Consider the following 144,179-nt stretch of genomic DNA (forward strand, 5'->3'; position numbering starts at 1 on the left):
AGTTTTTTTAGGGCACATTCCCACTGGCGGGGGTTTACGGTGAGTTTCCCACTAGGAGTTTGCGGCGCGGCACGAAATTTGCCACAGCTCAAACTTGAAGCAGGAAACTCACTGTAAACCCGTACATTCACATGGATGGAGGGGGGGGGGGGGGTGGCAAACCTCCAAAACTACAACTCCCAGCATGCACTGACAGACCGTGCATGCTGGGAGTTACACTTTTGCAACAGCTGGAGGCACACTTGTTGGAAAACCTTCAGTTAGGTTCTGTTACCTGACTCAGTATGTTCCAACCAGTCAGCCTCCAGCTGTTGCAAAACTACAACTTCCAGCATGTACTGATCGCCGAAGGGCACGCTGGGAGATGTAGTTATGCAACAGCTGGAGGTGCGCAACTACAACTCCCAGCATGCTGAGACAGCCTATTGCTGTTCTTGCATGCTAAGAATTGTAGTTTTGCAAGATTTAGAGGGCCACGGTTTAGAAACCACCGCACAGTGATCTTTAAACTGTAGCCCTCCAGATGTTGCAAAACTACAAATGCCAGCATGCCCAGACAGCAAACTGCTGTGTGGGCATGCTGGGAGTTGTAGTTTTGTAAGATCTAGAGGGCCACAGTTTAGAGACCACTGCACAGTGATCTCCAAACTGCAGCTCTCCAGCTGTTGCAAAACCACAAATCCCAGCATTGCCCAAACAGCAAACTGCTGTCTGGGCATGCTGGGAGTTGTAGTTTTGCAACATCTGGAGGGCTACAGTTTAGAGACCACTGTATAGTGATCTACAAACTGTAGCCCTCCAGATGTTGCTAGGCAATTACTCACCGGCTTCCGAAGTCTGTACCAGCGCGCCGCACCAGGCAGCCGCACGTCATCGTCGCCCGCTGTCACCGATCACCGGTAAGGGATCTCCACCACTTCCGCCGGTCATGCTACAGTTCCCCCGTTCTGCCCAGATTACCGTGGGTGGGCAGAACGGGGGAACCAAACTTTAACCCCTCCGCCCCCGATCTGCTATTGGTCGGTCGCTTCTGGCGGGGCTGGGACTCGCATCGCGGGACATGCCTGCATGCGAGCCCCAGTCCATCACTCACCTGATGCTTCTCTTGCCCCAGTCTCGGCCTCTCTGCTCCGACTTGCGTGTCCCCATCCCCTAGGGCGCGTGCCGGAGCTTTAAGATTTAAAGGGCCATTGTGCTCATTAGTGTAATCCACCTGTGGCTCATTGATAAATTCCTCCACCCTCCTCACTTCCCTGCCGGATCTTTGTTGCCTTGAGCCTTAGAGAAAGCATTCCTGTTATTGCCTTGCTGTGTATCTGATCCTTTGCTCCGTGACCTGACCTTCCTCCCTGCCGCCTGCCTACTGCCAATTTGCTACGTTCCTGACTACGCACCTGTGTCGCCCGCCCTGACCTTCTGCTATCCTGACTACGAGCTGTCTTATGCCTCCTGTGCCTCGCATCTCCTCAGCAGCCTGTGTGGTCGAGCCGTGCCAGGGGTAGCGACCTGGGTGCTGCCTGCGGCAGCAAGTTCATCCCGCTTTGCGGTGGGCTCTGGTGATAACCAGCAGCACCTTAGACTCCGCTCCCTGGTACGGTCCGCGTCATCTGCCACACAGGTCCAGTGGATCCACCGGGGTTCCTTTCTTCTGAAACGTGATTGTTGCACTTTGTACTAGTGCCCACGAGCAAAGCGTAACTCCAGACTTATTCAGCAGCTTGAACTTCTTTTGCAGACACTTACAACATTTGTAGGTGTCAGATAAAAGGAGTATGGAGTGACATGATTTAGCACATGCACAGTATTCCTCAATAGGCATACATACCCTGCCGGTCTGATAATCACATTTCTGGTGGGCCAAGCTATTTAGTAAACAGCCTGCCATGAGTGGATTTAAAGGATATATTTTGTATAGTCAGCTGTTATCTATTTGATTTATTTTAAAGATATCGACCACTGATATTTACTCTGTAAGGTTCCCTTCAGCTGTCCAGCATCACGACAGGGAGTGTAGAGGTGTCCACTGATGCTGGACCTAGTATAGCTATTATTAGAGCTACAGAGGATCTTGAAACAAAGATGGTAGTAGCTCATCAAGAATCCTACTTTTATAACCATTATTCCTATTGGCTCTTCATGTGTCTATTCACACCATCTATTTTAGCCTTCAATGAGACGTGTAAGACTAAAAGCCACAAATGGCCCTCATTTACTAACAGGATCCCGACACTTTTTGTCGGGTGTTGCGCCAGAATTCTGTCTGCGCCAGAATCTGTGCCAGAATTCGCGCCAGAATCTGGCGCACAACCCGACAAAATCAAAATCACTCAGAGTGGGGGAAAAAATGACAAAAGGGGCGTTTTTCCCAACAAAAGGGGCGTGTTCCCAAAAAAAAAAAAAAAAACACTCTGAGTGTGAAGAAAACTTACAGGAAAACCTGTGAGTTTTGCTTCACAGAAAACCTACAGCTCAGAGCTGTCTGTAAATTCCTCAAAACGGAGTGAATCCTGCTACCCCCAGCATGGAACAGGGTCTGTTCCATGTTGGGAGTAGTAGTAGAGGGGCTGAGGGATTGATCGCACCAGGTCTCACTTCTGAGACCCGATCCGATCAGATGTTATTAAGCAGGGGAACGGGCGGCATGTTCCGATCCCCTGCAATGTACAGTAAACTTTCATTTTTAAATTCCCCACCAAGGAGCCAATCAGGGCTCCTGTCAGGGTTTTAATATAGAAGCGCTGTGGTGGGCAAAGATGAGATGTGAGGGGGTATATATCTGGCCCCTCCAGCGTTTTAATATATCTTTCCCCCTGCTGCGCTATATCAAACTTAGCGCCTGCTGCGCTTGAATAAATGTACTGCCCCCCTCAGCGCTATTATATATCTATACTGACCCCCGCTGCGCATATTTATATATATACTGACCCCCCCCCCCCCCCAGCTGTGCATATTAATATTCATGCTCTCCCTCCCCTGGCTACCAATGAATGAAAACTCCATTAGCGGCAGAGCGGAAGGCTGCTGCCCGCTCACGCTGCTAAGAGTTTGCAATTCATAGCGGGCAGCAGCTGCATTATCATGCTGTGGGAGTCAGACATATGGATATATGTCTGACCCTCACATCATACATATACAAATGCCAGCTCACCGCTATGAATGACAAGTAAAGCAGTGCAGGGAGGCTCGCGCTTCTGCACCTAATAGCTTACTTGTCATTCATAGCGGTGAGCCGGCATTTGTATATGTATGATGTGAGGGTCAGACATATATCCATATGTGTGACCCCCACAGCATGATATGCAGCTGCTGCCCGCTATTAATGACAAACTCTTATCAGCGTGAGCGGGCAGCAGCAATCCGCTCCGCCACTAATAGAGTTTTCATTCATTAGCAGCCAGGGGAGGGAGAGCATGAATATTAATATGCGCAGCTGGGGGGGGGTCAGTATATATATATAAATATGGGCAGCAGGGGTCAGTATATGCGCAGCGGGGGTCAGTATAGATATATAATAGCGCTGGGGGGGGCAGTACATTTATTCAAGCGCAGTGTTACGCCGAGGGCTCCGGGTCCCCGCTCCTCCCCGGAGCGCTCACGGCGTCTCTCTCCCTGCAGCGCCCCGGTCAGTCCCGCTGACCGGGAGCGCTGCACTGTCATGGCCGTTGGGGATGCGATTCGCACAGCGGGACGCGCCCGCTCGCGAATCGCATCCCAGGTCACTTACATGTCCCGGTCCCCGGCTGTCATGCTCTGGCGCGCTCTCTAGGGCGCGCGCGCGCCAGCTCTCTAGATTTAAAGGGCCAGTGCACCAATGATGGTGCCTGGCCCAATCTTCCCAATTAGCTTAATTGGCTTCCACCTGCTCCCTGGCTATATCTGATCACTGCCCCATCACTCCCCTGCCGGATCTTGTTGCCCTTGTGCCTAGTGAAAGCGTTCCCTTGTGTGTTCCTAGCCCGTGTTCCAGACCTCCTGCCGTTGCCCCTGACTACGATCCTTGCTGCCTGCCCTGACCTTCTGCTACGTCCGACCTTGCTCTTGCCTTATCCCTTGTACCATGCCTATCTCAGCAGTCAGAGAGGTTAAGCCGTTGCCGGTGGATACGACCTGGTTGCTACCGCCGCTGCAAGACCATCCCGCTTTGCGGCGGGCTCTGGTGAAAACCAGTAGCTACTTAGAACCGGTCCACCGACACGGTCCTCGCCAAACCCTCTCTGACACAGAGGATCCACCTCCAGCCTGCCGATCCGTGACAGTAGATCCGGCCATGGATTCCGCTGAGGTGCCGCTGTCAAGTCTTGCCGACATTTCCACGGTGATCGCCCAGCGAGCCCTAAAGATCACCCAACGAAATCACCAGCTGGCTTACTTGACCACCATGACACAGCAACTCCAGTCGCAGCTACAGCAGCTTCAGTCACAATTTCAGTCACAGCTACAGCTGCAACAACCATCTCCTCCGCCGGCTCCTGCAACTCCTCCGCAGCAACCGGCCGCTCCTAACCTCTGCTTGTCCCTGCCGGACAAATTTGATGAGGACTCTAGACTCTGCCGTGGTCTCCTGCCTGGGAAGGCCCTGCCATGTGCCACACCGCCCGGAGCACCTCTCTTACAGTATCCTTTGCAATCCACCCCTGTGCCTCCCGCCGAGGAGGCTATGCAAGTGGATCGGTCCCGCCTGACCCCTGAAGAGAGGACTCGCCGCAGGAAGAAAGAAGATTTACTTCTACACTGCACTGTGCGTTACCGCACAGAACCCCTGCTCTTCAGCATGGAACTTTTTGTTTTGCCCAAATGCTCCTCTGAAGTCCTCCTCGGTCTGCCATGGCTCCAACCCCCATCTTCTGCCCTTGTCTGGAGCACCGGGGAGATCGGGAGCTGGGGTGCTTCTTGCCACAGGAAGTGCCTCACGTCTGCTCCCAGTCCCGTCAGTCAAGCCTCTGTGTCTCCCCCTTTACCTGGCCTCCCCAAGGCCTGTCTGGACTATGCTGTGTCTCCTCCTCACGGCTCCCGTCCTGTTGACACTCTGCCCCGTGCCGGGCTTGACCCTCTTCCCTCCCTCCCCACCCCCACGCCTTCTTGTGAGCCCGCTGTTGATGTGGTTTCCCGGGGCTTCGCCACCATCTGGAAAAAGACCCTGAAATTCCTCATGCTGGCCTCATCCCGGGTGAAGAAGCTTGCCGGGAAAAAGAGAAGAGCTTCTCCTGTTTTTGTGTGGCTCTCCGCCAAGTATTTCGGCTTCCGTGTCCCCAGTTTGTATCTCGGACCACGTTATCTTGGACCCTTTGTAGTCGAGTGCTCAGAGGAGAGATCTTGGGAACCTGAGGACGACATCCTGGACAATAGTCTTGTCCTCAGGTTCTCAGGCTCCAAGAAGAGGGGGAGACCCAAGGGGGGGGGGTACTGTTACGCCGAGCGCTCCGGGTCCCCGCTCCTCCCCGGAGCGCTCACGGCGTCTCTCTCCCTGCAGCGCCCCGGTCAGTCCCGCTGACCGGGAGCGCTGCACTGTCATGGCCGTTGGGGATGCGATTCGCACAGCGGGACGCGCCCGCTCGCGAATCGCATCCCAGGTCACTTACCTGTCCCGGTCCCCGGCTGTCATGCTCTGGCGCGCGCGGCTCCGCTCTCTAGGGCGCGCGCGCGCCAGCTCTCTAGATTTAAAGGGCCAGTGCACCAATGATGGTGCCTGGCCCAATCTTCCCAATTAGCTTAATTGGCTTCCACCTGCTCCCTGGCTATATCTGATCACTGCCCCATCACTCCCCTGCCGGATCTTGTTGCCCTTGTGCCTAGTGAAAGCGTTCCCTTGTGTGTTCCTAGCCCGTGTTCCAGACCTCCTGCCGTTGCCCCTGACTACGATCCTTGCTGCCTGCCCTGACCTTCTGCTACGTCCGACCTTGCTCTTGCCTTATCCCTTGTACCATGCCTATCTCAGCAGTCAGAGAGGTTAAGCCGTTGCCGGTGAATACGACCTGGTTGCTACCGCCGCTGCAAGACCATTCCGCTTTGCGGCGGGCTCTGGTGAAAACCAGTAGCTACTTAGAACCGGTCCACCGACACGGTCCTCGCCAAACCCTCTCTGACACAGAGGATCCACCTCCAGCCTGCCGATCCGTGACACGCAGCGGGCACTAAGTTTGATATAGCGCAGCAGGGGGAAAGATATATATAGAAACGCTGGAGGGGCCAGAAATATACCTCCCCAGCGATTCTATACATCTTTGCCCACCACAGCGCTTCTATATTAAAACCCTGCCAGGAGCCCTGATTGGCTCCTCGGTCCCGGCCATTCAGGGCTCCTGGTGGGGAATTTAAAAATGAATGTTTACTGTACATTGCAGGGGATCGGAATATGCCGTCTGCTCCCCTGCTTAATAACATCTGATCGGATCGGGTCTCAGAAGTGAGACCCGGTGCGATCAAGCGCTCAACCCCTCTACTACTACCCTCAACATGGAACAGAGCCTGTTCCATGATGGGGGTAGTAGTACAAGCACTAATGTAGTCAGAATTTGCAGAGACTTTTTTCTGTCGCACAGAATACATTTTGTGCGACAGAAAAAAATCCCTGCGTCAGAAAGAAAGGGAAATTGGACGACAGATTAGTAAATAGCATCAGAAAAAAAAGGAGTAATGGACTTGCATACCCCAACCCCCAAAACCCCGCCATCACCATCATGAAGAAATGTGTGCCACATAGCTTATGATCTATTTATGTTGAGTAGAGAGGAGTATCATATGCCCTTTATATTGCACTATATGGAAATGTAATACAGTGGGTACTGCTTGCCATAACAGATATTGTAGTTGTGTCCTATGCAACATGCATCTAATGTATAATATACACCTTAGGAATTCAAATTGGCATCAATACCTAAGAAATCAACTCTGCCTATAACAAGTCTGCCAAAATTTCCCTCTGTAATGCCTCTGCCTAAGGTTCCCTCTACAGCACCTCGGCCCAAGGTTCCCTCTACAATATCTCTACTCAAGTTTCTCCCTATAGCTCCTCTGCCTTGGATTGCACTCATAATATTTTCACCACAGCAAATGGAACAGTTTAGTGTCTTTGCCCAATTTTCCACAGTGCCCCATATAGCACTTCTGCCACAGGTGCTCTATTTGCTGTCTTTCCAAGTTTCCATCCTGAGGGTTCCACCAGCGAATTCTGCAATTCCACTAAAATTCCATTATGCAAAGTTTATTTTTGCAAATTTTTGCAGAATTCAGGAGAAATTTCCACAGAATTTTGGCAGAATTTATGTGTTCTCAAAACACCGAATTCTGCTGAAATTTGGTGGCTCTGTTTTAAAGGGGTACACCAAAGGAAATCAATTTTTTTTAATCAACTGGTGCCAGAAAGTTAAAAAGATTTGTAAATTATTAAAACATCTTAAAGGGCTACTCTGGTGCTTAGACATCTTATCCCCTATCCAAAGCATAGGGGATAAGATGCCTGATCGCGGGAGTCCCACCGCTGGGGACCCCCAGGATCATGCATGCGGCACTCCGTTTGTAATCAGTCCCCAGAGATTACGGTAGACCGCAGGGCCAGAGGCGTGTGACATCACGCTCCGCCCCCGTGTGACGTCACGCTCCGCCCCTCAATGCAAGCCTACAGGAGGGGGCGTGATAGCTATCACGCCCCCTCCCATAGGCTTGCATTGCGGGGCGAAGCGTGATGTCACACGCCGGCGCAGGTGTGACGTCACACGCTGCCCGCCCTGTAGTCGCCCGTAATCAGTTCCGGAGCGAACATGCTCCGGGGACTGATTACAAACGGGGTGCCGCGTGCATGATCCCGGTGGTCCCCAGCGGCGGGACTCCCACGATCAAGCATCTCATCCCCTATCCTTTGGATAGGGGATAAGATGTTTCAGCAACGGAGAACCCCTTTAAGGTGAAAATGGGCTTGGTCCTTAAGGGGTTAAAATCAATAGAAGATAAAAAAAAAATTGTTTCTGAGGCGAAAATCAGCATGTCTGTTTTTGCTTTGTGAACATACCCTTAAGAAGTTCCTCAAACCACATAAAGAAAACATTTGAGGAAACAGGGAAGAAAATTATGTGTATGGGCTGTATACAGAAAATATCCTGTATAATCTGTAATAAATAACAGGGCTGTTTTTACAGCTCGTGCTGCCCTCAGCACTTGGACTGACTACACCCTATTAGGGTGATTCCCAGCAAATACTAAATGCATTACATGCAGATTCACCAGGGGTCTCACCCTATACACAAAATATAAAAAAAAATGTGTGGCTGCAAATCTGCAGGTAGAATTCACCGCTGTTCTGACCAATATGAATTCCCCAATGGTGTAAATTTATTTTCTCCTCTAGGCCATAGCATGGCAGCATCAAAAGTATTTATCATTTTTTTCACACAAGTGCTGAAGTGTTGCCCCCTTTAATAATGCTACCCTAGGCAAACGCCAACGGGGGCCTACTGGTAAATACAGCCCTTGAAAACTAGACAAATGTATTCATCATGAAAACTGTATTCTACTATTGATATTACTGTTGAAACCCAAGGGAGTTTCATCATATGCTGATCACAGGTAGTGTTGAGCACGAAAAAAAAGTGAATGAACATTCGCAATGAAAATTCGCAAACATAGGATGAATAATCGTCAAAATATATTCGTGAAATATCACAAATTCGAATATGGCCCCTGCCGCTCATTACTAATCACAGACAGTGTTGAACACGAATATTCGTAATGCAAATTTTTGTTGCGAATATCGGCACTTCACGATTTCGGGAATGTTTAGAATATAGTTCTATATATTCGTAATGGCAAATATTCATTTTATTTTAAATTTTTTCACATGCAAATTTTTATGCAAATTTTCCATGGAAAAAAAAGTGAACGAAGATAGGGAATATGCGAATGTCGCGAACATAGGACGAATAATCATCAATATATTTGCGAAATATCACAAATTCGAATATGACCCCTGCCGCTCATCACTAATCACAGGTACAAAGAATTCCCTCAGCTGAAAACTGACTAACATGGACCTTGTTGCCGTGTTATGTCCTCAACATAATATCTTAGATACACTCTACTTTTCTTGTAAAGGGAAGTCATTTATTTTCTCAGAATTGCTTACATAGAAAATGAAAGCAAATGCAATGTAAATATAATAGCTTAACTTGTGTATATAAAAACAAAAGACCAGAAATATCTGGTTGGGGAATAAAAGAGTATCTGTCACCAAACTAAACTTTTAATATATTGTACCTCATGTAATTATAAGACACTTCGCTATTTACTTGCTGTTAAAATTCTCAACCTTTATATGTTTTTAATGTGATTGAAAAAACAGCCACTAGGTGGCTCTGTTCTGTTCCCTGCCACAAGTCAAACAGTTAGTCTGGTCTCCTCCCGGCCTGGCAGGATACCAAACTCAGGAAGTGTGTGCAGGGAATGGTGTGGCACAGCTCTCGCAGGCTTCAGTGATGTTGTGCCTGCTAGGGAACGCCCACTTTCTCCTACCTGGAGCTCACACAATGTGAGCAAGAGGAAAGGTATGATAAAGACTTTGTAAATCTCAGAAACTTTTTTAAAGGGCTGGAGGGGTGTTAGGAGTAGTTAGTGAATATAATCTGAGTAAGTTTAGAAAATATGGTTTGATGACTGGTACTTTTTAAGGTAAATTAAAATCAACAAGTTTGTCAAAAAACACAGTCAGAATCTTGGGGTACAACTGAAATGCAATAATCCTTCCAAAAACCCAACCAATGAGTCTAACTGTGGTGCTAACCACCAGGTATTAGGGAAATTAACATACAACCTTAACCATTCACTTTACAGTAGATTATCTATTAATTCCCATAACTATCCTCTGGGCTATATTTTCCCACCAGAAGATATTAAAGGAGTACTTAAGTACCGTATATACTCGAGTATAAGCCGAGTTTTTCAGCACGATTTTTCGTGCTGAAAACACCCCCCTCGGCTTATACTCGAGTGAACTCTCCACCCGCAGTGGTCTTCAACCTGCGGACCTCCAGAGGTTTCAAAACTACAACTCCCAGCAAGCCCGGGCAGCCATCAGCCATCGGCTGTCCGGGCTTGCTGGGAGTTTTAGTTTTGAAACCTCCGGAGGTCCGCAGGTTGAAGACCACTGCGGCCTTCGACATCATCCAGCCCCCTCTCACCCCCCTTTAGTTCTGTACAGTACTCACCTCCGCTCGGCGCTGGTCCGGTCCTGCAGGACTGTCCGGTGAGGAGGTGGTCCGGTGGGATAGTGGTTCCGGGCTGCTATCTTCACCGGGGAGGCCTCTTCTAAGCGCTTCGGGCCCGGCCTCAGAATAGTCACGTTGCCTTGACAACGACGCAGAGGTGCGTTCATTACCAACGTACTTCTGCGTCCTTGTCAAGGCAACGCCTCTATTCCGGGCCGGAAGCGCGGAGAAGAGGCGCCCCCGGTGAAGATAGCCGCCCGGAACCACTATCCCACCGGACCACCTCCTCTCCGGACAGCCCTGCAGGACCGGACCAGCGCCGAGCGGAGGTGAGTACTCAGAACTAAAGGGGGGTGAGAGGGGGCTGGATGATGTCGAAGGCCGCAGTGGTCTTCAACCTGCGGACCTCCGGAGGTTTCAAAACTACAACTCCCAGCAAGCCCGGACAGCCGATGGCTGCCCGGGCTTGCTGGGAGTTGTAGTTTTGAAACCTCTGGAGGTCCGCAGGTTGAAGACCACTGAGGGCGGATGATGAGAAGAGGATGATGAAGGGGGGGTGTGGGATGATGACAAGAGGATGATGAAGGGGGGGGGATGATGAAGGGGTGTGTGTGGGATGATTACAAGGGGATGATGAAGGGGGGTGGGGATGATGACAAGGGGATGATGAAGGGGGGATGTGTGGGATGATGACAAGGGGATGATGAAGGGGGGATGTGTGGGATGATGACAAGGGGATGATGAAGGGGGGATGTGTGGGATGATGACAAGGGGATGATGAAGGGGGGATGTGTGGGATGATGACAAGGGGATGATGAAGGGGGGATGTGTGGGATGATGACAAGGGGATGATGACAGGTGATGATGATGAGGATGTTAATGACGGGTCTGGATGATGACAGGGGGGGATGATGTATTTCCCACCCTAGGCTTATACTCGAGTCAATAACTTTTCCTGGGATTTTGGGTTGAAATTAGGGGTCTCGGCTTATACTCGGGTCGGCTTATACTCGAGTATATACGGTATTTGGAAACTTAGGGGGAGATTCATCAAATCCTGTCTGGAGGAAAAGTTGCTGAGTTTCCCATAGCAACCAATCAAATCGCTTCTTTCATTTTGCAGAGGCCTTTTCAAAAATTAAAGAAGCGATCTGATTGGTTGCTATGGGCAACTCAGCAACTTTTCCTCTGGACAGGTTTTGATAAATTTCCCCATTAACCTCCATCCAAAGGATAGGGGGTAAGTGTTTGATGCTGGGGGGTCCGACCGCTGGGATGCTCCATTATCTCGGAACAGCAGCCAAATCTTTCTGTGCATGAAGCTGGGTTGACATGCCTTTTATGTAAATGTATATATTCCTTCCTGTAGGGCAAAGAGACTATAGGCTAGCTTTACTATTGCAAATGTGCCAGACTTATAACTTAATGTGCACCAAAAAACTGGTTTATGTCATACATAGATAAGGTTTAAACAAAAAGAAGGTTGCAGCAGTACTCTTGGTAAAAAATTGAGGCTTTTAGCACACATTTTGATCAAAACCTGTTCCTCATCATACATGCGGAGGTGGCCGTACTTTGGATGGGACCAGGGCTGGAATAAGAGCATCATGGGACTGGTGCTGAGAATTTTTCTGGGCCTTTTTATGAAAATATTTACATAATATATGAAATGAAAACGCAAACGCAAATGGTGCAAAAAAGGCGCAAGCAGGGTTTATTTGCGCCTTTTTTGCACTTGAGTTGCAATCCACTGATTTTGGCAATACACATGATATGGAAGGGCTTTATGAACTGCACCTTTTTGTGAAAAGGCACAAAAAAGGCGCAAAGCCACTGAAAAGTCTCTAAAAACTACACCAGCCCAGACTTAGCTTAGCTTTTTGGTGTATGTGAACAGTGAAATTTTTGAAAATGTGACCTGCACAAAATTTATCAAATGCTCTGCTACCTTTTAATAAAGTTGGTGCTGCTACACATTACCAGCACAAAAAAAAAAAGGTGTAGAAAAATACTTCACTTACACCTACAATGATAAATGCCGGCCTATACCTCTGAAATGCAAAACACTCTGTGCCCCTCATATATATAGTAATAATGCCCCATCCTATGTCCCCACATATAATAATTATAACCCGCCCTGTTCCCCCCACATAATAATAATGCCCTCTGACCTGTGCCCCTCGCATATAATACACCCTGTCCTGTGCCCCTCACATTTAATGCCCCTGTCATGTTCCCCTCACATATAATGCCCCCTGTCCTGCCCCCCCTGGGGGCATTATATGTGAGGGGCACAGGACATTGGGCATTATATGTGGGGGCACAGGACAGCCCCCCCACCTGTCATGTGCCCATATATTGCACATATAATGCCCCACTGACATATGTCCCTGACTTATAATGCCCCCTGTCCTGTGCCCCTCACATATAATGCCCCATGTCCTGTGCCCCTCACATATAATGCCTCCTGAGGGGGCATGACAGGGGGCACTACATGTGAGGGGAACAGGACATGGGGCATTATATATGAGGTGCACATGACAGGGGGGCATTATATGTGAGGGGCACATGACAGGGGGCATTAAATGTGGGGGCACATGACAGGGGGAATTATATGTGGGGGCACCTGACAGGGGGCATTAAATGTGGGGGCACATGACAGGGGGAATTATATGTGGGGGCACATGACAGGGGGGCATTATATGTGAGGGGCGCATGACAGGGGGGCATTATATTTGAGGGGTACAGGACAACAGGTATTATAAGTGATGGGCACATGACAGGGGGCATTATAAGTAAGCGGCAAATGTCAGGGGGGCATTATATGTGCATTATATGGGCACATGACAGGGGGGCCCCTGTCATGTGCCCCCACATATAATGCCCCCTGACATGTGCCCCTCACATACAATGCCCCCCTGACATGTGCCCCTCACATATAATGCCACCTGAGGGGACAGGACAGGGGGCACTATATGTGAGAAGCACATGTCAGGGGGGCATTATATGTGAGGGACATAGGGCATGGGGTATTATATATGAGGGGCACATGACACGGGGGTCCTGTCATGGGCCCCCACATATAATGCCCCCCTGACATGTGCCTCTCACTTATAATTTTCCCCTCTCACTTATAATTTGCTTCCCCTCTCCTTTCTCACACCCATCACCTTTAGAGAATTTTCCGGAAAAGTTTGTTTCGATCCGAATTTTTTCGCGGTGAATCTATATTTAAAAAAGGCTATTTCTAGCCTACATACAGCCTCTATAGGGGTATAGAACACTTTGCTGTGTTCTAAAACGCATATGGAGTGTGCTGGGTTAGTGAAATAATACTGTTATTCAGAATAACATGCAGATTACCAGCATCGCTTTTAGAATCACTGCCGCACAGCAGCACAATGACAGAGCCTGGTGGTGGCATCAGTGTCAGGAGACCATATAGTGACTGAATGACAGTCTGGAGGTGTTGGCAGCATGAGGAGACAATTTAGTGGCTGAATGGCACAGCGCTGAGGTGTATGCAGCATGAGGACACCATATAGTGGCTGAATGACACAGCTTGGATGAGGCTGAAGCATGAGGACACCATATAGTGGCTCGATGACACAGAATGGAGGTGTTGGCAGCATGAGGACACCATATAGTGGCTGAATGGCACAGTGTGGAGGTGTTGGCAGCATGAGGAGACCATATAGTGGCTGAATGACACAGCTTGGATGAGGCTGAAGCATGAGGACACCATATAGTGGCTGAATGACACAGCTTGGATGAGGCTGAAGCATGAGGACACCATATAGTGGCTCAATGACACAGAATGGAGGTGTTGGCAGCATGAGGACACCATATAGTGGCTGAATGGCACAGTGTAGAGGTGTTGGCAGCATGAGGACACCATATAGTGGCTGAATGACACAGCTTGGATGAAGCTGAAGCATGAAGACACCATATAGTGGCTGAATGACACAGCACGGAGGTGTTGTCAGCATGAGGAGACAATATAGTGGCTTAATTACACAGCATGGACATGTTGGCAGCATGAGGACACCATATAGTGGCTGAATGACACAGCATGGACATGTTGGCAGCATGAGGACACCATATAGTGGCTGAATGACACAGCTTGGATGAGGCTGAAGCATGAGGACACCATATAGTGGCTGAATGACACAGAATGGAGGTGTTGGCAGCATGAGGACACCATATAGTGGCTGAATGGCACAGTGTGGAGGTGTTGGCAGCATGAGGATACCATATAGTGGCTGAATGACACAGCTTGGATGAAGCTGAAGCATGAGGACACCATATAGTGGCTGAATGACACAGCATGGAGGTGTTGTCAGCATGAGGAGACCTTATAGTGGCTTAATGACAAAGCATGGACATGTTGGCAGCATGAGGACACCATATAGTGGCTGAATGACACAGCTTGGATGAAGCTGAAGCATGAGGACACCATATAGTGGCTTAATGACACAACATGGACATGTTGGCAGCATGAGAACACCATATAGTGGCTGAATGACACTATAAATTACCAGACCCAACAGTGGCATCAGTAACCCATATATTGCCTGAAAGACACAGCCTGGAGTTGGCTGATGCACGAGTACACACCAGGGCTTCACAATCCCTTCCAAAAACACCACAATTTTAGAAATTTTTTAAAAAGATTTTGGATAGCGGGTGCTACCTATGAGAACATTTTTCATTACCAGACCCAACAGCGGCATCAGTAACCCATATATTGCCTGAATGACACAGCCTGGAGTTGGCTGATGCACGAGTACACACCAGGGCTTCACAATCCCTCCAAAAAACACCACAATTTTAGAAATTTTTGAAAAAGATTTTGGATAGCGGGTGCTACCTATGAGAACATTTTTCATTACCAGACCCAACAGCGGCATCAGTAACCCATATATTGCCTGAATGACACAGCCTGGAGTTGGCTGATGCACGAGTACACACCAGGGCTTCACAATCCCCCCCAAAAAACACCATAATTTTAGACATTTTTTAAAAAGATTTTGGACAGCGGGTGCTACCCATGAGAAAATTAGAAATTACCAGACCCAGGCCCCACAGCAGCATCAGCAACCCATATATTGCCTGAATGACACAGCCTGGAGTTGGCTAATACACGAGTACACACCAGGGCTTCACAATCCCTCCAAAAAAACACCACAATTTTAGAAATTAAAAAAAAAAAGATTTTGGATAGCAGGTGCTACCTATGAGAAAATTTGAAATTACCAGACCCAGGCCCCACAGCGGCATCAGTAACCCATTTATTGCCTGAATGACACAGCCTGGAGTTGGCTGATGCACGAGTTCACACCAGGGCTTCACAATCCCACCAAAAAAACACCACAATTTTTGAAATTTTTGAAAAAGATTTTGGATAGCGGGTGCTACCCATGAGAAAATTTGAAATTACCAGACCCAGGGCCAGCAGAGCCATCATTTTTTTATTTGAAATTTAAAACAACCTTTGCGTGTCCCGGACCCCAGCGTGTGGGTACTAAGGACCAAATCCAACAAGCCCCCACAGGGCTCATGTGGCCGTGAGATTTAGGCGAAACGTCTCCATTGCCCTGAACGGCCATTGTTTCCAAGACTTCTCGCCAAGGCAAACCATGTGAAGAACAGCGTGACAACGCCGTGACCTGCACACATGGAAGGGCAACTGAGACTTGTCCGGGCAGTGGAGGCTTAAGACACAGAGGAGGATGTGGAGGTGGAGTAGCACACGGTCGCAGGACCACACCAGGGCTTCAGAATCCCAAAGAAAAAAACAACCATTTATTAAATAATTTTAAGAATATTTAGGACAGCGGGTGCTACCTATATGTTGCATGAATGACACACCCTGGAGTTGGCTGACGCATGAGTACACACTAGGGCTTCACAATCCCTCAAAAAAAAAACACAACAATTGTAGAAATTTATGAAGAAGACTTATGGATAGCGGGTGCTATCTATGAGAAAATTTGAAATTCCCAGACCCAGGCCCAGCAGCGCCATCAGTAAACCATATATTGCCTGAATGACACAGGCTGGAGTTGGCTGATGCATGAGTACGCACCAAAGCTTCACAATCTCTAATAAAAAAAGACAAACATTTTTGACAAAAAATTTTAACGGAAAATTAGGACAGCGAGTGCTCTCTATATATTACCAGAATGACGCAGCCTGGAGTTGGCTGCAGCATGAGGAGACCATTGAAATGTGTGATTTTTTTATTTGGAATTTAAATCAAAATTTGTGTACCGGACCCAGCCGTGTGGGTACAAAGGACCTAATCTCACAAGCACCCACAGGGCTCATGTGGCCGTAAGATGTAGGCGCAACGTCTCCATAGCCCTGACCGGCCATTTTTGTTTTTTGTACCTTTGTTTATGAACAAGCGCATATCCAAGAGTCCAGAAGACTCTATAATGCAGGACGGTGGACCACCAAAAGACATTCTTCTATAAAATAATTTTTTATGAAATAAAGAAGCAGAGTTCATCCCTCTGCGTATTTTTTTTTGAAAATTTTACTTAAAAAATCAGACGCAACAATTGTTCAATGGTGTAATGGTAATTATTGTGGAAAATTCAAGTTTATTACTGTGATAATTATCAGAAAATCTGAAAAAAACACTACCCAAGAGTGTTTAATAACCCCATACATTGCACGATGAATGTTGAAATTTTAATTAAGCATGTATGTATGTATTTCAAAAATGCTAAAATTAAAGGCCCAAGCCCAGAAGCATCAGGAAGTCAAGTACTTCCTGAAAGACACAGGAGCGGTCAGTAGTAGGCATCAGCAGTACCCAAGAGGCTTTAATAACCCCTTACATTGCACGATCACTCGTGAGATCGAGCAATAACAGGTGTGTTATGCCCTCAGATGTCCGGGCTGCACGCGCGCTACACTGAACGGACCAACGTGTGTCTATCTTTCACCGACAGGTGCGGGTAACCCGCTGAACCCCCTTCGCGATAGGGATCAGGAATTGCAATTATTTGCCAGGAAAGAAGAATCACAACTAAGCGCCGGTCATAAGCTCGGGTTCATTAAGTCCCTGCCCTTTGTACACACCACATGTCTCTACTACCGATTGGATGGTTTAGTGAGGTCCTCGGATCGGCCTCGGCGGGGTAGGAGAAGGCCCTAGCAGAGCGCCAAGAATTTAAAGATCATTGTTGAAATTAGCATTAAGCATGTATTAGCTACTGCTAAACTTCCAAAAAATGTAAGGCCCAAGGCCTGAGGCATCAGGGAGGCAATTATTTCCTGAAAGACACAGAATGAGTCAGGAGCAGTCATTTGCAGTACCCAAGAGGGTTTCATAACAACCCCTTACATTTAAAGATCAATGTTGAAATTTGCATTAAGCATGTATTTAGCTACCGCTAAACATCCAAAAATTGAAGGCCCAAGGCCTGAGGCATCAGGGAGGCAAGTAGTTCCTGAAAGACACAGAATGAGTCAGGAGCAGTCATTCACAGTACCCAAGAGGGTTTCATAACCATCCCCTTACATTTAAAAGTCAATGTTGAAATTTGCATTAAGCATGTATTTAGCTACTGCTAAACATCCAAAAATTGAATGCCCAAGGCCTGAGGGCAGAGAGGCAAGTAGTCCCTGCAAGACACAGAATGAGTATGGAGCAGGCATTCGCAGTACCCAAGAGGGTTTCATAACCCCTTACATTTAAAGATCAATGTTGACATTTGCATTAAGCATATATTTAGCTACTGCTAAACATCCAAAAATTAAAGGCCCAAGGCCAGAAGCATCAGTGAGGCAAGTAGTTCCTGAAAGACACAGGATGAGCCAGGAGCAGGCAATCGCAGTACCCAAGAGGGTTTCCTAACCAACCCCTTACATTTAAAGATGAATGTTGAAATGTGCATTAAGCATGTATTTAGCTACTGCTAAACATCCAAAAATTAAAGGCCCAAGGCCAGAAGCATCAGTGAGGCAAGTAGTTTCTGAAAGACACAGGATGAGCCAGGAGCAGGCAATCGCAGTACCAAAGAGGGTTCCATAACCCTAATTGATAACCCAAGAGGGTTTCATAACAAACCATAATTGGGAAATGTTGGTGTAGCAGCATGGTCAATCTACTCTGAGGCATCTGGCATTGGTGGCTGGAAATCCTGGCTGATCCATCCCTGATTCATCTTGACAAACGTCAGTCTCTCCACATTTTTTGTGGACAGGCGAGTTCGCCTTGGGGTGACTATGGCCCCGGCCGCACTAAACACCCGCTCTGTTGGCACACTACTGGCCGGGCAGGACAGCTTTTCCAGGGCAAACTCTGCAAGTTGTGGCCATAAATCAAGTTTGGCTGCCCAGAAGTCCAGCGGATCTTCAATGGTTGTGGGCATGGCCATGTCAAGGTATGCCACCATCTGCTGGTTCAGGTCCTGCTCCATGTCTACCTGCTGCTGATGAGTTGCTTCACTATGCGGGTGAAGAAAGCTACTCATCAGCGACTGTAGACTCCGGCTGCTGCTGATTGAGCTGCTACTGCTCCTGCCACCCCTCCCCTCCCCAGCAGCCATGGCAATGGAAGGTGAGCGCAGAGGGCCCCCCGAGTCAGACCTGCGAGTGGATGGACCATGTGGCAGATGACTACGTAGAATGTCTCTGTAGTAGGTCAGTTTGTCCTCCCTCTCAGTGGGTGTAAGAAAGGCCCCCATTTTGGGACGGTAGCAAGGGTCTAATAAGGTGGAGATCCAGAAGTCATCCGCTGACGAATTTTGACAATTCGGGGGTCACTATGCAAGCAACTGAGCATGCATCGTGCAATTTGCACCAGTGACTCGGAGGGACTACCTGCCTCCCTCTCCACTGCATACTGCCACGGTGTGTCTGGGTCCTCTGTTTCAACTTCCTCATAAACCTCCAGCTCCTCTGGCTGCTCCTGCTCCTCCTCTCCTGTCCGAAGACTAGAAACACCGGCCATCTCATCCAACCTAAACTGTGCTCCGCTCTGCCCCTCATCATCTTCCTCCTCCAGTTCAGCCCACACAGGGCTCATGTAGCCTTGAGATGTAGGCGCAACGTCTCCATTGCCGTGACCAGCCATGGTTTCAATCATTTGTTGTAGGAAATGTAGGAGTGGAATGACGTTGTTCATGGCGTAATCCAGTCGACTCACAAATAATGTGGCTTCCTCAAAAGGCCTTAGCAAACGGCAGGTGTCACGTATGAGCTGCCACTGGTTCACATTGAAGTTACACAGGTGAGTACTCCTATCTGCTTGGATCATCAAGAAATCGGTAATGGCTTTTCTTTGTTCGTATAATCTGTCCAACATATGGAGGGTGGAATTCCAACGTGGGGCAACGTCACAAATAAGACTATGTTGTGGGATACCGTTCTGATGCTGCAGCTCAACGAAGGTGTGCTTGGCAGTGTACGAGTGGATGAAGTGCATGCACAGTTTCCTTGCCATTTTCAGGATGTTTTGCAAATGGGGTGAAGACTTGAGGAAGTGCTTGACAACCAGATTCAACGAGTGTACCATGCAGGGCGCATGTTTCACACTTTCTTGTCGCAGCGCGGACACAATGTTCTTCCCGTTGTCTGTCACCATGGTTCCCATTTCCAGATTTCGTGGAGTAGGCCATACTCGGATTTCTTTACGAATGAACTTTAGCAGTTCCAACAGCTTGACAACGCCGTGCCCTACACACATGGTACGATGAATGGCCACCGAGATTTGGACGTGCAGTTCAGGCCGAGGACACGGTGGAGCATGAGGAGGCGGCGTCGCGCACTGCAACAGGACCAACTGCCTGGGAGCGAGAGCGTGGAGGAGGAAGCGGTGTGACCTGTCCAAGTTGCTGTTGTGGCTGTGCAGGAACCACATTTACCCAGTGAGCCGTAAAAGACAAGTATTGTCCCTGCCCGTAGTTACAGCTCCACACGTCGGCGCTGCCGTGCACTTTTGAACACACCGACAAGCTCAAGGACTGGCCCACCTTCTCTTGTACAAACTTATGAAGGGCTGGTACTGCCTTCTTCACAAAGAAATGACGGCTTGGGACTCTCCACCTCAGCTCGGCACAAGCCATCAATTCTCTGAAAGGTGCAGAGTTTACCACTTGAAAAGGGAGGGACTGCAACACCAGCAACTTGGACAGGAGCACATTCAACTTCTGCGCCGTTGGATGAGTGGGTGCATACTGTTGTCTCTAGGGCATGGCTTCGCCGATGGATTGTTGGCGGAATGGCTGACTAAAAGGGGAAGAAGCAGGAGCGACAGAAGGAGGGTTTGACACACAGCTCCCTTCGGCTGAGGTGGTGGAGCCATGGCTGGATGAAGGAGGGAGTGGATGGCGACTGGGTGATGCAGCAGGCTGGACCACTACATCAGAGCCACGGTTCTCCCAGGCCGCTTTATGGTGGCGAAGCATGTGTTGACGCAGGGCTGTGGTGACGACATTGGGACCCTGGCCACGCTTCACCTTCTGCCGACAGATCGTGCATGTGGCTACGTGAACCTCCTCCGGATGCCTTATGAAAAACTTCCCACCCACAGTCCGCACTAATTGACTGCTCCTGGAAAGGTAGGCTGCCGCGAAGCAAGTGGTCTCCCCCGGGCACTTTTGGCTCCTGAATTTCAACTACTGCCACCACGCTGACTGCCAACCGTGCTACCGCCTTGCTGCCTCAAGGGCAACCTGCAACTCTCTTCTCCTGATGATGATGAAGCCCCTTCTGCACCCGGCTCCCAATTGCGATCGGCATCATCATCAACAGTTGTGTGCACGTCACTGATGTCCTCCTCAGGTTCCCCAACAGTGTCTGCTTCAGGACCCTGAACACTTGCAACACCGACCTCCCACGTCACTCTCCGCATCACTACGTGGCCGCCTAGCGGAGCAAGCGGCGCATGTCTCCTCCCCTTCTTGGCTGTCCAGTAGCTGCTGTCTGTCCTCTATTGGATCATCCTCAGTAAATAGTGGAGCTGAACCCACAGCATAAGATACTTCTTTAGGAGAGGGAACAGCATAGGACAAAGGCAATGGGAGGACACGGACTGCTCCCGGGACATGCCTACTGAGGGTTGTGTCTGAGGAACCCACCGACTGTTGACTGGGAATGTCAGATGTCACTTGTGATGATGTGGATGAGCGTGTTAACCAATCGACGACGGCAGATGGGTTTCTGGTGGAGACACGACCGCTGGCTGATAACGGGAGCTCAGGCCTTTCGCTGTGACTCCTGCTGCCACTCACCCCAAATCTGCTGCCAACTCTGACTGAAGTATTTAGGCCTCTGCCACTCCTCTGTGCACGTCCTGGCACTTCTCTGCCTGACATACTTCATGCGTTTATGAGGGTATTACAATACGCTACACTACTCTTTAAACAGTATTTGTCTAGAACAGCAGCAGGTGATTACTTACGGCTGTCCTTGAACAGTATGTAGGCCCTTGACAGATTAACAGGTACTAGATGGTACAATACTTGGATGTACCTATGCGGTATGCACTGATGAGGGCAGTAATATGCCTAACTATTAGCAGAAAAAACTCTGTATTTTTGTAATAAACTAGCCGGTGGATACTATTGTTTGGACTTTGACGGTTTGGAGCACCTTGACAGATTAACAGGTACTAAATGGTACAATACTTGGATGTACCTATGCAGTATGCACTGATGAGGGCAGTAATATGCCTAACTATTAGCAGAAAAAACCCAGTATTTTTGTAATACACCAGCCGGTGGATACTATTGTTTGGACTTTGACGGTATGGAGCACCTTGACAGCTTAACAGGTACTAAATGGTACAATACTTGGATGTACCTATGCAATATGCACTGATGAGGGCAGTAATATGCCTATTAGCAGGAAAAAACTCTGTATTTTTGTAATACACTAGCCAGTGGATATTATTGTTTGGACTTTGACGGTATTGAGCACCTTAACAGGTACTAAAGGGTACAGTACTCGGATGTACGTATGCGACATGCACTGATGAGGGCAGTAATATGCCTATTAGCAGAAAAAACTCTGTATTTTTGTAAAACACCAGCCGGTGGATACTATTGTTTGGACTTTGATGGTATGGAGCACCTTGACAGCTTAACAGGTACTAAATGGTACAATACTTGGATGTACCTATGCGGTATGCACTGATGAGGGCAGTAATATGCCTAACTATTAGCAGAAAAAACTCTGTATTTTTGTAATACACCAGCCGGTGAATACTATTGTTTGGACTTTGACGGTATGGAGCACCTTGACAGCTTAACAGGTACTAAATGGTACCAAACTTGGGTGTACCTATGCAATATGCACTGATGAGGGCAGTAATATGCCTAACTATTAGCAGAAAAAACTCAGTATTTTTGTAATACACCAGCCGGTGGATACTATTGTTTGGACTTTGACGGTATGGAGCACCTTGACAGCTTAACAGGTACTAAATGGTACAATACTTGGATGTACCTATGCGATATGCACTGATGAGGGCAGTAATATGCCTATTAGCAGAAAAAACTCTGTATTTTTGTAATACACTAGAGAGTGGATACTATTGTTTGGACTTTGACGGTATTGAGCACCTTGACAGCTTAACAGGTACTAAATGGTACAGTACTTGCATGTACCTATGCGGTATGCACTGATGAGGGCAGTAATATGCCTAACTATACGCAGAAAAAACAGTTTAAAAAAAAAAACTGTTGGTGAATAGTATTTTTTGGACTTGCACAGTATGTAGCCAGCCCCTTGACAGATTAACAGGTACAAAATGGTACAAATGCACTACAGTCCGCTGAACAATCATGTATTTATGAACAGCAGCAGGACCCAACAGTGTAGCACCACAAAAAAAAAAAAATCCAGGGATTAAACCCTAAATTGCACTCTGTCACACAATTCTGAGCAGCAGAAGTTTTGTGGAGCAAATAAAAATAAACTCAATTGGGCTGAACAATGAGGAGATAAGATGCTTCAGAAAGTTCAGGCAGCTTGGAGATCTGTATGAGGCAGCTGACAGCTATCTGCCCCTCTCTGCTGCAATGCTCAATAACGTGAATAGGAGGTTTAGCTATCAATGATCCTTCTCAGTGTAACAGCACAGCACTCTGCACTCCTGCCTTTCCCTAATGCTGATGTGACTAGCAGTTGCAGTGTAACACTGTGGTATGAGCTATTCACACACACGCAGTCCCGTCCTCTCCATCTGAGTGCATAGATTAAATGAAGAGAGGCAAGATGGCCGCCGATTATATAGGGGCTGTGACATCACAGGGGTCAGTGAACACTGATAGGCTGCATCTCACATGTGATTCAGGGTCAGCCCGCCTACCTTCATTCCCGCCGCTGTTTCCCGCCCTCCCATAATCCCCTGCCCCATGGACTCACATGTGGATCCGCCATCTTAGGTCCCCAATAGCCTGGAACGCTGTAAAATGGAGTTTAATGAAGCGATTCGTGCGATAGAATTGCGGCGATATTCGTATTCGTTGCAAATCAAATTTTTCATGAAATTCGTAACAAATTTGGGTTCGTCAACTTCGATTCGCTCATCTTTAATCACCTTTCTCACACACTGCGGCTGCTCTGTTCTTGCAGTGTGAGTGAGAGCCGCGGGGACGTGATCTCCGGGCGCTGGCGCGATGATGTGATGTCATTGCGCCGGCCTGCTGTGGATGGCGTCCCTGCGGCTCTCACTGACTGCAGGTATGGAGCAGCTGCAGCATGTGAGAAAGGTGATGGGTGTGAGAAAGGTGAGGGAGTGGTGGAGCGGGACAGCTGACAGCTCCCCCTCCACCATGCTAAAGTACGGGAGGAGGGGCAACAATCTCGAGGGAGGGGGCAATTACCCCCCCCTGGATCCGCCACTGGCCATAGAGGTCATATCCGGCGGTGTGAGCGGCAATGAAAAACGTACCGCATCAGCTGCTCTGACTGCCGGCTGCCTGCAGAGTTGCGAGAGTAGAGAGGATTTAAACTCTGTTCTCTTGCGGTCTTGCAGCACGGGCGGCTCCAAGGCTGCCTTTTTGGCGGCCGACTGGGCCTATTTTACTGTAGGGGCCTGGAGCTGCAACTCCATCAGCCCCTACGTTAATCCGACCCTGGATGGGACCCTAACACGCACCTCTGAATCTCTGCATATAGCCTCTGGCTGCACTCGACATGGCAAGTAGTAATAGGTTTGCTGGATGGCTCAGATTATAGCTAGGTTTTTTATGGCGATTTTTGAAAAGACGCCACTGCAGTTTTTGAGCCAAATCCAACAGTGTATTTAAAAGAAATGGGAACTATAAAGGAATGACTTATACTTTTCTACTTCCTACTGGATCCACTTCTGACTTTTGTATAAAAATACAGTGGCAGTTCTCCAAAAAATCTAACCAAAGTGCAACCAACAAACGCATACATCAGAACAACACCAGTTTTCCCTTTAAAGCATAATGCAAATGCAGTACTCTAATCAATGTTACATTAGGTCTACATGATATTACAATTCTTGTACTTAGTAAATTATGTAAGTGGTCCATGTTCCACCTTCTGGTGTTATTGTAAGCCTTTAACCCCTTAAGGACACATGACGTACTGGAACGTCATGTGTCCACTCCCGATCTATAACGCGGGGCCACGGCGTTGCCCCGCGTCATAGCGGGTCGGGCCAGGCCTCTAACAACGGCCGGGACCCGTGGCTAATAGCGTGCGGCATTGATCGCTGTGCCGCGTGCTATTAACCCTTTAGACCCGGCGTTCAACCCCCGGTCCTTAAGGGGTTAAAGGCAGTTTGGTACTGATGGTGTTCTTAGATGATATTTTAATGAAAGCTTATCAACCTCAAACTGCTATAACCTATTCATATTTTCCAGTTTCAGCCTCTTTAAATCATTCTTAAACTTTTCTAACAGACAGGTGATATATGATAAATATCAGTTTTAATATATGTGCAAAAGTATCATGTCACTGAAATATCAGTGAATCCTTCTCATGTAGAACATTTAATAAACATACATATGAATTTATTTGGAGAAGGATCCATTCACACTATATATGGGTTTATCCTTCTAGTTTTAAACAAAAACGTTTGGTAGGATCTTAAAGGCTCGATTGACTCCTATAACACACCATTATGACAAGTATGACCAAAGTTTCCAACGTTGTACTAATTCTGTATTCCACTGGAGATTAGAAAGGTGTTCTACGTTTTATTTTCAAAAACAATGACATGTATGGTCTCATCAACAGGTTGTGTCTAAAGTTGATGTTATCCTATAAATCTCTTTCAATGTAAATGCCCTGCTAGGCTGTAAATAGCTGTTTAAATTTATCTGCAGTATTACTAGTATAAAAAATATATTTCTCTATCAGCTCCATTGGGGGACACAGACCATGGGTGTATGCTGCTGTCACTAGACCATGGGTGTATGCTGCTGTCACTTGTCAGAAGCTGAGGGCGCTATAGCTCCCCCCCCCCCCCCCTCTGTTGTCGGGGCTTCTGAGAGCCGCGAATTAGCCTCCAATCCGCGCTGTGCGCACGTTGTGAGAGGCAGGAGCCAATCAGCAGTGCCCCTGCTCCTGGCCCGCCCCTCTTATGCTATTGGCCGGCATTTCTCCCTTCTTTGTCTACACTAGAACGGAGTTCTCCTCACAGCAGCTGCACTGGGGTCACAGACTTGGGCTGCACAGACAACTGGAGCGTTAGTTCATCATTTTGTCTGTAAAAGCTGTAATTCCAAAATGCCTGGTTCTGCTGAACCCATTTGCTCCCTCTAAACAGTTAACTGGAGTGTTAGTCACTCATTACATCTGTAAAAGCTGTATCTCAAAAATGTCTGTCTCTGCTGAACCACTTGTTCTGCCTGCCCCACTGCTCCCCCAGACTCCCCTGCTATTCTACCCCGGATGTCTACAAGACCCGGTGGGTTTGGCCGCCCCTCCAGCCTGGGTTCTCTCTCTCGCCCAGTCTATATCCGACTTGGCTCAGGTCTCCTGTTATGAGGTGACTGCATTGGAGAGGCCCTCCCGGCCCTCCGGAGGGTCCCACTCTCCTCCTATACTGATGCTCTTGCAGCGTCATGGGGGTGTTTTTCATCTGACTCATCCTCCGAGTCTTCTGGCAGGCACGGGCGCTCCCCTCACAGGCATCACTCCGTTACTCCGCCCTGTAGCAAGTGTCGCTCCCCTAGAGGACGCTCCCATGGTCGCCGCTCTGGTTCTCCAGACCTGCGTACCTGGTCAGTCTCCCCCTCTTCCAGGGCCACCTCACACGTTCCCATTCACCTGGAGAACTTGTGGATGCAGTTTCCGATTCGGCCTCTGATTCAGAGGAACACACAGATATGTCGGACATGGTGCACTCATTGGTCTCGACCACAAGAGAAACCTTCCATCTAGAGGACCCAGGAACTTCGGACGTGGCTCCAGAAGTTTCCTTTAATCGTGCCTCACCTCGTTCCCATTCTCCTGGAGAACTTGTGGATGAGGTTTCTGATTCGGCCTCCGACTCACAGGACCACACGGATATGCCTGATGTGGTGTACTCATTGGTTTCAGCCATAAGAGACACCTTCCAGCTAAGGACACAGGAACTTCGGACGTGGTCCAGAAGTTTTCTCTCATCTTGCCCGACCTCTTTCAGGGCTGCCTCACCTCATTCCCATGCACCTGGAGAACTTGCGGATGAGGTTTCTGATTCGGCCTCCGACTTAAAGGAACGCACGGATGCCTGATGTGGTGTACTCCTTGTTTTCGGCCATAAGATACACTTTCCATCTAAAGGACCCAGGAACTTCGTACGTGGCTCCAGAAGTCTCCTTTTCTTCGTGCCTGACCGGCACCCAAGACCTTCAGTTCTCACGCTGAATTTTACGCCCTGTTGGTATCCGCCTGGAGGCACCCTGACAAGAAGTTTCAGGAAACTTAGAAGGTTCAATGCGCTATCCCTTTGCCAAGGACCTCTTTGCTCGGTGGAGCTCCTCTCCAACTGTGGATCTGCCGGTCTCCTGCCTCTCTAAGGCGCCTACCGGGCCTTTGGCTGATGCGGCTGCATTCAAGATCCAGCCGACATGAAGGTGGAGACTTTGGCATACTTTGCCTTGAGACAGCAGGATCTTCCTGCTTTTGCTTCGGCCTGGGGGTCAAGGGCCCTTTCAGTGTGGTCTCCCAGCTCCGCCAGGGTAGTCTTCAAGATCCCTCTGTAGGATTTATTTAATCTAGCCCGTTGCTCCACAGCTGGAGATTTTCTGTTCCATGTGCAGCCACTGTGCTGCCTTTGCCACAAGCTACCTGGTAGCCACCGTCCCTCCATGTGGCTTAAAGCTTGGAATGTGGATGCCGCCTTCAGGAAGTGAGGCATCGGGCGGAAAAGAGTTCTTTATTACCTCTGGATATGGCTCACAGAACCGCTTTCCGTCGTAAGTCCTCCTTCGGGTTCTGCGGACCTTTGGTGCAACACAGGGTAACAACAAGGGGTCCAGCCGGGCGCCTTCACGGGAAGAGGGCTTCCTCCTTCCGGACCTGTCCCTCCTGGAGGTCGGCTATCCGTTCAAGCCGTTTTGTGGCCCCATCGGGCACCCGTAGGCCTTCCTCGATCTGATGGGTCACCCCCACCAGCCGACCTTTCTCGGGTGGTTGGTCGCCTCTTAATCTTCCAGGATGCCTGGACCACCCACATTCATTGTCCCGGTTCCTTCAGGGGAACGTTTTCAAGGTTTATTCCAACCTCCTTGTGGTCCCCAAGAAAGGCGTTTCTGCTTATCCAATCTTGGTTCTCAAGTATCTCAGCCAGCATCTTCTGCTTCCCATCCCAAATGGAGTCTCTCCGGTGCTGGCGTCACTGGTTCATGGGGAATTTTCGTTCCTCGGTGGACATCAAGGATGCCTGCCTCAACATCTCATTGTTCCGGTCATCAGCTGTACCTCCGCTTTGCAGTTCCGGACGGTCATTTTCTATTGTGGCTCTCCATTTTGATCAGGCCACTTCTCCGCGGACGTTTAACAAAGTCCTGGCGCCTGTGATAGCCCCTTTTACAGACAACAGTTGTTTCCGTGATTCCTTACTTGGATGACCTTCTGAGCAGAGTTCCAGCCACGGCCCAGATCCTGGAGAGTCTTGGTCTCAACCTCCAGACCTTGTCTCTCTTCGGTTGGATGGTCATTCGGGACAAGTCCAACCACTTTCCTGGGGCTCCAGTTCGACACTGCCTCTGCCCGCTTTCAACTCTGCCAACCAATTGGCTGACTCTCTTATCAAGAGTCCGATGACTTCGGCACCCTGCTCCAGTTTCCATTCGCTTTTGCATGGATGTCCTGGGTCGTTTAGTGACAGCCGTGAAGGCCGTGCCATTTGCCCAGTTTCATCACCGACCTCTTCAATTGGTGATTCTCTTCTGGTGGGACAGGTCTCCATTGTCACTCGACAGTATTGTTGGTCCCTTCTATGGTGGCTTTGTTTCCCCCTGCTTTTTCGGGGGCGCTCCTACCTGCCTCTCCCTGCCAGTCTGTCGGGCTGGGGAGGTGTTTTCAAGGACCGGCCGGTCTGGGGCCTTGGTCCCTCGAGAAGCCCTTTTCCCCTTCAACATGTTGGGGCCTAGGGCAATCCTTTCTTTGCTTGCTTCTTGGGAAATTTCCTTCTGGGCGGAACTCAGGTTTCCGGCCATATCAGCGATTTTCATTCGGGGCGTTTCTGGGATGTGGTCTTTCTCAGCCTGTCCTCAGCCATCCAAGGCAAGTGGTCCCTACATCCAGAGGTGTTTGCAGTGATCTGGAACCTCTGGGGCACTCCAGGCGTGGACCTCTGCACGTCCCGCCACAACCAAGCGTTCCTCTTTCTTGGTTGGGCTTTGCCTTACCTTATCTGCCTTATCTGTTTATTGGTTGGGCTTTACCCTACCTTATCTCTTTCCTCCCCTTCCTCTCTTTTCGGGGTCCTGAGGAAACTCACAGCAGAGAACGTTTCCGCCATTCTCGTGGCCCAGACTGGACCCGGCGGGCGTGGTACGTCGTCATGGTCAGGCTTCTGTACTACTTACCTTTGCACCTTCCCTATCGTCCAGTCGGCATGGCGTTTGAGACAGCGGTTCTGAGGACCCGCGGTTTCTCTTCCGCGGTTTCACAAGCCTTCCTCTGCAAAGGTTTACCACCATACCTGGCGGTCTTATTTCTGTTGGTGTAAAACTCAGCCTTTTTCTCTGGTCGTGGTTAGCTTTCGGCTGTTTCCATTCTTTTTCAACGTTCTTTGGCGTTCAATTATCATGTCCGAACCTAGTTCAGGGAGTGGCACAAGCTGCCCCTCCTTATCAATCCCCTTTTTTTCCCTTGGGACTTACACTTGGTCTTAGGTGCTCGGCAGGAGGCCCCTTTTGACCCTCTCAGGGACATTTCTTTTTGCCTCCTTTACCGGAAGGTGGCGTTCCTTATTGCTCTTACCTCTGTTAGGAGGGTGTCAGAGCTGGTAACTCTCTCCTGCCGTTCTCCCTTCCTGGTTGTATACCAGGACAAGTTGTTTTTGTCCAGGTCCGTCCTTCTTACCTGAGATGGTTTTTTGACTTTTTCATCTCAATGAGAACATCGTCCTACTGTACTCTTGTCCGGCCCCTTCTCATTTCTGGAAGCGTTTGTTCCACAACCTGGTTGTGGTGAGAGCTGTTCGGACTTATCTCTCAGTCACTCTTTCCTTTCAGCAGTGTGACCCCCTTTTCTGTTTTTCTGGAAGGTCGTTGTATAGGACAACCTGCTTCTGCGACCACTATTTTTCGGTGGATCCAGTCTGCTCTTTTTGGGAGCTTACCGCTGCAAGAGGAAGATCCCACCCTTCAGGTGTTTGGCTCATTCCACCTGTTTTTAGGGGAATCCTGGGCCCTCCGCTACGTGGCTTCGGCCTAGCAGTTCTGTATGGCGTCCGCGTGTTTGTCTTTGTACACTTTCTCAAGGTGCTACCAGATTCATGCCTTTGCATCGGTTGATGCTACTTTGGGCTGTAAGATGTTGCAGACAGCGGTGGTCCAACCGTCCACCTGTTTGATTCCTTACCCACCCAAGGGACGGCTTTGGTACGTCCCATGGTCTGTGTCCCCCAATGGAGCCGATAGAGAAAAGGAGATTTTCTATGCTTACCGTAAAATCTATTTATCCTATTTCAGTTATCTGTCCGAAGGTGTGTTCAGTTGCATTTTCTTCTGATTGCTCGGACAGTTTGTGGTTTTCTCTTCACCTGTCGGTCTTCTCCTATTGCTCTGGGACAAAAACTGATTACCTCAGGTGCCTGTGGGCGGGTATACCCTGCTGGGAGGAGCCGACTTCTCTTGTTGCCATAGTGTCGAACCTCCTAGTGACAGCAGCATACACCCATGGTCTGTGTCCCCCAATGGATCCTTCAAGAAAGAGATTTTACGGTAAGCATAAAAAATCTCCTTTTTGCATCACATTTAGCTTTAGTATTTCCCTTGGCCTTGCTATTGGCAGCTCACTATTCTTGGACCTGGCTGTGGGATGAGTACCTGAGCATGTGTGTCCTCCAGTACTCAACTCAGTACGTAGACATGCACATTGCTATACACTTTATGGTGCCATGTATTTAAATGTCACAAGTCTATTGACTAAATCTTTATTTTCGACAGAACGTAGATAACAGTTTTGTTTTTTATTTTCTATATAATTATCACCATAAATAATATGGAAACAACCCCTTAAAGGGGTAGCCTGGGGAAAAAAATTGTTTTTAATCAAATGGTGTTAGAAAGTTAAACATATTTGTAAATTACTTCTATTTAAAAATCTTAACCCTTCCAGTGCTTATCAGCTGCTGTATGCTCCACAGGAAGTTCTTTTCTCAATTTGCTTTCTGACTGACCACAGTGCTCTCTGCTGACACCTCTGTCCATGTCAGGAACTGTCCAGAGTTCCCGAGACAGACAGAGGTGTCAGCAGAGAGCACTGTGGTCAGACAGAAAAGATATTTCAAAAGAAAAAAACTTCCTGCGGAGCATACAGCAGCTGATAAGTACTGAAAGGGTTAAGATTTATTTTTTAAATAGAAGTAATTTAGAGATCTGTTTAACGTTCTGGCACCAGTTGATTTTTAAAAAAAAATAGTTTTTCACCAGAGTACCGCTTTAAGCCACATAAACTTTAATAGCCCTAAGTTGCAATACAAGACACCACTGATTAAAAGCACCATTGAACCCAATGTTATAATCAGCAATTTTCCTCTCTTCGGCCACTTGTAACTTGTATTGGAATCATAACAAGTGACCCTGTAGGGTATGAGAGATTTTTATAGGGTCCAGGACTGATGGACAGTCTCGTGGATTTTTGCCTCTAAATCTGAATTCCCATTTTAAGGGGACCACATAAAGGAAGTGTTTGCATAGTGGAGGCCCTTGTGCATTTGCTCTTTTTGCCACAAGTGCCCCACACGTTATTTTAGCAAGTATAAAGCAGTGTGGACAAAAATAGAAGGTCTCTAAGTGTTAAGTCTAAAATATGTACTGGGTATCAAGAGAATTTGTTTTTCTAAGCATCGTGTACTTAGAAATGTGTTTGAGAGTACAGCTAATGTTACCTACTTGCCAAGTACCTACTAGCATTATCTTAAGTAGGCAATTTAATGTCTGGACAAAAATAGTCGCATGTTATCTTTTACTTATTTGTGGATAAGCAGTAACTAATTTTACCAAAATTATTTATGTCTCCGATAGCTGCACTGTTCTTTTTAATCCTCTTTTCTCTGTCAGACCTTTCCAATTCTGTTCAAAGGAAACTGTATGAGTCATACTGGGACTGATTTCTGCTCAGCCTCTTATCTATGTCAGGAGCATATATCGTGACTGGCTTACCAAAGACCAACTTTAATACAGATTAATATGGGAAACCGTTTTTTGTTTTGGGCAACTTAAAATATACTGAAAGTTAGTGCATATTACTGTATATGACATGGTATACCTTTTGCCATCTGGTTATCTATGTTTTTCAACAATTATATATTGGCTCAAGTAAGACTAAATGCAGGAAAAGACTTTATAGGTCCAGAATGGCCCAACAGCAGGATGTTTAAAAGAGAAAGGATACAGCGCTCCATGGTGTGATAAAAGAGAGACCTGTATGGTTATTATGGTTATTATACATGCCAGAATAGCATACATGCCAGAATATACTGGAAAAGTTGTATAACCCCATACACAACAAAGGTGAGCACATGTAGTAATGGTGTCTGCAGCCAGCCAGCTCAATGGAGAGTAATACGGAGGAAGGCTTCAACAAGGGTGCAGGCTTTGGAACGGCACAGGACACAAGATGCCAACAGGTGAGTAAAAGCAAGAGTGGTTTAATCTCCCAACATGCAACGCATTTCACTGCTACAGCAGCTTCATCAGGCATATTGATGAAGCTGCTGTTGCAATGAAACACGTTGCATGTTGGGAGAATAAACCACTCTTTTACTCACCTGTCGGCATCTTGTGTCCTGCGCCGTTCCAAAGCCTGCACCCTTGCTGAAGCCTTCCTCCGTATTAAACAGCAGGATGTGTCCATACAAAACTTTAATAAAGTGTTAGTGCTTCATATGAATAATTTTTTATTACATAGTGTTATTAAGTGTACTTATGTTTTCTTTATCACACATGCATGCACTGAGATCATTGCAAAATGCAGAGGGTTAAGTTTTGTTAGACTATGATGCATTGCTTTTGCAAAAAGAGCATAAAATATAGTCATGTGTCCAACTCTTAGCCAATTGTCGTCTTGCTCCAGCCCGTAGATAAGTGGAGAAAACTTTCCTCTAGTCAGAGAGGTATAGTACTGACCTTGGTCAGAGGTGCACATGGTGCTCAGCAGCAACCTGTTATCACATAAAGAGTTTGCCAGACTGTGAGTCTTAGGTACAGCTACCATCAAACTCACATCCGCAGTTAGACAATCATTTCATAGTTCCATCCATAATCCAGATTCAGGTTTATTTTGCACATCCCGCTGCAAGTATATGTGTGTCTTTAACACAGAAGGAACATCACTTCCCTACCATGAGGGACTGGTTCTGTACCCTTTGGGAAACCCCTTGACAAATGGGGGGAAACACGTCGGATTACTTGTATATATCTGTATAGCACTTTTCACTCCGGCACTGGTGTTTACAATAGTTACTATATTTATTAAGCGGTGTACCTTGTTTTTCTTGTTTGACCTATAGTACCCAGGACTTAATAGCCTATGCCCAATTATTGATATGCCTGCCTTCTACCTGTATTTTAATCATTAGGGCATTGACTAGATATACTGTCTGTTTTTTTGGTTCGCTGTTGAATTCTAAATACCTGTATGCCCTGCGCCCACTCCCGTGCTATGACGCGGTGACCCCGTGTCATAGCGGGTCGGGCCTGGCACCTAGCAACGGCCGGGACCCGTGGCTAATACCGGACATCACTGATCGTGGTGATGTCCGTTATTATTAACCCCTTACACCTGGCAATCAAAGTTGATCGTCGCATCTAAAATGTAAAAAAAAAAAATGCTTCCTGGCAACTCAGTCGGGCTTATCGGGATCCCCACAGTAAAACCGCGGTGTCCCGATCAGCAGAGGACACAAGGGGAGGGTCCATAACGTACTCCTCTGCGTCCGATCGGCGATTGATTGCTCCATGCCTGAGATCCAGGCTGGAACAATGGAGCGCCGATAACACTGATCAATAATATGCTATGGCATAGCATTGATCAGTGTATGCAATGAAGGTATTGCATGTTATAGTCCCCTATGGGGGCAATACAATTGCAAAAAAAAGAGTTAATAAATATGATTTAACCCCTTGCCTAATAAAAGTTTGAATCACCCCCTTTTCCCATAAAAAACAACTATGTAAATAAAAAAGTATAAACATATGTGGTATCACTGCATGCGTAAATGTCATAATTATAAAAATGTTATGTTAATTAAACCACACGGTCATTGACATACATGAAAAAAAAATTCCAATGTCCAAAATTGCAACAAAATTGTGCCAAAAATTGTATGGACTTTGTATGTAAAACACTTATGTGGAAAGGTGCTTGTGAAAAGGGAGGGGCGAAGAAAAGTTTATCCTGGCTACTGTAATTGTGTTAAACTTGTCTCCACCATGTGCAAGATTCGTACACAGGCTATGCTATGTCATAAAATATCTACCGTACCTGAAGGGGTTAAAGGAGGAGAAGAAAAGTGCGCAAAGTAGACCCGCGCAGGTCAGAGTCCCGCCCCAGTGCATGGAAGTCAAGTTGCAGTCTCGAATCCAAAGTGGAACCAGAAAGGTCCGCCCCCTGTTGCTGGGGACGGGGGCGGAAAAAAAGGATGCACTGCTGGCGAACTTCCGGCCGGAGACCGGTATAAAGTGCGAGACGCAGCCAGGCCTCTGCAGTCCACTGGAAGTTCCTGGGAGAGAGAAAATGGCGGAGCACCCCATGAGTAAACAGTCCAGCATGGCTCATAGCACCAGAGATGTAGCGGTGGCAGCCGCCGAAGTTTTTTCAGCACTGGCGGAGCGTCTGGAGAAGCTGACCCTGGATGAGCAATGCCTCTTGATGCCGCTACCAGAGAGCGACAGCAACTGGCCAGCAACCCCCGCAGTCGAAAAACACTGGCATCGTCCCGACAGGCATCACCAGTGCGACTGTCGCCTCACTATCGGTACTGGGGGTCATGGGCAGAGCTGCATGCTGAAGAGTCTGATGTGAGTACTGAGGCAGAAGCCGCCTTTTCTACTCCTTCTCGTCAGTCTAGCCCCGAGTCCACCCCCCAGGCCCAGAAGTCCATGGCATGTCCCAAGTCACCCCCACTCCCCCAGTGGGTGTTTGGCGATGAGCCGAAAGTTATCAGGTACATGCATCAATACCTACTGCCCCTGCCCGGAAAAGAGCATCCCCCAGTCTCTGCAGCCCTGTCAGAGAGGGCTGAACGAGATTCCCGTATAGTCGCCATACTGGAGGAGATGAGGGAGCAGAGGAGAAGAGAGTATGGTCCAAAAGAACTGTCCTATGAAATGCGCGTGGTGCAGCAGAGAGATACCAAGAGTCTAGAGAATGTGTATATCCGGATGGTAGACCACCCTAGACCCAGAGAGCCACCCCTAGAGAGGCAAAGAGCCACTGTAGTCAAATTCAATAAAGTTAGGGGGTTGATGGACTGTCACCACGGTGGCACTATCTTGGTAAACAGGAGAGCGGTGAAAAGGGACTATCTTCCTACCCATCTGAGCGGGGAGATTGTGGAGTACACACCGGTCCAAAGTGACCCGACCCAAGAATCCCACACAACTCCCCTTTGTGTATATTTCCTCCGAGGATTGGAATGCTGACCCTTTTGGTCTGTCCCCCAAGATGAAGGGCGAGGACAAGCAAGAAGAAAAGTTCCTGCCGGAGGTTCCTGCAATGCCACCTCAGTATGTGCCAGGAGCCAAGAAGATGTCTGTGTATGTGCCCAGGCCTACTCCTAACATATTGGAGGTTTGGCCTAACCACCGGGCACCAACCAAAGTGCCTCTGCCCACTCCTGCTGAGGAGGAGGTTTGGCCAGCGAAACAGGGACTGACAATTTGTCCCCCATTAGCACAAGCTGCCACGGTCCAGATGGTGATAACAGCGAGCCCCACACCATCACTGATTCAAAGTTGTCAAAGGTGTCATGGAACACCAGAGTTAGCCCCATGGTGGGGTGCATAGTCCCGTGGTCCCTGCTATATGTCCCAACCGAGAAAGAGTGGTGATCCGTGGGACTGGAATGGAAAGTATCCTGGATAAAAGTCTCACATCCAAGTTGTTTTTCCTCTTTCTTTACTAGTCAGTCATGAGACTAAAATGTTTTTGTGGAGTACTATTGCTGTTTTTCATGTTTTCTTCCTAACGTTTAAGTGATGCGCCTGGCGGACTTGCCTAGAACTACATCTGAAACCAAAATGCGTAAGCTTGTGTGCCCGGCTTAGGCTGTGATCCTTTATTACAAACTCCTAAGTATCTGGATTTGTAGAGCGGTACTATAACTCATATAAGAGAAATATATTGTTTTGTTGTTTATTGCATAAATATATGCACTACCTATTATTGATGAAGGTTGGTCCACTTAGTAATGTTGTACTAAAGTGTACATAAAGTGGTTATGCAAATGCCTATAGTGTTTAATGTTTTCTTTCTGCTACTGCAGTCATGCAGGAGGTATCCTGAAGTGTAAAACAATATATACTGTATACCTCATTGCCATAAAATGCTAATGCAACTAAGCTAGTGTATATAGCACTAATGTATATAATAGAGGGTATAAAATTGCATAGTTTAGATATAAATATTTCCTAATTTTAGGTACAGAGAGTAATCTAGCCAGGTGTATAATAGTAATGAAAGGTGTACTATTACGTCAGAATTGTTTAGCCTTAAGAGACATATATCTACTGCCAATTTTTGTGTACAGTCGGAGAGTGGATATAAGTATCAATGTATAATAGTGAATAATGTATATATTGCATATTGTGTACAAAAAAGTTAATTCATGTACAGTGTTAAGCTAGGACTGTTATCTCATAGTCAGTATACATATATACTTCAGTCCATAAAATGCATATTGCTAATACTAATTGTTTTCCTGACCACTGTGCACAGAACTTTTCTGAGTGGCCATAGAAAGTACCTGATAACCTGATATAGCACGTAAGGTGGAATGTCATTGTTGTCTAATGTATAGTTAGTACATTTCCTAATCCATTGTTATGGGGAGAAGTAGCAAGTCAAGCCGATGGGCCCCATTAGCTCAGGCATCTGGGTAGAAAGCCTCAGGCAGCCTGATCCACCACAATGCAGCTAAAAGGGCAAAAATCCCCCCACAAACCACTTGTTATTCTCTTTGTTTGGATCCTGTTTCAAATCTGAGTATGTCAAGACATTTGTCAACAATGGCACATTAACTCTTTCCCTGTTATCAGTCCTGTGCAGGACATTTGGACAATGCCCCAGGAACTGCTTCCTTTTCAAAGGCCAGTGGCTTTTTCCTTTATCCGCCCTCATAGAGGGGGAGTTTGTGGTGGCCCAGTACAGAAGGTACCCCTGCCAGTCCTATCAGGCAGACTGAGTCAATGTCCCCTGGCCCCACACTCTCTCTACCATCTTAAGTTGTGTAGTAGTTAATGCCAGTCCTATCGGGCAGACTCAGTCAATGTCCCCTGGCCCCACACTCTCTCTACCATCTTAAGTTGTGTAGTAGTTAATGTGATGTTATGTAATGTGTTAATATGTTATTGTGCCTTTAAATTTTTGTTGTTAAGGGTTTTGTTACCAAGGAAGGTGTAAGGTGAACTTGTGACTTCTTTGGCAAATTGGATCCCTCAAAATTGCTCCCTTAAATACCAGGGAGGAGCTAGAGTGGATAGCTAGTTCAGTTGAAGCTGAGGTACAGCTTGTGTGAGGACCTAAGAAGTTTGCCTGGTGTTCCTGAGGGATGCCCAAGGCCTAGTCCCGCAGCCCCGCATCTCCTGCAAGTCAACCCCTGCAGGTGAAAGTCAAAGCCTGTGGGTTGCATAAGTCAGTCCAAGTCCACTGAAAAGTCCAGGCAAGCCGATAAGCTTCCTAAAGTTCACCGTGCATCTCCTTTGGCCTGAACTGAGCTGTAAAGACTTTAACACCTTGTTTGCCTCAGTAAAAAGCCGTTGTTCCGTAACCATGCATTAGAGTGATTATTTGCCCCGGAATCATCGGCTATACCTTGTGTGGTGAATTAGGTAAACCACACCCTAACGTCATGAACACTAAGAGGTTTATACACACATTACCCTGTCCGACACCACATTGACACTGAGTAAAAAGTTGATCACAGGTGAGCAAAAAAAGATAAATCCTATTTGGCCTCCTAAACAACCTCTTTAAGGACTCATTTATTATGAATACTGGCAGTATACAGATGCTAAATCCAGATCTTTTTAAAGAGGTTTGATTATTTTCCATAAAATGCTATTCTGTTTGGGGATAAATGTACCAGCAATGAATGCTAGATGACATTATCTGTTCTATTCACCAGACAGATTTCACACTCTTCATTTGGTCATTAAGTCTCAGTAATAACTGTCATGACTAACTGGGGGACAGAGAGAGTGAGCCCTAAACTGATCCTATAAACACTCTCCCTGCCTACTTGCCCATCCTTTCTAAGCAACGGATCGACGGTCCCTGCCTGCACTAAAGTGCAGTGACGTAAAAACAAATAATATACATAGTCGGTCACAGGCCAGAACAGAAACGGAAAACTACTAGACAACCAGATGCCAAACAGGATTCAAATACTAACAGAGCAGACTATAAGCAGGCAAACTGATCTGGAACATAGGACACTGTTCACAAACAGATACAAGTACAAAAGACAAAGATCAGATCAACCAAACAGGATATAAATATGGAACACTGTTCACATTGAACACAGATAACTAACGAACAGATTAGGTCCCGATCACAAGACTGGGAAATGGATGAGTCAGCATGAACTCCAGGAGCAAACAGGAATAAAAACTCAATCCCCCAGAAAACCTCCAGAAAACATGGGAATGTCTTGATACTAGAACTCAATCTCCCAGAGTCCACCATAGAACATGGAGATATCTTGTACTAAATCTCAATTCTACCGAGTCCCATTAAAAGGTCACAGGGATGTCTTGTTACAAAAATTCAGAAAACAGATTCAAGAAAAATCTGTCTGAACAGCGACATAGCAGAATGGCAATACAATCCTAAAAACCAACTAATGTAACACAGACTAAAATCTACTAAACAAGACTAATTAACCATGGCTAAAAACTCAGATAAAATATCTCAAGATAAATACAAGGTAAATGCTCAAGCAGACTTGGAAGTGTATAGCACAATAACCAGCCCTGAATGCAGGAGAAGTCTAATTTTAACTATTCCCAATCCAGGGAGAATAGAAAACTGCTCTGAACATCCTAGTGTGTGAATACACACCTAAAGAGAAAAATATAAAAACAAATAAACAGACATCACACTAACCTAGAAAAGACGGCAGACAAGGTCATTCACAAACTCAGATTCAAATCCTTTTGCTTAAGCACATGGCTCAACTATAGCTCTGTCCATAAGTATAGTACCATCTTGTAAGACCAACATTCTGACTTTGCATGAGAGACTCAGTATTAACTCTTTTTTCTTGCTTTTCTTTCTTTCTTTGTATTATTGCAAGTTATACACTTACAATAGGTCCTTATGAACCTGTGCTTGGGAGAAGCTGCTTGAGAGTGTGTACAGCAAATATATATCTTATCTCTATTGGGTGTTCTACACTCGTGCACTGTGAATTAAATGGTCTACAGAGCACCATGTTATTAAAGGGATACTCCGCCTCTAGACATCTTATCCCCTATCCAAAGCATAGGGGCTAAGATGTCTGATTGCGGGGGTCCTGCCGCTGGGGACTCCCACGATCTCGGCTGCGGCACCCCAGACATCCGGTGCACGGAGCGAACTTCGCTCCATGCCGGATGACTGGCGATGCAGAGCGGAGGCCAGTGACGTCACAGTCATGCCTGCTTGTGATGTCATGACCATGCCCCCTCAAAGCAAGTCTATGGGAGGGGGCGTGGCAGCTGTCACACCCGCTCCCGTAGACTTGTATTGAGGGGGCATGACCGTGACATCACGAGCGGGGCATGGCCATGATGTCACGAGCCTCCGAAGCTGCACCCAATGCTCTAAATGAACGCCGGGTGCAGAAGGGAGGGGATAAGATGTCTAGGGGCAGAGTACCCCTTTAAAGGGGTACTCCAGTGAAAAAACTTTTTTTTTAACTGTTGCCAGAAAGTTAAACAGATTTGTAAATTACTTCTATTAAAAAATCTTAATCCTTCCTGTACTTATTAGCTGCTGAATACTACAGCGGAAATTCTTTTCTTTTTGAAACACAGAGCTGTCTGCTGACATCATGAGCACAGTGCTCTCTGCTGACATCTCTGTCCATTTTAAGAACTGTCCAGAACAGCATATGTTTGCTATGGGGATTTCCTTTTACTCTGACAGTTCCTAAAATGGACAGAGATGTCAGCAGAGAGCACTGTGCTCGTGATGTCAGCAGACAGCTCTGTGTTTCAAACGGAAAAGAATTTCCACTGTAGGATTCAGCAGCTAATAAGTACAGGAAGGATTAAGATTTTTTAATAGAAGTAATTTACAAATCTGTTTAACTTTCTGGCACCAGTTGATTTAATAAAAAAAAAAAGTTTTTCACCGGAGTACCCCTTTAAGTCTACATGTTAGATGACTTTTGACAAATTTTATTCATCTACTAAACAGAGTTGTAACCAAAAAAATTAGTCATGATCGAATATAAATAGGAAATACATGCACGGAGAAGAAAAATGAGTAGTCATAGGACAAGCCACTCAAACAGTACAATGAATATACAGTACATAGGCAAGTTATTACAGTATTGCTTAGTTTAAAGGTACCTTTTATACAGCCCGCTGTTTATAGATTTCCAGCTCTTTTGTTCAGCAATGGGACATTAACAAATGTCATGAACAAAATGCAGCAATAAATATCACAACCATTATCACAAGTACACTGTAAATGGATATTTCCTATGTACATACCAGTCAAAAAAAAATCCCTGCATGCCCCATGGTAGGTTCACTTGTCTTGGAGAAGTCTGAAGGAAATCCACTTTCGAAATACACCATATTTGAGGGGATTTATATATAATACATCCAGTACATCTTAATATTGACATATGCTTATTCGATCAGAGTGAGGGGGAGAACTGGCAAATAATGCAGATATAACTGACTAACTAGATTCTAGCCCCGACATTATAACTATATATCCTGTGCATTTGTACGGCACCAAACTGCCTTGTGCCTTTTTTCAGAAAAACAGCAGTATTGCATGTGATATGACAGGGACTTTTTCATAGGGACAGGAAATATTACAGGGCACTTAGCTAATGTAGGGATCAAAAAGTGATCCTGGAGTATAGGCCTGTAAGTTTAAGATTTTTTGTCAGTTACATTTTTGAGGGTTTTCGGAGAAAAACTATTCTGTAATTTTTTATGAAGTTAATGCAGCACCAACATTAGTGTATACAGGATCGGTCCTGTCAGACTAATCTGATGAGGAGGTCAGTTATAGATTGGAACGGGATGAAGCTGTGGATATTATGTGTCTGGACTTTTCTAAGTTATTTGCAGAATAGAATTTAAATATTTGGAAGGATTACTGTTCTAGGTTGCAACTTAGTGTGATGCCTAAGGTAAGGAAGTGGTGCCAATTTACATTTGAAATTAGTAGTCCCCCTGACTACCCTCCAGGTTGTTGTATAGGGTCTACACAACAAGCTCACAGAGAAACAGAATAGATATTTGCAAGGTGACTAAAGTATCCCCACATGAACTGTAAAGGTTGGACAGGCTGTCGTAGAGGGTACACCTGATGTGGCACAGAAAAACAAGCTGCATAGGCAGTGTTCACCTGGGCACAACCTAACCTGGTGAGATCTCCTGAAAAGTCCAGATTAGAGAAGATCAAACTATTTCAATACTGATCATAGCATCTAAAGCATTAGGAGAGCTTTGTGAGACCGATCGGACCACTCACAGTGCGATTGCGGGGGTCTGATGAGTCTTCTTACTTTGTCAGTGTCACATGCGGCATGTTCTGAGTTGAAGTTTTTCAACAGCTGGAGGCACACTGATTAAGGAATTCTAGAGGAAGGTAACATTTGCTTTCAATTGAGAGAAACTATACTGACAGATTTCCCTGGCTTCGGATCAGCAGAAATCTATCTCTGCTGCTTCCACCCCTCCCACTGGTAGCAGCAGAAGTCTGACTCAAGCCCCTAAAGAGAACCGGATTGTCCACCAAAAAACTTGGAAAAACTCACATTTGTAAAATTGAATGAGGTGTCACTGACTAGATATGCCATTGCTGCTGTCCAGTGTCTACTAGACACTGGACAGCAGCAATGGCATATCTAGTCAGTGACACCTCATTCAATTTTACATAAAAAATTAACTAGTGCAGTGTGTTTCTAAAAAGCTGTTACTTACCACAGGTACCACTATCCTTTTACTCAAAGCTATACATGCGGCAGTAACTATTACATCAATTTAGCCTTCAAAACAACTTAAAAGAACTTGGATACACTCCCGGGAGACCTAACTACGCAGGACATTGGGGGATCTCAGTGTTCTACACAATTATTAAAGCCATTGTTAAGGTTCTGGTTCATTTCAGTTAAAGACTAAATTTCGGGTGAAATTCTGTGCTAGGGCAGAATGTCATTATTGCAAACTTTCAATGTCTTTTTGCCATCAATTCCAATAATGAAAACTGGCATGCTTGATTTGCGATTAAACAATGTTCTTAGTTACATAGTTACATAGTATGGTTGAAAAAAGACATATGTCCATCAAGTTCAACCTGGGGATTGAAGAGAGGGGTATGGTTGGATGAAGGAGAAGGGATGTGATTATATTTCTGCATAAGCATTAATGTTATTTTGTTCTAGGAATGCATCTAACCCTGTTTTGAAGCTTTCAACTGCTCCTGTTACAAACCTTACAAAGTTCACAAAAATTTTTGGAATTTTCTGACAATTTTTCCCACCTATTTGTGAGCAATTATAAGAAAATAAACTGGCACTCTTGAATCTGCGCTTAAACTGTGTGCAAAGGTGACACAAAACCCTTGTTTTTACTGCTTTTTCCTGAATGTACAACAAACAAAAACAACTGGCACACTTAAGAATGACACATATTTTGCCCTGACAGAGCAAATGCAGAAACCTATCTGTACACTTTTTTTTTAATATCGTAGTAATAAAGTGCTACTTCTATCTTCTCATTACAGATGCTCTGCCTAAAATGGCTACAACTTTATGCATAGGCTTTTCTGATGCCTCTGATCCAACCCTATACTGCCTCCTGATTGGTTGGGAGCAGTATGTGAATCACTTTTGGCTTTCCTGGTCTCAGGTGATCCTTCCTCCTTCTTGCAAGTTAATTAGCTAACCTGATGGCATGTGATCCTTTCTTCTACATGTAAGATATTCTGGGCTACCCTGTGGTCAAGCTTATCTCCTTTCTTCTATTTTCACATGGCGCTGGCACAGTTTTACCAGGGTCAGGCCAAGCAAACTGGCCAAAGTTTGCCTTCGTTCTGTACCGACCTTTTCCTAAAGTTCGGACTGAACTAACATTTGCTGTATTCAGTTTGTTCAACCCTAGTTAAGATGAGGAGAAACCAAAGCATAAAAAAAAGTTGTCAAAAGTTTTGCTGAGTCGGGGTCTGAGTGTTCACACCCCAACTAATTGTTAGAATAAGCAGGGAGAAAAGTGCAGATGGCCCAAAAAATCCCATAGACTTACATATTGTAATTTTTTCTCACTTACAACACTCTTCTCTTAGTTAGTACTAGTTAGTGGTTATGGTCTGCACTCTTAGACCCAGACTGATCAAAACTTTTAACATGTCTATATAATATGTAATTTTATTTTTTTTAAGTGACAGGAATATAACATGGGATTTGTTCATCAGCATTAAATGGCATCTGAATTGGTATCTATTTTAACTGCATAAAATAAACGCAGGTAAAAATTGTTATGGGTCATACATACAAAATGTAAAAAAAGGTGGTTCCTAAATGGGCACCATTTAGGAACCACCTTTTACATATTGTATGTATGACCCATAACAATTTTCACCTGCATTTATTTTATGTTGTTAAAATAGATACCAATTCAGATGCCATTTAATGCTGATGAACAAATCCCATGTTATTTTCCTCCTTGTAATGCCATCCTGCTCCATGCCAGAATGATTGGCCCATGCTCTTTTATTGATAGAACCAAGTCAAGGGTTAACATGCTCACCTCAATGTTCCTTCTAGAATATTTACAGTGATAAATAAATAAATAAATAAAATACTCTGCAAATATAAGCAGGAAATCCAATCTTCCCTTTACATCCGCTTTCTGAAGATGGGAACAAGATTTCCCTAAGGGTATAGAAACCTTATTCCACACTTATCTCAGGACTATTTGTCCCATACAGTGCCACGTGCATTTTCATATTGAAAAATCAAAGAAGCAGCAGTGTAAGAGATGGTTACTAAGTGTATCCCCCTTGAACACAAAGGTACATTATTACATTGCTTTTCTTCTCCACACGACTGTTATATCACCACATTATGATGTGTTATAACCTGCTGGGAAAGTTGTTCATTTGAAAACAATGTCAGTGGGTTTCTCTGACAATTAACTGTTATGCAGAGCCCGCTCGCTTATTTTACAGGACTGTTCGCATTAACCATAAGCTCTCATGGATTTATTGTGTCGCTGATGAAATAAAGCAGGGAAGTCTGCGATTAGAATTAGGCTGAGCTCCCCGCACGAGGATGCACAGTTTGGGCTTACATGTGACTGGAAGAACATCCTCTTCCAGACGCTGCACATGTCTGCAGATTACAAGGACGAAAAAAAAAAACTGCTATTGTGGCTCTTCCCAATGCAAACAAATGATGCATTTTCTGTTCTTCGTGTTATTTGTATTATTGTTTGTATGCTGCTTGGAATACAGTAGGAAGAAAGGAATAGAATAGAGCACTGATCACGTTGCCAAACTGACAACTTTTATCAAGTTGTACAATCAAATGACAATAGAATCACATTGTAATCTGCTATACTGAATAATTGATCACACCCACACATACGTCCTGTGGTGCCTTTGCATGTGCACATGGGCCAAAGTCAGTTCTTCCTTGACAGCTATGGGTTCTCCCTAAAATCACCTGTAATAACAATTTCTTCACTTCTATAAAAACTCTTTTCAGCTGCTTCTTATGTACGTTGTTTTGGAAAAGCTTGGTGACAGCCAGGGCTGGTGCAAGGAATTTTACCACCTTAGGCAAAAGCTAATTTGCTGCCCCCTTGACTCCATCCAGTGACGTCCCACTGTCACAAACCCCCTCCCCATGTAATCTCCTTACTCTTAGGCTGACACACTGTAACAAACCTCCTCCTTATGTAATCACCCTACTATTGGTGTGACACACTGTAGCTACCATTGTCAGTAACTTGGCGTCGGAGTCTTTATTGCCCCCGTGAATAGCCCAGGATCCAGCGGTATACCTTTGGGTGGTTTTAGGCTAAACCATGCCCTGGAGTCATGAATACAAGGGTTTAATGCCATCTGCCCCTAGGATAAATACATCTGGCCTGTACCACACACCCGGCCTCCACATGTGGTTGGTGTGTGTGCGGTGGTGGTGGTGGGGCCTGGTAAGGTAAGACCTGTGATGTGGGGGGCTGCAGAGGGAAGAACTGTGATGTGGAGGCTGAAGAATGAGACCTGTTATGTGGAGGCTGGAAAGGGGGGACCTGTGATGTGGAGGCTGGAGAGGGGGGACCTGTGATGTGGAGGCTGGAGAGGGGGGAACAGTGAGGTGGAGGCTGGAGAGGGGGGCCTGTGATGTGGAGGCTGGAGAGGGGGGACCTTTGATGTGGAGACTGGAGAGGGGGGACTTGTTATGTGGAGGCTGAAGAGGGGGGACCTATGATGTGGAGGCTGGAAAGGGGGGCTGTGATGTGGGGGGGGGGTGGAGAGTGAGACCTGTTATGTGGAGGCTGGAAAGGGGGGACCTGTGATGTGGAGGCTGGAAAGGGGGACCTTTGATGTGGAGGCTGGAGAGGGGGGACTTGTTATGTGGAGGCTGGAGAGGGGGGCTGTGATGTGAAGGCGGGAGAGCGGGGGGCTGTGATGTGGGGGTCTGGAGAGTGAGACCTGTTATTTGGAGGCTGGAGAGGGGGACCTGTGATGTGGAGGCTGGAGGGGGGGACCTGCGACATGGAGGCTGGAGAGGGGAGACCTGCGATGTGGAGGCTGGAGAGGGGGGACCTGTGATGTGGAGGCTGGAAAGGGGGGGACCAGTGATGTGGAGGCTGGAGAGGGGGGACCAGTGATGTGGAGGCTGGAGAGGGGGGACCTGTGATGTGGAGGCTGGAGAGGGGGGACCTGTGATGTGGAGGCTGGAGAGGGGGAACCAGTGATGTGGAGGCTGGAGAGGGGTACCTGTGATGTGGAGGCTGGAGAGTGAGACCTGTTATGGGGAGGCTGGAGAGGGGGAACCAGTGATGTGGAGGCTGGAGAGGGGGGGACCTGTGATGTGGAGGCTGGAGAGGGGGGACCTGTGATGTGGAGGCTGGAAAGGGGGGACCTGTGATGTGGAGGCTGGAGAGGGGGGCCTGTGATGTGGGGGGCTGGAGAGTGAGACCTGTTATTTGGAGGCTGGAGAGGGGGGACCTGTGATGTGGAGGCTAGAGAGGGGGTACCTGTGATGTGGAGGCTGGAGAGGCGGGGCCTGTGATGTGGAGGCTGGAGATGGGGGAACCAGTGATGTGGAGGCTGGAGAGGGGGTACCTTTGATGTGGAGGCTGGATAGTGAGACCTGTTATGTGGAGGCTGGAGAGGGGGAACGAGTAATGTGGAGGCTGGAGAGGGGGGGCTGTGATGTGGAGGCTGGGGAGGGGGGACCTGTGATGTGGAGGCTGGAAAGGGGGGACCTGTGATGTGGAGGCTGGAGAGGGGGGCCTGTGATGTGGGGGGCTGGAGAGTGAGACCTGTTATTTGGAGGCTGGAGAGGGGGGACCTGTGATGTGGAAGCTGGAGAGGGGGGACCAGTGATGTGGAGGCTGGAGAGGGGGATCAGTGATGTGGAGACTGGAGAGGGGGCACCTGTGATGTGGAGGCTGGAGAGGGGGGATCTGTGATGTGGAGGCTGGAGAGCAGAGACCTGTGATGTGGAGGCTGGAGAGGGGGGACCTGTGATGTGGAGGCTGGAGAGGGGGACCTGTGATGTGGAGGCTGGAGAGGGGGACCTGTGATGTGGAGGCTGGAGAGGGGGGACCTGTGATGTGGGGGGCTGGAGAGGGTAGACCTATTATGTGGAGACTGGAGAGGAAGGACCTGTGATGTGGAGGCTGGAGAGGGGGGACCTGTGATGTGGAGGCTAGAGAGGGGGGACCAGTTATGTGGAGGATTGAGAGGGGAGACCTGTGATGTGGAGGCTGGAGAGGGGCGACCTGTGATGTGGAGGCTGGAGAGGGGGGACTTGTGATGTGGAGGCTGAAGAGGGGGGACTTGTGATGTGGAGGCTGGAGAGGGGAGACCTATCATGTGGAGGCTGGAGAGGGGCGACCTGTGATGTGGAGGCTGGAGAGGGGGGACCTGTGATGTGGAGGCTGGAGAGGGGGACCTGTGATGTGGAGGCTGGAGAGGGGGACCTGTGATGTGGAGGCTGGAGAGGGGGGACCTGTGATGTGGGGGGCTGGAGAGGGTAGACCTATTATGTGGAGACTGGAGAGGAAGGACCTGTGATGTGGAGGCTGGAGAGGGGGGACCTGTGATGTGGAGGCTAGAGAGGGGGGACCAGTTATGTGGAGGATTGAGAGGGGAGACCTGTGATGTGGAGGCTGGAGAGGGGCGACCTGTGATGTGGAGGCTGGAGAGGGGGGACTTGTGATGTGGAGGCTGAAGAGGGGGGACTTGTGATGTGGAGGCTGGAGAGGGGAGACCTATCATGTGGAGGCTGGAGAGGGGCGACCTGTGATGTGGAGGCTGGAGAGGGGGGACTTGTGATGTGGAGGCTGGAGAGGGGAGACCTATCATGTGGAGGTTGGAGAGGGGAGACCTGTGATGTTGGATGGGGGGATGCTGGCGGAGAGGGGTGACCTGTGATGTGGAGGCTGGAGAGGGGAGACCTGTAATGTGTAATATTTTATCCCTATGTAAAATCTACTACGTGAGGGGGGACAGAAAAAAAACAAAAACCCTCTCTTAAATTCCTCGCTTCCGCACTGCCACTGAATTACGAAATTATGTTCCTGGTATCTGGCTCTTTGTTTAGGTTAGGTGACATGACGTCACACAGCCAGCCATCCAATCAACGGCTGAGACCGGACATTGCTTCGGTCTGTAATTGAATGAGCAGCTGTGTAACGTCATGTCACCTAACCCAGAAGCTATGGACACCAGGAACTGAGTTTTTTTTTTTTATTTTTTTTTTTTTTCTGTCTTCCCCAAGTGGATTTTACATAGCATTAATACCACATTTCTGTCTTGTATGTTGCGGCTGCACCCTTTGACTACAGGGCGCAGCCCCAACATAGTTCTGTTATGGAGGCCTGGCAAATCAAATGTCAGACTTCCCTGTCCCTTCCCTGCAGCCGGCGGCTGCCACAGTGACGCAATGCTGTGGGGCTGGTATGATCATTTTTCCAGGACTTTTCTTGGCCAAGTCCAACCCTGGTGTCAACCAAAGAAGCAGCGGGTGTGACGTCACATTGGATAGTTGTTACAGTCTGGGGGGCATAGCAGACCCTCTACCACACCTCTTTGACAATCTGGGCCACCATAAAAGTAATTTTTTATTTTTATTTTTTTTAAACTAAAGAACAGATTCTATAAAGATATGCAACATTTCCATACTTCAGCTATCCTGGTAATTGAATGTGCATGAAACGTGACAGATGGGCTTTATTTATGTTAAACAAAATAGCTTTGTGTTGCGATTTCATTTGATATATTTCGATAAAAAGGCCCATCAAAATCTTGAGCACCAGGCCCATGATGGTTATTCCAGCCCTGGTTTCAAGGGGGAAATTCCTTCTTGAATTCAGGGAAAAGGCAATCAGTCCTAGAACCCCGAGTCAAACCCTCATATTCCTATTATTATTCGCTACTTATTATCTTTACTCTTAATATGTTTTTCTTTTATTAGATTTTTATGTTAGTGACATTACCATTACTAATATTTTCTAACAATACTATACTATCATTATTCAAAATATGATGACTATTGTTATATCTATGTTATTATCCTGTTATCAATATTATATTTAAATACTTATATTACTTAAATTATGAATTTAACTAAAAATGATATTATCTAACTCCACTGTTATATTACATTCCTTTAACTAAAGCTGTTTATCCAGAAGAAGGTGAAATCCTCTGGACATGTTCGGCCAATTTGGTGTCGCAAAGGGGAATTTCATTCTTGACCCCAGGAAAAAGCAATCAGCAATTAAACCCCCTACTATATATACTTATTATTAGACAATGTTACTATTTCTACTTTTATTATAAAACCATTTCTATTAATACCATACTTGCTACTATTATATTAGTCAATATATTATTAACTAATTTATTAGTTAATATTACTGCTAGTATAGACAAATAAAGTAATTACAATTATATTTTAACAATTATTAGAATTATAACTAATACTGTTGCTGTAGATGTTATAACAGATTAGATGTTGCAATCCAATACTTAGCTGGGCATTGGTCTGAGAAGGATGGTTTCGATGATGTTTCTCTTTGCTCTGAGGATCCCCTTTTTATGACGAAGTGTAGAATGCCTGGGGCTGAACTCTTCTTCTCTTCATGGTGACTTCTTCCTTCACTTACCCAGAGTTCTTTTCTTCTTTGACTTCATCCTTGTTCTTCTCTTCTTCATTTTCGATATCCATCTCCTCCTTAGTAGTATCCTGGTCTTTCTCTTCCTCTTGCATCTCCTCATTCTCTGTTGCTTCCTCTTGCTCCTTCTTGTCCTCTTCCTCCTTCCGCTCTTGCTGCCATCATTGCTACAGGTCTTAGTTCTTCATTCAGTGAAAAAAGCAGATATTTCTTCTGATCTTACCGGTTGGTTGGCATGAGGCGCAAAAAGAAAGAAATAATATAGTCAATTGTATAAGGAGACATTCCTATAAATCCTTTGCATCTATAGAATTTTATAAAAAAAAAAAAACTGGCAACCAGTATAATCACTAACCTTCATCTTGAAGAGTGGTGAAAGGACATGCTCCATCCAAAGAACAGGATGAAAAACCAAGTGAGCAGTAAAAATAAGGTATTTGTGAGAGAAATATAGGTGCTAGACACGTAAAAATGATATGTACATGATCAGGATTAGGTACTGAGTAACATAATTTTTTTTTGGGAGACATGACAGTTGATGTGTGAAGATCTCAGTTTTAACATTTCCTTTTGATGTGTTCAGATATTTCTACTTTGAGTGAGAGCTTAAAGGCTCAGTTGTAACGAGCAGATGACATTTTCAGCTTTTTTGAGACAAATGGATTAACAGAGTTCATAATAAAGAAAGAAAACCGCAAATGTCAAAAGATGAATGCTAAAATGTAAATTATGTTACGGTCTTTGTGACCCTTGGCTTAGTACTGACCTAATTGTTTTGTAAGGCTTTGTTCACTATGTATCATGGCGCACAAAACGACTATGGATCCATGTTACAAACCTGAAGATGGAACAGGGCCTCTCATTAGAAGGATGATGGACTAGACGAGCAGAGTCAACTCTATACTGTGAGAGGGTGCGCAGAGTTATGACAGCTGGCATAAAGCACACACCCTGCTGCACTGTTTATAGAGATAATATAGTATTATGTGTTCACAATATGGCTGCCCCCAGGGGAGGTTTTTAAATAAGAAAAATATTACAGCATTTTCCACATATTTATATCTAATTAATATAACTAAAATGAAATACTTGATGCATTCTTGTCAAGGCCAGGGATCTGTGGGACTTTTGACTGTATCTAAGATATAGCTTAATACAGCTGCCGGATTGCGTTAAGTGTCATGCTATGTAGAGCCTTCCTGTGTACTGTATGTCTACTCTTAGATTTGCCTAAACTAAATTCACTAGAAAATGTGAAACAGTTACCTGTAAGTGCAATATTCAAAACTGCCAAAACACTCTTCCTAACTGCTCCTGACTATCCTCCACTATCCCATTATGGTCTCCTGAAACAGTGCCCCCAACTCCTTAGAAATACATTTCAGAAATGGGTAGAAATAGAGAGCTGACTCTTTTTGCTGATCCAATTTATTAAAAAGAGATTACATTTTCTCACACAATTAGACCCTAATTTTTACATGAGGGGTAAAAATATAGTGACTTCTATGTGGATAGAGTTAGTGTATTTTAGAAAAACTATTTCAATGGAAATTCCTAGGAATTCCTATGGAATTCCTAGTTAGGCTTTGTGCAGAAGTGTTGCATGTTTACATGCAGTCATCTACTGCTAATTGTTTCCCCCATAGCAATCCCAACACCCAAATACTGATTTTAGCCTCTGCTTCTGGTTATTTCACTGGGACCTGATTGGTTCAGGTATCAATCATGTGATCACCATGACACCCAATCAAATAGTTCACAGTAAAAAAAAAATGTTGTAGACAAAATGTTCCCATTTTCCCTGGGTCTGATTTGCCCAGATGTATCAATCAGCCTGAAACCCTAATTGTCTGTTTTTTCCCTTAATAACCAATCACAGCTCAGATTTCATTTCTTAACAAGCTCTTGTAAAGTGAAAGGTGAGCTGTGATTGGTTGCTAACAGACTGTTAGGGTTACTGGTTGATTGATAAATAATGGGCCATTGTCACTCTCCTCCTGTCTCCTGTCATGAAGAGATTTTAAAAAGAGAGGGGAAATATGCTTTTGCTTTCCATAACAACCATAATTCTTTTGTTTTTCAAGCAATATTTTTTGTGTTAAGATCTTTAGTTTTTAATCATCTTTTTTTTGAATCGCTTTTTTGATAGCCTTTACTGAAGGAAGCTTTTCCCCGAGAAAGAAAATAACTATCCAGTTTGCTGTCCCCTAGCATTTACATAAACTAGCACCATTCTAGCAACACGTTAAAAAGCTGACAGGTTGTTACAAGTATGCCCAGTTAGAATGCTCACTTTCTAATTATATTGTCAAATCTACCTACTTCCTCACTGTAGTCACGGGAATTACCTACCTCATTAAAGGGGTATTCCAGTGAAAAACAATTTTCTTCATAACAATTGGTGCCAGAAAGTTAAAAAGATTTGTTTATTACTTCTATTAAAAAATCTTAATCAAACCAGTACTTATCAGATGCTGAAGTTGAATTGTTCTTTTCTGTCTGACAACAGTGCTCTCTTCTGACACCTCTGTCTGTCTCATGAACTGTCAAGAGCAGGATAGGTTGGCTATGGGGATTTGCTCCTACTCTGGACAGACAGAGGTGTCTGCAGAGAGCAAGAGAGCACTGTTGTCAGGCAGAAAAGAGCAACTCAACTTCAGCAGCTGATAAGTACTGGTAGGATAAAACATTTTTTTATAGAAGTAATTTACAAATCTGTTTCCAAGGTTGGAAAATATAAGATAAAAAGGAGTTCTTTTTTTGAATATGCACAAGTGAAGGATGCGTGGGGTAAAGATAGACACAACCCAAGATGGGGAGTGGAGGAACACATAATGATAGACACTATTTTTAGTTTATAAGATAGCACAAAAAAAATATTGGGAAAAATATATAAGGGAATTGCAGAAGTAATATCTAAACGTAAGACCCCAAAAAGGAGAGATACATGGATGGAGGAAGTAGGGGTAAGATCTGATGAAGAATGGAGAGAGATCTTTTATAATATTAATCAAGCATCAATAAATGGAAACCATAAAATATCACTAATAAAAATTATTCATAGACTACCATAGACACCGAAATTCCTGCAGGGTATTGCAAAAAGGGAGAACTCGGACTGCCCTAAATGTCAAGCGTCAGACGCAGACCTGATACACATGTTCTAGGGTTGCCTGAGAATATACGAGTTATGGGAAGAAATCTTTAATAAAATAGACCAAAATTTCAAGACCCAATTCCCTAGAGATATTAGAACAGCAATCCTCGGTATAGGGTTGTATAAATAGAGAAATAAGTTGATAATTAATAAACTATTAGGTATCACGAAAATATGTATACTTAGGAAATGGTTTGCCCCCGAAGGGATGAGTATAAAAGAATGGAGTAGTATTGTGGAAAAAATAAAAATTTATGATATAATATATAATAAGAACAGGAAAAAAGGTAATAGAATATGCTCAGAGTGGAGGGAGTGGAAGGGATAGGGGAAACGGCTGGGGAGAGCGGGGGGGAATGGGTATTTTGAGTAGGGCATATTGTATTTGTACTGAATTTTGTATGTTCTTTGTTTGTATTGTAAAAGATTGACAATTGGATAATAAAAATTTAAGAAAAAAAAATTTACAAATCTTTTTGGAGCTAGTGAAATTTTTTTTTCACTGTAATACCCCTTTAAATCCATGACTAATTGTATTACTAGAGTGTACAGATCACAAATGGTCTTAAACACAGAAATGCTCCACTTTTGTTGATAGTCCATTGCATGAATATATTTCTATTGTTAAATGTAATGACTGGTAGCAATCTTTTTTTTTTTTTTAACCACATATATATGCATTTGAGCTTTTCTACTTTTGTAGTTGGTTATATGCTGCTCTGTTCCCCTCTATACCTTAATCATTTGGAAGTTTACAATGTGAAGACATATGGTCCGAGGAATTGGACATTTGTATGTGTGGTCTATTTATAATATTTAAACTTTAAAAGAACTTTACACATTAGTGTCATAGAGGGGCATTTACTAATCTTTTACTATGTAGTTTGGTTTTTACCCTGTTTTTTTCTACTTCATTTTTGACTATGTGCGACAAATTTACGAAATTGTTGCACGGCATTAATAAATTTGTCACACATAGGCAAAAGTGGGAAATTTACTTCATGTAGTAGAAAAAATAGTCTGTTCCTTTTTCCTGCTGTGTGAATAGGTTTGGCTGATAGGTTTCCTTCTGGATCTTTTGTTTTTGATTTTTTTTTAGCTTTTTCACCACATCTAAATAATTCAATAGCTAAATTGTAGTCATGGCTCAGAATAGTGGTAAACGGCATTTAGTGTGTGTGTGTGTGTGTGTGTGTGTGTGTTTATTACATTTTTTTAACAGTTTTTTTTCTCCCTAAATGTACTTACACTTTTTTTTTTTTTTGGTTACTTCTTCTACAGATCCGTGTATCCTGTGGACTCCTTCGGATTCGGTGGACTACTTCAACGACCAGCGTTTTTCTTTGCATGATGTTAATAAAATGGTTAACGAGAACTTGTGGGGGAGTGTTTTTTTTGTAATCATTTTTTTTTTAAACCTGTTGTGTTTGTTTTTTTTTTTTTACTTTACTAGACAGGCTTAGTAGTGGAAGCTGTCTTATAGACGGAGTCCATTACTAAGTCGGGCTTAGCGTTAGCCACAAAAACAGCTAGCGCTAACCCCCAATTATTACCCCAGTACCCAACACCACAGGGGTGCCGGGAAGAGCCGGTACCAACAGGCCCGGAGTGTCAAAAATGGCGCTCCTGGGCCTAGGCGGTAACAGGCTGGAGTTATTTAGGCTGGGGAGGGCCAGTAACAATGGTCCTCGCCCACCCTGGTAACGTCAGGCTGTTACTGTTTGGTTGGTATTTGGCTGAGAATAAAAATAGGAGGGACCCTATGTGTTTTTTAAAAATATTTAATTATTTATTTAAAAAAAAACCCGCATAGGGTCCCCCCTATTTTCATTCTCAGCTAAATACCAACCAAACAGTAACAGCCTGACGTTACCAGGGTGGGCAAGGACCATTGTTACTGGCCCTCCCCAGCCTAAATAACGCCAGCCTGTTACCTCCTAGGCCCAGGAGCGCCATTTTTGACGCTCCAGGCCTGTTGGTACCGGCTCTTCCCGGCACCCCTGTGGCGTTGGGTACCGGGGTAATAATAGGGGGTTAGCGCTAGCTATTTTTGTGGCTAATGCTAAGCCCAGCTTAGTCATGGACTCCGTCTATAAGACAGCTTCCACTACTAAGCCTGTCTAGTAAAGTAAGGAAAAAACACAACAGGTTTTAAAAAATTTTTATTACAAAAAACACTCCCCCACAAGCCCTCGTTAACCATTTTATTAAAATCAAACAAAGAAAAACGCTGGTCATCGAAGTAGTCCACCGAATCCGAAGGAGTCCACAGGATATACGGATCTGAAATGAGAAGAAAAAAAAAAAAGGGTTAGTACATTTATTATCACCTGCTCACACATCTCCCGCCCCGCACGACTACAACTGGCAGCATGCCCTTACAGTAAGGACATGCTGGGAGTTGTAGTTGTGTGGTGCAGGAGATGTGTGGGCAAGTGACAAGCTTGTCCCCTGCCCCCAGCTGCAGGTCTACAACTCCCAGCATGCCATTACAGTAAGGTGGGGCGGAGGCCGGGCACAGTGTTTTCCAACCTGAGACTTGTAGTTTTGCAACATCTGGAGGCACCCTGGTTGGGAAACACTGTTTTAGGCCAGTGTTTCCCAACCAGGGTGCCTCCAGATGTTGCAAAACTACAAGTCCCAGCATGCCTGGACAGTCAAAGGCTATCTAGGCATGCTGGGAGTTGTAGTCTTGCAACATCTGGAGGCACCCTGGTTGGGAAACACTGTTTTAGGCCAGTGTTTCCCAACCAGGGTGCCTCCAGATGTTGCAAAACTACAACTCCCAGCATGCCTGGACAGCCAAAGGCTGTCCAGGCATGCTGGGAGTTGTAGTCTTGCAACATCTGGAGGCACCCTGGTTGGGAAGCTGGGGCAACTTACCGGCTTCCGTAGGATCCAGCGCTGCACGACACTGCCGCGCGACAGTGCCGCCCGACGATCGTCGCTGGAGCCTCGGAAGGGTAAGTGAACGTCTTCGCCGGTCCCCTTCAGCTGTTAAGTTTTGCAACAGCTGGAGGACTACAGTTTACAGACCACACACCAGTGGTCTGCAAACTGTGGCCCTCCAGCTGTTGCAAAACTACAACACCCAGCATGCCCTGACAGCCAAAGCTCCTCATACGGCCTCCCCGCTACCCCCCCCCCCCTTGTCTCCCGCCCGCGCCGCTCAGCTCCCGCTGCTACAAGACTACAACTCCCAGCGTGTCCTCACTGTAAGGGCATGCTGGGACTTGTAGTCTTGCAACAGCAGACAGATGGAAGTTGTGTGGTGCTGGCAGGTGAGAGGGGGGGGGGGGGATGTAAATCACTGCAGTGTCCCGGTAGCGCAGTGAGGGTAGCGGGGAGAAAGTATGTCGGAGCCCGGGCGGCAGTAGCTTTTCCTGCTCCATGTTGAAGATGGAGTAAATTTAGTCATTTTTTAGGGCCGTTGCGACAGTTTATTGCGCAACTGCGACTGTCTCAGTTAATAAATTCCTGACCACTGCAAGTAAAAACTGAAAACTAGTGTAAATTAAGTGGGAAAAAAATTGACTTTCTAGCTCTTGCTAGAGAAAGTCGCACAAAAAATAGGGTATGCGCAATTGTGACAATTTTGCGCCAAAAATAGTCAGAAAAAAATGACTAAACCCTTAGTAAATGCCCCTCATAGTGATTTAATACTTATTCAGAGCTACAGGATAGGTAAAAAACAAACACCAACTCAGCCTCTATTCACTGTATTTATTTATTTATTTATTTATGTATTCATATTTTTTTGTATTTCTTTCCACTACCATTACAATGGGAGGCCAGCTGCCGATTCCCTGAAATTTTTTTTTGTCATGTAAAATCTGGAAATGAAGGGATGACCAGATTTAAGATATACATACAACTTTGTATAACAAGTCAAATAAAAGTATGTGGGCCTTTTTGTTTATATTTCTTATTGTGTCCTACTATAGGCAATAAATGTTTTGTATTTCTCCCAGGTTGGCTAAGAGTACAGTATCCTATTTCTGTCTTAAAATGCGTATAAAATATTAAATATGTGTTTCATTATTCCTCAATACACACATAAACAACGTTAATATTTCACTGAGGTAAGGAATTTCTTGTTAGACACAACTAGGTCAAGGAGAAATTGGAATAAATAGTTCACTAAAAGCTAATGTGAAATGTAGAAAACATTATGTATGTTGCCTGCATCCGATTCTGCCATGGTTACAGTCAGACTCAAACGCTGACTAAAGTATTAGGCCTGCTTTACATATGTTCATCATTCAGATGCATTTCTCTCCGGCATTGTAGAAAGCATTGTAATGAAACTGTTGATAGTACTGATCCTAGTCATTTGCATGGGACAGTTCACATTCATCCGGCTTCTCAAGTTGGACACCTGATGATTGGACGTGCCGCATGGGGCCCGACAATTAATATTTGCCATATCCTTAACGACTAATGCACGTCATCAGTTATGGCATCAGTGGCAGCAAGTTTCAGGCTGGGTTTCCAAAGCCAGACGTCAGACATATGTGAACCCAGCCTTAAAGAACCCCTCCCACAAATTTACATTAGCCATCTATGTGATGGAAATAACACCTAATTTAACTGCCAATGGCTTTATTAAAATGTAATTGGCTCTGTTCTAGTTGTCCCCTGTATCACAGGAATAATAATCAGATGTGTTAAGTTAGTCAGTTTTTCTATTCAATCAGTTCTAGTAAAATGGTGCGGGCAGGAATGGCACAGAGCTCATAGTTCCCTAATATAGGCACTGGTATGAAAACTAAGGCTGGGTTGATATATGTCCAGCATCTGCCTAAAACTTGCTGCAAATGATGCCCCAAATGATGACAAAAGTGCATCAGTCAGCATCAGCTGTTTAGCATCCGGCGTTTATTAATTGTGCATGGCAGACAAATGGGGAGCAATTGCGCATGCATTATGATAATGGAGAGAGTGATAGCGGCACTATAAATACACATCACTGGTCGGAAGCTGATGATGCTCTAAGGTAACATTGATTGGGATTGGCTGCCGGACAGGAGACCGATAGTTGCGGTGGTAACATCGTATACCAGGATTGGTAAGTTTGACCAATAGGGATTCAATTTTACGAGCTATTGGATCACCCTCTGTAGTGGGAGGTATCAGAGTGATTACAGAGGCTATAAAGATGACAGCTGTCTGACACGGAGCCCTTTAAGCCCATTAAGCTACACATATGGCCCTGCTGTGTACATGGGGTATTATTGTTGCCAGAATGCTGGCTTTTTAATGCTCATTTTCCAAAACATAGTTATGTAATATGTCTTATTTTTTGTTGAAATCAACATAAGTGAAAGGAACAGACTATAAGTTGTTTTTAGCATTCTGTTCCTCAGATTAATTGCCTAATAGTTTATTATTAAAGACCAAACTAACATCTAACAAATACAGCAGCGATAAAAAATAAAAATAAAAAAAAATAAAAAATACAGAACCATCCAGAGTTTCTTTTCTTCTTGAAGTTTCTAAGAAAACTAATTATGAAGTGTATTAAAATACTGGTAAACATTAACCAAAAACCAGTAAAGCCCAGCTATGTGCCCTGTCTCCTGTAAGATGCTATGGTAAACATTGTGTTAGGAACGTAACTTACTTTATATCCTAAATGTTCTATACATAGAATAGAATTTGAGAGAAAAACACACACATAAATTGTGAAGTGACAAGCCCTAAGGGGCACATGGGGTGTCAAAATTTAGATTTATAAATGTGAAGATACTTTGAACTAAGATACATTGAAAGAAATGATTCTGAGTATATACCCTCCAGCTGTACAGAGTCAGTTTTTGTCAACCTCTGAATGTAACTCTACTGTCCATTGGATGCATGAGCTATCGGTGACATATGCAACGCCTTGAGGACGCAGCCAATTTTTATTTTGCGTTTTCATTTTTTTTCTCTTCGCCTTTTAAAGGGAACCTGATATACTATTTTACTCTATAAAACCTTTTGCAAAAGGTTACATGGGGTAAAAGCATTTTGTTTACCATGTCCCCAAGTCTTCAGGGACAGAGACGTAAATAGGTTTAATAGTTGTCCAACGTTGTATGCTAATTAACTTCAAGTAGTCCTTAGGTGGTGCAGCATCCTCAGGTAGTCACTGTGCTTTAGGCTGTGATCACACCTACTCATACGTGATTGACAGCCTTGGCCTCCTACGTCACCACTCTGCTTCGAAATCTCACACAGGACCAGACACAGTGCTATCCCTGTGAATGAAGCTGCTTCTGGGTTCACAAGACTTTAGCGTGCAAATGGAACAGAACGGTGCTGATGTAAGTGTCCGGGCTGTCTATCATACCGGAGGAGGTGTGACTACCTGAGGATGCTGCACTGGTCCGGGACTACTTAGAGCTAATAAGCTTACGTTGCGGGACAGCTTTCAAACCTATTTTTGTCACTATTACTGCCAACCCTGAGGACATGGGGACATGGTTAACAAGATTTTACCCTATAGAACCTGTTGCTAATGGTTATATAAAGTAAAATCTGCTGACAGGTTCCCTTTAAAAGCCATAACTTATTAAATTTTCCATCTACAGGGTCATCTGAAGGCCAAGTCATCTGCAAAACAAATAAATATATATGTGTGGGGTGAAATTGAAAGAAAGTGTAATTTTGCAACTTTTGTCATCAGGCACGGAGCGAAGTTCACTCCGTACACCAGGTGACAGGGGGGCTGCAGGAGAGATTGTGGGGGTTCCCAGCTGCAAGACCCCTGCAATCAGATATCCTTTGGATAGGGGATAAGATGTCTAGGGGCGGAGTACCCTTTTAAGGCCCAAACAAGCGTAAGACATAAAGGGGGTTAACTTCAGTAGCTCTGTATTATTGATATCTGTTGTATGAAAGAGACAGGAGAATGTGTGGTTTTCCTAATTAATGGAAGCCATGACGCAGAGCCTTATCTGACCTATAGATTGTTGAAATGATTTTCCTTTCTTGTATATGCAATCCAAGCTTGCAATAGTATGGTATTGTTTATATTTGAAGATAGATTGTCTTTATTTTATATGGACATACAGATAAGGAGAAGACAAATGTGCTCATAAGCCCAGCAACACTAACATGTACTGAAACAGGAAATTGAGTCTGTACTTTTCCTTCCATCAAACAAGTGTCAGACTGAAGCAGGCCATGGATATGGCATGGAAATATGCCTTCAGATCCGGACCCAACCAGTTGTCTGTCAGAATTTTTGGCCTAAAGAAGTGTTTCCCAACCAGGGTGTCTCCAGTTGTTTCAAAACTACAACTCCCAACATGAGTTGTAGTTTTGCAACACCTTTTATGCCACTATAAAAGATCAATCATGTGTAAGAATTTCACCGTTATCACTGTTCAGCAGAATCCCATTGAACTTAAAGGGGCACTCTGGTGTAAAACATTTTTAAATCAACTGGTGCCAGAAAGTTAAACAGATTTGTAAATGACTTCTATTAAAAAAAATCTTTATCCTTCCAGTACTTTTTAGCAGCTGTATGCTAGAGAGGAAATTCTTTTATTTTTGAATTTATTTTTTGTCTTGTCCACAGGGCTCTCTGCTGACACCTGATGCCCGTATCAGGAACTGTCCAGAGCAGGAGAAAATCCCCATCATAAACCTATGCTGTTCTGGACAGTTCCTTATACAGACAAAGGTTTCAGCAGAGAGCACTGTGGACAAGACAAAAAAAATAAAAAATTTAAAAAGAAAAGAATTTCCTCTGTAGCACACAGCTGTTAAAAAAAAGTACTGGAAAGGTAAGGATTTTTTAATAGAAGTCATTTACAAATCTGTTTAACTTTCGGGCACCAGTTGATTTAAAAAAAAAAAAATCCAGTGGATTGTTTGAGCAGAATTTTTCAATATTCTTTTATTTGCTCACAGTGTAAGAAATCTTCTTAGGGGAAGGGGGCGTGTCTCTCCCTTGAGGACGTGGGAGGTGATTGGTGTGTCTGCTCATGCAGCCTTGTCCATGAGTCATCTCTTGTCCAGGGGGGGTCCCGGCTGCTGCAGGACTGGTTAGTGTCCCAGTATGTAAGGGGTGGTGGGATTTTCAGGAGCCGTTTTCTTTATCAAACATTTAAATGGGCACTGTCAGATATGAAACATTTTTATTTGTTGTACATTTTGGCAAAACAATATTTTTTCTAATATACGTCTTTAAAAAATGTTCACGTTTTATTAAAGGAAACTGCCTCCAAAAATCCCACCACTAGGGGGTCCCCATACCTCCTGGGACACTGAGGAGTCCCACAGCAGCTTGAGAGTGTCCAAGGGTTATGGACACGAGATGTCTGATTGACAAGGCTGCAGAAGGAACACAGTATGCAGCAACACTACTGTAACACACAGATTTACTAAACATGTGCCTCCAGCTGTTGCAAAACTACAACTCCAGCATGCCTGGACAGTCAAAGGATGTCTGGGCATGCTGGGAGTTGTAGTTTTGCAAAAGCTGTAGGCACACAGCTGAAGGCAACACTGCTGTAAAAAAGAGTTATCCAAACACTGTACCTCCAACAATTCCAAAACTACAAGTACCAGCATCACAGGACTGCCTAAGGATGACACACATGAATGACATAGGAAGTCATATGTAAGTTATACACTGACTATATTGTCTTTGGTAGAGTACAGGCAATCTCCAATAATCATTGTGTGTGTGTGTGTGTGTGTGTGTGTGTGCGTGTGCGTGTGTGTGTGTGCGTGTGTGCAGCATAAAACCAGAGAGGAAAGGGTTACAGAGCAGGGCTGCCAGGCTCAAGAGGAGTGAGTCAGCAGAGTGAGGGAGGGGAAGGAGTCATCACAGTGGAGGCAAGAGAAGGACAACCACCCTCCCTTTGAGACAATTGAAAAGACATTGAGCAGCTGTAATATTATATTTTTAACATAAACATAAAAATTACATGTATATGATCAGGATTAGGTATTGAATAACATATAACTGTTTTGTTTTTTGTGGAATCTGACTGGTATGCTTTAAAAAAAAAAAATTAAACAACCATATTGCAAAAGGTCTATAATTTTTATCAGTGACAACATTATAAAAAGTTTTTGGATCTGACAGTGCTCATTTAAGGGTCAGTTCACAAATCCTTATTTGTTGCTGCAAATTTGCTGCAGCAGATTTTGCAACCCGTTAAGGTTGATGGGCAGCAAAAATAAGGACACGTGAACTGACACTTGGGCTTTGAATGGGCTTTATGGCTTTAAATGGTCCACTTCAGATTTTCGGCAACAGAATTTCGCCATTTAAACTTGCAGCAGGGAACACACTGCAAGTTTGGAATCTAATCCCCCCGTGTAAATCAGCCCTAAGTGTAAATGAGCCCTAAGAGTATATTCACACATCCAGTATCGTGCACATATTTAAAGCTGCAGATGAAAGCTGTGGATTTCAATGCAAACTAAGTAACTGAATACAGCTTCAAGTTCTGCGCATCAAATATGCGCAGGATACTGTGCGTGTGGATAGACCCTAGGATGGAACTCCTGAAAACATTTTTTTGTTACCTTTAGATACTAAAAACTACCAGAGGTTGTTAGACTGAGTTTCTACTTGACAATATTTTTGGAAAACTGCAACTGCAGTTTTTTAGCCAAAGCCAGACGTGGATTCCTAATGAATAAGAAATATAAAGAAGGACTTTTTCCTCCTACTGGACCTTCATCTGGCTTTGGCTCAAAAACTGCCCAAAAAAACTTCCAAGCTAAAACACAGCCTCAGACTTTTTATGCAATTCCCATTAATGTCTAGGTTTGTTACATTCATTGCACAGAACAACCCCAACTCTAGCCATGACTGTCAGTCTGGACAGGGTGGGCCCCCCTGGTCAGGAACAAATATTTCAGGGTACTTCCATTTTATCCATCTTACATATTTTCCAGTACCACTGAAGAAGTATTACTTCCTAAAAAGTTATAATAATAAGGAACACCTTATTAATTGCATCTGCAGTCATGAGGAGAAATAACAACCCCAACACTACTACATTCATGCATTAAAGTACAGTATGTACACAATAACTAAAATACTTTCACTCTTTATTGCATGTGTCATAGCTGTCTGATTAATTGTTTACCTGTTTTTTTTGTTTTTGTTTTTACCTTTAAAACCATTGGCCATTGGACTTTAAACAGGTATCAGTAATATAATCATTCAGTACATCACTGTAGTAGGGAATGGAATAACAACAGAGCTACCTTCAGGTTTGCTGTTCCACATTAAAATCATCCACTGACAACATGCAGGATCCAGTCACACTCTTTGAATAAAAAATGGAAGAAAATAAAAACGATGTTCTTCAGCAAAACTGTATTCAAAGCATACTTTCAGCCAACAAGTACATTTTACATCCTCTGTGAAATCCTTAGTATTATGCTACAGCAGTATGTGTGGCCTAGATGGTGTGATGTCTGCCACAGTCCACCAGTTTGGAAGGTATGGAGTATCGTGCTTGATCACCCTTTTAGAGCAGTTGTGCACACATACATGCATAGGCAGAGCTGTAGCTAAGTTTTCTTTCACCACATAATAATTATGCCTTACACATCAATAGTGACTTCCTAGTAACCCACACAATTATAGTACTAGTAAGACTCACATAATTACACTCACAATTACATAGAAATACGCCAATAAACAGATTAATTGTGAAAACAAATACATATGCCGAGGACAATGGCCACAAATGAATACAAATACCGTGCATAAATACAATGCATAACGACAGGATAATGTTGTAAAGTTGTAAAGCAAGAAGAGGCCACGTATTATTGTTATACATTGTTATATCAGTAAAGAGGAGTTTTACTTCATTGCTGGGTCTTGGAATTTACACATCAAAAGTGCATAATTATAAAAGTAGATGAAACCTCATATTCTCCTTGATATGGGATTAAGAGGGAGTCTATAGGGGATATGCTTCTAATGAGTCATATCAGCAGACTTATTTCTTTATTTTTGGTATAAAGTAAAGCATGGATGTTCACAACTTATGAGCCTTAATCTATAGTTAATTAACCCCTCCAGCTCTGAAAGTTTAAAAAAAAATGCAATTAGTGTAAGCAGAGGAACCTTTGTTCAGTTCTTCTCTTCTGACTTTTTGGAGTTAAAAACTTGTGCACTTTGCCTTCACAGCATACACTGGAAAACAAAATTCTTAGGAAAACCCAGATCTGTCTTAGGTCAGGTTACTTGGACCTGGAACAGGACTTGGGTGAGTTTCTAAAAGCAGGCTTGACTGGATTCTGGGCAATGAAGAGGCTTGAACTTCTCCCAGGAGGCACACTCAATTAGGGGTTAGGATGGAATTGAAAGTTTAAAGAAAAACAGTTACCCGTTCGCCCACACTAAACCCAATACACCGGGTTATAGTTTGGGTGAACAGGAGACTGATGTCAGGTTTATGACTGATATATATGTACCTACAGTCAGACACCAGGTCCCTCTGAAGTTTGGCTTCTTCCAGCGCTGAATTTCGTGCTTTAGTCGGGCCCACCGGCTGGATTTGAATATTTGTAAGCACTGGTCACGTGAGCGCTTGTGCCTACTTAGTGCTTACGTGACCAGCGCCCATGAAAATTCAAATCCAGCCAGTGGGCCCACCTCCAGCACACAATTCAGCACTAAAAGAATCCAAACTTTAGAGGGACCAGGTGACTGACTGCAGGTATGTATATTGGTCAGAAACTGGTTTCCTGTTCACCCACACACTATAACCTGGTGTATCGGGTTTGAACAAGTGACCGTTTTCCTTTAAAGTGTCATTTCAGGTCACTTTTCATGATAAGCTGTTTAGTTTGTACATAGCACTATTTCTGGCCATGATATAACTTGTATATGGTATTTTGACCAGATTGTTTTCTACAGGTTTCGTCTATATTTCAGTTTTTCTAGAGCTGGTGGGTGGAGCCTTATGTCCACAATATCACCGATACACTAAACACACAAAGGAGAAGATCCTGAATATCAGCCCTCATGTCTTCATTATACTCATTGCATATGACACCTTTTAAAGCCAATTGGCCATCTATGAAACACAAGGATAAGCTGGATACTAGAGGGGGGGGGGTTAGTGCAGGACTCCTTCTATTAAATTGAATTTCCCTAGTAAATTATCATTTTTCTTAATATAATAAGAAAAATGGCATTGGACAATTACAAATCTCCCACATCAGGTAGCCATGACTGCTTAACTAAAATGTGTTAAAAAGAAAAGTATAAAAGTGTTTGTCTTATGTCTGGGTTGAAAATCTTTCACCTACCGGTTAATCTCACTTTGCATATTTCCATGACACAATATTTCCTTGACGTAGTCTGCCAACAATACCCTATCATGGTTTTATTTTCCAGACTATTTTCAGATGCAGATATTAGTTTTAAATAAATATACTGTAGTAGAACCGAGTTCAGTAAATATGTATCAGACTGAAGCACAATAAATATGGCACCAGAACTAAGCTAAGAACAGTTACATAGTTGATAGTTGGGGGGGGGACATCATGTTACACATATCCCCGTGCTGTGTTGCTCAGGAGGAAGGTGAGTTACCTTTGTGAGGCAGATGTCCATTGCCTCATACTAGTGAAAAAATTACTTTACAACTCCAATATCACAATCAAAATTAATCACTGGATGGACATTCCACCACCAGAAATCTAGTACCCATACCAGAAAAAAGCACAGTTAAAGGGGTATTCTGGGTATATATTTTTTCTCTATGCTGCTTAGGCTGCTACATGATATAACATCTGCTGGGTAACGCCCTCTCTCAGTCTGTGGAGCTGACTGAGACTGAGCAGAATATTAGCAGAATATTCCGCACAATATCAAGGTGGAAAACTACAAAATATTAAGACTAAAGGCAGGTGGTAGTTTATCATGATCTGGGGAGTAAACTGGGAGGAATAAAAAGCATCATGACAGGTCAGATGAACACTACCCCAGTTCTGACCTTTTTATATGCTAGAGTGGTGAGTTGCTCATTAGTCAGAATGAGATAGAAAGTATGTGCAACATTCGGAGATAAGAAGAGGATGCATTTACAGGTGGCTGTACCAGTAGGACGCTACAGTGTAAGCCAGAGTCTATGGTCTCCTGCAAGTGAGAATAGTGCAAGTGTCATCCAGTGGCTACAGTGACCAAGGGGTTAATAGATGGCATGCAGATGAAGTTGATGTATAAGGCAGGTGTTCTCAACCAGGGGTACCCCAAGGGTTATGGGGGGTACGGCAATTCGCTGACAAATACCAGCCATGCATTGGCCAGTATTTGTCAGTGCAGAGTGGGGATTGGACGCTGCAGTCGCCGCGGCAGCTCACTATGTGTACTATGGCATGAGCTGTGGGCGCGGCCACCTTGCATAAGCTGCGGTGGCTGCCGGGACTGATGTGTAACGTCCGTGATGTTGCCGGCAAAGCGCAGAAGGACATTACCAGTCAGTGCGGCCCTCCGACCCCCAACAAACTAAATAGACACAGACCGGTAAGCATGCTAAATTAAGTGTAACACCGCAGCATGGGAGGATATTATTGTATGTATCTCATATATTGGCCCAGGGAGATCGGAGGGGGGAATAATGACACAAGGGGATTAAGATGGAGGTGGGGGGATAATGGAAAAAGGAGATTAAGATGGAGAGGGGGATAATGGCAAAAGGGCATAAGAGGGAGGGGGGAATAATGGCAAAAGGGGGGAATAATCCCCTTGTGCCATTATTCTCCCCTCCCTCTGATTCCCTTTTTCCATTATCTGATTATGGCAAAAGGGGATCAGAGGGAGGGGGGATTAATGGCACAAGTATCACATTAGTATCGGATTAGAAAGGTAAGCACACGCCATTATGAAGTTAAGCACTTTTATGACTTATTTTCTCCACAGGTACCCCTCGCACGTAAATTCCGCTGAAACTTACGTGCGAGGGGTACCTGTGGACATACTTTCACCCTTTGGGGTACAGTCAAAAAAAAGGTTGAGAACCACTGGTATAAGGCGTTTTAAAAGTTCAAGTGGTATTTTTTCAGCAGTCTGTGTTAACCCCCCACTGAAGACCTTGGACTGCTTTGGCCACTGGTTAAAGGGGCCACTGGTTAAAGGGGTTCTCCACCAAAAAACATCTTATCCCCTATCCAAAGAATAAGGGATAAGATGTCTGATCATGGGGGCCCAGCCGCTGGGGACCCCCACAATCTCTGGTCCGGCAGCAGCTGCATTCGGAACATGAAAGCTTAGAGCTTCTGCGTTTGTGATGTCACACCACGCCCCCTTTATTCATATATATGGGTGCAGGCATGGCGGTTGTAGTTGCCAGTCATCCGTAACAGAGCGGGGAACAACATTTAAGGACTACACTCATAAAAAATATATGTTGTTGGTGTATGTACCCAGCTGTTGGTTGACAGGAGATCCTAAGAAAGGTTAGTGATGTCCAATACACTTAAAGGGGTACTCCGACGCAAACAATTTTTTTCATATCAACTAGCTCCAGAAAGTTAAACAGATTTGTAAATTACGTCTATTCAAAATTCTTAATCCTTCTAGTACTTATCAGTTGCTGTATGCTTCAGAGGAAGTTCAGTTGTTCTTTTCTGTCTGACCGCAGTGCTCTCTGCTGACACCTTTGTCAGTGTCAGGAACTGTCCAGAGTAGGAACAAATCCCCATAGCAAACCTCTCCTGCTCCAGACAGTTCCTGACATGGACAGAGGGGTCAGCAGAGAGCACTTTGGTCAAGATAGAAAAGAACCACTCCACTTCCTCTGTAGCATACAGACTGATAAGTACTGGAAGGATTAAGATTTTTAATAGAAGTATTTACAAATCTGTTTAACTTTCTGTCACCAGTTGATTTGAAAAAAAATAAAATAATAATGTTTTCCACTGAGTACCCCTTTAAAGATTCCAGGAATTTTAAATCCCATGTATCTGTTATTTATGCAAGGGATTTATCATACTGTGGATAAGGGTTGCTTCTATTCAACAGACAGAAAGTTGAGGCAAGATCTGTTAGATATCATGGGGGAGATTTATCATTGCTTTTAGAGCATTTTTTTTTGTCTATGTTTAGGCGCAGTTCAGGCGTAAGCAGCATATTTAGCGACTTTTATGCGACTTTTGTTATATAGACAGTTTTACTCTTTTTGCCTACCCGTAGAACTGTTGTGGTCACGTATTTATCATTTGCGACTTTTGTTAAAAGTCTCTATTTTGTGCGCAAAGGTACTTTTTTAGGCGCAAAGCTACACCACCTACCAGTAGGCGTGAGAATCACTTCTACCTTCCGCAATTCAACCTTTAACCTTTTGTGGACGACAGCGTCCCACTCCCCTTCTATGATGCGCTCATAGCTGGGTGGTCCTGGGGGTTATCTGCCACCAGGACCCATCTCTAATGCCAGACATCACCGATCACAGTGATGCCCGGCTTTAACCCCTTAGACACCGCAATCAAATTTGATTGTAGCATCTAAAATGCAAGTAAAAATGTCCCGGCAGCTCTGTGAAAGTAAGTTAAAACACATAACCTGTCAAATTCAGGACCCGGGAAAGTGTCTACTTCCCTCCCTCACAAGCGTCTAGAAAAAGTGTATGTGGTAGAGCTTTTCCCACCACAGCAGAGCTGCGCAAAATTCATCATCCTGCTGCACTTTCTTGATAAATAAGATGCACGCTAGTCAAACCCACCACCCAAATAAACATGGGAAAATTGCTCTACCGTAGACATTCTTTGATAAATCTGGGCCCATTGGTGCAACCTGATCACTTGGAGGACCTGTGCTGAAATGCACATTTCAGCAACTTTTTAAGGCTTTATCTGTTCAAGAGCATTTCAGCACCTAGTGTTTGAGAAACCATCAAGCCTATCGTATTAATGAAGGTAATGACTAAGGCTGTTGTGCCTTTTAGTTTGTGAAAAATATTCTTGTTCTGCAACAAAGAGTGTCTGCAATATTAACCCATGCCCGATCCAGGATTTATTGGTGGCCAGGGGCCGCAGCTAATAGCACAGAACTGAACAGTGTTAGCAATCTAACATTTTCAGGTTATTTAAAAAAAAAAAATAATGTAATAAAAGTGATGTTAATATAATGTTAACAAAAGCACACTGTGAATGGCATAGACGTAAAAAAAAATACCAAAGTCCTAAATTGTTGATATTTTTTTTATCACTTTGCTTACCAGATAAAAATTAATAAAACGTAATCAAAAAGTCCTATCAAAACATATATGGTAACAATAAAAATAATATGGGTCAAAATATATATATATATTTTTTGCCTTGCTATACATTTTGTGGTAAAATAAGTGATGTCAATACAAAGAACAATTGGTTCCGCAAACAACAGGCCTTTATATGGGTCCGTAGATGCAACATTTGAAAATGTTATGGATTTTAAAAGGCGGAGGAAAAATTAAAAAAAAGCAAAAACGAAAAATTGCTGCGTCATTAGGGTTTAAAATGTAGCTCACCAGCAAGTAGCATAAAACTTTGATCTATTCGTTTTAAAATATAAATAATTTAAAAGTAATTCAAATTTCCATGCTGTTATCTACATATTTTTTTTCCCAGAAAATTCACTAGTCCACATAAAAAGTTACAATAAAAATAGACTATTCTTAAACTAAATGGTAAATATTGATAACCATCTGGTGACAAAAAAAATAAAGCAAGCCTAATACATAACCCAATTAATTCCATATATCTATTTTTTGTGGCAAATGTCAAATCCCTACATCTAAGGTCTTATCTTGGGGTTAGTGAAAAACTCCTACTCCTAAAGTAATGAGTCCTTGAAAAGATTCTGCAAAGTCATTGAAACAGTGGAGCTATACATCTGTGGAAGTGAGTGATAAGGGCTTACGTTAGCACTTGACTCATGCTTTCATCCACTGAATGCTATCTTTACATTATTTTCTGGATGGAATCCAATCTCCGATAAATGACGTTAACAGTAATGTGGCTGGGAGCCAATCCTCAGAATTCAATGTTATGAGAAGTGTTACAGTAAGACAGAAAACTAAACACAGTTTATTGAATGCACGCAAGTTCAAGGTGTTTGGCTGGCACGTTTCTTTGTTTCTGGAGCCTCAACTAGAAGGTTACATTTTACAATAGATAAAAGGATTTACAGGAAAGGAAGAGTTTTCATTATTTTTTTTATAAAAACAATATGAAATATATATATATATATATATATATATATATATATATACTGTAAATAAATATATGTACTAGCTGAGTACCCGGTGTTGCTCGGTTTTTCCTTCCCAATGCTTGTTGGGGACCCACAAAATCCACAAAGGAGGAAGCTTTTGACTTCATATCCCGTCCTCATATATTGTTGTCATATCCCAAACCAATATGCCGTCCTCATATGTCAACCTCATATCCCATCCTCATATCCTTACCTCATATCCCGTCCTTATAACCCGTCATCATATCTCGACTTCATATCCTGACCTCCTATCCCATCCTCATATCTCAACCTCCTATACCGTCCTCCTATCCCATACTCATATCCCGACCTCCTATCTTGACCTAATATACCGTCCTCATATCCCAACCTCATATCCCATCCTCATATTCTGACCTCCTATCATTTCCCGTCCTCCTATCTCAACCTGCTATCTCATCCTCATATCCTGACCTCATATCCAGACCTCATATCCCATCCTCATATCCCGTCCTCATATCCCGACCTCATATCCCGACCTCCTATCCCGACCCGTAATATGTGTACCAGGTATTGAAATATCTCCAGCTGTACGGAAGTTATGTGGGAACATACATTTCCCATTGATTTGCATGGGACTTTAAACAAAAACCCCGACCCTCACAAATGGGGGTAGTTAGGCAAATGGGGTTGAGTAAGGGTTAAATTACCTATCCTATGTTTGTTGTTGACATATAAGTAACATCTGTGCCAAGTTTCATGTTAATATCTTTAGCCGTTTGGACGTGATGCCGGAACATACACACACACATTGGCCCTTATTAACTAGTGTTTACTTACTTATTTATAAGTGTTTTGTAGGTTTCTTTGTGGGTTTTAATTCCCTACAATTTATTATCCACTTTCTCTACACTTAGTTTTTTTCTAAAACATGCTCTGATCTGTCTGGTTTTCCTCAGCTCAAATCCACCACATTTTATGTGGAAACTTTAGTAAATATGTTCGGTTTTTGTGAAAAAACCACGCCCCCTTAGCACAATGGAGAGTTAATTGGGATTTTTTCAATTCTGGCGCAAATTCTGGTGCAAAATATGGCGCAGACAGAATCTGGCACAATGCGAAACATGTCGGGTTTGCAATAGAAAATGAGGGCCATTGAGTTTTATATATATATTTATATATATATATATATATATATATATATATATATGTATTTATATACAATAATTTTTTTTTGTTTTTTTTCTGGTTTATTTCTTTCCATTTTTGCTTTTTTTTCCCCCCCAATTGATTATTGCAGACCATAGCTCCCTGTCACTTAATTCCATGTACAGAATTCTTCTGACTTGCCATCTTTCCGAGGCCCATGTGTCCTGAAAGAGACCATTCCTCTATGCCTCTCTACCGTACATACCATGACTTTATTAGCCTTGGCAACTGCTGCCTGGCACTGGTCACTAAAGTTCAGCTTACTGTCCACCAGTAAAAGTCCTTTTTGGTAGAAGTTTCATCTAATGTTTTATTAATATTATTATTTATTTATTTGTCTATTATGATTATTGTTTTTACGATCTAGGTGCATAACCTTACATTTATCCGCATAAAAGTCATTTTCCATGTCTGTGCGGAAGCCTCCAGCTTCTCCAGATCCCTCTATAATATTATGTAATATTATGTTATCCTCATCTGTGGTGATAACCCATTTATGTCCTCCACTAGTCCAAGCATCCTCATTTTAAGTACTAACCTTTTGTGTGGCACAGTATCAAATGCCTTAACAAAGTTCAGATACACCACATCCACAGTTTCCCCTTGGTCTAATCTATAACTGATCTCCTCATGGAAGCTGATCAGATTACTTTGACAGGACCGATCCTCAATCAACCAATGTTGGTGCTGTGTTAGAAGGTTATTTTCATGAAGATCTTCTAGAATAGCAACAGATGTTAAACTTACAGGCCTGTAGCTTCCAGGATTTCTTTTTAACCCATTTTTTACTATTGGCACCACATTTGCTAAGCCCAGTCCTGTATAACAATCTCTGTCATTATAGAATCTTTAAATATAAGGTATAGGGGCCTGTCTAGCAGAGTACTTAATTCCAGCAAAACTCTGGGATGGATGCCACCTGTTGATTTGTGTGTTTTAATGTGAATAAGGCGGCACCACACTTCTTGTTGGGTAAAACAGATGAAAAATGCAGGAGAATTTACAGTATCACTTCATCTGACTTTTGATTTTTTTTGTGTCATTTTGCAGATTGGCCTTTGCCTCATCCTCCGCCTCCATTACATCCAGATGATTTCTTAGGCCCCGTTCACACTACGGAATTCTCGCGTCTGAATTCCACAAGCGGAGATTCCGCCTGGCAGCCACCGACGAAGTTGCTTCGGCGCTAGGACTGCGGGGCACTGAGCCGTCACCATTGACAGCTATGGTCCGCTCGCGGAATCCGCGCAAAGAATGAACATGTTCTTTCTTTGCGCGGAACACTTTCAGCGGCGGAAATGTCCACCGCTGAAATTCCGCAGTGTGAACGGGTCTCGCGGAGACCCGTCCACACTAATGTTAAAGTTCACTCCGCGGAATTCCGCCTGGAAATTCTGCGGCAATTCCGTAGTGTAAACGGGGCCTTAGGGGGCCAACATTTTAAGTTTCTTATTATTTATGTAGCTGAAGAATATTTTCGGTTTCTGTTGATTTTACTTTTCTTTTCTCTTACAATTTATCACATCTCTAACTGTTTTGGTAGGAATTTCTCCAACACATTCTCACACATTTACTATGTGTCGTTTGCAAGATCTATTCAGGATGTACTTCAAAAGTCCCAATCTATATCACTAAGATCCTCTTTTGTGGAAATTGGCCTTCCTGAAGTTTAATATTTTGTAGTCCCACTAGTGGACATCTTATGGTCACTATTACCAAGATGACCCCCTACTTCAATTTTGGATACTATGTATGGCCTATTGGTTATTAGAAGGCCCAGAAGTGACCCCGAGTAGTCGGCCCAGCTTTCCATGAACAACAACCCCTCTTTCCTACACCAGTTTCTAAGACACTTGTATACCTCCCTAATCTGTAGCTGCCTTTTCTATAGAATTTCAGAAAACTGTTACCTTGGAGGTCATTGCCATAAGGTTACTGCTTAAATCCACTCTTCCTACCCCTAACTTTGTCAGTGGTGCAAATGCCAGCCTTTTACCTTGCAATTAAAGGAGTTATCCACCATAAGGTGATTTTAGTATGTACCTGGCAGACAGTAATGGACATGCTTAGGAAGGATCTGCGCTTGTCTTGGGGCTAAATGGCTATGTTGTGAGATTACCATAACATTATGGCTAGCTTTTTGTGAACTGGTATTTCCTGCTTGACTTTTCTTCTTTTGACTACAAATCCCACAATTCCATCTTCCTCCCTCCCACACATCAGCCACCCCACCCATTGAAACATAAATGAGCTGCATCCATTCAAATCAGTGTGGTTTTCAATCAGGGGGCCTACAGCTGTTGCATTAGTTGCAGATTGATCTCTCTCCCACCAAGCGATCGCTCCACCCATTGAAGCAGACAGGCTCCCTGTCATCAGATGACTAGTGAGTCAGGTCTCAGACGCATTGCTAGCTGGGAAAAATCTGAGACAATTGTCATTTTGTATGCTGGTAAAAATAAATATTGGGGTGAAAATCACAGAAGAATTGTGAGAAAACCATCACACACAGGTACAAACACTATATTATGGACTACACTAACTTTACAGCCCCTGTAGCATAGTCAAATAAAAAAATTCCTGGAATACCCCTTTAAGTTTTAACACATCAAGGAAAAGTAGATTTCTGGCAGTTAAGCTATGCTCACACATTGTAAAACCAAAACAATAAATTTGCCACTATGTAGGTACAAAAAGTCTTTTTTTATTGTGTCTTAATAAAGTCTATGAAAAAGCGACTGCCAGTGCTCCAATGCTGGAATTACAGCTGTTTTAGTAAATACTGTGTGCACTGACAGCATTTTTCCATAGATTTTTAATAAAAAGCACATTATTAGATTAAAAAAAGTCTGCTTTTTACATCTATTTTATGGCTATTTTTTTTTAAATATATATATATTACTGTGCATGGACCAGCCTAATAAAACACTAACAAACCATAACAATGGCCATAAAACTAAGTATGCAAATTGCACAAATAATGCACACGCACAGATAATGCACACACACACACACACACAAAATAGTGTATAACATTGTGAGTATCAGGATCAAACCTGCAGTACTTTTTTTTTTTTTTGCATAAGGTTCACACTGCGGAATCTCTGGACGGAATTTCAGCCGGAGATAATGCAGTCCTCGCTAGGACTGTCCCCATATACAGAAATGCATTTCTAAACTGATCCACCAAAAGATCCGTTCAGAAATGCATTGCCATCTATGAGGACGGCAATGCAGTCCGTATGGTCCTAGCTCCACCTTCGGGATATCTGGCCGAAATTCTATCTGGAGATTCCACAGTGGGAACCTAGCAAAAGGCTTCAATTTACTTATCTTTTCAAGGGTGTAAAACAGTGTTTCCCAACCAGGGTACCTCCAGCTGTGGCCAGACTACAACTCCCAGTATGCCCGGACAGCCTTTGACTGTCCAGGCATGCTGGGAGTTGTAGTTTGCCACAGCTGGAGGCACCCTGGTTGGGAAACACTGGTGTAAAACAACACTTGCAAACATTATGGACTACACGGGTCACATAAAAGCTCTCCTTCCTTGCATTATAGACATATCAAATGATTCAGAGACTATTAAAAGTCTTACTATCTCCATATTCTTTATTAAATGTTGTGGTATCCACCTGTATGGGGAAGAAAATGACAGCAGAATACACAATAATGGAAAAAATGAATCTCAAGAGACATGATTTATAAATATCTGAAAGTATTAAACTGAGATGATATTGTTATGCAGCGTCCTGGTTTATTTCAGGGGATCAGATTTTCTGGAGCTGTCTACAAAACTGTCATCTGGGCCCATGTCCAGCCACATAAGAAAGCTATTACGTGGCTCGATTATTTTCTGGTTGGGAATAGTTCAGGATGTAATCACTGCTCTGGCTGCAGGAAACAGGTCTTCCTCCAACAGGATGCATGGGATAGACAGTGGAGACAGAGGGTCGAGAACAGCCAATTTATTACAGAAGAAACAAATAGCCGCACCAGAAAAAAGAGAAGTGATAAATCTGATGCCCAATTTAGGATGTCATCTGCTTCCTGGCTGCAGATATTTGGAAACATTTTCCACCTATATGAGCTTTATCACTATTATCTCAAGAACATGGCCTGCTGGGCAGGAGCCTAATTTAGATATCACTTTTAAAGCTGCGCCTATTTTTATTCCTTTGTTTTCTGCTGGGCTATACAACGTACAAACACAGCCAATTTTCCAGGTGCTACTGATCTAGTTAGTGGAAAATGTGAGGGTTAAATATCCATACTTTCATCTGGACGCCTTTATTTCCGTATATGTAATGTAACTACAATTTAATCACGGCTGGGAAAGGATTTGTTTCCATGTAAAGCAGTGTTTTCCAACCAGCGTGCCTCCAGCTGTTGCAAAACTACAACTCCCAGCATGCTCCTTTGGCTGACCGGGTATTCTGGGAGTTGTAGTTTTGCAACGGCTGGAGTCACACTGGTTGGAAAACACTGTTTTACATGGAAATAAATCCTTTCCCAGTCGTGATTACATTTTAGTTACATTACAAAAACACTTATGTAGAGGATTAAGATAATAAAGGACCCTCCTTCTTGCTTCTCCATTTAACCCCTTAAGGACACAGCCCGGGTAGAATTTTTATTTTATTTTTTCAAATCAACTGGTGCCAGAAAGTTAAACAGATTTTTAAATTACTTCTATTAAAAAATCTTAACCGTTCCAGTACTTATCAGCTGCTGTATGCTCCAGAGGAATTTGTGTAAATCTTTTCTGTCTGACCACAGTGCTCTCTGCTGACACCTCAGTCCATGTCAGGAATAGGGTTTCCACGTTCCTTGCAAAAAAAATACTAGCTATGGTAATTTGCATATTGATTATATGTGCGTGACATCACAGGAAGCGCCGTCCATATGCCCATACATGTCGCGTCACATACGTCGGCAAATTAACCCTTCAGCCACCGGAGTCTGGCAGTGAGTTCCACAGCAAGGGGCAGGGGTAGATTGACAACTTATGGGGACCACGGGCAAGAGTGGATCATGGGGGGCCCCATGTGCTTCTCCCCCTTGTGTGAGCCACACCTATATAGGTTTGCTGTGCCCACATACAAAAAAATGTATTTCTCCTACCTTAAATAATACTGTAACTTAATATCCCTACACCATGACTGGATAACACTGCCATAACAAGAATGAACAATACCATCATACCAAGACTGAATTACACCGCCATATCAGAATTGAAAAAAACACCATACCAAGACTGGATAACAACGCCATACCATGACTGAACAATACCACCATACCAAGACTGAATAACAACGCCATACCAGAACTGAGCAATACCCCCATACCAAGACTCGATAACACCGCAATACCAGAACTGAGCAATACCACCATACCAAGACTAGACAACACCGCCATACCAGAATTGAAAAATACCACTATACCAAGACTGGATAACAACGCCATACCATGACTGAGCAATACCACCATACCAAGACTAAGTAACACCGCCATTCCAGAACTGAGCAATACCACCATACCAAGACTAGATAACACCGCCATACCAGAACTGAGCAATACCACCATACCAAGACTAGATAACACCGCCATACCAGAACTGAGCAATACCACCATACCAAGACTAGATAACACCGCCATACCAGAACTGAGCAATACCAGTATACCAAGACTGAATAACAACGCCATACCATGACTGAGCAATACCACCATACCAAGACTAAGTAACACCGCCATTCCAGAACTGAGCAATACCACCATACCAAGACTAGATAACACCGCCATACCAGAACTGAGCAATACCACTATACCAAGACTGGATAACAACGCCATACCATGACTGAGCAATACCACCATACCAAGACTAAGTAACACCGCCATTCCAGAACTGAGCAATACCACCATACCAAGACTAGATAACACCGCCATACCAGAACTGAGCAATACCACCATACCAATAAGGGTACATTAAAACGTGCATATTTTACTGTTTGTTATGCTGCTGATTTTCAGCCAGCTAAATCAGCTGCAGAAAATCATCAAAGGGCAGCAAAATATACAGCAAAATATGCCTTCACACGGGCAGATTTGTTTTAAAACTCATACCGTGTTTACCCCTGTGAGTGTGAATGCGGATGGGCTCTCTGCAGAGAATTTACAGCAGCAGAATTTCCACTACAGAAAAAGTCTGCCACAGACCTCATTGTAGTCAATAGAGTCTGTGGCAGATTTTCCAGGAAATTCCGCTGCTGAAAATCAGCTGTGGACAGGCTGCAGAGAACCCGTCCCCATTCACACTCGGGAAACACAAATGTGCTTGTGTGAACGCAGCCTAAGGGACAGTTCACACTTGTATATTTACTGCTGCAGATTTTGCTACCCATTGAAGTCAAAAGGCAGCAAAATCAGCAGTCAGAGGGAACTGTATTTCACAGAGTAAAAAATGCAAGTACTACAACTCCCAGTGTGCTCTGTCAGTGCTCTCCTAAGGCTCAAGGTTAGAGAAGGCACAGACTGAACAGACAGACCAAAATGGGAGTTGTAGTGCTGAAGTTGTAGAAGATCCTGAGCAAGAAAGCAAACAAACAGTCCTCCTCCTTAATGTTATCCTCAGTCTGCTGCTCTGCCATCTATGCCCCCCCCCCCTTCAGACACTGGCCCTGATTTACTAACATGATCCCGACTCTTTTTATCGGGTTATGCGACACAATGGACCTCATTTACTATTGCAAACCCAACTTTTTTTTTGTCGGGTTGTGCGCCAGATTCTGTCGCGTTGCGCCATAAATTCTGTCTGCGCCAGATTTTGCACCAGAATTTGCACCAGAATGGAAAAAACCCCGACTAACTCTCCATTTTGCTAAGAAAACCCAAAAAGGGGCATGGCCGTTAGGAAAAGGGGCGTGGTCTCCCAAAAGAGGCGTGTTCCCAACATTTTCACAAAAACCCAACATATTTACTAAGGTTTCTACATAAAATGTGGTAGATTTGAGCTGAGGAAAACCCTACAGATCAGAGCAGGTGCAAAAAAAGCAAAGTGTAGGGAAAGTGGAAAATGTAGGGAAACCTTAGTAAATAACGTGGAAAATTAATTGTATGGAATTAAAACCCACAAAGAAACCTACGTAACACTCTTAGTAAATAAGGGCCAATTTGTGTTGCACGTCCTCTGCTACACTTTGAGTGACAAATTTTACTGGTAAAACCCCAATGGTTTTCTAATTACTCTGTGTATTTTATTAACCCGACTAAAGGGGTGTGGTTTGCATAAAAAGGGGCGTATTCTCGATATTTTCCTGAAAACCCGACAGTTGTATTTAAAAACCCACCAGAAAAATAGTGAAATACTGAACTTGAAAACCCGACTGCGTTGAGGTGTGGAGAATCTGTTAAAAAGGGAGGGTTTTTCGAAAATCCTGTTACTTTGTCCCCTTAGTAGCTTTTTATATAAAAAAAATCTTTTTTTTTATTTATTTTTTGGGAATTTCTCTTTTAAAAAACAAATCTTGGCTTTCATTTTTTTCCCCTTTTTTACTTTTTGTTTGTTAACCCATTAACGACCATGAATTTAAGTTATGTCCTAGTGCAGTTACTTTGCTTTATTTATTTGCATTACACTTAATTTTTCCTGTGCAACACTTTTTTTTCCCGTGCGACAGAATTTAGTATCATGTGACAGAATTTTCCCGACATGTGCGAAATATTGATAAATACGTGTGAGAAATAATAGTAAGGAAAAAAAAGACAATCTGAAAATAACCGAAACTCTTAGTAAATCAGGGCCACTGTGTGAGCACTTACATGGGCTGCAGTCACTTAAAAGAGTAGCTTTCACTAAATTAAATTTCGCTATTCCCCCTCCCCATCTGTCCCTGACACTAACTACATCTATCCCTGTCTTTATTTTTCCCCAAATCCCCATAAAATTACTTTTTTTGCACAGCTGCAGGAGCTCAGAGTTGAGCTCTCTGGTGACTGCCCTGGCAGGTGCAGTGTCATCTGAAGCCTGGCCGGGGCTCGCTTCCGCCTGTCTCCTCTCTCTCCTGCAGCTTGCGCGCAGCAATGAATGAGGAGAGGGAGATGCAGGGGGGCGGGGATATTGAAATTTTGCACGCCGCGCGTGCATGAGCGCTATGCTTGCTCTATGCCTATAAAGGAAACACCTCATTCATGTGAACGCGCATTTCGGACCCTGTCCTCCCTACCTACAATGGAGACCCCTTCACCTTGAGGGATTTCAAAGAGAGGATCCAGAGTTTGTTTGTCTTTTACTCTTTCCCTCCTAACCAACAGGTGCAATTGCTCACAGGACAACTACAGAGATCAGCGTTAGAGGATGTCTACACCTGGCCAGCCTCCATGAAGGTGACTGTAGAGCAGATCTTTTAAGGACCAGGTATTTGAGTCACACTCTCCGTGACGTCTCCGGCTTTATGAAAGGCGACAAAAGCCAGGTGAGACCTTGAAAGCATATGCCGTAGCCCTACAGAATGCCCTAGAGACTGCCCAAAAATTATATGGAATAACTCCCGAGCAGGGCAACAAGGTGTTATTGGACAGATTTATTGATGGGGCTCAGAATAAGTGAGACAAAGCCCAGCTGAGAATGTTAGCGGTCCAAAACCCCAACATGTCATTCCCCGCTTTCAAAAGACTGGCTATCCAAGTGATTGAGTCCGGGACTGAGTTGTAGTTAGTTTGTACATCGCTTACACTCGTTCAAGAACCACTAGGGGCGGTAGCCAGACCTATACCACCACTGTAACAAGCCCCCGTATGCCAACAAGCAAGGTGAAATCTGCACGAGTTCAAAACATTAGGTCTGTGACCTTACAACCCAACCTGGAGACCATCAACTGGTGTCATGCAGGTCCCGGAGTCAAGAATAGGGACTATCAAGCTCTGCTGGAACCTATGCAATTGGAAGATCATCCTCTTGTTTAAGCTTCCAGATGCCTTGTCACTGTCTCTGGGATGGGAGAGTCCCGGTGCGGTTAGTAAACCTGTCTGATTCTGCTTCTGTCTTGCCCAAATACACTTCTGTAGCCCAGCTGTACCTCCTAGAGTTCAAGGACATTGTGACAGAACATCTGGTGGCTCAACAGCGTGCAGCTCAAGTGGCCGAAGGATCCGGTGTGAGCCCTCCAGAGCCCTGTTGGGCACAACTCTAGGTTTGAGACGACACTACCCCAAAGGACCAAGACAATGGAATCATCAATGTCGCCAAGATGTACCATGAAGCTTTCAGCAAGCACCCCACAGACTTTGGGCATACTTCAATGTTCCAGCACCGAATCCTCACAAGTGATAGCCCACCTATCAAGGAAAGACATCGACCGTTCGCTCCAGGCATGTATCAGACTGTCAAGAAGATGCTGGCCAACATGAAAGAGGCAGACGTGAAGTTGGAACTTCTCACCCTGGTGTGGGCCGCGACTGGAAAATTCAAAGAATATTTGGCTGCCACGCCATTTACTGTCTATATGGACAATAACCCGTTGGCCCACCTTACCACTGCCAAGTTGGCTGCCATTGAACAGTGATGGGCTTCAAGACTAGCCAATTGCTGTTTCACCATCAAGTACAGAAGTGGCAAGTCAAATGTCAATGCTGATGTACTGTCTCGAATGACAACTGGCGAAGAACCACCTGTCAAAGACGTGTGGGAAGACGTGCAGATGTCCCCATTTTATCAGCGGTTTGTGAACCAGAATGTTGTGACCGCCCTCATGGATGGTGAACCCAGGTCCAAAAAGGTTAAGGAAGACCTATACTCCTGGAAAACTCTTCAAGACGAAAGCCGAGTCATGAGGGATCTGTTGGACTACCTTCTGATGAAAAAGGTGCCAACCCGTCTACGCTGGGCCCAGTGTGACTACGAGTTGAACCGAAATTCTTTGGATCCGGTATCTGGTGATCGACTTCATCAGATTCTTGTTCCTTGAAGAGATGCAGCGATGGTCCTCAAAACATACCATGACCAGTCGGGACATTTTGCAGTCCATTAGACCGAAGCTACTGTCAGGTGAAGATTCTATTGGATCGAAATGCAGAGTGACATTGAGAAATGGTGCAGTGAATGTGCAGTCTGTAACATCACCAAGAATGTGCGCAAGGATGCAAGAGCACCTCTCCATTCCATTAAGAGTAAAAGGCCCAACCAGTTGGTCGTGCTAGACCGTGTCAAATTGTCTCCTACCCGGTCCAGGTATGCTTATGCTCTCACCATGGTGGCTCATTACTCTAAATGGTAAATACTACTGCTTACCATCCCAAGGGGAACGGGCTCTTTGACCGCATCAATCAAGTCTTTATACACATGTTGCGAGCAGCCACTGTGTCAAGACACGAAGAGTGGCCCTAACTGCTGCCCCAATTACTGGAGATATATAACAACACAGTCCATTGTTCCACAGGGTACACCCCTTTCTACTTGATGATGGGTTGATATGGGCACCTGTCTAAAGACCGGACATTTGGGCTCAGGGTCCTGTTCAACAACTCTCCGCAAGCCTTCCTAGAATGGGTCTCTGACCACCAGAGAAGGATCCAAGAAGCCAAAGAAATTGTAAGCAAAAAGATGGACGAGGCTCAACAAAGACAACAAGAGAACTATAAGTCATGCCTCTGCCAAACCACTTTAATTGGGCAATAAAGTCTGGCTACGGAAGTGTCCAAGGACCAACAAGCTAGATTCTATCTGGGAGACAGAACCATACACGGTGACAGCCATACCCTATCCTGAGTCTGATGTTTATGAAGTGCAAAAACCTGGGTATGAGCCACAAGTCGTTCACCAGGATCAAATCAAGTTATGTCTCAAAGAAGATGTAGCAATGCTCCCAGCACCGCCTCCTCCAGCTGTCAAGCCTGCGAGAGAGTATATCCCGGGCGAGGGAATCCACCCATCTATGGATTTCCGCATGTTTTCTTCAAATCAGCCTGCAATCTTCTGTGTCTCTCCAACCCCGGGGCTGGTTCAACCCACATTAGTCTCCACACCAGTCCCAGTCTTGTCACCGTTGGCTCCACACTATACACCAGTCTGCAGAGTGTCAACCCTATCACCAGCCTCTCCAGCACAGCTGCCAGCGACTCTGAGTCCAGCCAGTCCTGAACTAATAACAGCTCCTGAGTTCGCTGAGGGAGAGACAGCCGCAGCTCCAGAAGTCCCAAGACCTTTAGAAATCTCAAGAGTTTCAGATTCTCCAGAGGTGGTGTTGCGCAGATCCCAAAGGTCGATGCAAAGACAACTACCAGCAAGGTATAAGGAATACTGGTAGTGTTGTGTAAAAAGTTGTCAGTATAACACATAGTCTAATTCAGTCAGCTTACCTAATGTATTATATAAGCTAGTCAAATGCCTAGTTAGGACTTTATCTAACATGTACATTTCCAGTCCATAATTCACCTGTCTAACATTTTTCCTGTCCATGTGTACAGGGTACTCTCCTGGCCAGAGGGTTCCCCTGAAAATATAAATAAAGCACATAGAGTGACAGAATTGTTGTATATAAAGGGAACACTGGTATGTTATATAAAAACATGTATAGAGTTCTGTGAAGAAGTGGTTAGTACTGAGGGGCCCAGGTAGCTAAGGCATCAGGTAGAGAGCCTCAGGCAGCCATATCCGACTCAAGTATATTAAATGTGATAAAAATGTAGTTATAAGGGTAATGAATCCCACATGTTTATGTCCCGTTATTGAAAGGAACATGTATGGACGTTTTCACAAAAATGCTACATGGACTCGTCTCAGTTCTTTTTATTCAGACCTGTGAAGGACATTCGACAATAATGCCCCAGGAACTGTCAGTCTAGGCCCCAGTGGCTACTTCCAGTCGTCCGCCCTCCAGGACTGGGTGCCGAGGTGGCTGTGTTTAAGAGGGGGCGTTTGTCGTGGCCCAGTACGGGAGTTGTTACCCCGTACCCTTGCTGCCCTGTCAGGCAGCCTCCCTGCAGTGTCCCCTGGGCCCCCCCTGCATCTGTTCTACTGTAATTGTAAATTATCCCCTAGGTTATGTATATAAGAATGTTGTATCTTTAAGAAAGGTTAACATGTGATCACCAATTGTCATGTGAGTTGTCATGTGATTGTTACGCAGGAGGTATCAGTGACCAGGTGACTTAATGGTGACCAATGGGACCCCACCAGAGTCTCCCCCATAAAAGCCCTGGGAGGAGTCTCTTCTCTCTATTAGTTCCTGAGTCTTTGCTGAGGTGCAGTGGAGCCTGAGAGTGTGTCCGGAGTCATAGGAGGCCTCAAGTCAAGTCTGCAGCCACAAGTTACAAGAAAGCTAAAGTACCCGCTTAGTCTGTCTCCAGTCAAGTCACTTTCATCTATTGTCAAGTCAACATGGCCTGCACTAAATTGTCCAAAACCACTGCAAGTCCCAGCCAGCCCTTAAAGGGATACTCCACCCCTAGACATCTTATCCCCTATCCAAAGGATAGGGGATAAGATGTCAGATCTCCGCGGTCCCACTGCTGGGGACCCCCGGGATCTCCACTGCGGCACCCCGCTATCATTGTTGCACAGAGAGAGTTCGCTCTGTGCGTAATGACGGGCGATACAGGGGCCGGAGCATCATTACGTCATAGCTCTGCCCCTCGTGACATCACGGCCCGTCCCCTTAATGCAAGTCTATGGCAGGGGTGTGACGACCGCCACGCCCCCTCCCATAGACTCGTATTGAAGGGGCGGGCCCTGACGTCATGAGGGGCGGAGCCGTGACGTAATGATGCTCTGGCCCCTGTATTGCCCGTCATTACGCGCAGAGCGAACTCGCTCTATGCAGTAAGGACAGCGGGGTGCCGCAGTGGAGATCGCGGGGGTCCCCAGCAATGGGACTGCAGCAATCTGACATCTTATCCCCTATCCTTTGGCTAGGGGATAAAATGGCTAGGGGCGGAGTACCCCTTTAAGGTCTGTGAAATGTACTATAGAGACAAAAAGACCTAGTGAAATACCATTAAAATTCAGGCAATGTTGGCAATAATATTATGTTCACCGCAATGTGTTATGCTTAGAGCCTAACATCTATAACAGCTCATCAGATAACGGGTCAGCAGCCTTGGAGCACCCGATCCTCCAGGGGAGTCGGCAGACAGAGATAAAACTTGGTAGCAAAAAAAGAAAGATTTTCTCCAAAAACAGGCGCTTCTCCCACTAAACGGTTTTCTTTATTCCATCAAGGTAGATATAAAAGATTAAAAAGCACTTTCAACGCGTTTCTAGCTTGGACCGAGCTCTTTATCAAGAAGTGCATGTCTTGATAAAGAGCTCGGTCCGAGCTAGAAACACATTGAAAGTGCTTTTTAATCTTTTATATCTACCTTGATGGAATAAAGAAAACCTTTTATTGGGAGAAGCGCCTGTTTTTGGAGAAATTCTTTCTTTTTTTGCTACCAAGTTTTATTAAGGTCTCTGAAGTCAATGGTCACCTCCGTGGGCCACGCTACACTTTATAGACTGTACCATCTGTCACTCAGTAAAGCTACTGTTGTCCGTAACTTGCTTCGGAGTCATTATTGCCCCTGTGCCTAGCTCAGGATCCAGCAGTATATGGTGGTATTGAGGATAAACCAAGTCCTGGTGTCACGAATACAAGGGGTTTATGCCATCTGCCCCTAGGGTAATTCCATCTGCCCTGCATCACACCCCATACCACAGTAGCATTAGGCTGGCCAGGAGGGGGTTAATCTTCTCCTTCACTGACTTTGCTGAGCTCTGTGCAGGCAGATGACAGGCCTGTGTGTGAGGTAGAAGTTTCCACCAATCAGAGCTCAGCTGGGAGAACTCTCCACTAATCAGAGCTCAGCTGGCAAAGGGAGTGGACAGGGTTAGCTCTCTCCCTCTCACAGCACAGAGGGCTTAGAAAAATACTGGCCTTTGCATTGCCGGTATATTTATATAAAACATAGCGGCAGGGAGTCTAAAATACTGGCTGTGCAGGTAAAATACCAGCCAGGTGGCAACCCTAGTCAGGAACTGTCTAGTGCTGGAGAGATACACAACTTCCTCTGTAGTATACAGCAGCTGATAAGTACTGTAAGGCTTAAGATGTTTAAATAGAAGTAATTTACAAATCTGTTTAACTTTCTGGCACCAGTTGATTTAAAAAACAAAATTATTTTACCGAAGTACCACTTTAACCTCTTTTTTTTGCAAGAATAGTTTTTATTGAAGTTTTTCAGGTTAACAAATAAAACCAAAAATAAAAGTTCAGATACAGCTATGCGTATTTGAGCCTGCGTTCCACAGGTAGATTTACAGTTTGTAGTATCTGTGCAACAATGAACATGACTACAAACTCAAAAACAGAGTGGCAACATGAGAATAAGTTTTCCAATATATGATTCAGTTTCCATTTTTTTTTTTTTTTTTTAAGGATGTAGTATGAAGTTACTACATAGGTACTCTCTATGTGCTAGAAGAACTTTTGAGTGTGTAAGGTGAATGGATGTAGTAGGCCTCCGTATTACATGTATACAGATCAACGTCTGGTCCTTATCGTGTGTTTCACGTTTATCTGATTCGTTCAGTGCAAGGGATATCGTTGTCTTCAATAATCATATATTTATGCAATGAGGAGAGGACAACCATTTCCTTCATCTACTGGAAATTTTTTCATATCTGTTAGCTCCTAGAGCTATGACTTTTTCGAATTACAAAGTAGTGTATAACCCCTTAAGGACTCAGGGTTTTTCCGTTTTTGCACTTTCGTTTTTTCCTCCTTACCTTTTAAAAATCATAACCCTTTCAATTTTCCACCTAAAAATCCATATTATGGCTTATTTTTTGCATCGCCAATTCTACTTTGCAGTGACATTAGTCATTTTACCCAAAAATGCACGGCGAAACAGAAAAAAAAATAATTGTGCGACAAAATCGAAAAAAAAACGCCATTTTGTAGCTTTTGGGGGCTTCCGTTTCTACGCAGTGCATATTTCGGTAAAAATTACACCTTATCATTATTCTGTAGGTCCATACGGTTAAAATTATACCCTACTTATATAGGTTTGATTTTGTCGCACTCCTGGAAAAAATCATAACTACATGCAGGAAAATTTATACGTTTAAAAATGTAATCTTCTGACCCCTACAACTTTTTTATTTTTCCACGTACAGGGCAGTATGAGGGCTCATTTTTTGCGCCGTGATCTGAAGTTTTTATCGGTAAGATTTTTGTTTTGATCGGACTTTTTGATCACTTTTTATTCATTTTTTTAATGGTATAAAAAGTGACCAAAATACGCTTTTTTGGACTTTGGAATTTTTTCGCGCGTACGCCATTGACCGTGCGGTTTAATTAATGATATATTTTTATAGTTTGGACATTTACGCACGCGGCGATACCACATATGTTTATTTTTATTTTTTTACACTGTTTTATTTTTTTTTATGGGAAAAGGGGGGTGATTCAAACTTTTATTAGGGAAGGGGTTAAATGACCTTTATTAACACTTTAAAAAAAAAAAAAATTGCAGTGTTATAGGTCCCATAGGGACCTATAACACTGCACACACTGATCTCCAATGCTGATCACTGGCGTGTATTAACACGCCTGTGATCAGCATTATCGGCGCTTGACTGCTCCTGCCTGGATCTCAGGCACGGAGCAGTCATTCGTCGATCAGGGCCCTCCCGGTGTCCGATCAGCTGTTCGGGACGCCGCGATTTCACTGCGGCGGTCCCGAACAGCCCGACTGAGCAGCCGGGATACTTTCAGTTTCACTTTAGAAGCGGCGGTCAGCTTTGACCACCGCTTCTAAAGGGTTAATACCGCACATCGCCGCGATCGGCGATGTGTGGTATTAGCCGCGGGTCCTGGCCGTTGATGAGCGCCGGGACCGAAGCGATATGATGCAGGATCACGGCGCGATCCCGCTTCATATCGCGGGAGCCGGCGCAGGACGTAAATATACGTCCTGCATCGTTAATTGGTTAATTTGTTGTGAAGTTGTGGTAAGGTGGGGGTCAATGTAGATTTCCAGTTACTTACTATTAAGATCTTAGCTAGTATGCATATGATGCAATAAAGGTCTCTTTCTGAGCGGTTAAGAGATTGGATTTCTAGAAATAATAAAGCGGATTGAGGGGACCAAGGTATCTGGTTACCGAGGGTATGTAGTAGTAGCGATCTGCAGGAAGCCCAGAAGGGTTTGAATAGTGGACAGTGCCATAGTATGTGGTATAAGGAGCCATTCCCTCCGCATCCTCTCCAGCATAATGGAGAGGAATCTGGATAAATGTGTGCTAGTCGGTCCGGAGTATAGTACCACCTTAGAATGGTTTTAAATGCCGATTCTACATGTGTGGAACATTGAAATGCTGTGTGAAGGGATTTGAATGCATGTTGCCACTCCGCTGTGGTGTAGGTGCGACCCAGATCCCTCTCCCTGTATCTAAATGGGTGAGATTTTACAAACAAGTCAGGATGGGTAAGGTTACGATATAAAGGTTTTAGACCTTTCAAGGGGAGGGCCAAAAAACGTAGTGTAGTATCGTCAACAGATGATTGTGTGGGGTTTAGGTTGTCTAAAAAATGGCGGACCTGTAAGTACTTGTAAAAATCTGCCTGGGGTAATAGGTATGTATCCTGCAACATTCGGAATTGTTTTAGGTGTTGCGATGCGGGAATTTCAAATAAGAAGCGTGCATGTGTGATATTTTTACTCACCCAACCCCTCAGGTCAAGGTCGGGAATATGTGCCTGGATTAGAGATAGAGGTATATTCCCCTTCGTAGGAGTAGTTGGGTTAGAAGACGTTGTAATAAAAATTTTCCACGCTTTGTAGGAAGCTTCTACTAGGGGATTTTTGACCTTGGGGGTGTGGAGGTCCCAGAATGGTAGAAAAAGGAGATCTTTAACTATGTAAGGGGTAATGGACTGATTCTCCATGTTCACCCAAGGGAGATCTACCCGCGCGCGCCACCAATGCCTCAGTGCGGATACCATAGTAGCCACGTAGTATTGTTTTAAATCAGGAGATCCTAGACCCCCGGCCAATTTTGATTTGCTGAGGATAGCTACAGACAGCCTGGGGCTGCCCCCCGCCCATATGAATGATGTGAGCAGTGATTGTGCTTTGTGAAAGAAGGAGTTGGGTACGTTGATCGGTAGAGTGCGAAAGAGGTACAAAAACCTCGGGAGGAGGAACATTTTGAGCGTTGCAATCCTACCCACCCAAGAAAGCTCATATTTAGTTATACGTTCCATCTCTTTTGATATTGTCAGCAGTAGGGGGTCATAGTTATTTTGGAGCAGAAGTTTGTGGGGGTAAGTCACCTGAATACCTAGATATTGTAGACTACGCGATTGCCATTCGAAAGGGAAAGTGGATTTAAGTGTAGTTATGGTTGGGCAAGGGAGATTAACAGGTAGTGCTTGAGTTTTGGCCGTGTTTAGATGGTAGTATGTCAATAAACCATAGACTTCTATATCGTCCATGACCGCCGGCAGCGAAGTCTCAGGATGGGATGGGCAAAGGACCACATCATCTGCGTATAACGAGACGACATGGTTACTTCATCCCATGGATATACCCTGTACTTTAGGGTCAGTACGTATTTTTTGTGCCAACGGTTCTATGGACAATATGTATAGGAGTGGGGATAATGGGCAGCCCTGACGCGATCCATTTGTAATTAAAAAGGGGTCTGAGAGTGCCCTGTTTGCTAATACTCGGGCTGATGGGCATGAGTAAAGAGACTGGAGGGCTGTAAGGATCATGCCCGAGAAACCCATGTGCGCCAGGACCGAGAATGCGAACGACCACCGTAGGCGATCGAACGCCTTCTCGGTGTCCAGCGCCAAAACCACCGCTTGGGTACCCGCACTCTCCAAATGTGAGAGAATGTTTAGTAGGCATCTGGTGTTATCCGACACCTGTCGGCCAGCTACAAACCCAGATTGATCTGGGTGGATTAGTGTGGGGAGGACTTTGGAAATTCTAGTGGCTAAAAGTTTGGCAAATATTTTCAGGTCCTGATTCAATAGGGAAATGGGTCTAAAATTTTGGGGGTAGTCTTGTGTTTTTCCAGGTTTAGGTAAAGTCACTATGGTGGCTTGTAGATTTTCCAAGGGGAGTGCTCCAGTACTGGCCGCATGTTGGCAAAATTTTAATAGGTGAGGGAGCAGGGTGACCTTAAAATGTTTGTAATAAGAATTAACATAACCGTCGGGACCTGGGGCTCTGTCAGGGGGGAGGGAATCTATTACTTTAGTTAATTCCATTATAGTAAATTCTGTGTTCAGAGATGCTATCTGTTCAGGTGTCAAGGCAGGGAGGTGTAATTGGGAGAGGTATGCCTGAGTTAGGGATGTCAGATCCGGGGGGTCGGCCACCGTATCTTAAAGATTATATAGATTTGAGTCAAAGGATCGAAATCCATTGGCAATGTCAGTAGGTGTAAATAGTTTTTGTTGAGTAACCGGTTGCACCAAGTATGGAATGCGTGATTTTAAGTGTCTTCTTGCAAGAAGTATGCCCGCTTTATTATCCTGAGAATAGTATGATGCTTGAAGTTTGCGATGTGATTTTTCATAAGCTGTTAGTAATAAGCAACGGAGGTCTCTCCTATGGGCCGAGACCTGCTTTGCATTATCCTCTGAAGGAAATGTTTTGTTTGCTGTTTCTGCTATCTGCAGTTTCTGTAGCAGTTCAGCAATCTGACAGTTCCAAATAGTAATTGGATTTTGCACTGAAAGGGAGTTATGTGAAAAATATTCAACCATATCTTTAGTGATAAGTTCGTTATATGTTGGTAGTGACCATAAAAAGGGATTGCTTCGCCAGTTGAATTTGAGCGGGGAAGAGGAAGTATCATGTATGGTGAGTGTGATGGCCGAATGGTCAGACCATTTAATGGTTTCTATCGTGGATTTAGGAGCATGTGTAAGCAAGGAACGGTCTATTAGGAACATGTCGATGCGTGAGTAGGAGTTATGGACTCCTGATAGAAAAGTATAATCCCTTTCTGTACTGTGTTGAATTTTCCAAATGTCATAAATGTCGTGTTCCCACAAAAGGGTGGAGAGCATCGTATTGTGTAGACGCGAAGATGTGGAATCTAATGAACTATCTGTTATGGTATTGAAGTCCCCGCACATTACTATAGCCCCCCATGCAGTTCTGCGAACCACCCTCAGCAATCTTTTTATGAATCGTATCTGACCCATGTTAGGAGCATAAATAGACATGATTGTTAAGTCTGTGGCATTAATGGTGCAACGCAGGATTACATACCTTCCCAGGGAATCAGATGTGACGTCTTTTAAGGTGAAGGCCACTGTGTCTTTGATTGCTATCGCAACCCCTCTGGACTTCCGGCTGTAATGAGAGTGGAAAATATGAGGGTATGCAGGGTGGTGCACACGATTAGAATCTTTCAACAATAGGTGCGTCTCTTGAGCACAGATCACGTCTCCCTTAAAAGATTGGGCTTCTTTCCAGAAAAAGGACCTCCTATGTGGTGCGTTAAGGCCATTTACATTTATACTAACCATATTAATCACCATGTCTACTTAGAAGTAGTATGTTAAAATTCTGTTGTATAAGAAGTGTAGGAGACTGACATGTCGCACCTCCCAGCCAGCGTGCGCCCGACAATATGAAATAGAGAGTACTCACAGGGTGTAATATGGAAATCCAGCCACCATACAGAAAATAAACTAGAAAATGCAACATACATAACAATATTAATTGAATAACCAAAGATGCAACTGACATCCCCTTGGGAATGTCAATCATAACTGAGTGGGGGTTAGAGTCCACACTGAGGCCAAGTAGACAGTGTCCACCAACAGAGCCCGCATGTTTAAAGAGCAATAATTCCTCCGCCGGAGGACGATATTATGTAGCAATCAGGTACCAGACCATTCTTGGTCTTGTCTGGTGGGTTTTGTCTGAAGCACCGGGGTTATGTTCCAGGATTTCAGTAGGGCAGTCCCTTCGTCCAGAGAGCGCACAACATGTAGCTTTTCATTATGGCGGATTAACAGGCGAGTGGGAAAGCCCCATCTGTATGGCTGTTTAGCTGCTCTGAGAGCCGTGGTAATGGGCATCAGGGCTTTGCGGGTTTGTAGAGTGGCCGCCGACAGGTCAGCATATACTGCAATCTTGTGATAGGATGCAGGAAGTCCTCCATTTCTCCTGGTAAACTCCATGAGGCGCTCTTTCACACCATAGAAGTGTATCTTGGCTAGAACATCTCTTGGAACATTATCCTCTAGGTGTTTGGGTTTGGGCACCCTGTGCGCCCGGTCCACTTCTAGTTCCAGCGGGGTACATGATGGTAAAGCCGCGTGTATGAGGGCTCTGACATAAGCTGGTATGTCTGCAGGTGCCACTGATTCAGGTATGCCACGCAGTTTTAAGACCCCTTGAGGAACGTAGCAAGGAATTAAGTGAGCCTTAATACCCCACATGTGTTTCACGACTTTTGCATATGTAAAAAAATTAAATTTCACTAAAATGTGTGTTTCCCTCCAAATTTCACATTTTTGCAAGGGTTAATAGCAAAAAATACCCCCCAAAATTTGAAACCCCATCTCTTCTGAGTATGGAGGTACCCCATAAGTTGACCTGAAGTGCACTATGGGGCGAACTACAATGCTCAGAAGAGAAGGAGTCATATTTGGCTTTTTGAGAGCAAATTTTGCTCGGGGGGCATGTCACATTTAGGAAGCCCCTATGGTGCCAGGACAGCAAAATAACCGCCACATGGCATACCATTTTGGAAACTAGACCCCTTGAGGAACGTAACAAGGGGTACAGTGAGCATTTAACCCCACTGGTGTCTGTCAGATCTTTGGAACAGTGGGCTGTACGAAATTTTTAATTTGCACAGCCCACTGTTCCAAAGATCTGTCAGACACCAGTGGGGTGTAAATTCTCACTGCACCCCTCATTCCGTGAGGGGTGTAGTTTCCGAAATGGGAAATCACCTCAAATGTACATGGTGCACTCTCCCTTCTGGGCCTTGTTGTGCGCCCCCAGAGCACTTTGCGCCCACATATGGGGTATCTCCGTAGTCGGGAGAAATTGCATTACAAATTTTGGGGGTCTTTTTTCCCTTTTACCTCTTGTCAAAATGAAAAGTATAGGGCAACACCAGCATGTTAGTGTAAACAATTAATTTTTTTACACTAACATGCTGGTGTAGACCCCAACTTCACCTTTTCATAAGGGGTGAAAGGAGAAAAAGCCCCCCAAAATTTGTTAGGCAATTTCTCCCGAGTACGGCGATACCCCACATGTGGCCCTAAACTGTTGCCTTGAAATACGACAGGGCTCCAAAGTGAGAGCGCCATGTGCATTTGAGGCCTGAATTGGGGATTTGCATAGGGGTGGACATAGGGGTATTCTACGCCAGTGATTCCCAAAAAGGGGGCCTCCAGCTGTTGCAAAACTCCCAGCATGCTTGGACAGTCAACGGCTGTCCAGCAATACTGGGAGTTGTTGTTTTGCAACAGCTGGAGGCTCCATTTTGGAAACAGTGGTGTACCAGATGTTTTTCATTTTTATTGGGGAGGGGAGGGGGGCTGTGTAGGGGTATGTGTATATGTAGTGTTTTTTACTTTATTTTGTGTTAGTGTAGTGTAGTATTTTTAGGGTACAGTCACACGGGCGGGGGATTACAGCGAGTTTCCCGCTGCGAGTTTGAGCTGCCGCGCAAAATTTGCTGCATCGCAAACTTGCAGCCTGATACTCACTGTATGCCCCCTGCCCATGTGAATGCACCCTGTACATTCACAGGAGGGGGAACCTCCAGCTGTTGCAAAACTACAACTCCCAGCATGCACAGTCTATCAGTGCATGCTGGTAGCTATAGTTTTGCAACAGCTGGAGGCACACGGGTTGGGAAACACTGAGTTAGGAAACAGACAATGTTTCCCAACCAGTGTGCCTTCAGTTGTTGCAAAACCACTACTCCCAAACATTCTCAGGCATGCTGGAAGTAGTAGTTCAGCAACATCTTTAGAGCCAGATGTTGCCGAACTACAACTCCCAGCATGCTTGGAGTTGTAGTTTTGCAACACCTGGAGGACTACAGTTTGCAGACCACTAATACAGTGGTTCCCAATCTGTGCCCTTCCAGATGTTTCAAAACTACAACTCCCAGTATGCCAAAATTGTTCAGGCATGCTGGGAGTTGTAGTTCTGCAACATCTGAAGGGCCTGGACAGTAAGGGCATGCTTAGGATGTGTAGTTTTGCAACATCTGGAAGGGCACAGTGGTCTCCAAACTGTGGACCTCCAGATGTTGCAAAACTGCAACTCCCAGCATGCCCAGACGCCAAGGGCTGTCTGGGCATGCTAGGAGTTGTAGTATACAGGGTCCCATTACAGCAATGCATGTGGCTTTACGACGACGTGCATTGCTGTAAAGGGCCCGACCGCGGCTGAAGAGGAACTCACCTGTCACCGCCGCCGTCTTCATCGCCGGGATCCGTGTCTTCAGGGACAGGGTAAGTACCGGGGCCGGGCCCCAGCACTCCTCCTTCCCCCGCCGCGTCCTCTGGTCTTCCTCCCGTCCTCTCCGGACTTCCAGGGGCCGGGCAGGGCGGGAGGAAGGAACCCCCCTGCGATTGGTCGGTTAGCTAACCAACGGATCGCAGGGAATAGGAGGAGGTGGCAGGCTTGCCACCTCGCTCCTATACTTTAGCATGGTCCTGGCTGTCTGTGACAACCAGGATCATGCAAAATTAAATTACCGGGCGGTCGGGTCCCAGAGACCCCATCAGCCCGGTATCGCCGCAGATCGCAAGGGCGATTTCCCTTGCGATTTGCCGCGATCGCCGACATGGGGGAGCCTATATGGCCCCCCCTCGGCGTTTGCCCTGGATGCCTGCTGAAGCTTTTCAGCAGGCATCCGCTTCCGATCTCTGCCCGGTGCGCGGCAGGGACCGGAAAACGCATGGGCATATGGATACGCCCTGGGTCCTTAACCTCTTCAGGACATAGGGCGTATGGATACGCCCTGAATCCCGAGTCCTTAAGGACCGAGGGCGTATCCATACGCCCGTGGGAATTCCGGCCCCCACCGCTAGCCGGTTGGGGACCGGAGCCGGATGCCTGCTGAAATCGTTCAGCAGGCATCCCGGCATATCGCCCAGGGGGGTCATTATGCCCCCCCATGTCGGCGATCGCCGCAGATCGCTGGACAATTCAGTCCAGCGATCTGCGGCGATTCCGGGTCAATCGGGTCTCCAGTGACCCGGTGACCCGGAATTACTGGCTGTTCGGGGCCGTCTCTGACGGCCCTGAACAGCCAGAGCCTGCAGGGGTGAGGTGGCACTGGTGCCACCTCACGATCGCCCTGATTCATCGGCCGGATTACCGGCCGACCAATCAGGGCGCCTGCTGCGGGTGTCACTCCCGCACCCGCTCCGCCCCTCTTCTGGAGGACGTGAGCGGGTGCGGGAAGACGACCCCAGGTGCTGGGGACCCCGATCCCCGGCGCCCCTGTTGGGATCGGGGCCCCAGGAGCAGCTGCGGCGGCGGGACTGACCTGCAGCGTCTGGATCGTTGGAGGTGAGCAACAGCTCCCAGCATGCAAAAAGGGCATGCTGGGAGCTGTAGTTATGCAACAGCAGGAGGCAGACCACCACAACTCCCAGCATTCCCTTATGGGCATGCTGGGACTTATGGTTTTGCAACAGCTGGAGGCACATTCTCTCTATGGAAAAGTGTACCTTCAGCTGTTGTCTAACTACAACTCCCAGCTTGCACAAACAGCTAAAGTGCATGCTGGGAGTTGTAGTGGTGCATCTGCTGGTTGCATAACTACAACTCCCAGCATGCCCGTTGGCTGTCGGTGACTGCTGAGAGTTGTAGTTTTGCAACAGCTGAAGGCACACTGGTTGTGAAACTCAGAGTTTTTTTTTACCTAACTCAGTGTTTCACGACCGGTGTGCCTCCAGCTGTTGCAAACTACAACTCTCAGCAGTCACCGTACACCATGCACCGTACATGCTGGGAGTTGTAGTTTTGCAACAGCTGGAGGCACACTGGTTGTGAAACACTGAGTTAGGTCACAAACTCCGTGATACATAACCAGTGTGCCTACAGCTGTTGCAAAACTGCAACTCTCAGCAGTCACCGACAGCCAACGGGCATGCTGGGAGTTGTAGTTATGCAACAGCTGGATGTCCCCCCCAATGTGAACGTACAGGGTACACTCACATGGGCGGAGGATTACAGTAAGTATCTGGCTGCAAATTTGAGCTGCCGCAAACTTTCTGCTGCAGCTCAAATTGCCAGCGAGAAACTACTGTGAACCCCCCGCCCGTGTGACTGTACCCTAAAAACACTACATTACACTAACACAAAAAATAAAATAAAAAGTAAAAAACACTACATATACACATACCCCTACACAGCCCCCTCCCCAATAAAAATGAAAAACGTCTGGTACGCCACTGTTTCCAGAACGGAGCCTCCAGCTGTTGCAAAACAACTCCCAGTATTGTCGGACAGCCGTTGACTGTCCAGGCATGCTGGGAGTTTTGCAACAGCTGGAGGCACCCTGTTTGGGAATCACTGGCGTAGAATACCCCTATGTCCACCCCTATGCAATCCCTAATTTAGGCCTCAAATGCGCATGGCGCTCTCACTTTGGAGCCCTGTCGTATTTCAAGGCAACAGTTTAGGGTCACATATGGGGTATCGCCGTACTCGGGAGAAATTGTGTTACAAATTTTGGGGGGTATTTTCTGCTTTTACCCTTTTTAAAAATGTAAAATTTTTGGGAAAACAAGCATTTTAGGTAAAAAAAAAATTTTTTTTTTACATATGCAAAAGTCGTGAAACACCTGTGGGGTATAAAGGTTCACTTAACCCCTTGTTACGTTCCCCGAGGGGTCTAGTTTCCAAAATGGTATGTCATGTGGTTTTTTTTTTGCTGTCCTGGCACCATAGGGGCTTCCTAAATGCGGCATGCCCCCAGAGAAAAATTTGCGTTCAAAAAGCCAAATGTGACTCCTTCTCTTCCGAGACCTGTAGTGCGCCAGCAGAGCACTTTTCATCCCCATATGGGGTGTTTTCTGAATCGGGAGAAATTGGGCTTCACATTTTTAGGGGTATTTTCTGCTATTACCCTTTTTAAAAATAAAAAAAATTGGGAAAACAAGCATTTTAGGTAAATTTTTTTTTTTTTTTTTTTACATTTGCAAAAGCCGTGAAACACCTGTGGGGTATTAAGGTTCACTTTATCCCATGTTACATTCCCCGAGGGGTCTAGTTTCCAAAATGGTATGCCATGTGTTTTTTTTTTGCTGTTCTGGCACCATAAGGGCTTCCTAAAGGTAACATGCCCCCCAAAAACCATTTCAAAAAAACGTACTCTCCAAAATCCCCTTGTCGCTCCTTCCATTCTGAGCCCTCTACTGCGCCCGCCGAACACTTTACATAGACATATGAGGTATGTCCTTACTCGAGAGAAATTGGGCTACAAACACAAGTAAAAATTTTGTCCTTTTACCCCTTGTAAAAATTAAAAAATTGGGTCTACAAGAACATGTGAGTGTAAAAAATGAAGATTGTGAATTTTCTCCTTCACTTTGCTGCTATTCGTGTGAAACACCTAAAGGGTTAAAACGCTGACTGAATGTCATTTTGAATACTTTGGGGGGTGTAGTTTTTATAATGGGGTCATTTATGGGGTATTTCTAATATGAAGGCCCTTCAAATCCACTTCAAACCTGAACTGGTCCCTGAAAAATACTGAGTTTGAAAATTTTGTGAAAAATCGGAAAATTGCTGCTGACCGTTGAAGCCCTCTGGTGTCTTCCAAAAGTAAAAACTTGTCAATTTTATGATGCAAACATTAAGTAGACATATTGTATATGTGAACCAAAAAAAAATTTATTCGTAATATCCATTTTCCTTACAAGCAGAGAGCTTCAAAGTTAGAAAAATGCTAAATTTTCAAATTTTTCATCAAATTTACGGATTTTTCACCAAGAAAGGATGCAAGTATCGACAAAAATTTACCACTATGTTAAAGTAGAATATGTCACGAAAAAACAATCTCGGAATCAGAATGATAACTAAAAGCATCCCAGAGTTATTAATGTTTAAAGTGACAGTGGTCAGATGTGCAAAAAACGCTCCGGTCCTTAAGGCCAAAATGGGCTCCGTCCTGAAGGGGTTAAGGCCCAGGGTGTGAGGGCGTATCCATATGCCCTGGGTCCTTAAGAGGTTAAGGACACAAAAAGGCATTTTAGTTTTTTCTTCCTCATCTTCTAAGAGCCAAAACGCTTTTATATTTCCATCCACAGACGCATATGAGGGCTTTCTTTTTGCACGACCAATTATATTTTGTTAAAGACATCACTCATTTTACCATAAAATGTATGGCAGAACCAAAAAAAATATTATGTGTGTGGGGAAATGGAAAAGAAAGCACAAATTTTGGAGGGTTTTGTTTTCTCGCTGTACACTTTACGTTAAAAATGATTTTTTTTTTCTCTGGCTCAATACAATTAAAATGATCCCTATGTTTAGAAACGTTATCATTATTTTGTTTCTTTACCATTATTATTATTTATTTTTAAATTAGTATGTTTTAAATCCCCCTATTTTGATTACTATAACTTTCTAATTTTTCCGTATATGGGGCTGTATGAGGGCAAATTTTTATGCATACATATGTGTATATATGACTTTTTAATAGCTTTCTATAAAAAAAAAATTTACATTTTTTTTTACATTTACGCTGTTCACCGTACATACAGGATCATTAACATCATATATTTTAAATTTTTTATGGATAAATTGGGGAAAAGGGTCGGTTAAAATTTTTATTAATGGAAGGGATTTTTCAAATTTTTTCAAACTTTTTTGTAACTTTTATTTTACACTTTTCATGTCCCCAGAGGGGACTATTTGTAGCAATCATTATGTTGCTACTACTGTTCAGTGCTATGCAAATCCATACCACTGATCAGTATTGTGGTGGCAGATGAGAGGATTAAGCCTTGTGGGGGTGTAGGGCAGTTTGGGTGTTGCTGTTCAGGATAGTTAAGGTCGCTGTTAACACTTGTCACTCATGACGCCAGGGTGAGGGTTAAATGCTGTGTTTCTTGATAGGCCTATTGCCACTCTTCCCAAGAGCAATAGGTGATAGGAGTATATATCTATTCTTATACTTATGTTGATAAGAACTGCTATATAGTAATCGACTAAGTGAGAGGTGACAAGGGGAAAACTACAAAAGAGGGACCCCGACGTCCTTGGGACTCTGACTATAGGGACCTCTATACAGGTAACATATACAATACAGTACAGGGACACCACAAACCCCCTTACTTAAAATAAGTCGACCCCGACGCCTGTCCCCTAAGGCAGAGGAACTAGGACTAGAACAGGATTATACATATAATTTTTTTCTCTATACATCCTGATAAAACCTAAGTAAACATTAAACACATTCACATTCTCTGGATACTCTTACTAGTATCTTGACTAGTCAATATTGAAGCTATCTAAACATTTTGTAGCTATCTAGACAGTGAGGAAGCTATCTAACCTTTAGTTTCTAGCTCCTTAGACATTTATTATAGCTCTTTATGACATTTATGAGGCTAACTATACATTCATATACAGCTTTCTATAACCTTTAGTCCCAAGCTATCTACACATTTTGAAATCTCACCACATCTTTTCTTTTTGCCACAACAAATCACCTGCTACTTCATAGAAGGGTATATTGGCCTGCCCGAGGCTCTCTACCAATAAGGATGGCTACTAGGATCTATCTACTACACGCTACTTACCCCTAGAACACAACAGTTTAACCTACCTAGGTTACCTTTAGAAATACGTGTTTAATTCTAAACTCGCAAGAGCACCTACTGGCCAGGTAGAGCATCTCAAACACGTAATACAGAGAAAAGAAATATGAGTGTGCCTAACAGTGGCAGGAATTGGGTATCAATAGGCTACAATTCCTAAGAGTTTCTTGGATGTGAGATATATTTTTTTTTTTGGTGTATGTACTGAAGTAGACTGAGGTAGTACATTTAAGTGATTTTATTTAAGCACTATGGGGAGATTTATCAAAACCTGTGCAAAGGAAAACTTGCCCAGTTGCCCATAGCAACCAATCAGATCGCTTCTTTCCTTTTGCAGAGGCCTTGTTAAAAATGAAAGAAGCGATCTGATTGGTTGCTATGGGCAACTGGGCAACTTTTCCTCTGGACAGGTTTTGATAAATCTCCCCCTATGTGTGCAAGTACTGCTTACTAGTTAGTCTTGCTATCTTAACCCCTTAAGGACCGGAGGTTTTTCCGTTTTTGCATTTTTGTTTTTTGCTCCTTGCCTTTAAAAAATCATAACTCTTTCAAATTTACACCTAAAAATCCATATGATGGCTTATTTTTTGCGCCACCAATTCTACTTTGTAATGACGTCAGTCATTTTGCCCAAAAATCTATGGTGAAGCGGGAAAAAAAATCATTGTGCGACAAAATTAAAAAAAAAACGCTGTTTTGTAACTTTTGGGGGCTGCCGTTTCTACGTAGTACATTTTTCGGTAAAAATGACACCTGATATGTATTCTGTAGGTCCATACGATTAAAATGATACCCTACTTATATAGGTTTGATTTTGTCGGACTTCTGGAAAAAATCATAACTACATGCAGGAAAATTAATACGTTTAAAATTGTCATCTTCTGACCCCTATAACTTTTTTATTTTTCCGTGTATGGGGCGGTATGAGGGCTCATTTTTTGCGCCGTGATCTGAAGTTTTTAACGGTACCATTTTTGCATTGATAGGACTTATTGATCGCTTTTTATTCATTTTTTCATGATATAAAAAGTGACCAAAAATGCACTATTTTGGACTTTGGAATTTTTTTGCGCGCACGCCATTGACCGTGCGGTTTAATTAATGATATATTTTTATAATTCGGACATTTCCGCACGCGGCGATACCATTTATGTTTATTTTTATTTTTATTTACACTGTGTTTTTTCTTTTATGGGAAAAGGGGGGTGATTCAAACTTTTAATAGGGAAGGGGTTAAATGATGTTTATTCACTTTTTTTTTGCACTTTTTTTTTGCAGTGTTATAGGTCCCATAGGGACCTATAACACTGCACACACTGATCTTTTACATTGATCACTGGTTTCTCATAAGAAACCAGTGATCGATGATTCTGCCGCATGACTGCTCATGCCTGGATCTCAGGCACTGAGCTGTCATTCGGCGATCGGACAGCGAGGAGGCAGGTAGGGGCCCTCCCGCTGTCCTGTCAGCTGTTCGGGATGCCGCGATTTCACCGCGGCTATCCCGAACAGCCCACTGAGCTAGCCGGCATGCTTTCGGTTTCACTTTAGACGCGGCGTTCAACTTTGAACGCCGCGTTTAAAGGGTTAATAGCGCGCGGCACAGCGATCAATGCCGCGCGCTATTAGCCACGGGTCCCGGCCGTTGTTAGAGGCCGGGCCCGAACCGCTATGACGCGGGGCCACGCCGTGGCCCCGCGTTATAGATCGGGAGTGGACACATGACGTTCCAGTACGTCATGTGTCCTTAAGGGGTTAAGGGTAGTTTTGTTGGATGAAAGGTGCTAGCGATTGGAGACTGGAAACAATGTCACTCTCAGAGGCGCCAACAGAGTCACCTATTTAGCAACTACTAAAACACCTTTTAGCATTTTTATACCTTTGTATGTACATGTGTACAATAATTATTTACGTTTGTTGTTTTTGGTGTACACGTGCATCTAGCAGACAATTTTCCGTGTACAACCCTTACTTACTTTTTATGTACACAGACATGAAGCTATTTTTCTGTGTACAGGAACCATATACATTTTTATTATACATTTATTAACAATCCAACAAGGTTCAGGCGCCAACACCTCATAAGTGCAAATCTCAGCAAGAGAGTCCTATGAATATAGAGTTATGTACATAAAATGGACGTGTAAGGATCTGCAGTCCACCTACACTAGGAGTCTATGTTTCACAGTTGTCCCAAATCAACCGGGCACAAAACTTACAAATCTCCTACTGGCTAGGAGTCTCTTGACCTGATGGTCAGGCACAAAGCTTGATGATTACGTTGCTGAACTTGAAACTGGAACAATGTTAGCACAGTCCTGCTTAATGTCTTGTAGATCAGCTGTCCAAGGGCTAGAAGAAGGTGTTGAAAGGGCAGGCTGAGAAGGGACAGGTGACTGGGGCAAGGGCCCCGGAGATTCTGTAGCGGGAACACTAGCCTCCTCTGTCTGGGGTCCTGATTCGATCACTTTAACCGCTAGTCTCTTAAAAGCTGGTAAGGCCATGTCGGGATTTTGCACGGCCAGCATCCTAAGTTGGGCTTTGTCCCATTTGTTCAGTGCCCCTTCTAAAAAACGGTCCATCAGTACTCGGTTGCCCTGATTGGGCGTGATGCCGTCCAGCTTCTGTACCGCCTCTAATGTGCTCTGTAAAGCTACTGCATATGCTCTGAAAGTCTCACCTGGATTCTGACGTCATTCATATAGTCTGAGGTGTACCTCAGAGGAGGAATGAGATTCAAACACCTGAGAAAGCCTTTCGAAAATCTGCCCCACTGTGGCTTTGTCAGCCGCTGGCCAGGTGCGAAGTTCCTCCAAGGTAGGTCCCTGGAGCTGTCCCAGAAGCAACTGTATCTGTGGATGGGGCGGTAATGCATAAAATCCGAAGAGGCTGTAGAACTTTTCTTTAAAGTCTCTCAATGTGAAAGGGTCACCATTGTAGGTGGGAAGCACAGGATTCTCCAAGAAGACAGGTGCAGCAACAGGGGCTCCCAACACATAGGGAGAGGCTGGAGGTGGACTTGCTGGATCCTGCTCTGCCTGTGATGGAGGTCTTACTGGAATCACAGGGAGGGCATGTCTTTGCGAGGTAGAAAGCATTGGTGAAGGCGGCAGCACCCTTCTAACTAGTGGTGGAGACCCCATTGGTGGGGTCACTGGAGCATCGCCCCCTTGTTGCTCAGGTGGGACTGTGGCGCTGCAGGCTCTGACATTTTTGTGTTGGGTATGCTGGCCCTTTAAATAAATCTTGGATTCCTAGGTCCCGAGGAGATGTGTAGTTGTTCTCTAATCTGGAATTTGAGAACGTAGATTTCAAATTTGAGAGTGGTGACTTGAAACTCAATAGCCTTCAGTTGAAATTTGAGTCTGTTGATCGGCAGCTGAAGTGACTCTATATAGGACTTCAATTTGGCAATCTGGTCCCGTACTGTTCCGGCTCTTTACAACTTCCAACCCGCTGTCGCACTCTGTGCCTTTTCCCACGCTGAACTATCTCTCTTTTTTGGTCTCCGGCACTAGACTCTAACAAAATGGCCGCCACGGCACCGAGGGCTTCAGTGGGCGGGGTCTCTGGAAGGCCCCGCGCTGAGTTCAGCTCCTTCTCTTACAACTTGTAACTCCACTGTATTCTATGCCTTCCCCCTTACTTTACATGCGCACTTTCTCCACACTGCACCGTGCGTGCAACCCCTTACTCTGGAGTATAAATCACAGTACATGAATAAAGTCCATTACTTTCTGAGGGGGGAGTACAACTTCACTGGTGGCAACAGTGGAAGGCACACACCCGAATTCTGTTCGTGCGATGCCAAATAGAGTAGTGGTGGCGGATGAGAGGATAAAGTCTTGTGGGAGTGTAGAGTAGTTAGGGTGTTGCTGTTCAGGATAGTTAAGGGCGCTGTTATCCCTTGTCACTTGTGTCGCCAGGGTGAGGGTTAAATGCTGGGTTTCTTGATAGGCCTATTGCCACCCTTCCCAAGAGCAATAAGTGATGCAGAAATAAAGGATTGTCCACAACCACTGTTAACTGAAAACTTGCAGGAACTTTTACTGAAGAATTTCTGTACATGCAGCAATAGTAACAGTCCAGATAACAGAGTCTCTTTGCATATAGCTTGAGCAGCGATTGACAGTCGGTTGGGATCAGATAAGCTCAATTTAGCTTCTTAAGGATTGTATAGCAGAGATCCGCTGGATTTAGGGAATATTTAGGTCCAGTAATCTTGCGATGAGTAGCGGGGAATTTCTTAGTCTATCCGCTATGTTAGAGGCCGAGGCCGCAAAGCTTTGGCCTAGCAAATCGTCCTGTAAGCTGCGGCGGTCCTACCTCTTTCAGAGTCAGCAACCCGAGAGAGGGATCAAGATGGCGCAGGTCCCTTATGTGGGCAGGGGCTGGCCATTTTGGATTGGTCCGTAACGACTGTCACTCACCGTTACAGTGCATTGTGGGTGAACACGTCACGGGAACCTCCAAAGGTCCTGTAGCAAAACCATAGAGTTCTAACCTAATCACGTGACCCGCAGGTCCTGCTAAGCGTTGAACAGGTAGATAACTAAATATATACATATCTCTATACTTATACTTATATTGATAAGAACTGCTATATAGTAATCGACTAAGTGAGAGGTGACAAGGGTAAAACTACAAAAGACCTCTATACAGGTAACGTATACAATACGGTACCGGGACAACACAGTATTATCAGCGATCTTCTTCACCTGAGAAAAATACCCCGGGAAAGCAGTGGTGGTAGGTGAGGAGACTTCTGTTCGCTATCTCGGCTGATCAGATCCCCACGCTCATACTGAAGGTGATCCGTTCAGCCATTAGGAGCACTGCATTGCCGCAGATACCATGATCAGTATTTTCCTGTACTCGCTTCATGTATAGGACATAAATGTACATACTGATGCGATAAGTACAAGCACATCAGGAGGTACATGAAATGGACAGAATTTTCCTGAATTTTCATGAATTGAGATGATTGAGATACTACATACAACCTCTGGACAGGTATGTCATGGTGTTTGGAAGAAAGCAGACATGTTATTTTAATTCTGTACAATCCCAAATCTTCCCATATGTCCTGCATTGATATTATATCCTAGGTAGGGAAGAATGTTCTCCAATATCACTTATGTACTGTATGTGGGGTAATAGCCACAATTGGCAAAAGAACCATAAACAGAAAAATACAGGTGTGAAGAAAATCATCAACTACAGTATTTATTGTGGTATAACACGCACCGGCCTATAACACGCACCCTCATTTTTACCCAAATATCCTTGTTAAGATGAGGGTACATGTAAATGCCTGCATACCCCGATAAACTATTTTGGGCCCCCCAGAAGCCGCTATGGTTCAATGACTTAAAGCGGGCGCTTTAAATAAAGTAACTGCAGCAACTTTGCCGGATTCCCATGTCCCTCCCCATTCCCTGCTTTCATATTTACCTGTCCTAGGGGTGCACTGTCCTGCACTGTCACTGTGCACTAACGAGTGACGTCCCGTTGGACTCTGGCCCCACAGAAGCCTCTGCAGTTACATGATCTAAAGTGGCCGCTTTAAATCATTGAACCACAGCAGCTTCTGCGGGGCCAGAAAGAGTTTATCAGCATATAACACGCAGATAGACTTTAGGCTTAAAATTTTAGGTTAAAAAATGTGTGTTATAAGCCGATAAATACGGCATTTCTTTTCTGTAAAAGCATCTGCAGTTTTCTGTTCCAGTAATCTTTCTAATTTTTCCTCCTCCTCTGTTTTTCTCATATTTCCTGGCAATATTCATTCCTAAACGTGTTTGTCCAAGACCTGATTTTCTTCATGTTTGTTAAGTAATAGACAGATCCTTTAGTAGCCCATATGTGCAACCTTTCTTAAGCTTGGGGAGGCTCCACGGTGTAGAGTCCAACCATAGGCGTGCGCAGCCTATTGCATTAGGGTGTGCACCCTAAAGCACAAACTCACGCCGCGCGCGTGCATATATGTATATATACGCACACATACACACAGTTAGTATAGTTCCCCCACATTAGGTGCAGTATAGTTCCCCCACATTAGGTGCAGTATAGTTCCCCCACATTAGGTGCAGTATAGTTCCCCCACATTAGGTGCAGTATAAGTCCCACCACATAAGGTTGGCAGTATAAGTCCCCGCACATTAGGTTGGCAGTACAGTTCCCCCACATTAGGTTAGCAGTACAGTTCCCCCACATTAGGTTGGCAGTACAGTTCCCCCACATTAGGTTGGCAGTACAGTTCCCCCACATTAGGTTGGCAGTACAGTTCCCCCACATTGGGTGCAGTTCAGTTCCCCCACATTAGGTGCAGTATAGTTCCCCCACATTAGGTTGGCAGTATAGTTCCCCCCCACATTAGGTGCAGTATAGCTCCCCACATTAGGTGCAGTATAGTTCCCCCACATTAGGTGCAGTATAGTTTTCCCCACATTAGGTGCAGTATAGTTTCCCCCACATTAGGTGCAGTATAGTTTCCCCCACATTAGTTGCAGCATAGTTTCCCCCACATTAGGTGCAGTATACTTTCCCCCACATTAGGTGCAGTATACTTTCCCCCACATTAGGTGCAGTATAGTTTCCCCCACATTAGGTGCAGTATAGTTTCCCCCACATTAGGTGCAGTATAGTTTCCCCCACATTAGGTGCAGTATAGTTTTCCCCACATTAGGTGCAGTATAGTTTCCCCCACATTAGGTGCAGTATAGTTTCCTCCACATAGTTTCCCCCACACCAGCTCGTGTTGGTCACTTACCATGCCGTCCAGCGCGCATCCTCTTCCTTCCTTCCTTCTCCGCTCCTCTGTTGCTATGGGCGCACGCACGGGACGTCAATGACGTCCCTGCGTGCGCTACTTCCCGGCGGCCCCTGTGTTTTGAAAGTTAACACGGGGGCCACTGTAGAAAGGTAACTGGGACATCCTTGTGTCCCGAAAAGATCTTTCGGGACACAGGGATGTCCCGAATGTGACGGGGGGGTCCTCTGCGGGCTGCTCATGGTGGCCTTGGATGCCTCCCTGGGCTTGATTAGGGTGTGCCTGGGCACACCCGGCACACCCCGTGCGCACGCCTATGAGTCCAACATTACACGCTGGCCGTGAGCGCTCTCCTATGCTGCCTACCTCTGCCGGCGGGGCCAGGCGCCCACATGCGAATCCCTGCCCGTCACTCACTTCCCTCGTCTGTTGTATCTCCTGTGTTCTCGCAACGTTAGCGCGTGTGCCCCGCCTCCTAGGGCGCATGCGCCGGTGCTCAGAGATTTAACCCCTTCCCTCTTTGGTGATTTTTCATTTTTGCACTTTCATTTTTTCCTCCTTACCTTTTAAAAATAATAATCCTTTCAATTTTGCATCTAAAAATCCATATGATGGCTTTTTTTTTTGCACCACCAATACTTCTTTGTAATGACATCAGTCATTTTACCAATAAATCGACGGCGAAATGGGAAAAAAATAAAATAATTGTGAGACAAAATGGAAGAAAAATGCCGGTTAAAGGGGTACTCCGGTGGAAAACAGATTTTTTTCGACTCAACTGATGCCAGAAAGTTAAACAAATTTGTAAATGACTTTTGTTTAAAAATCTTAATCCTTCCAGTACTTATCAGCTTCTATATGCTCCAGAGGAAGTTGAGTTGTTATTTTCTGCCATCAGGGGGGTACAACCAGTAGTCCAGTAAGGGACCCTGGCTCCCAGGTGGCCCGGGCCCCCGCTCCACCCCCCTGCAGCAGCCCCAGCACAGAAGCAGAAGATTGCTGTTAAAACAGCAGCCTCTTGCTTCCACTGGCAGCTACAACTTAATACAGTACTTACTGCATCTGTCGTCCTCCTCCCTGTACGAGCAGAGGTTTCAGGCAGCAGCAACAGCAGCACAGTGGAGCGATTTACTGCCGAACATCGGGCTGTGTATGGGATGGTAGAGGAACTTAGATCATGTCATTGCCATGTGATCAGTCACATGGGTGGGAGGAGCCTGACTGCTGTGCTGTGGAGGCCCAGAAAGAAGTTGCTGTATAGGGGAATGTGTGTATCATGATAAGGTAACCTATAGTACATTCATACTCACACACAAATAGCTATATCTGTGTTTTTCAAACAGTGTGCCTCCAGCTGTTACAAACTACAACTCCCAGCATGCCCAGAGATCCAATGGCTGTCTGGGCATGCTGGGAGTTGTACTTTTGCAACAGCTGGAGATACATTGTTTGGAAAACACTGCACTATAAAATTCACACACACTGGATTTAACACACCCACCACACACCCCCTTTTCCCAATTTTTTAAATAAAATAATTTAAGAATCCAAACGTTGGATCGCCGCGTGCGTAAATGTCCAAACTATTACAATATAAGTCCACAATTACTAATTTCTAAGATAAAAATGTATAAAAAGCGATCAAACAGTTGCATCAAAAATAAAAGATGGTACCAGTAAAAACTACAGATCAACGAGCAAAAGGTGCGCCCTCACACATTCCAGTATATGGAAAAATTATAAAGTTATAGGGATCAGAAGAGGATGATTTTAAGTATAAAAATTTATGTACAAAAAGTTATTTTTAAAAAATAGTAAAATAAAACAAAGCCTATAAAAATTGGTTATTGGTGTAGTCCTATGGAATTACAGAATAAAGATAATATACTTTTTAATGAAAAGTGCACTGGGTAGAAAGGGAATTAAGTGGCACGGAGGGGATCCTAGGGGGGATATAAAGTGGCACAGGGGGGATCAGAGGGGGGCAAATGATATAGCACAGGGGGTTGATCAAGGGGGGAGCGGATAAAAGTGCATGGGGGTAGCAGCCCGATTTGTAATGCTGATACTGGTATCATGTTGTACGTCGTAGGACGCGCAACGTGATATGTGCAATTGGCGGTACTGTGAGGGGTGTCCAGGGGGCCCAGGCCTGAGCTGTGTAAGGGGCCCCAAAATTTCTGATGGCAGCCCTGCTCTCTGCTGACACCTCTGTCCATGCCAGGAACTGTCCAGAGTACAAGCAAATCCCCATAGCAAACCTCTCCTGATACGTACAGAGTTGTCAGCAGAGAGCATTGTGGTCAGACTGAAAAGAACTTTACAACGTGTGGTGCATACAGCAGCTGATAAGTACTGGAAGGATTACGTTTTTAAATAGAAGTAATTTACAAATCTGTTTAACTTTCTGGCATCCGTTGATTTGAAAAAAATTGTTTTTCACTGGAGTACCCCTTTAAAGTCAGGAACCATTTGGAGGACAGTGAACAATGTAATATTCCTGGTACCCCCACACCGACACTTTAGTGTTTGGCCTTTGAGAATCGTGACTTCATCCAGCCATACAGTCCTGCTGCAGTCAGAGAGGGCCACACAAGTGTACCACTCCTGGAGGACCCACGCTGCCCAGGCTCAGTGCAGTGGTGTATCATAAGGCTGAATTCTAGAACAAGGGCTTAAATAGGCACTGTCAGATACAAAAACTTTTGATATGTTGTAAAGCATGCAAAACCAATAGGTTTTGCAAATGCTTTCATTAGAAAATTTTCAGTATTTCATACTGAAAAAGCCAGTCAAACAACTTCCCCCCCCCCCCGTCTGCTTGAACACATACTAGTCCTGCTGTGTCCATGCATCATCACCTATGTCATGGACACACATCCTTGATTGACAGCTGTGAGCGCAGGGCTCACAGCTGGAGGAAAAATCCTCCCACTGTCAGCTTGTGCCCCGCTACGGTCAGTGAGGACAAGCTGGGAGTTGCAGTCTTGCTAATGCTAAGTGAGATGTGGGTAGACAGCATATTGAGGGAGGGGGCAGAGACCTGCACAGTGAGGCCACGCCCCCTCCCTTTGGGAGGAATTCAGACTGGTGAGCTAAATTAAAAGTGTAATAATAAAATAAATAAAGGTGCTAGACACATAAAAAATTTGATGTATATGGTCAGGATTAGGTACTGAGTTATATTTAAAAAAAATTTGTAGGATCGGAGGGGTACGCTTTAAGCTTCCCAGTACTTATCAGATGCTGTTTGCTCCAGAGGAAGTTGTGTAGTTCTTTCTAGTCTGACCATAGTGCTCACCGCTGCACCTCTGTCCATTTTAGGAACTGTCCAGAACAGGACCAAATGCTCATAGCTAACCTCTCCTGTTCCAGACAACTCCTAAAACGGACAGAGGTAACATAGTAACATAGTTCATAAGGTTGAAAAAAGACCAAAGTCCATCATGTTCAACCTATACCCCTAATGAGTCTCTACTGAGTTGATCCAGAGGAAGGCAAAACCCTCATACTAGAGGTAAAAATTCCTTCCCGACTACAAATATGGCATCAGAATAGATCCCTGGATCAACCTTCTGTCCCTATAGATCTAGAATCCATAACCTGTAATGTTATTACTCTCCAAAAATGCATCCAGACACCTTTTGAACTCTTTTACAGAGTTCACCATGACCACCTCCTCAGACAGAGAATTCCACAGTATCACTGCTCTTACAGTAAAGAACCCCCATCTGTGCTAGTGTAGAAACCTTCTTTCTTCTAAATATAGAGGATGCCCCTTTGTTATAGATACAGTCCTGGGTATAAATAGATCATGGGAGAGATCTCTGTAAGGTCCCCTGATATATTTATACATAGTTATTAGGTCGCCCCTAAGTCTTCTTTTTTCTAAACCAAATAACCCTAATTCTGATAATCTTTCTGGGTACTGTAGTCCTCCCATTCCCCGTATTACTCTGGTTGCCCATCTTTGAACCCTCTCCAGCTCCCCTATATCTTTCTTTTACACTGGTGCCCAGTACTGTACACAGTATTCTATGTGTGGTCTGACTAGTGATTTGCACAGCGGTAGAATTATTTCCTTGTCGTGTGCATCTATTGATGCACCCCATGATTTTATTTGCCTTGGCAGCAGCTGCCTGACACTGGTCACTACAGCTAAATTTACTATTAACTAAGACTCCTGAATCCTTTTCCATGTCAGTCGTCCCAAGTGTTCTCCCATTTAATACATAATCCCATGTGTATTACCTTACATTTATCAGTGTTGAACCTCATCTGTCACTTCCCAGCCAAAACCTCCAACCTATCCAGATCCATTTGTAACAGTGCACTGTCCTCTATAGTGTTTACCGCTTTACAGAGTTTAGTATCATCTGCAAAGATTGCTACTTTACTATTCAACCCCTCTACAAGGTTATTAATAAATATATTAAATAGAACAGGACCCAAGACAGACCCCTGTGGTACCCCACTAGTAACAGTCACCCAATCAGAATAGGTACCATTGATAACCACCCTCTGTTTCCTATCATTGAGCCAGTTACTTACCCACTTGCACACATTCTCCCCCAGCCCCATCCTTCTCATTTTATGCACCAACCTTTTATGTGGCACCTTATCAAATGCTTTGGAAAAATCCAGATATACGACATCCAGCGATTGCCCCAGGTCCAGTCTGGAGCTCACCTCCTCATAAAAGCTGATCAGGTTAGTTTGACAGGACCGATCCCTCATAAAGCCATGCTGATATGGGGTCATACATTTATTTTTATTAAGATACTCCAGAATTGCATCCCTTAGAAAACCCTCAAACAATTTACATACAATGGAGGTTAAACTAACAGGACTATAATTCCCGGGGTCACCTGTTGATCCCTTTTTAAATATTGGTACCACATTTGCTATGCGCCAGTCCTGGGGAACAGTCCCTGTTACTATAGAGTGCCTGAATATTAAAAATAGGGGTCTGTCTATCACATTACCTAATTCCTTTAGAACACGGGGGTTAATGCCATCTGGACCTGGTGATTTGTCTATTTTGATTTTTTGTAGGCGGCACTGTACTTCTTCTTGGGTTAGACAGGTGACCTGTACTGGGGAGTTTACCTGATCTCGCTGTATTTCACCTGGCATTTCATTTTCCTCGGTGAACACAGTCCAGAAAAATGTATTTAATATATTTGCTTTTTCCTGATCCCCGTTTGTAATTTCTCCCTCAACATTTTTTAAAGGGCCCACACTTTCATTTTTGAGGTGTCAGCAGAGAGCACTGTGGTCAGACTGGAAAGAACTACACAACTTCCTCTAGTATACAGGAACTGATAAATACTGGAAGGCTTAAGATTTTTAAATAGAAGTAATTTACAGATCTGTATTACTTTCTGGCATCGGTTGATTTGAAAACATTTTGTTACTCTGGAGTACCCCTTTAGTGGAGTTCACACATACAGGATCCTGTGTAGATTTAATGCGCAGGATTTGTAACTGCTGATTAGAAGCTGTGCTCAGTTTACATTGAAATCTGCAGCAGAAAATCTTGTGCATCAAACCCTGCGCATTAATGTTCTATTCACATGTACAGTATTCTGTGCAGATTTGATGCGCAGGATTTTCTCCTGCAGATTTCAATGTAACTGAACACATCTTAAAATCCTGCACATCAAATCTGCACAGAATACTGTACATGTGAATGGACCCTAAATCTGCATACGTGTGAAGGTACCCTTAAGCAGCATTCTTTCTTTTTTGTTTATTTTTTAACAGACTTTAGATTTTTTTGTGGTGTTGCGGGGTGTGAGGTGCAGGGCAGATGTTGTTGTCAGGGCTGTGGAGTCGGTAGATAAATGTTCCGACTCCGACTCCACAGTTTTTTGTACTTCCGACTCCGACTCCTCTGTATTAGTATGCGAATGTATTTATAAACACTTACAGTTGAATCCAAGAAGCTGTTCCACCAAGTTCTTCTAAGCTCTTCTAGCAGAGAGGGGTAGTTGGGCAGAAGCTGCTGCCTTCTACTTTTTGTGTGCTGATCTGATGCTGAAGATAGGGCAGTGGGAGGATCCAGGAAGGGGCATTTATTATAAAACATGATTTCCCTAGTAGAATCCCATAGTCATGTTTAAAATTTAAGCTAACAATCAGAGTTTACAAGTTTTTATAGCCTTAGCTGAATGGCAGCAGTTTTTCCAATGGTTTACAGCTTCAGTCTTGAACGATTGACCCTCCATTCCCTTCACATATACAAGTGTCTCTAGTCCTGCAAAAAACATATTTACTTAATCCCTTATCAGTGAGAGGCTAGGTTACCCATGGGTTCCCTGTAACAGCAGAACACAACACTATGGAAAGATAAGTATTACCGCTCCTAATTGTGCGTTGTGTGCCATATAGTAAAGCATATGAAAAGCATGCTTCTTCACGGTCACTTAACGTGTTTGTTTTGCGGTTACGTGAGGCACTGCATGCATTGGTCTTTATTCTTACAGTAGAGAAGTCATTAATTATAACTTTTTGTGAATTAGGACATTTAAACTTGCTTTTTTTAAATTCCAATCTAAATTTAGTAGGAGTCGGAGTCGGTGCATTGTTTGCCGACTCCAGGTACCCAAAAAAATTTGTCCGACTCCGACTCCTCGACTCTGACTCCACAGCCCTGGTTGTTACCCTAGTGGCAGATGACATTAACCCCTTCTATTCGTGACTCCATGGCGTGGTTTTACCTCGATACCACCCAAAGGTATACCGCTGGATCCTGGGCTAGGCATGGGGAAATAAAGACTCTGACGCCAAGTTACGGACAACGGTAGTTTTATTAAGGGTAGACAATTGGTGAAGTCTATACAGTTCAGTCCAGGGCCCAGGGAGGTGACCAGTGACTCAAAGACATTAAGGGCTTGCTGGGACTTGTAGTAGGACTAGGCAATTTAGTGCAGGCCACGTTGCTTGACAATTTGGCAGAGATGGACTTGACTTGACTGATGACGAACAAAGCTGCAGGTTTAGCTTACTTGCACTTGAGTGTGGCTGCAGGACTTGACTTGAGGCCTTCAATACTCTAGACACACACACTAGGCACGAGTGACCTCAGCAAAGACTTGGTGCAGAAGAGACAGAGGCTAGCTCCTCCCAGGTTTTTATGGGGGAGACTAGCAGGGAGCCCATAGGTCACTTTTGGGTTAGCTGGTCACTCGTACCTCCTGGGTAACAATCACATGGTATATAACTTGTTAAAGGTACAATAAACAGCATAATGCATAACATATTTACAATGGGGAAAACACTGCAGGAGGCCCTTGGGACACGGAGGGACACTGCCTGACAGGGCAGGGAAGGTACCGGGTAACACCATCCCGTACTGGGCCACCACATTTTCTAGCTTTGATGTATATTCACTTTATTGAGTAGGAGGCATAACCTGAAATTAGAGTAGAGTAGAGTAGAAGGCATAACCTGGTTACAGGTCAGAGCATTTTTCTACACAACATAACAAAGTAAAGTCCTTACAAATCATGCATTACTAATCCCACTTCATCTGAACAATCACAAGGTTCCTAGAAATAAAGATTTTACATTAAAGCACAGAAGTTCTTTCTGAATTCTCAGAATCCTGTCAAGAGGAAACCATCTAATCTCATGTTAAAAGGTTGCCTTGACCTTACACATGAAGAGATAACATGTTTTACAGTAAATATAGGTACAATTAGACCATTGTTTAGATTGATTAATGGTCCAAATACAACAATATTCTGGTACATTATTGAAGATTAATTGGAGTAAATTATTTATTAAGCTGTTTAGACATCAAGCTCTGGATTTCCTTCTGAAGTCGCATCTTCCTCCTCCCACTTCAGATGAGCACTGTGTCCTCAATACCACAACTAATACATCCTGGAATCATTTGAAAGCTTAGATTCTGGGCTTTAATATGATAGGTTTACTATTATGACATATTACATATTAAGATTAAAATTAAGATCCAAAGAAACTGATGCCAGGAAATTATTTGATTTTCGGACCAAATAAAAAAAACTAATACCATGAAAACCTGAAGCTGTGTTCACAGGGTGGAATTTCCAAGGGAAAACCATCAGAAACATTTCGCTCAGAAATTCCCATTGTTTTCAATCAGAGTCTTCTGGCCGGAATTTCCACAGCAGATGTGTCCACCATGGAAATTCAGATTCTGATGTCCACCGAAAGAATGAACATGTTTATTCTTTTGGCAGAATCCACTCGTAAATGCATTGGAATCCATGGAGATGGCAGTCCTAGCACTGGCAGAACATGCAAATTTGTATTAGTGATTATGTGCTTGTGACACATTGTAGCAAACCTCCTGCTGTTGGACATTCTCCCCACCCTTACACATCCACTACTGTTATTCTCTCTCATTAAAGATTGTATATAACGACTACCACCCCCATTAGAGATTAGCTATTGAGGAAAGGAGATGCCTCCTGAAATGCCTCTAGCCTAATCTCTGATCCTCCACTGGTATCTGTCTTCGGCAAGTACATATGCTAAAGACTGAGATTGTTTCATGACCAGCACAGCTACCGAATATTGTTCAAACTTAGCGCTATTTTTCATCCTGAGCGCGCTTAGCAACTCCCAGGACAGCGCACTCTACTGCAGAGACAAAAACATCTCACGCGCCACCGCAAGCCCGCTCCCGTGCGCTCGCTGAGTGAGACAGCCTACCTTACCAGCAGCCACCTCGCACAGCTAGAAGTGCCAGAAGCAGGGTTCCGGGAAAGGATCATGCATCACACCAGGACTGAGTGAGCGGGATATAGTCCCACTACTTTCTTCCCACAGGATATCATCTATTGACAGCCCTGAAAACGTGCTGCATAGCAGCAATTATATACTACAGTGTACTTTCTTTTTCTAGGAGGAATAGACATATGAGCTGCAGATCAGCCATCATATGCTATAGCATTTTAGGAAAAATAGACTATAATATCTTTGCCCACATCTGCATAGCCGGCTTACAATTGCGCAGCAGGGACAGTTTTTTCCCCCAAAAGGACTATGCTATATAGTAGCAAATCTCTATTGTATTGTTTGAAGCTATAGATTAGTCATATGTTGTGATGTTATTTTCTTACAAGAAATGCTTGAACAAGTGGATAACTGTCATGAAGAGGACAGAATTTGTTTATTACTTTTACCGACACACAATAACAATTTTTAGGGGGTTACTAATATTAAAGGGTTATTTCAGGAAAAAACTTTTTTATATATATATATCAACTGGCTCCAGAAAGTTAAACAGATTTGTAAATTACTTCTATTAAAAAATCTTAATCCTTTCAGTACTTATGACCTTCTGAAGTTAAGGTTGTTCTTTTCTGTCTAAGTCCTCTATGATGACACCTGTCCCGGGAAATGCCCAGTTTAGAAGAGGTTTGCTATGGGGATTTGCTTCTAAACTGGGCGTTTCCCGAGACAGGTGTCATCAGAGAGGACTTAAACAGAAAAAAACAACCTTAACTTCAGAAGCTCATAAGTACTGAAAGGATTAAGATTTTTTAATAGAAGTAATTTACAAATCTGTTTAACTTTCTGGAGCCAGTTGATATATAAAAAAAAAGTTTTTTCCTGGAATACCCTTTTAAGCTATTTTATAGTTTTTTTTAATTTTATTTCTTAATTAATTAAGGAAGGAAGGTGCAAGGGCCCTGCGTCATTCCTTATTTTATCTGTGCTAGAGAGGACTTGAGGACTGTTTCTTTTTCCCCTTATTTTGTATACACTTTTTAGGCACTCTTAGTATTATGTAGCAACTTGAATAAAGACGCATCAGACCAGGCAATGTTCTTCCAGTCTTCCATTGTACAATTTTGGTCAGCTGAATTGTAGCCTCAGTTTCATGTTCTTAGCTGACAGGAGTAGCATCTTGTATGGTCTTCAGCTGCAATAGCCCATTTTCTCCAGGGTTTAATGAGGTGTGCATTCAAGGATGGCATTCTGCATATCTTGTTTATAATGAGTGGTTATTTGAGTTTCTGTTGCATCTGGAACCAGTCTGTCCATTCTCCTCTGATAGCAATAAGGCATTTTTTGTCCAAACATTTGCTGGTTACTGGATATTCCAGACTGTTCTCTGTAAACCCTAGAGATGATTTATGTGAAAATCCCTGTAGATCAGCAGTTTCTGGAATACTCAGACCTGCCCACCTGCACCAACAACCATGCCACATTAAAAGCCCCTTTCTTCCCGATTATAATGGTCGATTTTAACTTCAGCAAATTGCCTTGACATGTCTACATGCCTGAATGCATTGACTTCCTGACATGTAATTGGCTGATTAGCTATTTGTTATCAAATAAACAGGTGTGCTTCATCAACTGGCCATTGAGTGTATATAGTGGGATTGTTAATATGTGTTTTCTGGCATATTTGCATTTATAATAATAATAACAATTTTCATTTTTGTGATTTGTGCCAGAAAGTTAAACTGATTTGTTAAAAAATCTTAATCCTTCCAGCACTTATCAGCTGCTGTATACAACAGAGGAAGTTGTATAGTTTTATCCAGTTTGACCACAGTGCTTTCTGCTGACACCTCTGTCCGTGTCAGGAACTGTCCAGAGCAGGAGAGGTTTGCTATGGGGATTTTCTCCTGCTCTGAACAGTTCCTGACATGGACAGAGGTGTCAGACGAGAGCACTGTGGTCAGACAGAAAAGAACAACTCAACTTCCTCTGTAGTATACAGCAGCTGATAAGTACTGGAGGATTACAATTTTTTAATAGAAGTAATTTACAAATCTGTTTAACTTTCTGGAGCCTGTTGAAATAAAATAATAATAATAAATAATAATAATAATTATAATGTTTTCCACTGGAGTACCTCTTTAATATTGTTTAAACCCATAGATATGTATGATTTGTTAATCCTGACCACTCAACCTGACCACATAATCCTGACCACTCAGCCTGACCACATAACCAGGCTATCTGTATCTTCAGTATTTCAATCACTTTGGTTTGTTGTCGTGTTGATAATTCATAAGTAACACTTAGCATTTGAAAATGACATTCAACTGCTTTAGTAAATATTATTTTTATTCACTCTGACCGTGTAGAGAGCCCTAATAATTTCTTACAACATTGTGTAAGCACCATTACCATTCTACTGTGCAGTATGGATGACAACTTAGTAAATACATTACATTGATTTTAGCATTTAGAGAACCTATTTCAGATTGCTGTGATGCAAGGAAAGCATTAGAGAAGGAGTCATTGATAAGGAAAATAACATGTAAAATAAATGCACAAATGGCACATGGGACTCAACAAATGATAACCAGACTATTAGAATAGAATCTCCATTATCATGCAGATATGCTTAGTATCTATCAATGTGTTTGTACAAGTGGTTGTCCTGATGATATTATTCTATTTATAATCATTTAACATAAAAAGAAACCATCAGTTAATGTATTCCTTCCATAGGAGATAATGATGGTTATTTTCAAAAGGTTTCAACATACACTGTTGGCCATACACATTGGGTCAATGGTGACTGGACACACTGGTTTATGCATGATTGGCCACTATAGATCTAGACTATGTTTACCCATCATTTTTCATTAACTGTTCAGTGATCTGCTTTGTCATTTGCTGTGTCCCAGTACAGTATATTTTTGTGTAGTCTGGTAAAGCATCACCTGTCCTTTGCATACTGTATGTAAACAGTACTATACTATTCAAGAACTGCTCAATTGGTTTGCTACAAGGTAATGTAGATGGTAACAGGAGTTAAACCCATCAACTTACACACATTTACAATCAAGAACATTTACTTACTGCTCTCTGCAGTAAGGGGGGGGGGGTGCAGCCGGTCGGACCCCGGGATCAGCTACCTAATTCTGGCTGCAGTACCTCTGTAACCTTCTGGGAAAAAAAATCTAATAGAATCTTCTAGGAAATAGGTGGGTTTATAGTAATTAACTCCCTATATATTTCTAAAGTTTACCAGGTATGTGTGTATCAGCAGGGGCGGACACAGACAGCAGATGGCCCCTGTGCAAAGAATGTGCCTGGCTCCCCCACAAAAAAAAACTAAAGTTCCATGCCATAAAATTGCACTGCAACTCACATTAATCTGCAGCATTAGGTAGGCAGCAGTTCCCCCACATTAGGTGGCAGTTTCCCCACATTAGGTAGCAGTTTCTCCACATTAGGTATCATAGATTCCCCACATTAGGTGACATAGATTCCCCACATTAGGTGAAATAGATTCCCCACATTAGGTGACATAGATTCCCCACATTAGGTGGCATAGTTTCACCAAATTAGGTAGCATAGATTCCACACATTAGGTATCATAGATTCCCCACATTAGGTAGCAGTTTCCCCACATTAGGTAGCATAGATTCCCCACTTAAGGTAGCATGGATTCTCCACATTAGGTAGCATAGTTTTCCCACTTTAGGTAGCATAGTTTCCCCACATTAGGTAGCAGTTTCCCCACATTAGGTAGCATATATTCCCCCCATTAGATAGCATAGTTTCCCCACATTAGGTAGCATAGATTCCCCACTTAAGGTAGCATAGATTCTCCACATTAGGTAGCATAGTTTTCCCACTTTTTGTAGCATAGTTTCCCCACATTAGGTAGCAGTTTCCCCACATTAGGTAGCATAGATTCCCCCCATTAGATAGCATAGTTTCCCCACATTAGGTAGCAGTTTCCCCTCATTAGGTTGCATAGCCCCCACAACACACAGACACACACACAAACACACACACACAGACACATACACATAGACACACTTACCTGGCCTGCACAGTGCTTCTCCTCTCCGGCGGCAGCCTGACAAGTGACATCACTGACGTCCTCCTGCGCAGGTCTGCGTAGGGACGTCACTTGTGCAACGTCCCTCGTCAGACCCGGGTCGGCTGGCTACAGACTCACTGGCGGCGCAGTGAAGGGCAGCGGGTCCCCTTACATGCTGGGCCCCTGTGCATCTGATCTGGCTGCACAGGTGATATGTTCGCCACTATGTATAAGTACAGGTATCTACGCAGTGAACTACAAATATCCTGTGTAAAGACTTTCCCATGACCTGAAAGACTTACTACTTACTTCTTTCCTCAGAACTTATTAAGAGACTAAGTAGTATTTCCAGGGTCCCTTAGCAATCTGTACCTTTGTGGACCACCAATTGGTCCAGATGCACAAGTCCTGTTAGGAGCCAAGTAAAGTTTTCAGGAGATTTTCCTTTTCATGTACTGCTCATGTAAAAATCTACAGTCCCCACAGGTTACCTCCTTCTATACCATCTTTAATCAGCCATCATCTACCTCAGGTACTGTTGTTGTTGCTGGAACTGTTCAAAATATGTGCCTCTACTAGAGGTAAGAAGTTCAATAAGACTTGCTGTAACACCTTTTGTGTCCTGGTTTCTAAGTTTCTATTGCATACATACTACCAGCCAGAATATCATCAATGAGGAAATGCTCCAGGAGAAAAGATTATACACCACCAGTGCAACCCCTCTCATTTGACAACTCTGTACTCTAAGGGAACACTGAGGTTCACCACACCACCCTTGCCATCCCTGCTTTGGGAAAAGTGGCACTACAAGTTTCAAACACTTTTCCACAGCTTTGTCCTCCCCGGGTCACAGCACATTTATCAGCTATGAACAGTTGTAGAGATGAGCGAATTTTTGAAAAATTCGATTAGGCCGATTCGTCGAATATTTAGAAAAAATTAGCTCGGTCCAAATTTATTCGCGGCAAATCTGTATTAAAAACGGCTATTTCTGGCCTACAGAAAGCCTCAATAGGGGTGTAGAACACTGTGCTTGCTGAAAAACGCATAGGGTGTGTGCTAGGTTAGTGAAATAATACTAAAGGCATCGCTATTAGAAGCACTGTCGCAGAGCAGCACACTGACAGAGCCTGGAGGTGGCATCAGAATGAGGATACAATATAGTGGCTGAATGACACAGCCTGGAGGTGGAGGAAGCATGAATAGACCATATAGTTGAATAATGAGACAGCCTGGAGGTGGCAGAAGCATGAGGAGAACATATGGTGGCAGTATGAAACAGCCTGGAGGTGGCATCAGCATGAGGAGAACATGTGGTGGCAGTATGAGACAGCCTGGAGCTGGCATCAGCATGAGGAGAACATATGGTGGCAGTATGAGACAGCCTGGAGGTGGCATCAGCATGAAGAGAACATATGGTGGCAGTATGAGACAGCCTGGAGCTGGCATCAGCATGAGGAGAACATATGGTGGCAGAATGAGACAGCCTGGAGCTGGCATCAGCATGAGGAGAACATATGGTGGCAGAATGAGACAGCCTGGAGCTGGCATCAGCATGAGGAGAACATATGGTGGTAGTATGAGACTGCCTGGAGCTGGCATCAGCATGAGGAGAACATATGGTGGCAGTATGAGTCAGCCTGGAGGTGGTATCAGCATGAAGAGAACATATGGTAGCAGTATGAGATGGCCTGGAGGTGGCATCAGCATGAAGAGAACATATGGTGGCAGAATGAGACAGCCTGGAGCTGGCAGCAGCATGAGGAGAACATATGGTGGCAGAATGAGACAGCCTGGAGCTGGCATCAGCAGCATCAGGAGTCCTGAAAGTGACCCGGTGACATAGTGGGGCGGTGGGTGGCAATATCAGTTCCCGGTGACGAAGGTGGGTGAAAAAAGGAGAACTTGGCATCAGATGTGTGGCATCCGGCAGGTGACAGGATCAGAATAGTAGTTGAGGCAGGTAGGCAGAAGAAAGCGGTCTCTTTTTATAAAAGTGTTAGTGTGCACAAGTAAGTATTGAGGGTATGCATTACGTAAAACTTAACTTTTAATAAGATTCTTAGGATAAAATATATGTACCCAAAAGTTTTTTGAAATCATACAAAAGGAAAGGTGTGCAAAAATCCCCATGTGCCACCTACACCACCAAGTATTGATGTGATCTAAAGACCTCTAAAAGGTGGAAGGGAACAACGTATGGTCCATTATAACCGGTGGGGGTAAAAACTTCCCCTGTAAGGCCTTACTCTCGCACTATTAATTCCCTTCTTGGCAAGTGTTACTCGCCCTAAAAAGGGCTGCCCCACACAGGAACCACTCCCTATTTCCACCTGCAAACACTGCCATTTCCCAGGGAGGATATGCTAATGCATATCCTCAATACTTATTTGTGGTCTGATGCGGAGGAATTTCTGTAACTGGGGAGCAGTACCTTAAAAATGGTTAGGTTAAAAAAGGTTATTATGACCCCCGCTGCACTAAACACCCGCTCTGATGGTACACTACTGCCAGGCAGGACAGCTTTTCCAGGGCAAACTCTGTTAGTTGCAGATCTTCTAGGTTTGTTGGCATTTAGTGTTGAGCGGCATAGGCCATATTTGAATTTGCAATATTTCGCAAATATATGGTCGAATATTCGTCATATATTCGCAAAATTCTCATATTCGCAATATTCGCTGCCTTTTTTTTACTATGTGCCATAAAATTGGCATGCGCAATATCACGTGATAAAAGAGCTAAAAGAAGGGAGGGATCAATATGCGTGAAAATTCGCATATGCGAATATTCACAAATGCAATATTCGCATATGCGAATTTTCGGGCGCCCGCTGTTCAGACACAGTAACTAGTATTGGAGCCTTGTTTACACCACAAGTTGGAAGCAGGGAGGGATGATCACTTTGAAATGTACTGTGAAAAAAAGGGGAATATTCGTAATTGCGAATATTTAGCGCTATATTCGCATTATTCGCGAATAAGCGATATTCGCGATAAATATTCACATTGCGAATATTCGCGCCCAACACTATTGGCATTGTCATGTCAAGGTATGCCACCACCTGCTGGTTCAGGTTCTGCTCCAGGTCTACCTGCTGCTGATGAGTTGCTTCACTGTGCGGGTGAAGAAAGCTACTCATCAGTGACTGCAGACTCAGGCTGCTGCTGACGGAGCTGACACTGCTCCTGCCACCCCACCCCTCCCCAGCAGCCATGGCAGTGGAAGGTGAGCGCAGAGGGCCCCCCGAGTAAGACCTGCAAGAGGATGGATAATGGCGCAGATAGGCATCGGCTAACTGACTACATTGGATGTCTTTGTAGTAGGTCAGTTTGTCCTCCATCTCAGTGGGTATAAAAAAGGCCCCCATTTTGTGCCGGTAGCGAGGGTCCAATAAGGTGGAGAGCCAGAAGTCATCCTGCTGCTGAATGGTGACAATTTGGCAGTCACTCCACAAGCAAGTGAGCATGCATCATGCCATTTGTGCAAGTAACTCCTCCATCTCCAATGCATACTGCCACGGTGTGTCTGGGTCCTCTGTCTCGCCTTCCTCACAACCCTCTAGCTTGTCTGGCTGCTCCTGCTCATCCTCTCCTGTCAGATGACTAAAAACCACCCATCATGCGAAACCTAAACTGTGCTCCACTGTGCCCCTCCCCCTCCTCCTCCAGTTCAGCCCCCACAGGACTCATGTGGCCATGAGATGTAGGCACCACATCACCAGTGCCCTGAACAGCCATAATTTCCAACATGTGTTGTAGTAAATGAAGCAGTGGAATGACGTTGTTCATCCTGTAATCCTGGCGACTGATTTATAAGGTGGCTTCCTCAAAGGGCCTGAGCAAATGGCAGGTGTCACGTATGAGCTGCCACTAGTTGACGTTACACAGGGGAGTCCCCCTATCCGCTTGGATCATCAAGAAATCGGTGATGGTTTTTCTCTGTTCGTATAGTCAGTCCAACATATGGAGGGTGGAATTCCAACGTGTGGAAACGTAGCATATCAGTCTATGTTGGGGGATACTGTTCTGACATTGCAGCTCAAGAAGGGTGTGCTTTGCAGTGTACGAGTGGCTGAAGTGAATGCAAAGTTTCCTTCCCATTATCAGGATGTCTTGCAGATGGGGGGAACACTTCAGGAACCGCTTGACAACCAGATTGAACACGTGTGCCATGTAGTGCGTATGGCACAGGCTTCTTTTTCACAACGCAGACAAGATGTTCTTCCCGTTGTCGGTCACCAGGGTTCCCATTTTCAGTTTTTGTGGAGTAAGCCATGATTCGATTTCTTGATGAATTACTTTTACCAGTTCCTCCCGTGCGTGACTCCGTTCGCCAAGGCAAATCATGTGAAGAACAGCATGACACTGCCGTGTCCTGCACACATGGTATGCTGGAGGGGCACTAAGACTTGTCCGGGCAGTGGAGGCTGAGGACACGGTGGAGGATGAGGAGGTGAAGTCGCACACTGTCACAGGACCAATGTGCCTGAGAGCATGGAGGCGGAAGCGGCATAACCTGTCCAAGTTGCTGTTGTGGCTGTGCAGGAACCACATTCCCCCAGTGGGCCATAAAGGACATGTATTGTCCCTGACTGTAGTTTCAGCTCCACATGTCGGCACTAGTGTTGCTCGCGAATATTCGCAATTCGAATATTATTCGCGAATATCGCATATTCGCGAATTTCGCGAATATAGCGCTATATATTCGTAATTACGAATATTCGTTTTTTTTATATTTTTTTTTTCTTCACAGTACACATCACAGTGATCACCCCTCTTTGCTTCCAGCTTGTGTGGTGTAAAGAAGGCTGTAATACTACTGTGTGAGACTGGCGCGCAAAAATTCGTATATGCGAATATTAGTATATGCGAATTTTCGCATATGCGAATTTTCTCATATGTTAATTTTGTATATGCTAATTTTCACATATGTTAATTTTCGCATATGCGAAGTTTCGCATATGCGAAAATAAGACGAGAATATAACGACTATGCGAATATTCGCGAATATATGACGAATATTTGTCCATATATTCGCGAATATTCGCGAATTCGAATATGGCCTATGCCGCTCAACACTAGTCGGCACTGCCGTGCCCTTTGGTAAACACCGACAGGCTCAAACACTGGCCCACCTTCTGTTCCACAAAATTGCGCAGGGCTGGTACTGCCTTCTTCACAAAGAAATGATGGCTTAGGACTCTCCACCTCCTTGGCTAGGCTAAAGCCATCAGTTCTCTGAAAGGTGCAGAGTCCACCACTTGAAAAGGGAGGGACTGCAGCACCAGCAACTTGGACAAGAGCACATTTAGCTTCTGCTCCGTTGGATGAGTGGGCGCATACTGTTGTCTCTTGGACATGGCTTCGCCGATGGATTGCTGGCGGAATGACTGACTCGAAGTAAGAGGAGCAGGAGCATCTGGAGCGACAGAATATGGGTATGACACACAGCTTCCTTTGGCTGAGGTGGTTGAGCCTTGGCTGGCTGATACAGGGAGCTGTGTGCCACTGGGTGATGCAGCAAACTGGACCACCACATCGGAGCCACGGTTTTCCCAGGCCGCTTTATTGTGACGCTGCATATGTTGACGCAGGGCCGTGGTACAAACATTGGGGCCCTGGCCACGCTTCACCTTCTGCCGACAAATCTTGCATGTGGCCCTGTTAACCTCCTCCGGATGCTTGATGAAAAACTGCCACACCGCTGAGTAGCTGATTTTCCAACCAACAGTCTGCACTGATTGACTGCTACTGCCGCCAACTACAGGAACCCCTGTTCCACTACCTCCAGGGAAGGTAGGCTGCTGCGGAGAAGGTGGTCTACCCTGGGCACGTTTGGCTCCAGGCTTTCCACTTCGGTCACCATACTGACTGCCAATCATGCTACCACCTTGCTGGCTCAGCTGCTGCCTCACGGGCAACCTGCAACCCTCTTCTCCTGATGATGATGAAGCCCCTTCTGCATCCAGTTCACAAGTGCGATCGGTTTCATCATCATTGTGTTGTGTCTGCACGTCACTGATGTCCTCCTCAGATTCCTCAACGTTGTCTACGTTGAACACTCGCAACACTACTTCTCACTCCACTCTCCTCATCACTACTTGCCCGCCTGGCGGAGGAAGCGGCGGATGTCTAATCCACTTCTAGGCTGGGCAGTAGCTGCTGACTGTCCTCTAGTAGATCGTCCTCACTAAATAGTGGAGCTGAACCCACAGCATAAGATATTTCTGTGGGGGAGGGAACAGGTCCTGACCCCCAGGACGAAGGATATCACCGAAACATACGTTGGGGTGGCATCGCTCCTGCTGCAATGGCCACTTTATACTTTACCTAGGTTTGTACTGTATATTATTTATGCATTTTTGTACTTACGTACCTTCTTTTTGCTGAGATTCCAATCTGTATGACCATGTTTGTACATTTACCTTTGTAATCTTGCTTACTATCATGGTTCACAAGTGCGGCAGCAGTGACGCCTCTTGTTGTCCTTATTCCCCCCCCCTGTGTGTGTTTCTTTCCTGTTGTACATGTTTTAATTAGTTTTTAATAAAATCTATTTTTAAATTTTCCTAATCAAATTACTCCATTGTTCTTGTGTAGTGCAACTGAGGGTTGTGTCTGAGAGACCCACCAAATGTTGACTGGGGGTGTCAGATATCACTTGTGATGAAGTGGATGACTATGTTAACCAATCGATGACAGCAGATGGGTTGCTGGTCAAGACACCGCAGATGCTATCTAATACCAGGAGCTCAGGCTTCTCGCTGCGACTCCTGCTGCCACTCTCCCCTAGTCTGCTGCGACCTCTGCCTGATAAATGTTGCCTCTGCCACTCCTCTGTGCACATCCTGGCACTTCTCTGCCTGACATACTTAGTGCGTATATGAGGGGAGTACAATATGCTCCACTACGCTTAAAACAGTATTTGTCTACAACACCAGCAGGTGTGTACTTTTGGCTGGCCTTTCACAGTATATAGGCCCTTAAGACTTTAACAGGAACAAAAAAGTACACCACTTAGATGTAAGTATGTGGTATGCACTTATGAGGAGAGTACATTGCGCTCCACTATGCTAAAACAGTGTAGTAGCAGAGTGTGATGAGAGCAGACGTTGTTACCCTAGGGGCAGATGGCATTAACCCCTTGTTTTTGTGATGCCAGGGCGTGATTTAGCCTAAAACCACCCAAAGGTATACTGCTGGATCCTAGGCTAGGCACGGGGGCAATAAAGACTCCGACGCCAAGTTACGGACTACGGTAGCACTGAGGGTAGACAGTTGGTAAAGTTTATACAGTTCAGCCAGGGCCCAAGGAGGTGACCAGTGATGCAGAGACCTTAAGGGCTTACTGGGACTTGTAGTAGGACTGGATAATTGAATGCAGACCACGGTGAGTTGACAGATGACTGGGACTGACTTAACTTGACTCATAAAGCTTTGACTTTAGCTTACTTGACGTGATGGTGGCTGCAGGACTTGACTTTGAGGTCTTCAACACTTTGGACAAACACACTAGGCATGCTTGCACTGGACCTCAGCTTAGCAGAAGAGCAGAGCTCAAAGAGAGATGCTAGCCCCACCCAGGGCTTATATGTCGGAGACTAACAGGGAGCCCATAGGTCACTCTTGGCATCACCTGGTCACTGGTCCCTCCTTGAGACTTTAACAGGAACAAAATGGTACACCACTTAGATTTACGTATGTGGTATGCACTTATGAGGGGAGTACAATGTGCTCCACTATGCTTAAAACAGTATTTGTCTACAACACCAGCAGGTGTGCACTTTTAGCTGGCCTTTCACAGTAACTAGGCCCTTGAGACTTTAACAGGAACAAAATGGTACACCATTTAAATGTACGCACAGGTTACACTTAACCCCTTAAGGACCCAGCCCATTTTCACCTTAATGACCCGGCCATTTTTTGCACATCAGACCACTGTTACTTTAAGCATTAATAACTCTGGGATGCTTTTACTTTTCATTCTGATTCCGAGATTTTTGTTTCATGACATTTTCTGCTGTATGTTAGTGGTAAAATGTCATCGATACTTGCATAATTTCTTTCAAAAATTAAAAATTTTTATGAAAAAATAGAAAAGTTTGCATTTTTTTTTAAACTTTGAAGCTCTTGAAGCTTATAAGGGAAATGGATATTCCAAATAAATTATATATTGATTTACATATACCGTATATCCTGGCGTATAAGACGACTTTTTAACCCCTAATTTTCTTCTGAAAAGTTGGGGGTCATCTTATACGCCGGGTATTGAGGTCCAGGATAGGAAAACTTCTGAATATCTGCCGAGGCCGGCTCCCGTGTGTGGCTGCAGGCGGGGGCCGGTCAGAGCAAGTAAAAACTAATACTGTATACTAAAAAACAGGGTGCCTCCAGCTGTTGTGAAACTACAACTCATAGCACAGCAAAGCCTGTCTGGGCATGCTGGGAGTTGTAGTTTTACAACAGCTGGAGGCCCCCTGGTTTTTAATATACAGTATTATTTTTTACTTGCTCTGGCCGGCCCCCGCCTGCAGCCACACACGGGAGCCGGCCCGGGCAGATAATTATAGGTATTCTATGCTGAATATCCCTGTGTACCTGTGTCTTTTCGGGACATAAGGATGTCTGCTGGTCACTTACCATTCCCCTGGCGGGTGTCCTCCTGCGATCCTCCTTCGGTCCGGTCCTCCGTCTCTATGGTTGTACGCACGGGACGTCAGTGAAGTCACGTGCCTTCAACCATAGAGGCAGAGGAGCGCAGGACCAGGAGGACGCGCTGACCGGGGCCTGGTGAGTGACCGGCCGTGCTATCTTAAGTGATCCGGTCACTGCTCCCCGGTCCCGGCACCTACTGCTATGGTCCATAGGCCATAGAAGTAGATGGTGACCCGGGCCGGAGGAGCGGTGATCGGAACACTGTGGGGGCAGACCAGTACAGACATACAGCCTGCAGCCATACACTGTATATGGCTGGAAGCTGTATGTCTGTTGGGGGGACCTGCCAATCTAATGTGGGGGGAGCTGCCTACTACTGTGGGGGAACTGCTGACCTAATGTGGGGGGAGCTGCCTACAAATGTGGGGGGAGCTGCCTACTATTGTGGGGGAGCTGCCTACTATTGTGGGGGAACTGCTACTAATGTGGGGGAGCTGCCTACTAATGTGGGGTAACTGCTGACCTAATGTGGGGTAACTCCCGCGCTATTGTGGGGGAGCTGCCTACTATTGTGGGGGAATTGCCGACATAATGTGGGGGAACTGCCGACCTAATGTGGGGGAGCTGGCAATCTAATGTGGTGGAACTGGCAACCTAATGTGGGGGAACTGGCAACCTAATGTGGGGGAACTGGCAACTTAATGTGGGGGAACTGGCAACTTAATGTGGGGGGAACTATACTGCCTACCTAATGTGGGGGGAACTATACTGCCTACCTAATGTGGGGGGAACTATACTGCCTACCTAATGTGGGGGAACTGAAAGGTACCGTACATCGCGGTAGGAGGGGTAGTCTTATATGGCGAGTATATCCCAAACTCTATATTTTAACTGTAAAAGTTGGGGGTCGTCTTATACGCCAAGTCGTCTTATACGCCGGCATATACGGTACAATATGTCTACTTAATGTTGACATCATGAAGTTGACATGTTTTTACTTTTGGAAAACATCAGAGGGCTTCAAAGTTCAGCAGCAATTTTCCAATTTTTCACAACATTTTCAAAATCGAAATTTTTCAGGGGCCAGTTCAGTTTTTAAGTGGATTTGAAGGGCCTTCATATTAGAAATACCCCATAAATTACCCCATCATAAAAACTGCACCCCCGAAAATATTCAAAATGACATTCAAAAAGTTTGTTAATCTTTTAGGTGTTTCACAGGAATAGAGCAAATTGAAGGAGAAAATTCAAAATCTTCATTTTTTCACACTCGCATGTTCTTGTAAACCCAGTTTTGAATTTTTACAAGGGGTAAAAGGATAAAAGTCTTCCTAAAATTTGTAACCCAATTTCTTTTGAATAAAGAAATACCTCATATGTGTATGTCAAGTGCTCTGTGGGTGCACTACAAGGCTCAGAAGGGAAAGAGCAACAGTGGGATTTTGGAGAGTGAGTTTTTCTGAAATGGTTTTTGGGGGGCATGTCACATTTAAGAAGCCCCTATTGTGCCAGAACAGCCAAAAAAAAAAAAAAAAAAACATTTTTACAAGGGATAATAGGAGAAAATGCCCCCCCAAAAATTTGTAACCCCATCTCTTCTGAGTATGGAAATACCCCATGTGTGGACGTTAAGTGCTCTGCTAGTGCAGAGAAGGAGTCACATTTGACTTTTGGAAAGCAAATTTTGCTGAAATGGTTTTTGGGGGGCATGTCACATTTAGGAAGCCCCTATAATGCCAGAAAAGCAAAAAAACACATGGCCCACTATTTTGGAAACTACCCCCCCCCCCCAAGGAACGTAACAAGGGGTACAGTGAGCCTTAACACCCCACAGGTGTTTGACGACTTTTTGTTAAAGTTGGATATGTAAATTATTTTTTTTCTCACTAAAATGCTGGTTTTCCCCCACATTTTACATTTTTACAAGGGGTAATAGGAGAAAATGCCCCCCAAAATTTGTAACCCCATTTCTTCTGAGTATGGAAATACCCCATGTGTGGACGTCAAGTGCTCTGTTGGCGCACTACAATGCTCAGAAGAGAAGGAGTCACATTTGGCTTTTGGAAAACACATTTGGCTGAAATGGTTTTTGTAGGGCACATTGCAAAGACCCTATGGTGCCAGAATAGCAAAAAAAACAAAACACATGGCATACTATTTTGGAAACTACACCCCTCAAGGAAGGTAACAAGGGGTACAGTGAGCCTTAACACCCCACAGGTGCACGACGACTTTTCGTTAAAGTTGAATATGTAAATTTTATTTTTTTTCACTAAAATGCTGATTTTCCCCAAATTTTTTACAAGGGGTAATACGAGAAAATGCCCCCCAAAATTTGTAATCTCATCTTTTCTGAGTATACCCCATGTGTGGACGTCAAATGCACTGCCGGCGCACTACAATGCTCAGAACAGGAGTCACGTTTGCAAATTTTGCTGAAATGGGAGGCCATGTTGCATTTAGGAAGCCCCCCTGGTTCCAGAAAAACAAAATAACCCCCACATGGCATATAATTTTGGAGACTACACCCCTCCAAGTCATGTAACAAGGGACATAGTGAGCCTTAACACCCCACAGGTATTTGATAAATGTTCATTAAAGGGGGATGTGAAAAGGAAAAATTCGATTTTTTTTTACACAAAAATGCTGGGTTTAGCCCAATTTTTTTCATTTTCACAAGTGGTAACAGGAGAAAATGTCACCGTAAATTTGTAAGTACATTTCTTTGGAGTAAGGACATACCTCATGTCTGGACGTAAACAGCTCTGCGGGTGCACATCGGTCTCGGAAGGGCAGGAGTGCAGTCAGGGGCCTTGAGCTTTTACATAGCTGCCTATGGAGCCAGAACAGCGGGACCCCTCCTCAAGGAGCGTTACATGGGGTAAATTACTAAAATGGGGCACAGTGGGACATAAAATCATAAAACAGGTTATGTTCCCAGAATGATGACCCAGAGCATAGCCAAAACTAAAAAATATGCCCACCCCAAAACCTATGCTCTGAATCATTATTCTGGGAATGTGATGTGTGTGGGCATCCCTAACCTATTGCCTCAAATGCGCACTCCGCTCAGGTGGAGAGAGAGCGCTGCGCATGTGAGGCAACAAAAAAGTCCCCGATGATAGAGACTCATGACCCATTTTTGGGAAAAAATACCCCCAGCGGTCTTATCAGGTTTTTTCTTTTTTTTCTGAACATTTTTTTGGGCAATTTAGTGGTTTATGGGGTTAAAACTTGGAATGTACTCTGGACTTGGTACATTGGGGTCAAATTATGGGAAATTAAAATGAAAAGGGAGAATTTAGTACTGCATGGAAGTATGATACTCCCTGAAGCAGTTTTTAATGCAGAGGCCCAGATGATCAGGGCAAGTGTCACATTGAGTGGCGGTATCCTTCCATATCCCCTCTTGTTACACACTTCATTTTTTCTGCCACCTATAACTTCAGTTCCTTGGGAAGTCTGGTCTGCTCTTTCCCGGTCAGCAAAGATCGGGGCCTTTTGGACTTCTTCTTGGAACTGGAGGAATGTCCCTGTGTTGCCAGTGTGCTGGGACAGTACAAAAGAGTTGTACATGGTAACCTGTACCAAGTATACCACAACTTTTTTTTTACCATACCGTGTTTTGCGCATGGCATTGTATGGCTTGAGGACTTGATCAGAAATATCAACTCCCCCCATATACCGATTGTAGTCCAGAATACAATCAGGCTTGATGACTGTTGTTATGGTACCTCGCACAGAGACAGGTGAGTTGCCTTTACCATGAATTGGGGTCAGCATAAGGACATCCCTCTTATCCTTATAACCTGACCAGCAACAGGTTTTCGTGGGTAAGAGCATGGGACACACCCTTGGGCATAGGTGTCTGGATCAAATTTAGAGGTAGGCCTCTCTGGTTCTTCCGCACGGTCCCACAAGCGGATATGGATCTGGCGGCAAGGGATGTGAACAGAGGGATGCTGGTATAAAAGTTGTCCAGGTTGGTAACCCTTATCCATCAATAGGTGCACAAAGTCCCAAACAATTTTCCTGCTAACATCCAGAGTGGGGGGACATTCTGGGGATCAGTACGGGAATCTCATCCCTTATATACTCTAAACGTGTAAGTGTACCCGGAGGTATTCTCACAAAGTTTGTAGAGTTTCACGCCATACCACGCCCGCTTCAAGGGAATATACTGGCAAAATGAGTCTCCCCTTAAAACTGATAATCCACACATAGGAAGTTGCAGATGGCAACTCAAGGAAAGGCGATCCTCCGGGCGCTCATCCGATGACAAATAATAATCCAATAAGGTCGCAGGTGTGAGGATAGTAATAGTACGTTATTGTAAGCGCTTAGACTACGCGTTTCAAGGGGTGGGACCCCCTCTTCATCAGGTCATCTGATAAGAGACTCATCTACCGAGAGCTCCCTGAGCGGTACGTAGGCCTCCAAAAATTTGGCCCCAAAGTTATCCATGACCGGCCTCACTTTGCAAAAGCGGTAATAGGCCGGATCACTTCAGGGGAGACATGCCGCATTATCAGTGTAATGGAGGCATTTCCGAATGGCCTCGACCCCTTCCGTGTCATGACCATACTGTAAAGTGGGGTTTGGTAGAGGACATCCCCGCTCCAGTACTGCCTGACACTGGGTTTTTTGACCAGACCCATATGCAGCACGAGGCCCCAAAATGTCCTCATTTCGGCTGCATCAATGGCGTGCCATTCATTGGACCTAGCCAAAAACGAATCAGGGTGGTGGGGTGGTGGACAATGAACTGCTGGGCGGACAAGTTTGTTTGCTCCATCATATGATTTCAGTGTATCCGGCTATGTCAATCCGGATTCCTGAGTCACCAACAAACTCAGCTGTCACGCCCCCTCCCATAGGCTTGCATGACATCACATTGGCGGAGCTGTGAGGTCACAATGCTCCGACCCCGTGATCGCCAGTATTCAGACGCGGAGCGATCAAGCTCAGGGGACTGATTGTAACGGGTTGCTGCGTGCAAGATCCCCAGCGACGGGACCCCCATGATCAGGCATCTTATCCCCTATCCTTTGGATAGGGGCTAAGATGTCTTAGCGCTGGAGTACCCCTTTAAAATGTTATTTATCTTTCACTGTGTATGCCTTAAAGTGAAAAAATGACCAAAAAACATGAAGGAAAAAGCAATCAAAAAGTTGTATGTACCCCAATAAAAACATAGACAAAGAATTTAATAAAAAAGTGATTGGGGTCACAACATGACAATGCAATACAATTTTAAACATAACAAAAACTATATATACTTAGGATCACTGTAATATTAATGAATCAAGCATGTTCGCTCCGGGTGTGATTACTGGCGATCACGGGGGGCCGGAGCATTGTGACATCACGGTCCCGCCCCCATGTGACGTGACGCGCCGCCCCCTCAATGCAAGCCTATGGCAATGTGGTGCCTTGTGGGTGTGAATGGTGATCGGGATGTTGCTGTGCAGGTTATAAAGGGTGCTGTTAACCCTTGTCAGTCGTGACGCCAGGGTGAGGGTTAAATGTTGTATGACTTGGCCTATCGCCACCCTGCCCAAGGACGATAGGTGTTTGCAGAATAAAGTATTGTCCACAACCAGAGCTTCGCTGAAAACTTTACTGAAGATTTTCTGTAACATGCGAACATACAAACAGTCTTTGTAACAGAGTCTATGAACAGCTTAGCTGAGATTGACTGTTGGTTGGGACGTTTAGTAAGTTCTTTAGCTTATAGGGATTTAGTATGCGCAGATCCGCTGGATTTAGGGTTATGTTTAGGTCCAGGGTCCTTGCCAATAATTGCAGGGAATTTAGAAGAACTCACTGTGTAATTCAGCCGAGGCCGCAAGGCTTTGGCCTAGTAATTGTCGTTGAAAGTTACGGAGGTCCTACCTCATTCAGTGACAGCAACCCAAGAGAGAGTGGTGATTGGCCGGATGGTTGCAGCCAATCACAGCTCTGAGGAAAAGATGAATGAATGAGTGGCCGGCCCGGAGTATAGTGCAGAGCAGGGATGCGAGCGATGTATACAGCCGCTCCATCTCTGCTATAGACAGGACGATCACAGCGGATGTCAGTAGTGATACCCATTGCGATCTGTTCTTATCTGCAAGTACTACTACTCCCAACATGGAGCACACTCTGCTCCATGCTGGGAGCTGTAGTACCTGCATTAATAGTACTCCCAACATGGAGCACACTCTGCTCCATGCTGGGAGCTGTAGTACCTGCATTAATAGACAGATCACAGCGAGTGTAACTTCTGACACCCGCTGCGATCTGTCTATTAATGCAGGTACTACAGCTCCCAGCATGAGGCAGAGTGTGCTCCATGTTGGGAGTAGATGTAGCTGCAGTTATGGAAAGATCGCGGGGGATGTCACTCCTCCTGACACCCGTTGTGATCCTCCTATATAATGTATAGATGCGTCCGGCGCTCTTCTATGGTCCCCTGCACGGCCGTATATATACACACATACACACATATGCATCTGGCCAATCACAGCTCTGTGGGAAATATGAATAAGTGTAAAAATACGTCAGGGCAGGGGACCATAGAAGAGCGGCCGGCCGAATCTATATATTATACAGGAGAATCGCAATGGGCGATCTGTCTATTAGTACGGGTACTACTACTCCCATCATGGAACAGTGTGTTCCATGCTGGGAGTAGTAGTACTAATTTAAAAAAATGTAAAAAATAAAGCAAAAAAGTGAAAAACACACACACAATACATTTTTATAATTGTCGGCTACATTTTTATTTCCCCGCACACATAAATTGATCCCTGTTTAAAAAGTTATAAAATGTTTTTTATAAAAAATATAAATTTCGTTAGATAAACTTTTTCCTTCACTACTGTATCTTTTTTTTTATATTTTTTTAATGTACCCTACGAAATTTTATTCAAGACAGGTATCTCCATCACTTTTTTAGATCGCTAAAGTCCAAAAAAGATTAAAAACCGCCTGCAAAAACACCAAAGTTAAACCCCACATATCGTTTTCTCACTTCCATAGATTTCTAATGGAGCAAAAAACGAAAAAACGCCGGTTTGAGCGACATACAGCGCTTTTTTCAAAACGCCAAGGAGCTGAAAAAAACGCAGAAAAGGTGAATTAACGCCAAAAGGATTAAAAAACGTCAAAGTGAAGAAACGCCAAGTGGAATTCAAAATTTGCAATTTCTCGTTGATTTACAGCTAACGTCTGGCCGCAGCGTTTTTCGACCAAAAAAACGCCATGTGGCAGAATTGGCGTTTTTCTTGGCGTTATGCCGAAAAAAATCCTGGAGACTTAGCCTTACAAGCCACAGACAGAGCATTATAATACCAGAGCTACATGGGAGCAGAGAAGGTGAGTTAGAGGTTTTATCATTTTAATAGGCAGCTTGGGCTCAGCAGATTTAAAGTACCCTTTTCATTTGGTGACAATTGTATTGTTCGTTCTATTCTTACATTGCACTTTAATACTGTTTATGTGTTTTTGTTCTGTTTCTTTAACAGTCCAGAAGTTGCTGAAATGCTCCGAAAACGTATCACACAAAGTCTTATTCCTTTTCCTATAATAGTTTGCATTATAAAATGTTATGATATGTAATACATGACCGATTTGCTCTGTTAAAAAATGCAAAGTACTGAACATACTTGGAATTCTTGCGGTTTCTTCAGATTCACATCTGTAAATGGTTCAGTTTATGCCAAGCAGTGCAAACATTTTTTCACATGCAGTGGATGCCAAACAATAGCATTTCACCATCACTGACACTTCAGAGAACAAATTCAAGAAAATGTCTCTATATTATTCCAGCACATGCAACTAGTGCAGAAGGGATGTAAATGTGATCCTATGCTCCCTCTACTGGTCAAACATTATATTGCTGCTTGAAATTCACTATATACCTATTGGCAGAGTACCCAGTGTTGCCCTGTCTTCCTACCTAAACCTTGTGAGAAAGGGAAAGGCAGCATTTGAGAACGCTCTTGTCCTCATACCTCATCCTGGACCAACACACTTACCCGGGGATGCAGGGCAGAGCTTGTGGAGTAAGGTACCTGGAAGCTCATTGACTAAAAACTCCACCTTCGCAAATAATTTTACTCTGCAATATTTTTGTTGAACATTGAAATATCTTCAGACATTTGAAAGTGATGCTGGAATATACATACATACACTCATTAAGTTTTATACCTATAGATTGTATAAAGGTAGTTTATTGGATAAACTAGAAATTTAGCTTATTCCGTTGTGACATTAAAGGGGTTGTCCAGGATTAGAAAAAAAACGCTTCTTCAGTCTTGCAAAAATAGAACCACTACAGGTTGTGTGTGGTATTGCAGCTTGGCTCCATTGAAGTAAATGGGACTGAGCTGCAGTACCACACACTACCTGTGGACAAGAGTGGTGCTATTTTTGAAAAAAAAATTTTTTATCCTTAACCTTTAACTGTCATAGCTGCAGGTTTGTCAGTGATAGCCACAAAAAAAGGCACAAGGCACAGCAAATACAAGTGTCGCTGAAGTAAGATCCAGTGTGAGCCCTCCAGAGCCCTGGTGGGCACAACTCCTGGTTGGAGACGACACTACCCCAAGGGACCAAGTCAATTAAACATCAATTTTGCCAAGAGGTACCATGAGGCATTCAGCAAGCACTCCACAGACTTCGGGCAGACTTCAATGATTCAGCACCGAATCCTCACAGGTAACAGCCCACCTATCAAGGAAAGACACTGTCCGGTCGCGCTCGGCATGTATTAGACTGTCAAGAAGATGCTTGCCGACATGAAAGATGCTTGCCGACATCCAGGAAAGTCAGAGCCCAGGGCAGCGCCACTTGTCCTAGTCAAGAAAAAGGATGGCTCATGTTGTCAGCGCAGAGGGAGTTGCCCCCATTCTACCAACAGTTCATGAACCAGAATGTTGTGACCGCCCTCATGGATGGTGAGCTCAGGTCCAAAAAGGTTAAAGAAGAGCTATACACCTGGAAGACTCTTCAGGACAAAAGTTGAGTCATTGGGTATCTGTTGGACTACCTACTGGCAAAAAAGGTATCAACCCGTCTACGCCCGGCCAAGTGTGACTAAGAGCTTAAACGTCTGTGGTGTCTGCACCAGTATTCAGGATCCAGCAGTATGCCTTCGGGTGGTATTGAGGATAAACCACACCCTGGCGTCATGAATACAAGTGGTTAATGCCATCTGACCCTAGGGTAATTCCATCTGCCCTTTGCATCACAGCCTCCACCACACAAGGACATTTAAGAACTGTATCCAAATGTTGTGTATATCAGCCATGAAACTAAAGAAGTTAGTTTCTACACCTTGTAATGTGTCATTTTATATTGGCATTTTTCCAATAAATCTTTTGATATAAAAGAATTGCAGTGTGGTGTCCTAGCACCAAAGGTTGCCCTGTGGCTTCAGACTGCTTCGGGCAGACCTGCAGCACCAGTGTTTGGCCCACTGAAAGACTTCTTGTTAATATAAGTATGTTTTGCTCTTTACTAAGAATTAATATATTTTTATAATTATTTTGTTGTTATTATGCTTATGTATAAAATGAAATGGGTAAGGAGAAAAACTGTGGCGCTCTAATCCCAATAACCTTATAAAAGTATAGAGGAATGTAGTCACCCGTTGTATGTGGGAGGTCACAACCAGTGATCCCCCACAAACACCTGAGGTCCCCTTCACACTTTGAAACGGAACCAATCTCCGTCATGCAGACATCCCTTAGGGAGGGCGGAGGTCCGTGGATATAGGATTAGAGAAAAAATGCAGAAAAGACCAGCGCTCGAAGATGGTTCAATGGAGATTGTAATGAAAACAAGTGAGGTAAAATGGCATAGAGGTACACTTACTTCACTAGGGGAGATGTGTATAGGACCTGACCTTTCACATCATCCCCTTCCTGGTAGGTTCAACAGAGTAGCCAGACAGTCTAATGCGACGTGTTTCGGAGGGCTTACAGGGTCGCCTCCTTCCTCAGGCATATAGTAAGACATAATAAAACAATCCTCTTATACATACCACATCCGGGGGAGAAGCGTGTTAATTGGTGGTTCATTTCTCACAAATATCCGGTTTGGAGACCTGCAGATCCGGTTTAAGGACCTGCAGATTATGTGATCTATAACTGGGCAAAATGATCATTGATCACGTGATACCCAGTATCGTAGTAAACTAACGTTTTCCTGCTTGAGGAGGTAAACCGGAAGTTTCATCACTGAAAGCCACGGTCATGTGACACCTACCGTCACATGATCGAAACCACCCGCCGGCTTCTTTGAGTTATGCATTCCACAATGGAACGCATAACCCTAATGCGCATGTGGAGAAGAATAAACGCTCAACGCATGCGTGTCTACTAAGTTAGGAACCCGATGCGCTCCACAGTGGAACATACCGCAGTATCCCATAGGTAAGTGTGATAATAATGAGTGAAACTAAAATCGCTTGTCCTCCGGACCTGTTTACATCAAAAGAGTATATAGTTTATAAAGAGGAACATAAAGAGGAACACATATTTACATAAAAACATCTGGGTTGAGGTGAACAATGAACAATAAAAATAAATAATAATAATTATAAATATAATGACTATATAATAATAGTAACTATACAAGAGGCACATATTTCTATAAATAACATCCCATCCATAAGGGGCATTCCATATAAATATAGATAAAAATATGCATACATATATACATATATATAAGAAATAGGCTAGCATTAGTCATTATAAAAAAAATATATGTATACATATACATACACACACACACACATATAAACACATATGCATGTACATATATACACGCATACATACAGACATACATACACACACAGAAAACATTCATAATACTTATAAAATACATTAAGATCTATAGATCAGATATCAGATATACCTGGGAATAGTCAATAAACTTGTTCTAAGGATTCATTTAACCCCTGAGGCATTAAGGTGTTCAATTTGAAGATCCAAAACATCTCCTTATTGCATAATAATTTGTAGTTATTATTTGGGATCTTTTCTAGAGGTGTTACTCTTAGTAGTGTTGGATCTCGGTTGTGCTTGATGTTAAAATGCCTGGATACACTGTGGAGGTTGAAGCCATGACGTATATTGAATCTATGGCCATTAATACGTTGTCTTAAACTCGTAGTGGTTCTACCAATATATCTGAGGTCACAAGGACACTCCAATAGATATATGATATAACCGCTAGCGCAGTTTATTATCAAAATAATTGGGGTTTACATTTCACATCAACTATTAGCACATCTGAGGTAGTCTTTTTAGACTTAAAAATATATATTGAATCAAACCAAATTTGCACCACCACCTACTTTAAGGAGGTGGATGCAAATAGCTATCTAATAGCTTGTGATTGGATCGTTCACCTTAAACAAAATGATTGCCTACAAGTGAAACCTGTCATTAATGGTGATAACCCAGAGAGATTGGATCTGGCATTTTTGACCCGATTCAATACCTCACATGGTTACATTAAAAAGATCCTGCCCAGTAATTGGGAACTTATTAGACAGGACCCTATTATAGGGAAAATAGTTCCCAAAAATCCAAGATGCATCTTTAGGAGATCAAAGACCTTACAAAACCTCATTGCACCATCAGTGCCCACTAAGCAAAAAAAGAAATTCACCTCACAAAGGGAATTGGGCACTTTATTTGGAGGTGAGGCAATTAGAGGGGCCTATAAATGTGGACTCAATAAATGTAAATGTTGTGATATTATAGTACATAGGAGAACTGAAATTACTTTAACTGATTCTAAACCTTATCATATAAAAATAAATAATAATAATTATATTTTATATATATTTTTTATAATGACTAATGCTAGTCTATTTCTTATATATATATATGTATATATATATGCATATTTTTTATCTATGTTTATATGGAATGCCCCTTATGGATGGGTTGTTATTTATAGAAATATGTGCCTCTTGTATAGTTACTATTATTACTATTATTATATAGTCATTATAATTATAATTATTATTATTTATTTTTATTGTTCATTGTTCACCTCAACCCAGATGTTTTTATGTAAATATGTGTTCCTCTTTATATACTATATACTCTTTTGATGTAAACAGGTCCGGAGGACAAGCGATTTTAGTTTCACTCATTATTATCACACTTACCTGTTACGCCGAGCGCTCCGGGTCCCCGCTCCTCCCCGGAGCGCTCGCTTCTCTCTCGCTACCGCAGCGCTCCGGGCAGCTCCACTGACCCGGTGCGCTGCGATACCGTCTCCAGCCGGGATGCGATTCGCGATGCGGGTAGCGCCCGCTCGCGATGCGCATCCCGGCTCCCGTACCTGACTCGCTCTCCGTCTGTCCTGTCCCGGCGCGCGCGGCCCCGCTCCCTAGGGCGCGCGCGCGCCGGGTCTCTGCGATTTAAAGGGCCACTGCGCCGCTGATTGGCGCAGTGGTTCCAATTAGTGTGTTCACCTGTGCACTCCCTATTTATACCTCACTTCCCCTTCACTCCCTCGCCGGATCTTGTTGCCATTGTGCCAGTGAAAGCGTTTCCTTGTGTGTTCCTAGCCTGTGTTCCAGACCTCCTGCCGTTGCCCCCGACTACGATCCTTGCTGCCTGCCCCGACCTTCTGCTACGTCCGACCTTGCTTCTGTCTACTCCCTTGTACCGCGCCTATCTTCAGCAGTCAGAGAGGTTGAGCCGTTGCTAGTGGATACGACCTGGTCACTACCGCCGCAGCAAGACCATCCCGCTTTGCGGCGGGCTCTGGTGAAAACCAGTAGTGACTTAGAACCGATCCACTAGCACGGTCCACGCCAATCCCTCTCTGGCACAGAGGATCCACTACCTGCCAGCTGGCATCGTGACAGTAGATCCGGCCATGGATCCCGCTGAAGTTCCTCTGCCAGTTGTAGCCGACCTCAGCACGGTGGTCGCCCGGCAGTCACAACAGATAGCGCAACAAGGCCAACAGCTGTCTCAACTGACCGTGATGCTACAGCAGCTACTACCACAGCTTCAGCAATCATCTCCTCCGCCAGCTCCTGCACCTCCTCCGCAGCGAGTGGCCGCTTCTGGTCTACGACTATCCTTGCCGGATAAATTTGATGGGGACTCTAAATTCTGCCGTGGCTTTCTTTCCCAATGTTCCCTGCACTTGGAGATGATGTCGGACCAGTTTCCTACTGAAAGGTCTAAGGTGGCTTTCGTAGTCAGCCTTTTGTCTGGAAAAGCTCTGTCATGGGCCACACCGCTCTGGGACCGCAATGACCCCGTCACTGCCTCTATACACTCCTTCTTCTCGGAAATTCGAAGTGTCTTTGAGGAACCTGCCCGAGCCTCTTCTGCTGAGACTGCCCTGTTGAACCTGGTCCAGGGTAATTCTTCCCTTGGCGAGTACGCCGTACAATTCCGTACTCTTGCTTCAGAATTATCCTGGAATAATGAGGCCCTCTGCGCGACCTTTAAAAAAGGCCTATCCAGCAACATTAAAGATGTTCTGGCCGCACGAGAAATCCCTGCTAACCTACATGAACTCATCCATCTTGCCACTCGCATTGACATGCGTTTTTCCGAAAGGCGTCAGGAGCTCCGCCAGGATATGGACTTTGTTCGCACAAGGCGTTTTTTCTCCCCGGCTCCTCTCTCCTCTGGTCCCCTGCAATCCGTTCCTGTGCCTCCCGCCGTGGAGGCTATGCAGGTCGACCGGTCTCGCCTGACACCTCAAGAGAGGACACGACGCCGCATGGAGAATCTCTGCCTGTACTGTGCCAGTACCGAACACTTCCTGAAGGATTGTCCTATCCGTCCTCCCCGCCTGGAAAGACGTACGCTGACTCCGCACAAAGGTGAGACAGTCCTTGATGTCTACTCTGCTTCTCCACGTCTTACTGTGCCTGTGCGGATATCTGCCTCTGCCTTCTCCTTCTCTACTATGGCCTTCTTGGATTCCGGATCTGCAGGAAATTTTATTTTGGCCTCTCTCGTCAACAGGTTCAACATCCCAGTGACCAGTCTCGCCAGACCCCTCTACATCAATTGTGTAAACAATGAAAGATTGGACTGTACCATACGTCTCCGCACGGAGCCCCTTCTAATGTGCATCGGACCTCATCACGAGAAGATTGAATTTTTGGTCCTCCCCAATTGCACTTCCGAAATCCTCCTTGGACTACCCTGGCTTCAACTCCATTCCCCAACCCTGGATTGGTCCACTGGGGAGATCAAGAGTTGGGGGCCCTCTTGTTTCAAGGACTGCCTAAAACCGGTTCCCAGTACCCCTTGCCGTGACTCTGTGGTTCCCCCTGTAACCGGTCTCCCTAAGGCCTATATGGACTTTGCGGATGTTTTTTGCAAAAAACAAGCTGAGACTCTACCTCCTCACAGGCCTTATGATTGTCCTATTGACCTCCTCCCGGGCACTACTCCACCCCGGGGCAGAATCTATCCTCTGTCCGCCCCAGAGACTCTTGCTATGTCGGAGTACATCCAGGAAAATTTAAAAAAAGGCTTTATCCGTAAATCCTCCTCTCCTGCCGGAGCCGGATTTTTCTTTGTGTCCAAAAAAGATGGCTCTCTACGTCCTTGCATTGACTACCGCGGTCTTAATAAAATCACGGTAAAGAACCGCTACCCCCTACCCCTCATCTCTGAACTCTTTGATCGCCTCCAAGGTGCCCACATCTTTACCAAACTGGACTTAAGAGGTGCTTATAATCTCATCCGCATCAGAGAGGGGGATGAATGGAAAACGGCATTTAACACTAGAGATGGACACTTTGAGTATCTGGTCATGCCCTTTGGCCTGTGCAACGCCCCTGCCGTCTTCCAAGACTTTGTTAATGAAATTTTTCGTGATCTCTTATACTCCTGTGTTGTTGTATATCTGGACGATATCCTGATTTTTTCTGCCAATCTAGAAGAACACCGCCAGCATGTCCGTATGGTTCTTCAGAGACTTCGTGACAATCAACTTTATGCCAAGATAGAGAAATGTCTGTTTGAATGCCAATCTCTTCCTTTCCTAGGATACTTGGTCTCTGGCCAAGGACTACAAATGGATCCAGACAAACTCTCTGCCGTCTTAGATTGGCCACGCCCCTCCGGACTCCGTGCTATCCAACGTTTTTTGGGGTTCGCCAATTATTACAGGCAATTTATTCCACATTTTTCTACCGTTGTGGCCCCTATCGTGGCTTTAACCAAAAAAAATGCCAATCCCAAGTCTTGGCCTCCTCAAGCGGAAGACGCCTTTAAACGGCTCAAGTCTGCCTTTTCTTCGGCTCCCGTGCTCTCCAGACCTGACCCATCTAAACCCTTCCTATTGGAGGTTGATGCCTCCTCTGTAGGAGCTGGAGCGGTCCTTCTACAAAAAAATTCTTCCGGGCATGCTGTTACTTGTGGTTTTTTTTCTAGGACCTTCTCTCCGGCGGAGAGGAACTACTCCATCGGGGATCGAGAGCTTCTAGTCATTAAATTAGCACTTGAGGAATGGAGGCATCTGCTGGAGGGATCAAGATTTCCAGTTATTATTTACACCGATCACAAGAACCTCTCCTATCTCCAGTCTGCCCAACGGCTGAATCCTCGCCAGGCCAGGTGGTCTCTGTTCTTTGCCCGATTTAATTTTGAAATTCACTTTCGGCCTGCCGATAAGAACATTAGGGCCGATGCTCTCTCTCGTTCCTCGGATGCCTCGGAAGTTGAACTCTCTCCGCAACACATCATTCCTCCTGACTGCCTGATTTCCACTTCTCCAGCCTCCATCAGGCAAACTCCTCCAGGGAAGACCTTCGTCACTCCACGCCAACGCCTCGGAATCCTCAAATGGGGTCACTCCTCCCATCTCGCAGGCCATGCGGGCATCAAGAAATCTGTGCAACTCATCTCTCGCTTCTATTGGTGGCCGACTCTGGAGACGGATGTCGTGGACTTTGTGCGAGCCTGCACTGTCTGTGCCCGGGATAAGACTCCTCGCCAGAAGCCCGCTGGTTTTCTTCATCCTCTGCCTGTCCCCGAACAGCCTTGGTCTCTGATTGGTATGGATTTTATTACAGACCTACCCCCATCCCGTGGCAACACTGTTGTTTGGGTGGTCGTTGATCGATTCTCCAAGATGGCACATTTCATCCCTCTTCCTGGTCTTCCTTCAGCGCCTCAGTTGGCTAAACAATTTTTTGTACACATTTTTCGTCTTCACGGGTTGCCCACACAGATAGTCTCGGATAGAGGCGTCCAATTCGTGTCAAAATTCTGGAGGGCTCTCTGTAAACAACTCAAGATTAAATTAAACTTTTCTTCTGCATATCATCCTCAATCCAATGGACAAGTAGAAAGAATTAACCAGGTCTTGGGTGATTATTTACGACATTTTGTTTCCTCCCGCCAGGATGATTGGGCAGATCTTCTACCATGGGCCGAATTCTCGTATAACTTTAGAGTCTCTGAATCTTCCTCCAAATCCCCATTTTTCGTGGTGTACGGCCGTCACCCTCTTCCCCCCCTCCCTACTCCCTTGCCCTCTGGTTTGCCCGCTGTAGATGAAGTGACTCGTGATCTTTCCACCATATGGAAAGAGACCCAAGATTCTCTTTTACAGGCTTCATCTCGCATGAAAAAGTTTGCCGATAAGAAAAGAAGAGCTCCCCCCATTTTTGCTCCCGGAGACAAGGTATGGCTCTCCGCTAAATATGTCCGCTTTCGTGTCCCCAGTTACAAACTGGGTCCACGCTATCTTGGTCCTTTCAAAGTCTTGTGCCAAATTAATCCTGTCTCTTACAAACTTCTTCTTCCTCCTTCTCTCCGTATTCCTAATGCCTTTCATGTCTCTCTTCTTAAACCACTCATCATCAACCGTTTCTCTCCCAAATTAGTTTCTCCCACTCCTGTCTCCGGTTCTTCTGACGTCTTCTCAGTGAA

This window comes from Hyla sarda, chromosome 3, assembly GCF_029499605.1.
Source record: "Hyla sarda isolate aHylSar1 chromosome 3, aHylSar1.hap1, whole genome shotgun sequence".
Classification (NCBI taxonomy): Eukaryota; Metazoa; Chordata; class Amphibia; order Anura; family Hylidae; genus Hyla; species Hyla sarda.